Genomic DNA, 144,179 nt, shown 5'->3' with positions numbered 1-144,179 from the left:
TTTCACATGTAGATATAACCTCTCCATTTGTCTTTTCCCAGCATGTAATACAGACTCACAGTATGAGGAGAGCTTGGGCATAGCAATCTTAGTAACAGCTGTGCAAATAATATAATATTGCACACTATTATTGTGTTGCGTTGCAGTCTTGGACATCTTGATATCTGGACTTGTTTAGCCAGTGCCTGAGGCAAGATAAGAAAAGGAAATAGTGATATTGAAGCCATGGTCATGTAACTGGGAACAGATTCTGCGTCTTCAATAAAAGTGCAAGCTGGGACAAAAGATAAATAAATTTACCAACCAGAGCACCAAACTCATCATGGGGAAAATCCAGCTCAAATCATGTATTCTGCGTAGGCCTACCTGTACCGTCTCCCCAGGTGCTGGTAGTGGGGCAGAAGCAAATTAGACAATATGATTTTCAGTGGAAAACCTACATGTGGATTAAGTGCCCCCCTCCTTGCCCTGTGTTTGCCTTCTACTTAAGACTGCAACCTCAGCAGCTGCAATGTGTAAAGCACCAGTGAAGGACTGTGGAAAGTCCAGGGGCTGTTTTGTTCCCTAGATTCCCCCCCTCCCCGCCACATGTAGTCTGCCAGTCAGACCAACATTTGTTTTTAAAATCCCCCCAAATTAGCACTTCGACACCAAAAATCCGATGGCAAGCTGCTGCATAGCATTAAGAAGCACTTCACGGCTTACCTTTAGCTCCTCAGGCAGCTAAATTGGATCACTTTTGTGCTCCATTGTGGTAAAACCGCAATTTCTTTAAAAAGGAAGTTTTCCCACTGCCACCAAATTCAGTGGCACAGTGGAAGAGTAATGGGCATGGAGGCCATACAGGGATTTCTTAGCTTAGAAAAAGACAAGTAAAAGAGACCTGATTAGGTGGACTTTGGACTCCCCTTCCTTTTGTTTCAAACTGTAGGTTTTGATATCCAGTTTTAATGTTTGAAGATTTGTGCAGTATAATTTTAATAATTAACAATTTGACCCATTTAATGCACCATTAGAAACAGACTGAAAAGAAACGGATGATGATCAAGGAGTGTCTGCTAAAATAAAATTAATCCCAGCCTTGACACAAGGCTTTGCCATCAACCAGTCAATGAAAATATGAGTTTAAATCATGTCTATTTCACTGGAAGAACAAGAGCAGGAACCTGTGGCTGCTTAGACAGAAATAAGCCTTGCAATTCCCAGCATTGTCCAGCCAGCCATGCTGGGAGTTGTCAGACTTATTTCTGCCTAAACAAGCACAGGATTGAGCTATAAATGTATATAGTTTGCCATACTAGAAGCAGCCATAGCCATTGTATAATGGACAATGTATAATGTGGCAGTATACTGTAATTTACCACAATTACAAAAGAAAGAGAGGGGGTCCAAAACCCACCTAATCAGGTAAACTTGTGTAATGAATATACATAGAAACACAGAAACAGAGCGAGTCAGAAGGGGCCTCCCAGGCCATCTAGTCTGACCTCTGGCACCAGCCGGCTCCACTCACAACATGCCCACCATGTGGACATCCAGATTATCTTGAACACCCGCACTGATGGGGCCTCAACGACCTCTCATGGAAGCCCATTCCATACCCTCGAGGTCCTAGCTGTCAGGAAGTACATCCTTGCATCGAAACGGAACCTTGGCTCCCTGAGCTTTGCTCCATTGGAGCGTGTCCTGCATTCCTCTGCAGGGGAGAACAGGTCTCTACCCATCTCCATGTGACATCCCCTCACATACCTGTATGTCACCAACATATCCCCTCTGAGTCTCCTCTTCTCCAGGCTGAAGAGACCCGGTTCCCTCAGTCTCGCCTCATACGGCATCCCCTGCGAACCGGCCACCAACCTTGTGGCCCTACGCTGCACTGACTCCAACCTGGCTATATCCTTTCTGTAATGAGGGGCCCAAAACTGAACACAAGGTTCACGTCATAAAGGGGGGAAAAAACCCAGAGCTGAACATATGGGTGTGAAGGACTATTGCTGAGAGAGAATGGAGATGTGAGGAAGGCCAACAGTACAGGCAAGCAGGCAAAAATCTACTAGAAACAGACATTTCAGAAGACCTTTCAAAAATTCTGAAATGTTGGTTGTCTTATATAATGGCAAGTTGATGAGCACAGGCAGGGTCAAGCAGGTGGCCTTGGATTCCTGATGCTGACATGCATATTTGCATGAGTCTGTGGCTCAGCAGTAGAGCACCTGCTTTGCTGCAGAAGCTGCAGGATCGAATCATGGGGCCTCCAGGTTGGGCAGGGAAAGGATCCTGCCTGAAACACTGGAAAGAGTGTTAACATTGGCAAGACTAGGCTAGATGATTGTGTGGCTTTTCTCAATGCAAGCCCACTTCCCATGGTTCTGTGGCAGACAGGAGTTGCTTTCTTTCTTCAACTAAATTTCCTTCTGAGATAGCCAGCTTTCTGAAGCTAGTATATCTTTACCTTCATTACCAGTTGGCCGCCTTTTCTTCCCAGCTGAGCCAGGAGTAGGTGCATGCTTGCTGCATCCATGATTTGTACTCAGCTGATGAGGCCCATGGGGCTGGAGTGCTCTCACTCTCATCCCTTGCCTAGCCCTGATAAAAAGGGGTCAAGTTCCTGTTTGGCTGAGAGGGCGATGAGGAGACAATTCTTGGCTACTCGCAGCTCTCGTCATTCTGGAGTCTGGTTCTTCCCCAGCAGAATGACAGGGGTGTGTGAGGTCTTCTTCCAGTGCTGTTGTGAGGGTGTGAGTCTGAGCTGATGATGAATTTACTGCTGTTTCTGTTCTAGGGTAAACCAAAGATTTCCTTGCTTTCCATGAGAGATCAGGGATTTGCCACCCACCCACTGACCCACTACAACAATCCTAACTCTAAAAAGAATGACTCCAGAGATTATAATGGTCATGACAAGTATATTCATCTTAAAGGCTATACAATCTTTCCCCCACCCCCAAAATATGCTCTAATAGATGGGAGAGAAAAATAATTAGCAACAGCTGGTCACAGAAACATTTGATTTCCTGCCCACCTATCAAGTAACAACAAAAAAGCTGAGATTTTTAAGGTTTTGTTTTCCTCCATGGTGTGTTTTTAAGAGCCAAAACAGATGTGATGAAGGCCCTGGCAACTTCTTCCACTCCCATCTAGATGTATTGACTGTGCATGCCAGTTGGCCAGCCACGTGCTGCAGCATCAGTCAAGCAGTCCGAGGGACTGTGTGCCAGACCATGGACTGGCTTCACCTGTGGTTTTCACATCACATTTGTTTTGGTCTACAAGAGATACAATAGCCAGAGCTGGCAGTGGTGTGAGCTTTCATCTTTGTGCAAATATTAAAGAAGGTTTCCCAGACCTGGCATGCTCCAGAGATGTTGCGCTACAGCTTCCACAGTTCCCAGTAATCAGCTGCCATCCAGATTAGGTTTTATGGTGGTTTCAGCCCAACACATTTCCAGGTAGGGAAAGGCTGTACTAGAGGGAAGCTATTAGTAGCAACCTGTCAGTTCCACTCCATGCTGTGGCTACAACACACCTAGCACAGTGAAACAAAGAAAATCCCAGCAGACTCAGCTTTTTTGTGGGTAGGGATGCTGGATAAGTCCGAAAATGATTCAGAGAAGGTTGATTTGTTTTATTTTGTTGGGATTAGTGTGGATTCCACACTGGGCTAGTTTTTTCCAGATTGTGCAGATTCTGCTGACACAGGAAGTGGTATTTTACTTTAAGGGGCGATTTGCACATATTTACACATGCATTAATGCACTTAGTGCTGTTGTGTGCTTATCACAGAATAGCAGAGTTGGAAGGGGCCATGATGTCCATCAGGCCCAACCCCCTGCTGTTGAAGGACAGCAGCTGGACTCAGATGGCTGTCCAGTTTCTTTTTGTATGTCTCTAATACAGGAGGGCCAATGACCTCTCCAGGCAGCTGCTTCCACTGTAATATTCCTCTGACAGTGAGGAAGCTTTTCCTGATATCTAGCCTGAATCTGGGTTGTCATAGCTTATGCAAGTGGACTAAATTTGTTGTGCATCCCTTAAAAAAAAGAGTAGATAATAGAACAAAATACCATGATACTCTGCAAAATGCAGATGGAACAGTTTTAACCCTCTACACACATCCTCAATTGTAGGCATAGAAATGATGGGGGCTCCTTATATAGAATCAATTGGAGGGCTCCAACACTGTCTAAAGAATGTTTAACTGAAGAACCTCCTGTTCCCATATGTACATACCCAGTCCCTAAGGTCATGTGAGGAGGTCCTCTAAAGAGCCATCCTTCAAGAAGGTAGAGAGGATGGCAAATAGAAGAAGGGCCTTCTCAGTGGCTGGGCCCCATTTATGGAATGGCCCTCAGAAAGTAATTTGTCTGGCGCCATCTTTGCAATCTTTTCAGCACCAGGTTAAAACAGTCCTCTTCTCCAGACAATTTAACAACTGATTCTATATCGTTAAAGTTTTTTTGATGTTATTTATGCTGCTTTTAGTTTTAATGTATTGTAACTTATTGATATTTGACCCCTCAACTGCATGTTCCCATATTCTCTGTTTTATTGTATGTTGCTTTTAATTTGATGTTATTTTATGTGAAATATCATAATCCACTTAGTCTTTGGATTAGTTATAACAGAATATAAGTTGAATAAATAATAAAGAACTCATAAACAACCATGAGTAGAGAATAACATGTGCACAATACATAAGTGGAGCTGTGACCAGGTGACCTGCCTGTTGTACCTGGTGCCCAAATGTCAAATATCAAGGGGCAACAGATTTGATGGCTCAGTAAACTGGAACCACACAGAACTGTCCTTCAAACAGAGGGCCCTGCTTTGCCTGCCTTTCACATGGAGTTTGGCCCTCTGCGAAAGAGGGTACCAGGCCAACATAGTGCACCAGTAAGGCCTATCGCTTGATTTTGCCTTCTTTATTCAACTTTTCCTCAAGGGCTTAGTTCGTCTGGACAGAAATCACACTCGCCTTTCTCATTTCCTTGTTCATATGCGAAGCAGAAGAACACAACATATGAAGCTCAGACCACAGGATATGCCATTGTGATTTTGAAGAGTACAGAGTGGACCGAGACAGTAAGTGTTACCATTTGCACATGCTATGCTAACCATCAGGAGAAAAAAAAATGCAGCTAATGTTTCTGTCCTACCTGATTTTGGAGTACCCACTGACATTGAGTGAAATCAATCATTTTGTTGCATCTAGATGTCCCAACTACAGTTTGTCCAAACCAAGGTTTGATTTGAGTTAAACTTGACAAAATCCTTAGCCCCACACTATTTTGATAATAGTCAGATTTGTAATATTGTGCAAAGACACAGTTAAGGGAAAGCTAGAACCTGTGCGTATGCTGAGTGTTTTTCCTTCTCCACTATCTTATATACTTTCCCAGCACTTCTGGGATTAGGGGACCATACCTCCTGGCCATATCCTGTGGTTTATAGCAAATGTGATCTCTGACATCTTCCATTATCAAATGTAACCAATCCATTGGTGCTATCTTAAGCCGAAACAGAAAGGCTGCAATAGAAGTGGAGTAGTGGACGTGGGAACAGGAAATAAAAACAGCATTATATCATTGATGAGGTCCTATAAAGCTATAGAACTGAAGGGTGTTTCTTGCAGGAAGTGGCTTTATTTAAAAGGAGACCTAACCCTATGTATAATTCTCCCCAGGTTTTTGGAGTGAGACAATATATTTGCAGCTGCAGCATGTGGAGGATTCCCTGTGCTCCACACAGTCTCTCCTTTGAGGCTATGCACTTAGGATTTTCAATAGCCTCCATTGTAATGTCCTGGCTGCTGCTTCTGCTGTTACCACGGATGCACGGATTCCCTAAACCTCAACAATCACTCAGAGGCCTATCCTGCAAAAAGCTCATGCAAGTGATCCGGAGCAAACCTACTAATCATTGATTTATTTCCTTTCCTAACTTCACATGGCAGGTTTCCAAAAGAGAAACCATGGGCCACAACTTATCCATTACTCTGAACTCATCCATTTATTTTATCTGTGTACAGCATTTTTGCTTCTGTTGTGTTCAAGACATGCTGGAGGCAGATTTCAAATGAGATCTGCCATGTGTTTTCTGTGGAACCAAAGCAGGATCATATGTAAGTTTTCCACCCTGGTTAGTCCTACATTCACAATGCAGTGCTAAACAAGATCTATGCTTTGTTTCTAAGTCTGACCATGGTCATAAGTGTGACTACCCTACACCAATTCCACTGGAAAGTCATGGCACATCTACACAAGAACTGCACAGCAAGAGGTGTCTGCTTTCTCTTTCTCTGCCACTTTCAGAGGCTAGCCAGCAATACCTGCGTGAGCAGGCCATGAGTACGAGGTGGAAGAGTCTACTTCACTGTCACAGTAGAAGTCTAAATGACTGGCTGGGCCTGGATATTCTCTTCAGGATTCAGAAAAATCCTCAGTTTAGGTGGACCAGTAACCAGGGCAAGTTTCCATTAGGATGGACCAATAAGCAGGGGTAATTCTTCATTAAATTGCACTTGTTTCTTTTCCTCCAGTCCAAGTTTTTCTAGGCTTGGGTTTCCCAGTGAGTTGTAATAATACATTGTTGAGTTTTGAAAGATGTACAACTGGTAAAAAGAATTGGCTTGACAATTCAGAAGATTTTTCTGTATCTTGACAGTTTCATTAAAATTCTTTGTTAGCCTCATTAGGAATTACTCTAGGAGCATATCTCAAGTGTCGATTCTAAACATACCTTTCAAGGTGTTATCAATGGTCATTCAAGCTAGTGCGGTGTGTTGGTTAGGGTGCTGGACTGGGGTTTGGGAAATCTGGGTTTGAGTTCCCAGTCAGCCATGGGTAACTTAGGCTAAGTCACTGACTCACATTCTGACTACCCATCACTGACTACCATGTCCCATTCTGGCCGACAAAAACTCCGGGTAGGATTGCTACCTTAACCATAGCATACATTACTGGAAAAACCTGTTCTTGAAAAGTGAAACTCAAAGAAAAAGAGAAAACCTGATCTCTCCTGCTCTTTCTTCAACTCTCTCTTTAGGCTGCTGGAACAGTTGGTGATATGTTTTCTTCTCAAGTGTTCAGCTTTCAGCAGAGGCTGCAGAGAATTCCTTGGTGAAGCTTCCTTGGAACAACCCTGGCCTTCTCAAACTTAACATAATATATGATGTGTCCTGACGAAGAACTACTGTTGTTATGTGTGTTTCTAACTGCCTGGGCTTAGCTTTGACCCATGAAAAAATGAGGTCCAAACCGTGAATGTGTTCAACTCGGCTCCAGATACGACTTCCAGTCCAGGATGTGTAAAGAAAGAGGTGTTCATGTGAGTCCTTTGCTTCCCCTCTCCCACCACATCCTATCCCTGCTAAGCCAACAAATTCAGCACAGGGAAAAGGCTGGAACCTATTTTGTGTTTGTGGTGATGTGATACCTCTCCTTGAAAGCACTTATGACACGCTTCGTGCCAAGCACAGAAGGCAGCGGCATTTTTGGTGCAGAATCCACTGGCGCTCACGCTCTGTGCTCAGCATCGCTGCAGAGAGCAGACTTTTGGGTTGCATTTTGTAGAGGCCCAGAGAAGCTGCTGAAGCCCGTGGATGCCTGACATTTCACCTGTAGAATTTAGTATGCACGAATGTATATCAAATGAGTATTTAGAAAGAGACCATTCTTACAACTGGTCCCAGCATGTCCCACTATCTGGGGGATGTGGGGGACTGCAGGACCTATTTCTCTTCAAATATGCATAGGATTTAGGGCACAGACCAAACATGTCCTTCATGTTTGATGAACGTGAGCCTCTGAACCTGGAGGGTTTGTGCATCCAAGGAGAGGCATGAGCTGATTGCTGCGGCTACAGCTTGCACCCAGCATGTCATCTGGAGAGCCATTCTTAATCTTCTAGGTGAAGCACCTCAGAAAGGGAGGAAGGAGGCTGTTTGGACAGAGAGGAAGTCATAGGCCCCTGCCTCCTCCCTGCCCTGACCCCTGGCACACCGCTTTTTCTGCTCTCCAAGGCCAATTTGTGCCCTCAGAGAGGCAGTTGGTGCAGTTCTTTCCATGCCAGCAGCAATGGGGATGGCGGGTTCTGAGGAGACAGGACCTCAGAGCTGAGACTTCAAGTAAGTCCGGAAAGCAATGTCAGCAGCCATACAGTTGCACCCTTAAATGCCAGTCCACCCAGAATAGGTCATTTTCCAGCCTGGAAGCTGAGCTTTTAAAAGAAAGTACAAACAGGCTTAAAATAAAAGTTTCTGTGATGTCCTCCTCCTTAAGAGAATTCAGTCTGCCTTTCAGCAGTTCAGAGTGACTGTTTAGAATGACTGTAGAAGGGAGAATGCATAGTCTCTCTCTCTCTCTCTCTCTCTCTCTCTCTCTCTCTCTCTCTCTCTCTGTATGTGTGTGTACTTGGAGTGAGAGAATTCAGCAGTGACTAATTGCCCAGCACAAATTATGTAACAGTTACTAGTGATCTACCTGAGAGACACTTTTCTCTTCCATGAGATGGTTGTGGCTTTTGGTTTTTGCTCTTCAGATAGTCCTGTCCCAATCCTTAGCAATTAGATTCTTTAAAACATATTGCAAGAATGCCTTTCGGTGAACCAGCAGTGATAAGAAAGTTGCTTTAAGAAGGAGCTGATAAACTTCACACCTGCCAGCAATATTGTTCTGAATATTAAAGAGAGAACCTTTAACTATCTCCTAGAATAAGAAAATGGAGCTTGGTCCTGTGGACACAGAGATGTTTACATTGACTCAGTATGGTAACACTGAAGGGAACAAGCTTTAGTAACATTGTTCAATAGAGGAAGTATGTATTGCATTTGGCACCAAGACCCTGGAACATTTCTCTGACAGCATTCCTTACAAGTGTATCTCATTTTGTGGAATATCCTGCTTCTCTTAGTAATGATTTTAGTGTTCAGTCTGTGGTATCTGCCTTTGCTGAATGTGGATGTGCTCTATCTTTTGCAGTTCACAGGGATGACTCAGGTTTTAGGAGACTTAAAGAGAAAGGTGCCACTCTGGTAACTTGACTCAGAGTCTCCTGAAATTAGAAACATATGCCATGGAAGGGACATGGGCCTACCTTGGTGGCAGGGTGCAAGCTTTGAATGCAGAGGATCCACAGTTGGATCATCAGTAGCTCCACCTTGGAAATATCTGCCTGAGAAAGTTTCATAGGAAGCTGCTCTATACGTAGCTAAACCATGGGTTTGACTAGCCCAGCAGTATCCACATGCACTGGCAGTGGCTTTCCAGCATTTCGGACGGGATTCTTTCTGAGCCCTACCTGAGATGCCCAGTATCAAAACTGGGATCTTCTGCATGTCAGGAATGCACTCATCACTGCAAAATCTGAGAGAGAATATATCTGAGTTAGTCCCCATGGCATTCCCTGCAGAACTTGTTACTGTGGTTGCAGCTGCTATTTTAAAATGTAAACCTATCAGGGTGAGTTGTTGCGGTAATTAACAAACCACCCACAACCCTGAAACAGGTCATGGGTTCTGGGTGGCTTGCTAACCCACCCTGGCTTGGTTTGCATGTAATGACACGCCATGGCACCCTTCTCCTGAGGCTTGCATTTTATTAGCTTGTAAGTTAAGGAAATGGCAACCCACTCCAGTATCTATGCCATGAAAACCCCATGGACAGTACCAAAAGGCAAAAAGATATGACACCGGAAGATGAGCCCCTCAGGTCGGAAGGTGTCCAATATGCTACTGGGGAAGAGCAGAGGGCTAGTACTAGTAGCACCAGAAAGAATGAAGCGACTGGGTCAAAGCCGAAAGGACACTCAGTTGCAGATGTAGCTGGTAGTGAAAGGAGAGTCCGATGCTGCAAAGATCTATACTCCATAGGAACCTGGAATGTAAGATCCATGAATCAAGGCAAGCTGGATGTGGTCAAACATGAGATCACAAGACTGAACATCAACATCTTAGGAATCAGGGAACTAAAATGGACAGGAATGGGTGAATTTAATTCAGATGACCATCAGGTATACTACTGCGGGCAAGAATCCCTCAGAAGAAATGGAGTACCCTTCACAGTCAATAAAAGCGTAGGAAAAGCAGTACTGGGATACAATCTCCACAATGACAGAATGATCTCAGTTCGAATCCAAGGCAAGCCATTCAACATCACAATAGTCCAAGTCTATGCCCTAACCACTGGTGCTGAAGAGGCTGAAGTTGACAAGTTCTATGAAGGCCTACAACACCTTCTAGAATTAACACCAAAAATTGATGTCCTTATCATAATGGGGGATTGGAATGCTAAAGCAGGAAGCCAAAAGATAACCAGATTAACAGGCAAGTTTGGCCTTGGAGTACAAAATGAAGCAGGGCACAGGCTGGTAGAATTTTGTCAAGAGAATACGATGGTCATAGCAAACACTCTTTTCCAACAACTCAAGAGACGACTCTACACATGGACATCACCGGACGGTCAACACAGAAATCAGATTATGTGACCATGTGCTCTGCAGCCAAAGATGGAGAAGCTCTATACAGTCAGTAACAACTAGACTGGGAGCTGACTGTGGTTCAGATCATGAGTTTCAGGTTGCAAAATTTAGGCTTAAGTTGCAGAAAGTAGGGAAAAGCACTAGACCACTCAGGTATGACCTAAATCATATCCCTGATGAATATACAGTAGAGGTGACAAGTAGATTTGAGGAATTAGATCTGATAGACAGAGTGCTTGAAGAACTATGGACGGAGGTTCACAACATTGTACAAGAGGTAGCAACTAAAACCATCCCAAAGAAAAAGAAATGCAAGAAAGCAAAATGGCTGTCTGAGGAAGCTTTACAAATAGCTGAGGAAAGAAGGGAAGTGAAAGGCAAGGGAGAAAGAGAAAGATACAAATAATTGAATGCAGAATTCCAGAGAACAGCTAGAAGAGACAAGAATGCCTTCTTAAATGAACAGTGCAAAGAAATAGAAGAAAAGAATAGAATAGGGAAGACCAGAGATCTCTTCAAGAAAATTGGAGATATGAAGGGAACATTTCATGTAAAGTTGGGCATGATAAAGGACCAAAATGGCAGGGACCCATCAGAGGCAGAAGAGATTAAGAAGAGGTGGCAAGATTTCACAGAAGAACTATACAAAAAAGAGCTTATGTCCCTGTTAACCACGATGGGGTGGTCTCTGTCCTCGAGCCAGACATCCTGGAATGTGAAGTCAAATGGGCCTTAGGAAGTCTGAGCAGCAACAAAGCTAGTGGAGGTGGCAGTATTCCAGCGGAGCTGTTCAAAATCCTAAAAGACGATGCAGTAAAAGTGCTACACTCAATATGCCAGCAAATTTGGAAAACTCAACAGTGGTCACAGGATTGGAAAAGTCAGTTTACATTCAGATCCCAAAGAAGGGCAATTCCAAAGAATGTTCAAACTACCACACCATTGCACTCATTTCACAAGCTAGCAAAGTTATGCTCAAAATCCTACAAGCTAGGCTCCAGCAGTATGTAGACCACAAACTACCAGAAGTACAGGCAGGATTTCGAAGAGGGAGAGGAACTAGAGATCAAATTGCCAACATACGCTGGATCATGGAGAAAGCTAGGGAGTTCCAGAAAAACATCTACTTCTGCTTCATTGACTATGCTAAAGCCTTTGATTGTGCGGATCACAACCAACTGTGGCAAGTTCTTAAAGAGATGGGAATACCAGACCATCTTATTGGTCTCTTGAGAAACCTATATGCGGGTCAAGAAGCGACAGTGTGAACTGGACACGGAACCACTGATTGGTTCAAAATTGAGAAAGGAGTTCGGGAAGGCTGTATACTGTCACCCTGCCTATTTAACTTATATGCAGAGCACATCATGAGAAAGGCGGGGCTGGATGAAACACCAGTTGGAATTAAGATTGCTGGGAGAAATATCAACAACCTCAGATATGCAGATGATACCACTCTCATGGCAGAAAGTGAAGAGGAACTAAAGAGCTATGAAAGCTAGACCATAAGGAAGGCTGAGCGCAAAAGGATTGAGGCCTTTGAATTGTGGTGCCGGAGGAGACTCCTGCGAGTCGCTTGGACCGCAAGGCAATCAAACCGGTCAGTCCTGGAGGAGATCAACCCAGACTGTTCTTTAGAAGGCCAGATACTGAAGATGAAACTCAAATACTTTGGCCACCTAATGAGAAGGAAGGACTCCCTGGAGAAGAGCCTAATGCTGGGAACAATAGATGGGAAAAGAAGAAGGGGACAGCAGAGGATGAGGTGGCTGGTTGGAGTCACTGAAGCAGTTGGTGTGAGCTTGAGTGGACTCCGGGAGATGGTGGAGGACTGGAGGGCCTGGAGGAATGTTGTCCATGGGGTCATGATGGGTTGGACACGACTTTGCAACTAACAACAACAACAAGTTAACCAAATGTGATTTGTTGTTACATGCAAACCAGGTCAGAGTTTGCAATACTGGACTACATGAAGCCATTGTCTGAGCAAGTGTAAAGCAACTTGCTTTGAGAGTGCAGACTGCTTTGACTGCAGTTACTATGGAAGGAGCCATAAACTTCGATAAAGTTGTGGTGTGTACTTAAAATTATCACTAGAAAAGCATAGGTCACGAGCAGACTTTAATAACGCGCACACTGTCTGCCTCTTCATGGACAAGGTTCCTTCATTCAATGCAGCTGTATTTTGGCTATGTGTGAAGTGCAGGCTGCTGATGACTAAAGTTTTAGACTATGCCAGTGGTGCTATATATTAATGGAAAATGGAGAACACAAAGTTCCATGTTTAGCATATGGTCAGAATTATAAGTGTTGGCTTTCTCACCAAGTTAACCACAATACAGCCAGCATCCCAAGGACTCTTGCCAGTTAATTTTGTTTCTTTTAAAAATAATAATTACATTTATATGTGTTAACAATAATAAACAAAAGGAGAAATCACTGAGTGAAAATAATACACTGTCTTTAGAATTTACACAGGCAGTATCCAATCCTAGCCTTCCCAAAATGATTGGATAGGTTGTAGTGGCTGGAGAGTCCAAGAGACTGCCATTCACATGGGACATAAAGAAATAATAAAAACAGAAACATGAATTTGAATTGGAATGATCATTCCTTGACAACTTTCATTCTTGAGTCATTTTCCCCATCTACCCACCAATAAAGCAGCAACCCATGTAGCTTCTCTCTAAACAGCCAGATATCCTTACAGTCTTTCCATTCTTATGCAATTTCCAGTTTTCTAGCTTTAGAACTATTTTACTGGTTCATAAAAGGGAGTGGAATTGCTGGAATGATGTATAGAAGGTCAGTGGTACATACTGAAAAGACCTGAAGGTCCGGTCCATAGGGCAGTTAAAATGTGCACATTCGTTTTTATATGCTTTACCTCTGTCTCTGGATGTGTGTCTCTCCTTAGGCATCCCTATTTGCAAAAAGGAATATTTCAGCAGGGCAGAAGAGGGCCTTTGATTTCAGTGGGTGAAAACAGGCAGAAAGGCTTGGGTGGAGGGCGAGGGCAGCAGGAGATAAAGCACGTCATCTGTTTCTTTGGACCTTTACTTCAGTAAGTGTCCATGGGTAGCAGGTGGTGGGGATGGATGACCTCTCAGAGATGATTTGGGGCTGCAGTCCTAATGGACACTTCCTAACACTGTCTCTGAAATACCTTTATTGGGTAGAAAATACAGGGTGGGGGACATCTATTCATTGGCTACTGGAAAATAGCTCACTGTACTTAATTAATGCTTCTAACAGGAACATGTAGCAGGCAGCCCCCTGCCCAGAGTGCTATGTTTGAGCCAAGTCAAAATAAACACTAAAAATGAGTGTGGGATGCGACACCCATCATATAATGCTCAATGAATGTGCAACACCCTCCAATACGTATTTGCAATGAACCCCTGCATGGGCAGATTAGCCATCTGGGGCACGCGACACTTTATACAGACGGTTTGTGCAACGGAGCCATGGTGCAAGGCCTTTGTGTGTGCAGGGGGTGGGGCTTAAAGAAAAAGTGGCTAGGAGGAGTGGAGGCAGTCAGTTTTCAGATAAGTTCTTTCCCTTTGGAGCAGAGAAAAAAGGAAAGGGGATTATGAATGTATTCATTCTGAATTTCTCTGTTCTGAATCTGCTTTTGGCGTTTAAATATGGCATACATTCTATGAGTTTGTATTGCAACACGAGCTACCATGTTGTCTAAACCGAGACATGGTAACACAGCGTGGTTGGCTAAGCACATAAAAGCAATTAAGAGAACCCAGTTTGTTGCCAACAGTGGGTACTTCATGGTTAACCAAACATGACTTATAGTGTGCCTCAGTTCAGACAACATGATAACCCAAGTTTCCACAACAACCCACAGTTCTGTGACAACATGCACTCAAGAAATAAGTGTGGATTATTGAGGTGTCCAAACCTCCAAAAATGTAGTCAAATTGAGTGCACACAAAAAGGCATATATTAACTATTAGGGTCATTCTTTACTGCATGTTTTAGCTGTTTTCAATTTTTAGTGTTTCTTTGATAAGATGTTATGGTAGTTTTACTGTATTTTATCGTGCTATTTTATTGTAAACCACTCAAAGAGCCTCAGCTATGGTGCAGCATAGAAATGAAATGAAATGAAATGAAATGAAATGAAACGAGGAGGAGGAGGAGGAGGAGGAGGAGGAGGAGGAGGAGGAAGAAGTATATTTGGAAAATAAGAAACTGACATCAACACATTTCTCCATCCCTAGTCACTGCTTTCTAAAAAATGTACCTATGCATTACCTACCTTGCCAGCCATACTTTCCATTTTTAACTGTATACTGTATACATTGTGAAGTCAAGAACTGTGCAAGGAAACCCATTGCATCCTAGTGAGTTTGATGGGACAAGTTAATGCACATAGGATTATTATTAATATCCTATTGTATGTATAGCCCACCTTTTTTCCTCTTGCAAGCAACCCAAGGTGGCTCACATAGTCCCTCTCCACCCATTTCATCCTCCAAACAACCCTGTGAGGTTGGTTAGGCTGAGTGTCAGTGACTGGCCCAAAGTCTCCTAATAAGCTGCATGGATGAATGGCAATGAGACACCAGATCTCTTCGGTTCCCAGTCTAACACTCTCACCACCATGTCACATGGGTTGTCAATGGATTATAGTTTCAGGCCTGGAAGTAAGTCACAATGAGACTTACTTTTGAGTAGACTTGGACAGAGTCACACTACTAGGCTGCCTTCTTACACTTTGGGGGGAGCAATACTGTCATGGGGAGGGGGGCTTACATGCAACCCTCGTACATGGCTCAGGGTTCCTCACTTTACTCTGTTGGCAAGTGGTGGGGGGAACCACTGTGCTATGGACATACAGTGACAAGATGGATTAAGCATACATATAAACACACACACACACACACACAAAATGACCATGCCAGACACATTTCTACACTCATCAGGCCGTTCTGACTCAGGCCTGAGATGTACATATAACTCTAATCTCACTAGAGCAGGGCTAATTTTTGTAGTCCAGTCCATGTGATAGGAGGATCAACCATTTGGTATTTAAGCAATCAAGAGACATCCTGAGTATTATATCAGAAACCAGCAGGTTGCTTTAAAAACAAGAGAAAAGCAAAGGACAAAACATTTCAACAGCAAATGCCACGTTTTATAATGACCCATAAACTTTACCTTTGGCAAAAACAACCAAGGAAGGAAAGTCACCATTGTTCTCATTCCTTTAGCTTGCTTTTAGCAAAGAATTAATGTTAAACTAAAAATGGAGACTTCTGGGAGAATTGCAAAAGGCAGTATAGCCGCATATACAAAATCATTTTTTAAAAAAATTCTGCTAGATGTCTTTGTAGCATCCTTCATCATTATCCAAAAACAATCTCTGTAGCAAATCAGCTAAACTTCTCCAAGAATTTTGTTTTGTTTTCCTCTTTTGCTGTTCATATCTCTGCCAAGCATTCCTGTTGCTCTCTGCATTGAAGAATCTCCATAGATTTTCCACCCTGTCACATACCGTATCTTTTGACATTTTGAGCCAAAACTCTGTGCCAGTGTAAACCAGAGAGAATTTGGTCTTCAATAGCTACAAATGTATCCTTCTTTTCCAAGGAAGAGTAGAAACTGCCAAGACGTTCATGTCAACATTTCATTCACACTCAGTTATGGAAGACTTTATTCACTATATTTGTTCATATCTTGTTATTTACAGACATGAGGGATTAAAAATAAGTCAGGGGAACAGTATATTCTAAAAGAAGAGTAAAGCCAGAGGAAGTCTTCTGAGATATCCATTGGGAGACCTGGCCTGGGGAATGTATAGGAATGAGAAGCTCATTTACTGTCAATAAGATGTAGAACAGTCTTTTCCTGACTGGCCACCTATTCGTTTATTTAAGGAAGCTAGAAGATTTCATTGTCAGCCCAGTGCACAAACTGCTGTGAAGAAGGCAAACTCCATGCCGGCCACAATTAGGAATGGAATAGAAAATAGAACTGCCAAAATCTTACTGCCCTCATACAAAATTTTAGTGTGACCACACTAGGAATATTGTGTTCTGTTCTGGTTGCCATACCTGTAAAAGGGATTATTGAGTTGAAAAAGGTACAGAGAAGGGCAACAAAAATGATCAGGGAGCTGGAGCAGATGCCCTATTAGAAGTGGCTACAAAAAGTGGAACTGTTTAGCTTAGAAAAAAGGTGAATAAAGGAAAACATGGTAGAGGTGTTTAAAATGATGCACCATGTAGACAAAGTAGAGATGGAGATATATTTCTCATTTTCCCATAACACTTGAACCCAGGGTCATCCCATAAAGTGGATTGCTGGGAAGTTTAAGGATAGACAAAAGAAAGTAGTTCTGTGGAATTGACTCCACAGGAAGTGGTGATGGCTGCCATTCTGGATGGCTTTAAAAATGGGATTGGACAGATTCATGAGGTGGAGGCTATCAGTGGCTACTTGCCTTCTACGTCCTTTACCAGAGGCGGCATGCCTGCATACACCAGCTGCCAAGGAGCTTGGGCAGGAGGAGGTCTTGCGCCTTTGGACAGCTGGTTGCCACCTGTGTGTGCAGAGTGTTGGACTAGATGAACCTTTGGTTTGATCTAGCATGGCTTTCCTTATCTTCTTATGGTCGGTATTTTTAAACCAACCAATCTGAGTTCATGGGCTAAGACAAAGATCTCAGTGCAGTTATCCTCCAGCTTTTTCAGTTTCTGGCAGTAAAAAAGTACCAAAACACATGTTGAAATGCCTATTATTCTTCTTACATTTCTATTCCACTCTTAGCTGAAGTTCTCCAGGAAGTTTACAACAATCCAAAATAAAATAGTGTAGGTTAAGATGCATATAAAATACATTTCTTGATGTCGACATTGAAGGTATTCAACATAAAGGTCTGAAGTATTTCTTAGCCTACTGTGTCTCATCAGGCTGTTGTATGGATGAAATGGACCAACTTCAGCAGGATAACCTGGTTTCTTTAGTAGAAGTGGGTCACAAATATGACTGATAGAAGAGCAATTGCTAGACTGGGAAAGCATTTCAAGTGGGCATCTGTCTGCACAATGCCCATTGTCCATAGCCCTAGTTCCCCCTTAGCTTATCAGGCACTATATACGGAGTGATGCTGTTGAACAAGATTCCTGAGTGCTAGCAAAGCTGAGAATGTGTTTAAGTCAGTGTTTCTTTTCCCCCAAAACAAGGGGTCATTTGTGATTCTGTATGGTTGAGCTAGAATTATTCGAAACCAATAAATGTAGGACAAAATGTTATACAACAACAACCCTTTCTATCAGAGAATAGATAGAAGTCCAGTGTGCAGGACTTACATTAGAGCTCTAAGTTCAGGTCGGGTCTGAGAAGTAAGAGCAGGAAATATCACAGGCTAAGGCACCTGGAACACAGGCTAGGTTACTGGGTAGCCACAGTGTTGTGTATTTCCTCCTCCCTATTTTGTGACTTGACTACTCCTACATTGGGTTGTTGATACTAGTATTCAGTAGTATATTGATAAATTTTGCATTTTTAGTGTTCCTTATAACAGTCCTAATGGTAATCTCACAAGGCAAGTCCAAAAACTGCAGACAGCTGTGTAGTTCCACAGCAACGTTTAACTGTTTACACCTCTGCCAGGAGCAGTCACAGAGCTATCAGTCCTTGATTGACCATTCAAGATTAAGTCAAACCCAAATTCTTTAGTTAAAACATGAAGCAATGCATTTTTTCTGGGAAGATATTTTGCCCCAGCTACCATAAAAGGAGTACAGCTGAAGCTCAAGGGAAAAGGAGGTGGATTTGCATGGCACAACATCCCATACCGCAGCATGAGCCACACAGTGTGGGTCTTCTGTCCAAGGATCCATAATATGCCTGACAGATGATTGAGCACATCATGGTCCATGCCGCCTCTTCCCTTGGCCTTCCTGAGAAACCCATCCTATGTTTGCACGACACACCAATCCACGGTGCCTGGAGGACAGTGAATTCTGAGCCGGCAAATGGCAGAAGGCATCAGTGTGTGTGTGTGGGGGGGGGGGGAGGAGGTGGGGAGGCAGCATCCCTGTGAACCCCGGATCCACTACCAGCTTTCTCAAGCTTTCCCCCTCAAGAATGCAACCAGAGGCAAATTGTCCCATTTATTTTAAAATATGGGGTGTCTTCACTTCCTGAATACAGGAATGGTGAGTCCAAGTTTTGTTTTAACACTGTCAGGCCTTCAATATTTGGTCAATATCACCACTCTGGAACATGAAGAAGGCAGAGCCTTTGTTCCAGTTTTGAATAAACCTTTCTAAAGGAAACATGATAAAGAGGTGTCTCACTTCTTAAAAAAATGCTAGCGACTAGTTGAGGTTTCATAGGGTAGGGTATACTGCTTCAGTTTTAATTTAATAAACAAAATATGATTTATCAGCAATATTAGAGTATCTGGCATTCTTCTGAGTTTCTAAAGCCCAAACAACATTCATTCCCTGCCTCAAAGGAGTTTATAGTCTCAGTTAAGATGGTTGGGAAGAGCTTTCAGGGCAGGTTACATAGACAGTGTTCGATAGTGATTCATGAGGACTAGAGGCCCACATCCTTCACCTGGAGCCCCAAATTTCTGTGAGGCCATTTGCCAATCCCTGTTGAACATGGGCACTTAATGAAATAAACTAGAGGGCTCCGATTATGTCTTTTGCTTCGGATCTCCCTGGAAGAGTTGGTGTATTGGCCCCACATGCTATTCCCCTGCTGTATCCTGGTGTCCACCCTTTGTTCTAGACAGAGTTCTTTAAAGACCCCACAGAATTTGCAGCATATATAAATTAGCATATGCAAACTTGTGCTTTGTTAAAATCTCTGTGGGCCTGAGGATCTTTTTGGTACTATTGCTGCCCCTGGGAAGGAGATAAATTTGGAGTGGGGGGAGGCAGGGATAGCAAGAAGATGTATAACTAATTATAGGTGAGGAGAAAAATCAACAGATTAAGCCAAAATCTATGTGGAAACGATATAGAGGAGGAGGAACATACAAGGTTTACCAAGATCCTTCTTTTAAGACCGTCTTACCCTTTTCCCCTTATCTCTGATCCACTATAAAGCTCCTTGCCCATAAATGGCAAGCTAGAAATTGCAACAACAGAACTTCATAGAATTAATAAAAGATGCATTGACAAAGGAATGGACACATGTAGGACACAGTTATACCATGTAGGATCCATCACACTAAAAAAATGAACAATAAAGTATCTGCCACCTGATTTGTGTGGTTGACATGAAATATTTGTTTTGCACTTCCTTGGAGACATGTTTAAATTCAAACCCCAAAATACCATCTGATAATGGGTTACACATTTTATATCTGAGTGCAAGGTTGATGTGAATTGGAAACATATCCTTCTTGGCTAAGCAGGTGCAATATCTTGAAAGTTATTTGTTGGCAGTTGCAGATCCTGGCATGAAACATTCTTCTTTTTTAAGCTGTGGACAATGCAGGTATGGGAATGATCAATTTAAAAATGCCAAGAGGTAAGAGCACCATTCGTTTGCAGGGGAAAAGTCATTTAGTAACAATAGCACAGATCTGCTTCAAGATGGCAAGTACGACAAGGAAAGCAGTTGCATGGAAAAATCTCCAGTTTACCAGTAGGCACAATTCCTTGCCTGTAGAAGGGCCCAGCATCAGTCTCAGGAATCTCCTACTGAAGAATTTTGGTAACTGGTCTAGGAAAAATTTCTACTTGCAAACATGGAGGGCAGTTGCTGATAGATAATGGTTACAGTAAACTCAGTGGTGTGACTCCATATCCAGCAGCACCATACATTCACATGTAAACCCACACATAAAGGATAATACAAGTGCTGATGCCAGAGGGAATTTTTTTCATAGGTGTATTATCAGATGCAAAAAGGAGGACCCCTTTTGACAATTTTTTGGACTGTAAACAGGATGCTCGTCCATTGAGAATGAGGGCAGTTCACATTTTGAACTGCCTTTATGATATCATCATGCAGCTAGTTGTGACTTCATCTCACATTCTCTCTACCATCCATTAGCTGGGATAACTTGAGGAAGGAGAAGAAGGTAAGAGTAGCAAACAGAGGGGAAATGACTGCTGCAAATAGCGTACCTGCTGGTTCATTCACAGTTCAATTTCTTGGGGTGTAGCCACACATGCAAACACGAATATGAAAGCTTATTAGATAAATAGCAGGGTCAAAAGGATATTTTTGCCCTTTCGCTAGTCTTTGCATGCTTGAGGAATATAATCTGTGTGTATTCTGAATCAAACTGATCTGATCTGCACTTCCCAAGTTAATGCAAGAGGAAGCATAAAGGGGTGGAAGGAGCATTCAAGTTCTTTCACCAGTAAACCTAAGACTGGGAGTCTTACGCCTGAGCCAGGCCAAGAAGCAAGTTGCAAAGATGGGATGTAAAGTTCTCTTTTATGACATGTAAAAGACCGGTTCTCTTTTTATTGGGGCACTGTACTGAATCCTTCTACTCTGTTTCCTGACTTTGAGTGTGTAGAACTGAGCAGTATATTTACTAAATAGATTTACATGCTTACATACCTACATACATGTCCAATCCTCCTTTCCTCCCAGATTCCTACATTTAACTTATTCAACAGATGATAGAAAGAGCTGCCTTACCCTGGTCATGCCACTCTTCTTGGTAGCTCCAAGCAACCAACAATTCTCTGGTTCCATGAGGGATTTCAGAAGTCAAAGGAATGATTTAGTCTGTATGGTTTGTTAGCAAGTCATGATAGGCCAGCAAGAGATTTCTGTTGTTGTTGTTATTAGTCACGAAGTTATGTCTGACCCATTGCGACCCCATGGACAACATTCCTCCAGGCCTTCCTGTCCTCCGCCATCCCTGGAGTCCACTTAAGCTCACACCAACTGCTTCAATGACTCCATCTAGCCACCTCATCCTCTGCCCTCCCCTTCTTCTTTTGCCATCAATTGTTCCCAGAATTAGGGTCTTCTCCAGGGAGTCCTTCCTTCTCATTAGGTGGCCAAAGTATTTGAGTTTCATCTTCAGTATCTGGCCTTCTAAAGAGCAGAAGAGATTTCTAGGACAAACATATTTGTAATTCATTATCTAAATAGAGCAACTAGGCTGGCATATTAAAGCATAACAACACCCACTTCTCTAAAGCTGACTCGAAGCCTCCACTAGAAAGGTTTTACAAGATTTACCAGAGTCATGACAATAAATTAGTGTTCAAAGAAGGAACAGTGTTTGGAGATATTGTCCAAGGAGCAGCTGATGGACAAACACAGCGGGACCCCAAACAAATTCAACCACAGTAATGTAAATATGAGTGAGCTACTGGAAAACAAGCCTCTAAGATCTGGAAAAATATCAAAAACACAACAGCTTAAGAGATCATAAAAGGCAGAAATCCTCTTCTTGTATTTAGTTGAAGATATTATTCGAGGTTAGGGACTGCAGGTGGCGCAGTGGTTTAAACCGCTGTGCTGCTGGGCTGGTTGATCGAAAGGTTGCCAGTTCGAATCTGCACAACGGGGTGAGTTCCCGTTGCTCCGTCCCAGCTCCTGCCAACCTCGCAGTTCGAAAGCATGCAAATGCAAGTAGATAAAAAGGTACCACTTTGGTGGGCAGGTAACAGTGTTCCGTGCACTTCAGTGTTTAGTCATGCCAGCCACATGACCACGGAGACTGCCTGCGGACAAACGCTGGCTCCCTCGGCTAGGAAACGGAGATGAGCACCGCCCCCTAGAGTCAGGCATGACTGGACTTAATGTCAAGGGGAAACCTTTACCTTTACCTTTACCTTATTATTCGAGGTTAAAAGATTTTGTGCTCCAGATAAGGATTTTATATGGACTTGTGTTTCTCTGCCATGACCAGTTTGCACTTTAATTTTGCAGGCTAAACTGACAAATGCCATACCAGAAGGAGAGGGAGAATGCTTGGAATAGCTGTCTGAAAAGGATTCTGTACCAAGGCCTCAGCAACCGGCAAGTGACTGTCAAGGCAAATAAAGTGAGAAAAATAGATGATATAAATTTCAGGCTGGACCCCTTCCCCCACTTCCAGTCTCAAGAACTTGCCTTTAAACAATACACTCTTCACTTCCAGATGATTTTAATAAGTCCAGGCACATGTGTTGTAACCCCTTCCTGCAGTACAATATGAATAACCAAATAAAAGATCTCTCCAGATCCAAGATTTACTGTTTGCAGTGGGAAAAGGCCAACCAGATGACATCATTCTACTTCGAATATGAGTTCTTGCCAAGTTCAGTAATGCAAAAGCAGAGAAATAGATCTTTTTCTTTTAAAACACACATGCACGCACGCACCCCTGTTTCCAACATGGCTTTTGTTCAGCTATTTATGTAGGTGTCACCATATGAAACAAAGTCAGTTTTGCCTAATGCTGGGGCAAATATCTTATCTCATATTTCCTTCTCTTTGCAACCATCTGCAAGTTGGAATTAGTTCCTGAGTTTTGTACCTGAATAGTAAAACTCACAGTCTTGTATTAACTTTGGTTAAAATGTTTAATGGTTTCATAGATGATCTGGAGTCATCACAACCTTGAATGCCTATTCTGTAGGGTCCATTTTAAATTGAAACTGAAATAGAGAGAGAGTGATATTCTCATTTACTTTGCATCTCCTGAAAATTGGTCCCGTTTTCAATACTTGCAGGATATGGTCTTGAAAGGATGAAATATGGTTCAGGTTGCTTCTCCAGTGGTAATACCTTTAACTGACTTTGCCAATCCTGCCATATAGCCAAATCATATTCACTATGGGATTCCTCATTGGCTGGAATCACATAGTGATTGAGAAATAATACCTAACTCCAAAAGAGGTGTTGGGAGTAAAAACATAAGAATGTATGAATGTATGAACAAAAGAACATAAGAAAAGCCATGCTGGATCACACTAAAGGTCCATCTAGTCCATCACTCTGTACACATGGTAGTGAACCAGCTGCCCACAGGATTCCTCCAGCAGGATGGGTGCAAGATCTCCTTCTGCCCAAGCTCCTCAGCAACAGGTGTAATGAAAGTATGCTACCTCTGGTAAAGGAGATGTTGTTGTTGTTTAGCGAAGTCATGTCTGACTCATCGTGACCCCATGAACAACACTCCTCCAGGCCTTCCTGTCCTCCACCATCCCCTGGAGTCCACTTAAGCTCACGCTGACTGCTTCAGTGACTCCATCTAGCCACCTCATTCTCTGCCGTCCCCTTCTTCTTTTGCCATCTATTGTTCCCAAAATTAGGGTCTTCTCCAGGGAGTCCGTCCTCCTCATCAGGTGGCCAAAGTATTTGAGTTTCATCTTCAGTATCTGGCCTTCTAAAGAGCAGTCAGGGTTCACCTCTAAGACTGATTGGTTTCCTCTTCTTGCGGTCCAAGGGACTCACAGAAGTCTTCTTCAGCACCACTATTCAAAGGCCTCAATTCTTCGGTGCTCAGCCTTCCTTTTTTTTTTTAAATAAATTTTATTTGAAATTATAATCCTAAAAAACAAAAACAAAAACTAAAAACAACATCCATCATCGAAAACATTGGACCTGCTGGGTCAGCCCCCACACCCTTCTTTTTCCATTTATGATAACGGGGGGAGCCCAGCGGGAGCAACACCTGTGCACTGGCAGTCGACGCCTGAGAAGAACTGCAGCACCTCAGCCTACGCTGAGTAGACCGCGCCGCGCCGCCCACCATTCCACCACCCACCTGGCTGTTCTGCCATGCCCCTGCACGCGTTTGAGGCGTGCCGGCCGAGGCGGGACGTCGGGAGCCCAGGGCCTTGAAAGCGCCGGCGGCGGCCGGGGCCGGCGGCCGAAGGGCGTCGGCCAAAGGACGGTTGCCACCGTTTGGGGGGGCCATTCGGGGGGCTGGGCTGGGCTCGGCTGGGCTGGGCTGGTCAGGGGGCTCTCACTCTCGTTGTGTTAGGCCCTCCTGCTGAGCACTGAATCTTTTTAAATGTTTTTATAATTTTATAGTGTTTATATTGTTTTATGGAGTTGTCCCTGGCCATGCTGCCGCTTGCATTTCCTGGGGAGCGCACCGGCGTGGCCATTGGGGTGGTGATGGGCAGAGGACGTAACAGCGGTGGGAGCTTAACGTGTCCGCATAGAAGGAGGGACAGATGGCTGACACCTGTCCCTACTTCTGGTTTTGCTCCCAGCCAGAGGGTGCCAGGGAGTCTTGTCAGTCGCCCCTCGGGCCTGACGGTCCTGTTGCTTAATGCCAGGTCGGTCAATAACAAATCTGCCCTCATCCATGACTTGATTGTGGATGAGGGGGCCGACCTGGCCTGCATAACGGAGACCTGGGCGGGAGAGGGGGGGGGATGTCGCCCTCTCTCAAATGTGCCCACCCGGGTATTTGTTTCAGCACCATTCACGGCCGGAGGGGAGGGGAGGGGGGGGTTGCTTTAGTTTACCGAGCCTCCATCTCCCTCACAGGACTTCCTGTCCCTTCGAGACCGGGGCTGGAGTGTCTCTACTTGGTGTTGGGCGATCGAGACAGATTGGGGATTCTGTTGGTGTACCGTGCACCCTTCTGCCCAACAGTCTCCCTACCTGAGCTGACGGAGACGGTCTCGGACCTGGTGTTGAGGACCCCCAGGATGTTGGTCCTGGGGGACTTCAATCTCCATGTCGAGGCTAGTCTGACCGGGGCGTCTCAGGACTTCATGGCTTCCATGACGGCCATGGGGCTGTCTCAACATGTCACCGGCCCGACCCATGAACGTGGACACACTCTGGACCTGGTTTTCTCGACGGGGCAGGAAGAGGGTGGTCTGAGGGTGGCAAATTTATGCTTGACTCCCCTGTCATGGTCAGATCACTTCCTGGTGAGGTTTGTGCTCGAGAGTGACCTCTCCCTCTGTAAGGGTGCGGACCCGATTGTGTGGGTCCGCCCCCGGAACCGGATGGATCCGGAAGGATTCCTGAAGGCTCTGGGGGAGTTTCTGGCTGACAAGACGGGTGCTCCTGTCGAGGCTCTGGTCGAACTGTGGAACGGGGAGATGACCAGGGCTGTAGACACAATCGCTCCTAAGCGCCCTCTCCCACCGGGCAGAGCCCGCTCTTCCCCTTGGTATACTCCTGAACTGAGGGCGATGAAGCAGGTTGGGAGACGGCTAGAGCGCAGGTGGAGGAAATCACGGGATGAATCTGACTGAACACACTTAAGAGCCCACTATCGGGCCTATGCTGTGGTGGTGAGGGCGGCGAAAAAGAGATTTTTTTCCGCTTCCATTGCCTCCTCACAATGCCGTCCGGCAGAGCTCTTTCGAGTGGTGCAAGGCCTGGTCCGTCCAGGTCCGAAAGAAGATCTGATTCCACCCTCAAAGGCCCGCTGTGACGACTTTGCCAGGCATTTCAGGGAGAAAATCACTCAGATTCGTCACGAGCTGGATTCCACTATTGAGTCAGAGGTCTTAAGGGAGACACCGATGCTACCGTCTGGTCCAGAATTATTGGAAGAATTTCAGTTACTGCGGCCCGATGATGTGGACAAGGTGCTTGGACGAGTACGTCCCACCACTTGCCTTTTGGACCCTTGCCCGTCTTGGTTAATAAAGGATTCCAAGCACGGGATTGGAACCTGGATCTTGGAAGTGGTTAACGCTTCTCTGAGGGAGGGTCGGGTGCCTGCCCCTTTAAAGGAGGCGGTAGTCCGACCGGTCCTGAAGAAGGCGTCACTGGATCCAAAGATGGCCACTAATTATAGACCAGTGGCCAACATCCCGTTTCTGGGCAAGGTGTTAGAATGAGTGGTGGTGGGACAACTCCAAGCACTCTTGGATGAAACTGATTATCTGGACCCATTTCAGTCCGGCTTCAGACCCGGGTACGGTACTGAATCTGCCTTGGTCACCCTGTACGATGACCTGTGCAGGGAGAAGGACAGGGGGAGTGCGTCCCTGTTGGTTCTCCTGGACCTCTCGGCGGCTTTCGATACCATCGACCATGGTATCCTTCTGGATAGGCTTGCGGGATTGGGGGTCGGAGGCACTGCTTTGCAGTGGTTCCGCTCCTATCTCAATGGCCGATTCCAGAAGGTGGTGCTGGGGGACTATGGCTCTGCACCATGGCAGCTATGCCATGGAGTACCGCAGGGGTCCATTTTGTCCCCCTTGCTGTTTAACATCTACATGAAACCTCTGGGAGAGGTCATCAGGAGGTGTGGGCTGCGGAATCACCAGTACGCTGATGATACCCAGCTCTACCTCTCGTTTTCCACCAATCCAGGTGAGGCAGTGGCTGTACTGAACCGGTGCCTGGCCGAGGTAATGGGCTGGATGAGGGCCAATAAACTGAAGCTCAATCCAGACAAGACGGAGGTCCTGTTGGTAGGCGGTTCAGGCTTCGGAGAAGGTGAATTGAACCTTGTCCTGAACGGGGTTGCACTCCCTCCTAGGGATAAGGTCCGCAGCTTGGGAGTGCTCCTCGACCCGGAGCTTTCACTCGAAGCTCAGGTAACAGCAGCGGCGAGGAGCGCTTTCCTCCAGCTTTGGCTGATTCATCAGCTGCGCCCCTATCTGGAGTACAACAGCCTCGCAACAGTGACTCATGCACTGGTGACTTCCTGTCTTGACTTCTGTAACGCGCTCTACGTGGGGTTGCCCTTGAAGACGGTCCGGATACTTCAATTGGTTCAAAATAGAGCTGCCAGGCTGCTGACGGGAACTGGACGTTATGCTCACATGACTCCAGTTCTCCGTCAGCTTCACTGGCTCCCCATTGAAGTCCGGGCCCAATTCAAGGTGTTGGTGATGACCTATAAAGCCCTAAACGGCTTGGGTCCTGGTTACCTGAAGGAGCGCTTACGTCCATATATGCCCAGCCGCCCCTTGAGATCAGCAGGAGAGGCCCTCCTCCGGGAGCCCTCAGTGAAGGAAATTAGGAGGGTGGCTACTCGGAGGAGGGCTTTCTCAGCGGTGGCGCCTAAGTTATGGAATGCGCTCCCCAGAGCGGTCCGCCTGGCGCCGTCGTTATTTGTTTTTCGGCGCCAGGCAAAGACCTTTTTATTTATGCAGCATTTTAAATGTTAATATTATTGAATTTTATTCGGCCAGGGCGGCTTATTTTATTTTACTGTATATATTTTAATTGTCATTGTTTTTTGTATTCGATGTTGTAAGCCGCCCCGAGGCCTTGGCAAGGGGCGGCATAGAAATGTTTTAATAAATAAATAAATAAAATAACTTAGAAACATATTTAAAACTAGATGAAGTCCCGTTTCTCTAGCCAATAATAAAAAGAGCCCCAGTTTTGATAGAGGTCAGTATCTTCTTTCTGGTGCTCAGCCTTCCTTATGGTCCAGTTTTCACAGCCATACATTGCAACTGGGAAAATCATAGCCTTAACTATATGTACTTTTGTCGGCAGGGTGATATATCTTCTTTTTAGTATGCTGTCTAGATTTGCCATAGCTTTCCTCCCAAGGAGCAAGCGTCTTTTAATTTCTTGGCTGCAGTCACCATCTGCAGTGATCTTGGAGCCCAGGAAAATAAAATCTGTCACTACCTCCTTTTCTTCCACATCTATTTGCCAGGAAGTGATAGGACTGGATGCCATGATCTTAGTTCTCTTGATGTTGAGTTTCAAGTCAACTTTTGCGCTTTCCTCTTTCACCGGCATCAATAGGTCCTTTAGCTCCTCTTCACTTTCTGCCATGAGAGTGGTATCATCTGCATATCTGAGGTTGTTGATATTTCTCCTGGCAGTCTTAATTCCAACTGGTGATTCATCCAGCCCCGCCTTTCTCATGATGTGCTCTGCATATAAGTTAAATAGGCAGGGAGACAGTATACAGCCTTGCCGAACTCCTTTCTCAGTTTTGAACCAATCAGTGATTCTGTGTCCAGTTCTCACTGTTGCTTCTTGACCCGCATAAAGGTTTCTCAAGAGACAAATAAGATGGTCTGGTACTCCCACCGCTTTAAGAACTTGCCACAATTGGTTGTGATCTGCACAATCAAAGGCTTTAGCATAGTCAATGAAGCAGAAGTAGATGTTTTTCTGGAACTCCCTAGCTTTCTCCATGATCAAGCATATGTTGGCAATCTGATCTCTAGTTCCTCTCCCTCTTCGAAATCCTGCCTGTACTTCTGGTAGTTCTCGGTCCATATACTGCCAGAGTCTAGCTTGTAGGATTTTAAGCATAACTTTGTAGCATGTGAAATGAATGCAATGGTGTGGTAGTTTGAACATTCTTTGGCATTGCCCTTCTTTGGGATCGGAATGTAAACTGACCTTTTCCAATCCTGTGGCCACTGTTATGTTTTCCAAATTTGCTGGCATATTGAATGTAGCACTTTAACTGCATCGTCTTTTAGGATTTTGAATAGCTCAGCTGGAATATTGTCTCCTCCACTAGTTTTGTTGTTGCTCAGACTTCCTAAGGCCCACTTGACTTCATATTCCAGTATGTGTGGCTCAAGGTCAGAGACCACCCCATCGTGATTATCAGGGATGTTAAGATCTTTCTTGTATAGTTCTTCTGTTCAATCTTGCCACCTCTTCTTAATCTCTTCTGCCTCTGTTAGGTCCCTGCCATTTTTGTCCTTTATCATGCCCATCTTTGCATGAAACGTTCCCTTCATTTCTCCAATTTTCTTGAAGAGATCTCTGGTCCTCCCTATTCTATTGTTTTGTTCTATTTCTTTGCACTGTTCATTTAAGAAGGCATTCTTATCTCTTCCAGCTATTCTCTGGAATTCTGCATTCAGTTAGGTGTATCTTTCCCTTTCTCCCTTGCCTTTCACTTCCCTTCTTTCCTCAGCTATTTGTAAAGCTTCCTCGGACAGCCAATTTACTTTCTTGCATTTCTTTTTCTTTGGGATGGTTTTAGTTGCTACCTCTTGTACAATGTTGCAAACCTCCGTCCATAGTACTTCAGGCACTCTTCCTATCAGATCTAATTCCTTAAATCTATTTGTCACCTCTACTGTATATTCATCAGGAATATGATTTAGGTCATACCTGAGTGGCCTAGTGCTTTTCCCTTTCTTCAATTTAAGCCTAAATTTTGCAACAAACCGCTCATGATCTGAGCCACAGTCAGCTCCTGATCTTGTTTTTACTGACTGTATAGAGCTTTTCCATCTTTGGCAGAACATCACATTGTCAATCTGATTTCTGTGTTGACCATCTGGTGATGTCCATGTGTAGAATTGTCCCTTGGGTTGTTTGCTTGAAAAAATTCTGCCAGCCTTTTCCCTGCTTCATTTTGTACTCCAAGGCCCAACTTGCCTGTTATTCCAGTTATCTTTTGGTTTCCTACTTTAGCATTCCACTCCCCCATGATGATAAGGACATCATTTTTTGGAGTTAATTCTAGAAGGTGTTGTAGGCCTTCATAGAACCGGTCAACTTCAGCCTCTTCAGCACCAGTGGTTGGGGCATAGACTTGGACTATTGTGATGTTGAATGGTTTGCCTTGGATTTGAATTGAGATCATTCTGTCATTGTGGAGATTGTATCCCAGTACTGCTTTTCCTACACTTTTATTGACTATGAAGGCAGCTTGCTCCATTTCTTCTGAGGGATTCTTGTCTGCAGTAGTATACCTGATGGTCATCTGAATTAAATTCACCCATTCCAGTCCATTTTAGTTCACTGATTCCTAAGATGTCGATGTTCAGTCTTGTCATCTCTTGTTTGACCACATCCTGCTTGCCTTGATTCATGGATCTTACATTCCAGGTTCCTATGGAGTATAGATCTTGCAGCATTGGACTTTCCTTTCACCGCCAGATACATTCACAACTGAGTGTCCTTTTGGCTTTGACCCAGTTGCTTCATTCTTTCTGGCGCTACTAGTACTAGCCCTCTGCTCTTCCCCAGTAGCATATTGGACACCTTCCGACCTGAGGGGCTCATCTTCCGGTGTCATACCTTTTTGCCCTTTAGAACAGTCCATGGGGTTTTCATGGCAAAGGTCCTGGAGTGGGTTGCCATTTCCTTCTCCAGTGGATCACATTTTGTCAGAGCTCTCTGCTATGACCTGTTCATCTTGGGTGGCCCTGCACGGCATAGCTCATTGCTTCATTGCACTACACAAGCCCCTTCGCCATGGGAAGGCAGTGATCCAAGAAAGTAGGTAAAGGAGATAGCATGGCTAATAGTCGCTCATAGCTTCTTCCCTCATGGATTTGTCCAATCCCCTTTTAATGCCATCCAGATTGGCAGCCTGTGGCAGTGAATTCCATAGCTTAACTATATGCTCTGCAAAGATTGAGATTCAAGTGTTATGGGGGCAGGAGAAAAAATGTCTCCCTCTCCACTTTTTGCACACCATGCATCATTTTAAACTCCGCTATTATGTCTTTAGAAAATGAAAAATGCAATCATTGGGTTTCCATGCTATGAGAAGCCATGGTGATTCTTTTGTTGGTCTGGCATGTCATCCAGACCTAGTCATGACATATCTGTTTGGTACCTGTAGTTTCCAGAAACCATGAAGAGAATCAATAGTCTGCTCTAAGATTTCCTCACTTCACCATAGCTTCTGTGACCATCTGGATCCAGGGTCTCCATTTTACAATTGTTGGTATGGAAACATCATAGCATCCCATGGCAGGAGTGGCCATGGAAGTGGGTGCTCACCCATCTCTTCTCTATGACCCTCAGGTCTCTAGCAACACATGTGTCATCTTCTGCTTTATTCTTCTTGTCCAAGTCATGTTTCCATCTGCCTGTTTCCTTTTAAAAACAGGGATAAAGTGGGCAAATGTGAAGTACGGAGTGGCTGTTAGCGTGCTGAACCAGGGGCCCTGCATATTCAGGTTCTAATCCCCCTTCAGCCATGAAGCTCACTGGGTGATTCTGGGTCAGCCAGAGACTCTCAGACCAACCTGACGGAGTTGTCATTGTGAGCATGTAGGCTGCCCAGGGCTCCTCTCAAAAGGAGAAATGGTGGGATATAAATGGGGTGTGGTAGTTGTGATGACAACAACAGATACATGGAGGGAGAAGGGGAGGGGATTGCAGCAAGTGTTCGTTATGTTTAAATAACTATTTCTGAGGGGACTGCAGAGATGCAGGTACACTCAGGTGGAGAAAGAGGGAAAACCCATCTCAGAAACTCAGTAGACCAATCAGAGCAAGGCTGCTGAGGTCCATAGGGAGCAGGAGAGTGAGGAAGGAGATTTCACTTGCAGGAGCCACTGGGATACTTAGTACGAGTGGGAGGATGGAGCAAGGAGCAGTGTAACTGCCTTGCCCTGGGTATCCCATGATCGTCTCACCAATAAGTTCTGGCAAAATCAATGTGCCATGGAAACAGTGCAGGGTTCTTTGTTGTCAAATGGAGCTGGAATCAGAGTACTTGTATAACATGGCAGTTAGAAGATGTCTTCTGTGCATGGCATCAGAATACAGTAATTGAATGTGTGTGAGCACATCTTTTATATGATTAAGAACTTTGCTGTCTTGCAATTGTAGCCTCTGTTTTTGAGTCACAGAGCTTCACAGTCCAGCTATGTAATACTAGCAGAACAGAAACACATGTGTCTGGGAGCTTTCCTGATTTCCTCTTATTATGAAGCACAATGACTGTCAAAACCAAACAAGCCAAAAAGTAAATTGTTTTCTGGAACTGGATGTGCCATTATAATTGGAACTGATACAATGCTCTGTCTGTTGACATTTGCGGTCACCAAAGAGGATTTTCCTAGCATAGAGATGGTGCATTTTTGGCATGCTGATAGAGGCTCATAATACATTCAAGGATAGTGCATTCATTCATAAATCCACTCCATTTCATTATAACATTAATGTGACATTTCTGGATGAAAACTTGTATACAAAGAAGTAATTTAATTATGTATTTTGAACATATTTCCTTACAAAAATTTGCAAACATCTTTTATCTGAAAGCACACATTTCTGAATGTACTTCATTCTGAAATATGCATTCTCAAATATACAGGGTGTCCCAAAAATTTGACATTATTTGAAATGTGAATATCTGAGTAACTACATGTCCTAGAGAAACGAAATTAAATAGACTTCATGTTGAACAATAAAAAAATTATTTATCAAAATTCAAATGAGATTCAAAGGGTATAGATTTTATAATCGATTTCACAAAGCTTCACAAATGTTCAATATGCGCACCGCCAGTGACATGACACACATGAAGTCGGTAGTCCACTTCCTGCCAAACATGCTTAGTATGTCTTGGTAACATTGCGTGACTAACATTAGTTAGTTTTTACACATTTTGTTAACACTTGCGATCCTTTGAGTGAGAACTGGCTATGTTATTAGACTACGAAATGATGTCATTTTTTGGGGACATCCTGTATTTTGGTGTGCTCTTTGAGCTGAGAACTGTGTTTCAACAGTTGGAGAATTGCAAAATCTCAAGGAAAACTATGTTCCAAAGCATGCATTAATCCAGAAGTTGCAGGTCAGGTAGCCTCATGTCAAGATTTGCAAAGATCTCTGTGATGCTGAGCTGTTTTTCACCATCTATTTTCCCTTAGTTGTGGGTGTTTCGTGGCTATCTGTTGAGTTTTTGAAAGGATTCAGTTAGTTTTATAGCCCTTAGAATTATATTGTCCTACAGAATCAGGCAGTGTCATTCACTTTTAAGAAGCCTACTTCCAGTGTTATCTTACAGAGCAAATACATTGGAAAGTGTAATTTCTGCATGGGAGATGTAGAGAAAACAGGTGAGCTTTCCTAAGGAATTCCAGTCACCATTGGCTAGCATTGTCTAAAGATGTCATATGAAGGTGATGATGAGGAATCTGCTTTGAGGGTGGGAGACTAACAGATTCTCCTGGCTGCTTTCTCATGGTCCTGTGTCCAACTTGGTACCCAATGTGCTAAGGTTCATATGGGGCCCACCAGGAGCTGAAACTGTGTGAAAGCTGTGCAAGGAACTTCCCTCTTCCACGCTTGTGACTTGCAAGGTTGGTTTGTATTGCAGGTGCTGTGGAGGAGAGTTGTGCAACAGAAGTCTTGCTAGTGCTTGTGAGTATTCACAGGCTCCCTCTTACTCAGAAAGTATGAGAAAGAAGTCTGACAAACGTAAAACTGCTGGATTCTGTGGAATCTTGACAACCTTAGTGCTGTATTCCAAGGAGGGTTGGTCCTTGTTTGTTTCCCTTTGTGTAATGTTACTTATTTGGTCTAAACTGTTGTTGCTTAATTTGGAACTTGGGAATGGTTTTTAGGCCAAACTCAAGGAAGTCTTCTATTTCTTTCCCTATGTGGCCTAGTTTATCTGGCCTGGTTTCTACCAAAGTAGATAAGGAGGGATAGTGACTGGGCTGGTTTTCCAGCTCCTCTTGAGGTGCATAAAACCTCCTAAAGCAATCACAGGCATATTTCTTAAACATCCCTATCACCCCAGAAGAGATCGCAATGGGGTTGATGTGGGACATTGACACGCAATGTCTGGAATTCAGATGCATGGAGACTTCTGCTGACATTGGCACTTTTGTTTCCTGTATTGGAGGACTACAAAAGGCCAACACAGAGCTGGTCCACTGGCAACAAAGCGAGGGTGTCTGAAGGAGAGGTATATCTGTTTTGCATGCTCCCAAAATGTATGCAAGTCACTCTAGGTGTTTCCTGTCAGACATTTGCAACTTTCCCAACATATTTTAGACAAGTGATGGCACCAAGAAGATGCTGGAATGTTCTTCTTTGTTTCTTAAAGAAAAAGTCAGGGAATACTTACATGCATTCTGCGGCCTCTGTGGCACTAAGCGGGTGGGGGTCCAGAAGGCCTCAGGGCTGAGCTATGAAGTTCCCGCAGGTTTACTAGCAAGCACACAGTATTCATCCTGGGCATTCTCCAGTGAAGGGGAACATATAGTTTTATCTCCCTTTCTCTGTGTTTCTCTTGATGATGAACTATTTGACTTTTGGTTACTACAGCTGGTCATGAAATGTCTGATTCATGGCCAGTCATGAAAGAATTGTCAATCAAGGTGGCCACAGAGGTGAGGATGATCCTAAATTCTAGAACCCCAAGATACAAAAGAACCGCATGCCTATTACTAAGTAACCTACCTGGGCTTTCTGTTTTGTTTTCTTTCTAAAGAAAGAGGTGATATTCTTTCCAAGCTTTGGAACAACTGTGCCACCAGGTTTTTTTGCATGTTGAGCCTCCACCAGATGATGATGATGATGATGATGATGATGATGAAAATAGTAATACCAGGAGACATTTATAAACTGCACTGAATCAAATGCCAGGAGAGAAAACTATTTGAAGTAACAATAATTGACTCTGTAGACCTTGGAGCATTTGTGTCGGCTGTAGCGCTAAACACTGTCTCACACTTAAGCTAGGCAAGATATTAGTTGCATGGATGCAATTAATAGTTAAGTTTTTATGTAAATAGCAACCAATGGGAAACTTGAGCAGCCTCTGGACCATAAGAGTTGCGATTGGGGTGAAACTCTTTCTTTCGTTCACCTGATTCTGACAAAAATTATATCTCCTAAACAGGCATGAAGAGAGATGTCTACAGGTTTCCTTAACATGGCTGGAAGAGAAAGAGTTACTGCCCCTAAACAGGGCTGCAATATCACAAATAGAGTTCATTTACTGATTTAAAGTATTTCTATCCTGTCCTTCACCGGGGTCTCAGGATGGCAAGAGCTGATCATTCACTGGTCATTGATAAATTCTGCAATCTAAAAGGGATGGAACAAACTTGAAATTTAAAAGGGGTTGAATGTGAGAGGAAATGAAACTGACAGATTTGTCAAAGCAGACAGAGGCCTTGGAGAACTGAGATCTTAAAGGCCTGGCTCTGAGAGTGAGTTTCAAGTCAACAGAGAATAGCAGCAACCATTCACTGGAGAATCAACCACCTAGACCTACTCAAGTAGACTCACTCGGAATGCTGTACCTTGGCAAGGAAATGGTGCTTTGAGGAGTGGCAGTCAGCCTTTCAGTCCTTCAGGAGGGAAAGTGTGTGAGAAGCTGGCCAGCAGGGAGGGAAATCTATGGGCGGCTGGAAATGGGGCAGAGTGACGAACATTATAAGGGTTACAAATAAACTACATTCCCTACAGTTCTGGAAACTCTGAAGGTTCAGCCATAAAACTTATTTGCTCTTTACATCCTGACAGAAAAGGCTGAAGTAATCTCATCTGTTTTATTTCAAATGGCTTTAGATCAGGGCTCCAAATCAAAAGGGAAGCAGGAGAAAATGTGCAACCTATTGGTCCATTTGCATTTCTTTTTCAGCCAAGTCCTCCACAGGAGCTCTGGAACCACTGCACATAGTGGCTTGCACCTGCTAATAAATGTTCCAGTATAACAGAGTCCCATGAGGTTCCACTCTGAAGCTCAAAAACATGTAAAAATCTCTGTATGCTAAGTTTAGCTGAATGACTGTTATTACATTTCAGACAGTCATGTTCCCTTGCCCTAGCCTGAACTTTCATGGACAACTCTAAAGAGATGATTTGGAATTGTGAATGTCCAAGTAAAACATGTAATGTGGTCATAAGTATGTTTTGCCTAGTAAGGAAGAATGTCAACGGGGAATTTGGGAGAATGTTCTCAGCCTTGTTGCTGATTGGACGCCTGGAAATATGGAAAAGTATCACTGTGATAATCAGTACGTGTTAGTGTACGTACTTTGGCCTGTTCTGCTAATGCTTTGAAATACTGGAAATCTAGTAAAAACTCCATTATCTAGCAATGTTCCTTGAGCATGAATCATCCCAACCACAATTCCTGACTTTTGCTTCTCTATTCAAACCTGATGTCTGTGTCTAAGGAGCAGAAAACCAGGAAAGTGGAAAAAGATAAAAGACTGCTTCCATTTGTGTACTTTGAGAGGCCCCACTTCAATTTAAGTAGTAGGTTTGTTCATCTGTTAACACTAAAGGTAAAGGTTTCCCCTTGACATTAAGTCCAGTCATGCCTGACTCTAGGGGGTGGTGCTCATCTCCGTTTCCTGGCCGAGGGAGCCAGCGTTTGTCCGCAGACAGTCTCCGGGGTCATGTGGCTGGCATGACTGAACACAGAAGTGCACGGAATGTTGTTACCTGCCCACCAAAGTGGTACCTTTTTATCTACTTGCATTTGCATGCTTTCGAACTGCAAGGTTGGCAGGAGCTGGGACGGAGCAACGGGAACTCACCCCGTTGTGCAGATTCGAACTGGTGACCTTTCGATCAACCAGCCCAGCAGCACAGTGGTTTAAACCTCTGCACCACCTGCAGTCCCTAACATTTGCTGCTCCATCTTCATTGCAACAAGGCAGCAGGAATTACTCCAGCACAAGTCTCATTAAAGCGATGGCAAGCCCAGAGCATCTCCCGTGCAGGCAGTGAAATGAAAATGGGATGGGGCAGCAGACCTTCCATCATTCTCTTAACAGGTAGATACAGGAAGGCTGAGGACCAACACAGAAAGCTGGTAAGGCAGATCAGGAAGACAACAATGTGATGTGGCTTCGTATAAAACTACAGCTTAAACCAAAGTGGTGACAGCAAAAATTGCTGAGGCTCCAGCTGTCTTCTTTTTGCCTCCCTGGTTTTCTTCTTTGGGCACAGAATTTATTATTAATGATAGTTCATGTCTATACTGCCCCACAGCCTACGTTCTCTGGGCAGCTTACAACAATCCATAAAACAGACAATGAATGCAATAAAAATGTCATAAAATCAGGGAAAAAAAACCTTTAAAGTTTTAAAACAGCTAGAAGATACAATGGCAAAAAATGACTCCACAAACACTTGGGATGGGTGATCCTCCTTAAGCCCTTGGGTGGCCAAGAAAGTCTTTAAAGGCTTCAGAAAAGAGGGCCATCATAACGTGCTGCCAAAAAGATGATAAATTCAGCACTGATGTGGCTTAGTGGAAGTTTATTCCATAGACAGGGGCCACCACAAAGAAAGTCCTCTTCCTTGTTGCCACCTTCCATGCTTCCCTTGGACCGGGCAATCAGAGCCAGTCTTCCTCATCATGAATGTTCCTGCATACACAGCAGTCCTGTCTAGCTAACTGCTCCCCTTGTGTAATATATTCTGATGTTTTTTCATGTGAAAGGTGGGGCAAGAAGGTGGCTCTACACAAAGCCAAATATGGCCTACTTCCAAATATATACCTCTAGGCTTGGACTGAAAGCAAGCAAGTGAGTCTTTCTGAAGCAGATACCCAAAACAGAAGGTAAACGTGCAAAACTGGCACGGTACAGGTGAAACTAAAGACGTGTGGCCGTGTAACAGCCCTGCGGAATGGTCAGTGGTGACTTTACTATGACTGTCTCCAATGTCTAGCAAAAGAGTGGAATGATGGGGGGTGGTTTCTATTTCATTTTGGGATTGCAGAAGTACTGCATTTTCCTACTGAAATATAAATAAATAAGTTGGAAAGCATGGCAGAGACACGGACGGAAGGAAGCAGAATCAGAAGCACCGGCCATAAGGAAGAGCAAATGTGCAACAAAAGCCCTTTCTCTAGAAAAGCTCTGAAATGGAAAACATGGAAGATATAAAAGAAGGAAAAAGCATTTAGGATTTAATTTAGGATTAAAGATTGTGGACAAGTGAGGGAAGGGTGGGCAGGGAACTTTTTGTCCACTTTGGTCATGTGGTCAAAAGCAGCAGGCATATGCTGAACATCAGGAAAGATCAGAAAGGCATTGACCAGGGAAGTTTGGAATTTCCATTCACTGAAGGGCTGTCCTCTCTCTCTCTCTCTCTCTTTCTCTTTTCTTTCTTTCTGTCTAGAGGCAAGGCAGATGTTGTGGGGCTCTCAGTAGAAGAATATTTCCTGTCTCTGGGCAGAATACAAGCATAGGTGACTCCTGTGTTTCCTCTGATTCTAAGAGGAAGAGACAGCTTCAGATAGATATGACTGTCTTTACTCAATTTAAGACACCTTAAATATAACAGGAAAAGTCTTGAATGCAGACATATGGTTAGCCTAATGAAATATGAAACTATTCCAAATATAAGCTGATATTCATCCAAAACCTGATGAATGCGCATACTGAAGTCATGTGAGAAAAGGAAGCCTTTTTCTTGTCTTTTTAACCCCCACTCCTTGCTATTCTTTACAAGAACATTGTGACTCTCCACCCCATTCTTCAGCTGCTCCTGGTCATTCAGCTGCATTCAGTGGGTGTTGTGATTCATAGCTCCTTCACAGGTTTTAATCTCAGAGACCCTCAGAAATGACACATTCAAATTAGCCTCAATTGTGGTTGGCTCATTAATGCATATATACCCATTTCTGGTCCTCTGTAAAGAGTGAAAAGGAATGAGTTATGTTTGGATTGAGAAGAGTATGAGATTCTTCAGTAGGGTGTGGTTTCAGCAGATTCTTGAGGAAGGATGAAGACACCAGGGAGGGCTTTGCTGCTATTACCCTGCTGCTTCAGTTCTGTAGTCCTTCAAATGCCACTTTTTACACTGGTGTTTTTCTCTCCTATTCACATAGCCGTTCTGTCTCAGTGAGATGCTGGCCGGTGCAGATACACCTGATAGATACTGAAATTTTTTGACTCTTTCTCAATTAATGCTATTCAGAGATCTGCTTGCTGCATCATTTAAGGCAGGGAATTGGAACCTCTCCAGCCTACAAGTTTCTTCTGCTTCTTACTGATGAGCATAAAAACACAACATGTCAATAATAAAAAATAAGAGGATATATTACACTTTACACTTTATATACTCTGCCCACAACAGAAGTATGCTTTCCAGGCACAAAAGCTGTTAAAACTGGGGTTTACTCTTGTACGTCTGCAGGAAAATATTCAAACATGTAATTACATGGCTTTCTCTGTCCTCTTGCTTGTCCAATGCCCTGAGGCCCTTTGTAAATTGGAACCTGGTATCCAGACTAAAACAATGTTCAATGCAACTTTAAGTTCTAAACCAGACACCTTGCTTAATGTCTGCATTCATGCTCATATAATAAGACTTTAGATGCTTTTATTGAGCAATTGCCTTGCCATGTTCATGCCATCATGGTATCAAGACCTGGAGGGTCTTGCATTCGTAACCCTATCATGTTTTCATTGCAGCTTCTTCTATCATTTTCTCTTACTGCAGAAAATTCATTAAAGAAGGGCAGATAGAATTGCTGTATGATGTCCTTTGATGGGTAGTGTTGGGGTTATTCATCTGGAAGCAGCCCTGATTTGAGTCATGGAATAAACTTATTCCCTCTCCATTGAGAACCGCCAGGGCACAGATTGTTAAAATTAAGAGGGCAATTTGAAAGGTGAACTTGTAACATTCAGGAGATACACATAGGGGGAAAGGACTGCTTCTCTAAGACCTGGCTGCAAACTGCCTGCCCCACCTATTAGCAGTTAACCTGATTGGCATGGTCAGACCATCCTGATAAGGTTTGAACTCACTGCATTATTTCCCCATGGTGGAATTCATCCATCTGGATGATCCACCCCAGGCTTCCAATGGAATCAAGTTTTCACCACCTCTGAATGGTTCACTAGCTGTGGTCTCTCATGGGCAGAAATAGATTCACTAAAATGGTATGGGTGCTGGTAATCTCAAAACTGGATTGCCGGAATGTGCTTTTGTGGGGCTGCACTTAAGGTTGCTCCAGAACCTGGAGTTATTAACAATGCAACAGCTTGGTTTTTGTAGGAACTGGCTTGCAACTCCCTTGCTGAAGGAACTGCACTGGCCACCAGTTCACTGCCAGTCCTGGCATAAGATTTTGGTATAGGGTACAAAGCCCTTAAAATCTTGGGACCAGGACACCTGAGAGAGCTCCTTCTGCTGTACCAACCTGCCTGGTCACTGAGGTCATTGGAGGAAATTCTTATGGTGGTTCCACAGGCCTCTTCACCTGACTAGAGTCTCCCAGAAGAAAGTCTTCAGGGTGGAACCCCCATTTCTATGGAATGCACTGCCTCGTGAGGTCAATTAGGCACCAGCACTTTCTGTTTCTGTGTGTTTGGTGCCTGCTAGGACTATCTTATTCCTGGAAGCCTTTTCTTGCTATCCAGCCACCATCTTAATGCTACTGTGTTTTATTTCAAAATAAAATGTGTGAGGAGTCTGTTTTGCAGGTCTGTCAGATTCCCTAGGCTTGGCTCCCTGGACTGGTCCTCTTTGTTGTCACCCTGAATCTGAGTTCCTGGCAAGTATCCAGAATTTGTGGTAAACTCACCAAGTCTTATGTGTTGTGCAAGTAGCATCCCCTCTTCCACACCATGTGCAGCAGCCTTCTTGGCTCAGTTTACCTTCCAAGATCAGGCCAAGCATGAGAGGAATGCTAGAGGGACAGATTCCACCATGTCTCATCCCAACCCAATTTTAAAATGTTTTAATGTGTTGTTTTTAAGCTTTAATTGTTTTAACATCATACTTTTCACCATTCTGGGATCTGTTTGGATAGGAAGAAGCATGGAAATACTATAATGTCAATAATTAAATAACTGCATAAATAAATAAAATCGGTGAGAACATGTTTTGGATAAAGTAGGTCCTTGGACTCATCGCTGGCACCTTTACTCAAAGGATTCAGGCAGGAAATTTTGAAAGAGTCTGCATGGAACCTGGGAGAGCCACTGCCTGTCAGATCAAACAGCAGTTGACTGGACTGATTGGCTCAGTAAGTCATGTTGTTTTCAGTTAGATGTTTTATACTTTACAGGCATTTGACATCCATAGATGGATATCTGCAGATTATGTTTCAATGAGTATGCAAACATGTAGCTACAGAACATATATCTGCACACATGCTGAAAAAGTATGTCTTGAGCTGGCCAAGCACTGCTGAATTGCAGGTACCGTCCAAATGACCTGCCTTCCTGAGCTGTCTTTGTCTGACTACAGTCCAAGCTGATTGGAAGTGCTGCAGCTGAGATGAATGAGGTTGAGTCTCATGTTAAGAATGTGGGGAGCTCCCTTGCACTGAGTCATCGCATGGTCCACTCGCGTGTTGGCTGTACTAATTGGCTGTGGTGCTGGAAGGTTTCAGGCAGTTGTTTTTCCAGGCCTCCTCTGCCTCTCCCTTTCCCACACAGATTTGTTTTATGGAACCTAGTAAAAACTTGGGAACTTTATCACTAGGATCTTGCAACTTATCAGTAAGTCCCTATTCCTGATCAATTCAGCCGGGGTTTTCCATTTGCCTTGCTGTCTCCTAGGCCAACTGCACCCACATGGGGCAAAGAATGCAAACAGCACTACAAGAATACACACTCGCTTAACACATATGTGCTTTCTGGCAGTTTTATCAAGCTGTTTTTGATAGATACATTGTAGCAGCATGGGTGGTATATTCTAGCCACAGAACCATGTCATTTGCCAAAAACTTTTGGGTCTACTACCTCAAGGGCAAAATTACATGTTATAAAAATGCAAATTCCAAGCATGCATTTTGCTTCATGAAAATGGAATACATTCAGAAAACAAGTGGTGGGCAAGGCAGGACTACCTAAGCTTTCATCTCTCAGTGCTGCCCTGTAACCTATCATCCCCAAGCTGTTTTTAATCCATTTTCTTCCTGTAGGGGTCTGTGATTAGAAATGCGTATGAAGAAAGAAGTGGAAGAGGAAACAGCCAGAAAGGGGAGAAAAACTGGAAGGCTCCCCAGTTGTCCCCTGCAAGAGCTTCCGGGCCCTGCATTCATGCTACCTTGGCAAACCGAAAATTAATAGCCCCCAGTTGTGGGGAGTGCGGTTCTGCCCTTAGTGCAAGTGCCATACACGTTCCCAAAGTGCAGCCAGCCTGCCAGCAGTTCCATTATGGTGCAGCTGCAAATTAGTTCTTTGAATCTACCAATCAGAACAGCCAGGACTCTTTTCAACTTTTATGGTTCTGCTATCCTGAAAGAGCATGCTGTGACCCTGCTTTTTCCAGGAAAATTCAACCTGGTTGCATTTTGTATGGACATTGTGTTTTATACCATCGCCAACCCTGATCTGTTGGCACAGTGAAAAGTAAATGTAAATATGCCCGCAACAATGGGATTTGAGGTCTAAAATGATAGGCTGCATGCCCGTGTTACTGTGGTGGAGCCAGAAACCCCCAGACACAACAGAATTTGAACAGCTCAGCCTAAAATCCCACATTTCCTGGTTGTGACTTGTTTGCAAGACTTTGGTTTCCATTTCTAAACACAGCAAATCACTATGTGAAAATTTAGTTGTAATCTTGCCACAAAGCTGAGTGTTTTGGAGGAGGAAGGAAAGGCTTCTACTTCCAAGCAAATACAATATATGAAATATAACTTGGATTAATTCTCTGAATTCAAAGCTGTTTATTAATTAAACATATTGCTAGGATAGCTTTTCCTTAACTATTTTATTTGCAATGGCTTTTCTGTGATGTCAGACATTTACACCAATATAGAACTACCTTATAGACTTGGAGACAGAAAGCTCCATCTACAACCCATTAACTTCAATGGAGCAAGAAAAATCCCCGTTGTGCTTGAAGATATGCTGTCTATAGTTAAGTAGGAGCTGAGCTCACATATGCTTGAGTACTCTGTGTGCATACAAACACGTGCATTTTCAACGAGCAAAGCCCCGCAGTGAGTTTGATGTATTTACTACACAGCATGAGCTGTATCAAGCTACCTTCTGTTCTGTGCAGCCACTGTGTAACTTGTGAATCAATGCTAAGTTCCCATGGAACTTACAATCCATGTAAGCAAGCTGGGATCATGATCTGTAGGATGTGCACTTCAGCCTGCCAGCATACTCCAAAACCATTTGAATGCCATGGGAAAAAGCAAAGGCATAATAGAGGACATCTTGGCTTCCTCTGCTGCTGATTGAGACCATAAAATACAACCAAGAGTGGAACAAAACGTGTGCTTAACTGCAGCCAAAAATGAAGTATTCACAGAAGCCAATAAGTCATTCTCTATTTCTGCTTGGGAAAGCTTGCAAACAAGACTTCTGTTTGGTGAATATGAGATGACATTAAAGGCAGACAAGAAATTTACTGCACACCCAGTAAGATGGACTGTTTTAGCCTCATTTGTGATTAATACTGTCTTTTGTTTGCGCTTACCCCACTGGATTGGAACAAGGTCAGCCATTGTTCAGAATGGGCATTTTCTAAACTAAATATCCTCCTTTGGCTTAAGTAATACCCATTCTTTGTGAATCCAGAATTCCTGTGAAGAACTTGGAGGAAGTATGTTTCCCCAGACTAGCCTTTTGGTTGCACTTGCTTGTGGCCTGGAAAAAAAGCTAGTTTATGTGATACCTGCTCTGCATTTGAGGAGGATTGGTTACTCAGAGGCAGAGCAGCTTCTTTTCCAGGCATCTCCTCTTAAAAGGAACTCAAGCAGCACGTCTAAGGAGGTCTCTGCCAGAACCCCAAGAGCTGCTGCTTGAGGAAATAATACTGGGAGAGAGAAGCACCAGTTGTGACCTGGCGTAAGGTAGTGTGTACTATGAAAGGCCCCAAGAATTGACATATGGACTCTGTTGTCCCTGTAAACAGCTCAAGGCTGTGTGAGAAGGAGGATTTACTTTATCCTTCTATCACAATCCTGTAAGTAGATTCACACTAAGAGATAATGACCAGCTCAAGACTACCCAGTGAGCTTCATGGCCAAGATGAACTTCAACTTGGTCTTCCCACTTGCAAAGCAAGTGCTCCGGTCTTTTGGACTCAGAGTCACATTTGGAAATTTATAGAATTGTTCTGACAGAGCCACAAATAGCTGCCATAAAATGGTGGGCATGGCAAGCCACAAAGGACAATGAAACCACCCAGAGAGCTTGTTGTAAGCTGCTTTGGCTATTGGTGGTATGGAAATGTAATCCGTAATAATAGTAACAACAACCTGATCAGAAGGCATTCATTGGAAAAGAAGATGAAGCAGCTAGAAGCTCCCAGGTCACTTAGAAGCAATCCCAGTTGCCAGGGAGGAACTACTAAAATGTAATTTTTAAATACAAAATTGGGACCGAAGAAGTCTCAGCGGGCCCCACGAAAAATGTCAGGGGCTGCATTGGTGACCATGGGCAGTATCCTGTCCTAGTGTACCTGGATGTGCATCCCACAGTAATGTATGAAAAGTAAAAATAAAGGTGAAAACCCCAAGGCTGCAGGTTATTATACTGTATACTAACCTCCCTTGACCTGAAAAATATGGGATTTGATATCATGGTTGTATTTCGATGTGTTCAACAGATTTAAAACTTTGTAAATTGTGCCATATGATTCTCGCTGCAGCTGTGATATCATGCTGTATAGGGACAGGGTACTCAATGGGGACCACCTACCCACCAAAGACATCCATCTGTTGGGATCCCCACAATGCTTTTCTATTTGTTATTTGGCTGTCTAGATAACAGGGAAAAGGGGGACAAGTGGCTGGGTGTAGTATTAGCCCTGCAAAAGTGATTAAAGTGGCTGAAACTGTCCAGAGCAGCATGTCTACATAACATTTGTGAGAAGAATTCCATTGAAAAGGCAACTGGTCTCCTGCAACCCTTATAGCAGCCATGTCAAGCAGGGAAAGACATGGAACCCATAGAACCCTCTGCCCCCATAGAACCCTCGTAGTGGTAACTTCCACATGGAGCCAAACCAAGATTATCTCTTCACTGGGGACAAGAAGCTACCTCTTCTAAGCCCCACTTCTCATCTGTATTACCTTCTCAACAAGAATTGTGGCAAAACAACTTGATGCCTTCATCCTAGTTGAATGTACCTGAACAGGTATTCTGATTCCTACAAATCTCATGTTTCATTTCCCTTTTAAAAATAGCAGGCTACTTGCCTTATGGATGCATTTGGAAAATGTGTCTAGGTTGAGAATACCTTATACCTGTATTACCTTACAAATACAGAATTGCTAGGTAATGATATGCCCAAAGCCATCCAGTATCTCCCATGAATGAGATCAAATTCCGCAGAACCAAAATGGACACACTGATTACTGTGACTGACTTTCAAACTATTCAAGTGTTGCAAGATTCTTGCTGCTGATTCCTTACCTGTTCTGTTCCTCCTGTCATGATATTGTGTCTTGCCAAAGACTTCAAAATTTTGTAGAAAGTAAAGAACTAAATACTGAACTTGACAATACAGATTCCAGATTTGTTTTTGGAGAGCAAGGAATTTGTATGAACAATAGTGATCTGCATAATTGATTTCACATATACAATTTTGTTTTATTTTGGTTAGAGAATAAACAGCTTTGTTGTAGCTTGAGTAATATCTGGAAGTGAATGTAGCAAGTTTTGATAAATTTATAATTGGAATTTGGACAATATCATATCTTTTAGTAGAATATCATTTATTTTTCACACTAGGACCGTGTTTTTTGGCAGATAAGTAAAGTTCTCGTGCTTTATGGAGAGTTATTCATATTTTTTTCTCATCCTTTTCAGCACTGATTTAGTAGAGAATGATCTTACTGAACTGTTTTCAAAATGGACATTGTTTGGCTTTTGAGAGCTGGTGAATCCAGAGGAGGTTTGGCTTCGGGCATAAACGCTGATTAAAAGATATTGTTTAGTCTTACATTAAGGACCAAGCTGCTCTCAAGCTCTCCATTCTGTTGTAAGAAAAGTGTCTGCTACTTTAATAATCAGCTATGCTTCCTCACGTAATAGAAGGGATACCTGAGTCTTTTGGGACATATACCATGTGCTCCGTTCCTATCACCCTTCTTTCCTGGGGTTGCCAACTTTGCTTTCGAACAAGTGAGACCCTGCTTGGGTTGTGCAGCTGTCTTTTCTGGATCAATGACAGCCCATGATCCTGGCCCCAACACAATATTTGATGCATCATTTCCTGACACATCAGGCCCAGAGAATGCATCAAGTCGACTTCAGATCCTGTCACCGAGTCATTCAGGATACTCTGGGGTGCTGGCTTCTGCTCTACTTCTTCTTGGGAGTCATTGCAACGCATTCTTCCATTTAAAAATGTAAAGACAATGATCAATGGATGACTCATGTATACAGGAAATGCTGATATATCATGCAAATCAGACAGGATTAATTCCAGTCTTTTCTTTCCGTGACCTCCCATTTTGACTCCAAGTCCCAAACCCATGAAATTTTGGATCTGCTTGGAGGTAACTTCAGACTGATTTCTGAGAAAGCTGAAGGGTAGAGCAAGGTTTGAGAATCCTACAAGTATGTGGCAGCTTGTTTAGCCTACACTGACGTAAGCTGTAGTCAGACATAAACTTGGTTCATTTCATTCATTTGAGTAAACAGATAAGTCAGCTTAAGAAAGTGCTATAAAGACTGAATGGATGAAGCAATCTAAGGGCCTGGTTCAGACTAGGAATATACGGTAGGGCAATCTCGGCACGCTGCCTCACAGGCTAACAACTGCCTCAACTACCTCTTGATCGCCATGGTTGCTACTCTCGGAAGTTTGGCTGCCATATGAAGCTGGGAAAATAAGAATAAAACAAAACATTTCCATTGATTTCAGAGAACATCACAATGAAAACAATGCCCTTCTATGCCCTAAAATTAGGATGACATCAGTGCATTAGGTTAGAAGAAAAGAGGAGAAAAGAAAAAGAAGGCATCTTTTGATACAAATGGGAAACAAATTCTCTGATCAAGAGGATCAGCAGGAATATAGCATTTCTTCAGCAATGAAATGAATTTGGCCCATGCAATTTTTCTGTCTAATTGTCTTGCCTGAAAAGCTCACTCTCCTTTCAGTATCTAGATAAACTTAGTTTCAACTTGCTCTTCAAGTGCAATTGTTTGGAAAACAGAACGAAGTACGGTACTAAGAACATCTGAAAATAGACATGGAGTAACAGGAATATTATAAAACCTGATTTCAAAAGAATGTGTGCAGTAATTATTCTGGGCTGCATTAAATTACAAAAATTGAGAAAAGCTGTGACCTAGATTTTTTGTATCCTTTCTCTCAACATACTTTACTTTTCATTTCAAGGATCTTTTTCAAGGCCCTTCCGTTGCTCTTTCTAATAGAAAGCATGCATTTGTTGCTGGTAGGGTTTTTATCTTTGCAAAACTGTTCTGCTATATTAACAAGTTGCAGGGGATAGTTGAACATCATGCAGACATATGCAGTCTCCAAAGAGATGGGGGAAGGGGAAGAGAGACACATTTTAGACAGAGTTCCAGAAAAAAGCTAGGAGTTATACAAGATCTTGTTTTGTTTTTAAAGAAGGAATCTGATGCAGTTCTAGACTTGGAGTTGTAAGACTGAATAACTCCTAAAAGAAATGTAAAAGTGGAGTCTATCAAAAGACATGGTTATATTTAGCAGATTATCTTAGGATAAAATATGCATACCAAGTTACTGATCTTTAGATATATGAATAAATCAAGTGTAATAGTAGGATTCTGTTTCTGTTCTTCAGTTCAATGAGAAGAAATTACCAGTCTGCCACACTGAACTAAATATTAGGTGCTGCATCTCAGAGGAAAGCAACAGAATTCCAGGTCCCAACAAGGGACACACACACACACACACACACACACACACACACAGAGAGAGAGAGAGAGAGAGAGAGAGAGAGAGAGAGAGAGAGAGAGAGAGGAAGAAAAGAGAGAGAGACAGAATGCTCTATTAATTCTTTCACTTGGCAACCATTACATAATAATTCAGGCCAAAGGGCCATCTACAAGTACTCTGTAAGTTAGGAAGGTGAGCTTACCTCCAATGCTTAAGCAAGAAACAAGTGGAAAGAGACTTTTCCCATGGTGGTGTCTAAAACGTTTGGAACTCCCTTTGGTGTTGTGTTCAAGTGGTGCTTTCTGTGGACAGTATTCAGCAGTGACCAGCCACATGTGGCTGATCCTGCCCATTCCATGACAGAAACCACCCCCACTGCTTCTGCATCAGCAACTGACCATTTCCAGGGACAACCTGAAATGTGCCTCTTTTTTTCTGGAAGGGGAAGGTCGAAATAGTTTACATAAGGCAGCACCACTGACTTTGGGAAATGAAGATTGAATATTGCCCTTTATTCTCTTTCAGATGTCAGCTGAGTTCATCCTGTCCCTAGGCTGGTAAGACATTCTATGACGATCTCTTTGCTCTTTCTGATAATCTGGTTACATGACATGTATTTAAAGTGGCTTTGTCCCCTGCGTGATGCTCTCTAGAGCTAGCAAGGTCATCATGGGCTAACAGCATCTAGTGTAGTCCTCCCTTGATCTGGGTGTTTAAACTGTAATTCCCACCATCCCTGATCATTATCCATGTCGGCTGGTGCAGATTAAGTTGTAGTCCAAGACAACTGAAGGCAGCAGGCTGGGCACCAGGCATTACTGGATGATGGTGCCGTCACATCTATTGCTGTTGCTGTGCAGATGCTGCCGTCTTTCTCAAGCCTCGGTGCTGCGGAGCTTCTGCCACTGGTGGAGCTCAGGGTCATGGCAGCCCCACACCGTCATTAGCCCTGATGCAGTGGAAACAATGGAGCCCCCTTTCTGGAACTCCACACCCTTTTGCCTCGTGGTCACACTCTTCGCTTCCCACGGTCAGGGCAAGAGAAGACCGCTACAGTCTTCACATTATGGAGACTGTCATTTTAGAACCACAAACCATTTGTTTCCCACAGTAAGGAGAGCAATGTTTATATTTAGGGGTTTGGGGGAATTTATTTTTGCTTGTGGGTTTTCCCCACCACCATTGTTGCTGCTGCTGAAGGACTGTGAGTGCTTACCTCCCCATCACCAAAGGCCTAATGGGCAATCTGCAAACTCTTATGTGGGGTTCTGGGAAACTCCAGTTGTAGCTGTGGATCACTGGGACACATCCTGTCACCTGAAATGGAAGAGAAGTTTGAGGAAAGAATGGAGTCAGTGTGAGTGTGTGTGTTTCAGGGGGAAAAGGTGATTATCTCTGAGTATAGCTTTTGGAAATGATGCTGCTCATATAAGAAGTGCTCTGATTTTGTGCTGTAGTTTAAATGCAACAGAGGCTGTTGTGTTATACCTGGCACCCAGGTGGATCTATAGTCATACATGTAGTGTATGAATGGGCACCAGTGTAGCATATTCTGCATCTACCTGGGGCTGAGCTTTCCCCCTCAGTTACCATTTGCAGGGCTACAAGGATGGAGATGGCCAGAACTTCGGAAAATGCCCAAGGACTCTCTTTGCAGCAATACCCTGATCAAATATGAGCAGTGGCACTGGCAGTAAAACTAACTGGTCACTTCCATGTGGCTAGAAGAAAGACAAAGAAAGTTAATTTGATAACAACTTGGTAGCCGTTCTTAATGTATGCTCCAGAAGTAGTGAAGATGGACCTCCAATCAAGCAGACTGATTTCTGGAGCAGCAGATTCTAATTTGACATACTAATAGACTAATTAGTAATGGACATAAAATTCTAATTGTATTATGTACAGATACATGAATGATGTGTATGAGAATGCATCTAACATATTGCTACAATAAAGGTCCCCCCTTCTTTTTCCTCTTCTTTTTAGTTGCCACAGTCCATCTCACCTGCGCTAGCATGTGCTGTCTTCCCAGTCTGCTCAGCAGAAGGCTCCCAGAAGAGACTGGGTGACACCAGCGATAATGCCTGGAAATGTCTGGCACGGTCAGGTTAGGCAATGGGAGTTCTCAATAGTCAAGGCAAGGTCTTCCAAGGCCCTGGACAGATCACCAGCTGAAATGCATCCATGTGAAACAGTAAATGTAAACTGTGCAGAGGCCTTCTGGAGTTTTATGAAGGCTGGCAAGTCTAGAACTGCTGCTAACTTTGTCTCTTCTAAGGACACTTCTACTTTTTCAAGGGCCATTGTCAGATTCTGTAGCCACTGGATCTCCAACTTAGAAATTTCTTTCTTTACGTATTCATTTTGATTTTTATATAGTACTCCATCCCCATAGACTCTAGGTAGGTTACCAGATGGTGAGGACTACATTGGAAAGGTGGCCCCTGAGTTCAAGGAGCCTGGTGCAGGCATGTCGTCTGACCTGGAAGATTGTAGAATAACAGAAGACGGCTTATTGGATGAAGCTTCCCCTCCAGCAAGACCTTCTCTAAGTCAGAGAGGAAATCAGAACTATAGTCTGCAGTCCAACGCCATGTATTTACTTTTGTTTGACTATTCATTTAAAATAATTTTGATGCTGTCCCCCACTGAGATCCTTCACTTGCCCCATACCTGACAAGTTAAGGCCAGAGTGATTTCAGAGAACAGCAACAAGTTTAGATAGGTAGGCGGATTATAAAAGCAATCAGGGACGATTTATCAGTGTGTCTGAAGTCTCAGCCTGCCATTTTCTGTATGTCCTTTTCCAGGGATCCCCCCTCCTCTCCTGAAAGCTAAGTTATTTTTCCTTGTAAGCCGCCCCAAGGCTTTCTGCAATGGGGGCGGCATAAAAATGTTATAAATAAATAAATAAGTTCTTCAGAAGTTTATTCTTACTCCTGGCCTTACTACAATTACTATTTACTTACTTCTACTACCTTACTGCAATTTATACCTGGCCTCAGGTTTTTCTAGTTTAAAACAGCAGTAGTGCCAAATATGACTACAATATCTACTTGAGCATCAACAGTTCATGTAGCTAGGGTGTCCCTTCCTTGGCTAGCAATTTATGGGAATGCTTACTTCCTCTTTCATCATTCACGCTACAGGAATTAACCATAGATCCTGGTATGTTCAGCCCATTGACGGTTGCTTCCATTATTTGTTTCCTACAATGATTGTTTTTATGTTCTCTGTGAGAATGTGATTCAATAACAGTGATAGAAAAGGCAGTAATTATGAGGCCAAGGAGTATACTAGAGACTTGTAGTCCAGATTCTGTGTGATCCTCCACCATTTAGATGCCAGTAACTTAACCTCATCAATATTTGCTGTATGATTGTGTTATGTCCCCTCTGCAGATTCCTCACATTGTTTTGATATGTACCCATAGTCATAGTCATTATGTACCCATTTTTTGTTCATCTTCAACCCTGCTCCTGTGTAAATGACTCAAAATCAATAGAACACTCTGTATATGTTCTGGAATTTCATAGTTGATGGGCGTACCTCTACCTGAAGCACTGTTGTAGGTTTGTACTCTGCCGAGGGATTTACCTGGATTTTCTCACCAATAAAACTGCTTCAAGGTGAAGGCATCCCTGTGGATTCAAGTATAACTTCTCCCAGGAGTCCCTGACAGAAGCTGGGTCATGTGAGCCCGAATCCATCCCTAAATTTGAATAGATTGAATGCATGGGGTCGCGGTGGGTCGGACACGACTTCGCGACTAACAACAACAAATAACAAACAGATAATCACTCCCTAGTCTTTATAATAGGTATGTCCCCATTCAAAGATTGTTTACCCTCTTCTTTAATGCCTTGGAGATGCGAGAATATTGCAATATTAAGCAATTAACACATCTTGGCAGGTCTAGTGACTGCAACTTAACAATAAATATTGAAGAACGGGACCAGCCATCCTCCCTTCTGTGCTCTGGATCCTGCTAGAGCTAACTAGAGAGTGCCATCAAATCAAATGCATGAATGAATAATGAATCTGCCCTCACAAAATAGGTCATTAAAACATTCAGAACCTACAAGAAGTTAAAGACTTAACATTTGTTAAAGCTATTAATGTCCATTAAGGCAGACAAATGACCAAAATGTTGACATCAGGGGTACAGTTCCACAGCTTGTACCATTTATTGACAGGAAATTAGTAACAATTAGATTTCTATAAGAGAAGGGGAAAACTATTAATGCACATAGTCAAGCAGTAGTAAAGTCCAAGACAGAAAGGGTTGTTTTATTTATTTATTACAAGTATGGTACAGTGTTTTTATATAGTACATATGGTTTCAGTGACAATCAACTGAAATGGATAAAAATAGATTTCCCAAAATGACTGTAATATGTTCAATAGCGTTTTCCATGGTTATTAGCTGGCAGAAATGTGTCTGCTTAGATTGTTAGCAGGATGGAAAAGAAGAAATATGAATTCATTTTCCAAAACTTGATCGCTGAAGTTGCAACCCTATTAGCCACTGTAACACCACCAAACGCGATCACCACTCGACTGTGACATATTTACCTCTGCAGCTGCCCTTGTGGAAGCCACCAGTGGTATCGCACACACCCACACACACAGAGAGAGAGAGAGAGAGAGAGAGAGAGAATGCTCTCATGATACTATTTCTCACAGGATTTTTTTAAAAATTATTGGCATTGCAGCATTGCTATAGAAGGCTGTTCACACAATGCACCTCTTTGCCCATATCCAGTAAGGATTGTACAAGGGGTCTTCAAAAAGTTTCCAAACTTTTATATTTTATAAATATATTTTATGTATTTTTTGCTGATGGCATTAAAAGTAGGTATGACACTGGGGAAAAATGCATCGCAAAGTAAGGTGACTATGTAGAAAAGTGATATAATTTGTTTTTGAAAATCTTAATAAATAGAGTTTTAAAAAGTGCAGAAACTTTTTGAAGAACCCTCACATAAAGGCCATTTGCATGTGTGGACCAGCTCTAAGCATTCTGGTTGGCTTGCCCTGCCTCCTTCCCACAGTGGGTATGAGGTTGGTGCATGAAGCCACTGAGAAATGTCATCCTGATTTTGGGCTAAAGTGTTATCAGAGTGGACATGACATGTAGCTTTACTTCTCTTTTCCTCTTGCTAGTCCAAGGGAATGCAGCAATCCTGAACAGGTATCTGGGGCTAAATGAGGGGAAAGAAGCTGAGAAGAATTCCAGACAGGGAAACGTCCTTATCCAGATGAAGCCCTGGGACCAGAACTGGATGGAGCCACACTCCACCTGCCCATAAAACCAAGTTGACTGTTCAGAGTCCTGAACAGGGCTCCAGGGCTTGGTGCTATCTCTGGAGGCACATGTGCCATTTATCATCCCTATCTAGAGAATGCAGACCTTGCTGCAGTCATTCGACTCCTGATTATTTTCAGACCAGGCTGCTATAATGAGCTCTGCAACTGCCTTTGTAGAGCTTTAAATGCAACTGCCTTTAAAAACTGTTTTGAAACTTCAGCTAGCACAGAACACTCAGTTGCTTGAGGAGATTAAGCAATCAGAGCACATAAATTAATTCTGTCTCAGCTGCACTGGTTACACTGTGTTTCGGTACCCAACCAAATGCTGATTGTTACTCATAAAGCCCCACACAGTTTGGATCCAGGCTGTTTGAAGTACCACCTTCACCTTTACAAACTCCCTGGGCTTTAAGAATGGCCATGGAAGCCCTGCTCAAAGGACTGTTTGTCCATCCAAAAGAGCCTTTTCAGTGATGATTTCTCTTCCATGGGACCTGCGGTTGGCTCCCCGTCTGATGCTGTTTAAATATGTCTTAACGATCTGGAAGTCCCAGTCTGTTTTTAACTGAATTCTGAAGCCATTCTATACATTTCTGACTTGTTTTACACTGTTATTGATATTTTATGTTTTGATGGTGTGCTTTGAGAACAACCTTGAGAAGGCATTGGTCTGAAAGATGCTATAATTGAAATTAATAATTTGCACCTGTTTAAGTCAGGTCCCCCTGGTATAACATAATTAGGGAGGAATTGCCATGTTTGCAGTTGTGTGGAAACGTAATTTCCTTCTCACTTATGTTTAAAGTATCGACTAATTTTCAGTCCAATTACCAGTTAAGAATGTTTAACTAAGCATGCTTAGTTTAAAAGCTGGATCCTACAGTTTTGCTTTCACAGTCACTGTGCAAAGAGTAGTTACTGCTAAAAGAATGACTAATTCCTAGCAAATGAAGCAGTTGCCTCAGCATAGGCAGGATTCTGACCTGCATGCAGGAACTCAACGCACCACGGTACAGAGGCAGGCACTTGGTTTGGATCGATAGGATGCTTACATGTGGGAAAGCAAACATAAATGCAAGATGGAAAGAAAAAAACCTTTTTATTCTTCTATTATTTTAATTGTTGAATAGGATGTTCTGCTTTTGTATGGGTTTTTATTCATTTGATAATGGTGCTGTGGATTAGTTGTTATACTGTGCTATGTATTATTATTATTTCCTTATTTAATTGTTGTTGATTATATTGGGACTTTTATGATTATTGTGCTATTAATATACTATGTTTTGCTTTAAATGTTCTGATGGTGTTCTGAGAGTTTTTACTATAGAATGGCATATAAAAGTTTTAAATAAATAAGCAAACATTCAGACCACAGGAAAAGTGACTAAATTTTACATCCCTTATCTCTGTTGGAGCCCTAAGAATTGTTCCAGAATATGAGAATGTGGCACAGGAGAGAGCAGTAGCTCAAGTTTGTAAGAAACCTAGCTGCCATTTCCTGCATTTGGGATTTTGGGACAATGTGATTATTTGCTGTGGGTTTGTTAATGTTTCAATGGACTGGAAAGGTTTGGAAATCTCATGCATTAATGATTCATATAAATTGATAACGTGCCTTAAGGGATGCTATTGCCATTTTTGTGATTAATTCCAAATGTTACATTAGTCTTAGTGACATTGTTTGAGTGATGGTTATTGTGATCATATCTGTTCCACTTGATGTATCAAAATGCATCCTTGTTGATGCTTTGCTGTTCATGTGTTACAAGCTGCTTTGGGCACACTGTGTACAAATGAAAGGCCAGGGAAGATGGAGGCAGAGGACCTCCTGGCTTACTCATTGCAAGTTACCAGTAGAATATCAGTTTCTAGGGCTGACCATAAAGGATGTTGTTTTCAGGAAAGTGTTGTAAGCCTCACGCCCAGAACTGCTGCCTGGAAAGCAAATTGTGCACAGGTGCCATTCCACTGGTGGAGAGGACTTCCACAGGCAGAGGGCACCCAGTGAGGGCAAAGTTATGCCCATGGAAAGCTCCACCAGCACAAATCCACTGCTCATAGCAGGTCCTAAAACAGGCGTTTCAGGAGACAGCCTGAGATGTCTTGGACTCAAGTTGCCTTCCTCTCTGTGTGGTGTCAAAATCTATTTCTTTCCAATGCAGCCTCAGGATGTTGAAGGTAGGTTCTCTCCCCTCTGGAGGGTTTTTTAAAATAAAAATAATTTTTGGAGTTAACAAAAAAGATACTCTCATGTCCTCAGCTGGTCTCAGCTGGCAAGGCTTGGGATATAACAGGCCTTCACTCCCCCCCCCCCGCCCGCTCCCCATATGCCCCCTGCTCATTGTGTTTAAATCCCACCTACTGAATTTCATGTGAGAAGTCATGATTAAGTATATTACTACTGAGTCTAATTACTAGTTTGAGACCTCCATTACTTCTAGCTACCATATGTAAAGCATCCCGTTCACACACACATGCATACAAATGCGGGGGGGGGGGGTCCAGTTTCTTTCTTCTTACCCTTTTGGTTTTGTTTTGCTTGGAAGGACAATGACCTTTCTTTGCCGTTCTAGTCATTTTATCACAAAAGTAAAAATCAAGCTGGCGTCTGTATTTAAGCGGCAGCCCAGACCTAGTTCACAATACTCTTACTCACACTGGCACCAATAGTTTGGCACAGTATTTCTTTAAAAAGCTAATTTTGCAGATTCATTTTCCAGCTTCCCCACTTACTCTGCCACTGAAAATAAGTACAAAATTAAAGAAATGCTACTTACATAGAAGTTAAATTATTTTAGGGGTGGTCTCCTGACATGATTTTCCAAAAGCTACAAAGCTCTGTTATAATCAGTTCCAGATTATCACAGACAAGCACCATTATTTTGCTCCATATCTCTTCCTTCTGTTCTCTCCCAGCTATGTAAAAACCTCAGTCATGTTCAATATGGGGAATGACGGGAAAAATACTAGGCTTGGAACCCAATCAGTTAGCTGCTGGTGGTGGTTGCTTTTGCCTACACAGAAATGGGCCAGCTCACTCTGAAAGAAAACTGTTTTTCAGTACCTTCGTTGCAAAGTAGCATATTCCACTTAGTTTAGTGTGTTTCTTGTTATAAAAAAAAACAAGGTGACCCACCCCCTTGCTGGAAAATAAGCCTCTTCAGTTGGGTTGGCCCACTCCCCATGTATTTGGATAGCTGAAGCTGGATAGGCTCATCTGAGGGTCTCTCTTTCAAAAGAGTCTTCGACTGAAGGCACATTTTTAAAAAGGAAACTGAAGAGGGTATGATTTTTTTAAACACCACAAAAATGGGCAAAACCTCTTTGACCAGAAAGAAGGATGTGATAAAAGATTCAAGCACCCACGTTTTCAGCAACTTTGACTGTATCATGTCTTTTGCATCCTCTAAAACAGAGCTGCCAAACCTCTTTCAGCTTAAGGAACTGTTCCATTTCAGAGAAACTTCTAAGGACCACATCCCAATGGAGGAGAGGGGCAGAAGGCAAAGGGTACAAGGCCAAAGGCAAAAGGGGCCAATACCAGTTTACTGAAGCTGGAGGCTCTTAGACCTGAAGAGAGGAATACCAACAAGAAAAACTTCTTCTACATTGTGTACAGCAGCACAAAGGTTGCTGCAGGTGCCACAGAAAAGGGATAATGTTTGCACGGTGCATTGGACTTGATTCCTGGCATGCACCCTGGAAATGCTGCGCACACTCACGAGGAATCTGGATGCAGGACCACGACATAGTGGAACAGAGCCCTGGGAGATGAAGGCATGGAATCCATTGGATCGCCAGCCCCAGTTCAGTTTACTTTACATCATTAATACTAACTCTTTAGAATGAGGAGAGGGGAGGCTTCCTGAAGCTGGGAAACAAGTAAATGCATGGTTGGGAAAATAGGGTGTAGTCAGAGGGAGGGTGTGTTTATTTGGGGAATCCTGGAGGGCCGGCTCCTGAACCTGAGATTCTGTGTACATGCTGTAAATATAGGTCAGCATGGGGAAGGGGAAGGTAGGAAAGGAAAGGAAAGGAAAGGAAAGGAAAGGAAAGGAAAGGAAAGGAAAGAAGGCATTGCTACAGATTGTATGAAAGTCAGAATTGTGGGGTGTCTGCCTATCACTGTTAGATGCTGGGGATTCCTGTTTATTGTTGTGACATTGTGCAGGGCAGCCTGAATGTGAAAAATGACAGATTAATCAATAAAGATCTACTAAGCCTTAATAAACACACACAAACACATGCAGTGTCATGTTTCAGAACAAAAAGATGAAGGCTGCCCATAATACCTGACCTGCAAAGGCACAGAACCACTGTCAAGAGCACATGCTTTCCTTAGTTGTGAATGGCAGAGCACCCAAGAGAGTGCCTTTTGCACACATGAGGTAACATTTATGCATCACATTCTGGAAGAAAACTGTATCCTAAGGCAGCATTAATCAGCTCAAGAAGCAAGCAAGCTGATTGGAGGAAGGTGTCAGCCACAAACGTTTGGCAAGTCCTTTGCCCTTTGTCTCAAAAAATACTGAGTGAATTATAGTTACCAAATGAACCTCACAGGCAAGGACCTCCCCTCCCCTCTTCTCATTTCCTAACAAGAGTCTCACAATACTAGACCAGTATTAAAACTGGGCTTACATTATGGGTCATTTCAGTAACAAAATCTTAATAGTAGCCCAAAGTTGTTGTTTTTCCTCTCTTTTCCACTGTAATTATTTCATGGTCAAATGCTTTTTATGTACCAAAGAATGATATTTCACTACATCAAGCAAACTTCTTTCCAATTATTATGCAAATTTTTACTTAGCATATGATGAGGTAATGACAAGAGAAAAAGCAAATACATACACACAATCCACACAAATACATACAAAACCTCTGCAGGGGTACAGCAGTAGCCTCATAACTGGATGTCTAGTTCAGCTAACCAGGCGATCGCCTCTGGTGTTGCTTCATGCAGTTCTTCTAAGGAGCCAGAAAACGCACATCTTGGGTATTCTTGCCCAGTATGTCTGATAGTTTGCACATCGGGACAGTAGTTACAACAAAGAGAATCTTTCCATCCCCACTGAATTATGCAAATGAAAAAAATCATATTACCAATTTCTGTTGTGGAATTAGTAGATTTGTGTGCACACACACATACACTTGCATCTGAGGATTTTCATTTAATTAATTAGATGATCCCACAGATACCAAACAGAAAAGGGGACAGGAGTGCTCTGTGTACTGGTTTTGCAAATGAAATCAGTGAGAACTGTCCCAGCACTAACAGAAACCAGATTGTACAAAAACTAAAATAAATAATGTACATATTATTTGCAACTTGTGGGATTCCATACAGCAGAATCCAATAGCCAGAACTGTGCACAGGTAGCCCTAAAAATATCTATATTGTTGATCAGCTGCAGAATTCTACACATGAAAGATAATAATGGTTAACTATGCTAAACCTACTATTAAAAGTTTTCATAGAGGTGGGGCAGCAGGATTTGGCACACCTCCCAAGCTCTGAGAAGGTGTAGACACAGGCCTCCTCTTAGAGACAAGGACACCTAAAGAGTAAAAGGTCCCTTAAGTATGTGGAAGTCTTGAAGGTCGGATTAATGGCTCGCAGCTGGACCTGAGTGCAGGCTGGGAGGCCAGACTGTTTACTGTTGAATTCTAGGAGCTAAAAGCAAAGTGTTGTTTCAGCAAGAAGCAGGTCTCTGTTTCTATATAGTAGATAGGCTTCCAGTACGGATCTGTTGCTGGCTAAAAGAGTACTTTTCTTGCTCACTTGTGCTTGACTTCATCTCTGTCTCAGTTCCAGCTTTTAGACTCCTCTTCTTCTTGACCAGCATCGCTGTATTTCTGATCCTTCTTGCAGTTTGACCTTGCTATATGGATTTGTCCCAGGGACTTCCTTAAGTCTGAGTCTGACCCAGCCATGGCAGGATCCTCCAGACACCTCTTTCTTGTCCTTGCAAGCCCCTGGGGGAAGCACATATCATCACAACCCAACTTCCCATGGATGCTTGTGGTCAAATTTGAATGTCTGTGTATCAGTCAGGCTTTGCATGTCTGATGTCTGTTGTGTGTGTCACCAGAAGTCTTCAAAACTGTAAAGCAGTTTTCAGACCATCTCATAAAACTCAAAGCATGCAGGAAGAAATTTGGACTAGGTTATATAACCTAGTGATCTAGAAATGGTAGGATCGGGTCAGCTGACATCAAAACATGGAGCAAATCAAGTCCTGTAGTATCTGTAACAGCACTCAGTATTCATGTATGGCAAGGTGGAATGGGGAGCAAGAAACAATTACAGAAGTTCTGCTTTGCATGAGGGTTTCCATGCTCTTTCCTTGTTTATCTCTGTGTAGGGTACATTGTCCTTCCAGCTCTTGGATGTTTGTGCCTATAATCAGATGGCAAGGTACTTGCTCTAGGCAGAACTCATTAGCAGTATGCCCAAGTTCCTATGAAAATTGTGAAGGCAGAATCTTCCTTGCAAACTGGTCTCGTTTATTCCCATCTTGTGCAAATGGCCCTTTCCCCCTTACTGATGTCACTGGAGTCCTTCCTTGACAGGTCTAAGTGTGTGTGTGACTTGAGGTCAGACTTGTATTTCAATGTATTTTATCATGTTGTAAGCCGCCCTGAGGTTTCAGCAAGGGGCGGCATAGAAATGTTATAATAATAATAATAATAATAATAATAATAATAATAATTAATAATAATAATAAAATAGTTTCACACCAACAACCACAGCATCTGAGTCATGCCCTTCCTGTGTTGACTTTGCAAATTCACAGAGGTTTTCTGATGGCTGTATTCTATGTTATTTTTCCCTTTCACTGAACTAAAGGAGGGGATTCCTCGCGCCAGATCTGGGGCTGGTGTAGAGTTAGAGGCATAGTCATGGTCTGGAGGGTATAGGATGAAACATAAATGTGCCCCAGTCCTGCATGTGATTTTGACCCATTTTTGCCATTCTAAATGCAATTGCTTTCCAGTGCAACAGTGCAACTGGCAGAGGGTTCTGTAGGCATATCAGGGACATTTCTACAGCTCATCTGTCATGGCAAAGAAGTATTTGTGTTCTGCCATTATTCCAGGACTTTGAGCCTATTCTATCGGTCCCTCAAATGTCACACAGCTGGCGTGTAGAATTGCTGTACTACAGGAATGGATCCTCCAAATATTTTGGCCAACTTCCTCCCATTATTGCTCAGCATTGGCTATACTAACTAGGACTGATGGAAGTCGTAGGTCAAAACATCTGAACAATGCAAGTTACCCACCCCTTCTCTAACAGGACCAAAACAGGAACCATTTCTAGCAAGCAAGCCAGTTCCTCCGCTCCTCCTGTCTGGATTCTGACAAGCAGGAGCCCATGCTTCTGTCTGAGTTGCCATCAGAGGGTGGCAGTTGGTTTCCAAGGAGGCAACTGAGATCGGTGTCCAAGGAGCCACCTAGAAACCTAAGACATGAGGCCAGGGAGGAAAAACCATGTAGACTAAAGATGGAAATTGCATGCTAGGGAAGCATTCAGTCACATGCCACCAAAATAAAGTCAAGGTCTGAGGTTAACCTTGAAATGGAAGACTTTATGATGCCAATTAGGCGGACAGACTAGAGCTCAGCCAGAGCCTAGACCAGTGATGGCAAACCTTTTAGAGACCAAGTGCCTGAACGGCAACTCAAAACCCACTTATCGCAAAGTGCCAACACTACAATGAAACCTGAAAAGTGAGGCTTTAGTTTAGAAAAAACAACTCACAGCAAGTCCAAGCAAATATATGTATATCCCTGGCAGTGCACTGACCAGCCATGTGAAAGCTCAGATGAGTCTCGACTAATGAGTCGCAGCTTGTGACATCATCGCCTGGTGCCGCTACTCCTTTCTGAGCATGTGCATGGCCCCTATGTATGCTGTTATCCGATACTCGGCTGCTGGGGCGATGCTGGGGCGACTTGGCTCGTGTGCCAACAGAGAGGTCTCTGTTTGCCCGCTGCAGCACTCATGCCATAGGTTCACCATCACTGGCCTAGACAATCCTACAGCAGTAGACATGGAATGCAGGACAACCAGTCCATCTAGTTCAGTGTTGATCCAACTGAATGGCCGCTACCCGGAGAAAACAAGGATTGAACCTGAAGCATTTTCCATGCGAAGTGTGTGCTCTGCCACTGTGGTATGGCCCTTCTCATGAAGATGGTACTTAAGCAAAATGAAAGGAAACCACCACGTTTTCTCAGGTGTTACACTAGAAGAATGAGCAACACCTGAGGGAGACCTGGCTCCGCACCTGCAGATCATGCAGACAAATCCCTTACCGCCGCAGTGACTATGCGAGTAACTGCAAAGCCGATCCAGTGCATTACACCTTGAGCTATGTGGCTGAGCTCTAGATAAGGCCTTAGCAGCAATTACAGTCCCACACTGAGCAACATCAGTTTCCTTGTACAGGATACATAAACTCCAGGAGGGCCAAGAGTCCATGGCAACTGCTGTGCCAATGACAGGCCTAAGACAGATTAATGCCACCCTAGTACTGATACTTGCATTCAGTCAGCTGTTGGGTCCCCCTCCTAAAAGAAGCATTATATGCTCAGGCCCTTAGTCCTGTTGACTCAAAGGGTCTGGCTGAATTCCATGTGGCTTGCCTGAACTGTTTGCAGATCACTTTACGTGATTATTGATTAAACAGTGGCAACTGGATGGGAGAACAAAAGTAGATCCAAACTTTCCAAAGGACCACCCTGAAGATGAAGTTTAAGTTAAACATTAAAAGAGGAGGAGGAGAAAATCCACCTCCTATAACACAGTGTAAATTGAAGTAGGAAAGGAATCTTGCTTTTAAATGCTGGCTATAGGCCTCAAAAATAATTGGCAATGTAAAGAAATTATCTTCTCAAAGGTGGCAAGGGAGAAAAGGGGAGCAACATTTGCAGTATATTTAATGCATTAAGAAATCAAATCAAAACTGGAATTTAGCAAACATTTCCAACATAGGTAACCTGAAAATTGCTGCTGTACTCCATATTGGAGAGGAAATTATGTGAAATTTCAGTGCATATCTTCATTGGTGCAGTTTCCCCAAAGTCTTGGGCTATGACTAATTCTTACAGTCATGAGCAGAAGCTAATGTTTCCTTGTGGGCAGAATCTGATCCCCCAATCTGAAATCTACAGCATGTATTTCTTGAATACTCTTCTCGCTCTAGCAACATAGGTTACAGCATGTCAGGGCCACCTGCAATAAGCACAGACGATGGCATTTGCTGATAAAAAGGGTAACAATGACTTGTGAAAACTTGCCATGGTCTATTGCGTCAAAGCTAGGAAGCTGCTGGAACTGGAACCGTCAAACGCCAACAAATCAAGATTAATCAAACAAGCCAAAAAATACAGGCCAGAGAACATTCATTATCAGCAGCCCTGACTTACTTGATTTGCTTTAGATGGGACACAATTATGTGATTTAATGTTGGCAAAGCAGTCCCTTGGTGGAATCATGGGAATGTGCAAGGGACAGAATGAGCTGGGGGAGAACAAGCAGCGGCTCAGGTGCCACATTCCATAAAAGGAAGTGTCACAATGCACCACAGTCTGGTGTGGACTTTATGCTTAGGAGAAAGAAGAGGGCATATTTGGTACCATGTCCTGGCTCTCCTCACACCTGCATGTTTGGCAGTTGCTCTGTCAGCCTGCTCCTGGGTCCCTGAATGCTGCTTTGAAATGCCAGATCAAAGGCAAATTTATCTGTGGACGAGGTGGCCAGTCTGGCATGAATAACCAATAACCAATAATCTGAGTGGGTGAATGGGACACGTCAGCTCTGAAAACTGTGCCCTTTAGTATATTCAGTCCATCAGGGTGGACTGGAAGACCAGGTACAGGGGTTTCCTATGGCTTATAGGAATTCTGTCCTTCTCCAGGCTTCCTGCTCATGTGACTCCCAGTCCAGAATGTTTGAATCTTGCTCTGGGAAAGTAGGATGGACTGGGGATTCTGCTGTCATATTGCCCACTATCCTGCCTGAGCTCAATGAGACTGTCTCAGTTGTGACGTTGAGGTCCTCCAGGCTGGGGCAGCTCTAGACTTCACAGGCTTCATGATAACCATGAGATTGTTCAAACATGTCATCAGCCCCACACATGTAGCAATGGATGTTTTCAGATACATGGGGATACCAATCCGAAAGTGGAGCACTTTGAACCATCCCCTTCTCCTGGTCAGAACACTCCCTGCTGAAATGTAGAGGAATGACAACTTTCCTTTTTGGAAGAGTGAAGGGGTTATTAAAATGTTCAATCCCTGGAAGCTGATGGATTTGATGTTTTCCAGAGGGTTCTTGGAGGGAGGAGAGGTCTGACTGAAATAGCTGGTGGTCCCATCAAATCTCTGTTCCATTTGGGAATACAGAAATGGCTGGGCATTTGACATTATCAATTCTGAACATGGTCTCCGTAGTACAGCTTTTACAGAGCTGGGAATGATGAAAGAAAACAGGAGATGGCTGGAGCACAGATGGGAAAAAAACTTGTAGTGGATACCATTGAACCTCGGTTAGTGTCTATACTTAAATATATCTGGAGGCGGTGAGTGTGTCAAAGAAACAGCATCTGAGTGCCTGAATTCACTCTTCTGTTTATTTATTTATTTAAAACATTTCTATGCTGCCCCCATCGCAACAAAGCCTTGGGACAGCTCACAAAGAATACATAAAACATACAAAAATAATAATAACAATTAAAAGAAGAAAAAAACATTTAAAAACCTTACCTGTTTGCCTCCCAGGTAAGCACAGAGTTGTCCAGGACATGCTGGACATACTAGAACCACTGAGGTCTGCTGCAGTGTATGTGTTAGGTATGTCCAGGATAAAGCCTCTTGCAACCAGTAAGACTTAGATTCCAGTGCACAGCAGGTAGATCAGGCCAGGAATGCAAAGCACAGCCTGGTCAAGTTTTCTTGGAAAAGTTCCAGTTGATTCGGTTTGAGGATGTTGACAAGGCCCTTGATTAGGTTTGTGTAACCACATCTGGACAGGGATAGCCTCTTTTCAGTAGTCTATCCAATGATGATCACTAAACCAATTTATTGCAATGTACTCTACATGGGGCTGCCCTTGAACTCTTTAGAAGAGTCATTTTGCTTATGTGCAAAATCTGGCAGCCAGACTAATAACTGAGGCCATAAGGTCCAAACATATAACACCAATGCTGGCCCACTTGCATTGGTTGCTTTTATGCTTCTAAGCCCAATTCAAGGTGTTCTTTCTAATCTGTACATGCCTGCACAGCTTGGGACCACAATACCTGATGGAACACCTCTCCCAACTACAACCTACTCAGTCTCTACCATGAAGACTTGGTGCCTGCCTCTGACTGCTGCCTCCAAAGGAGGCTCAGATGGCGCCGAGAAGGAGGAAGGCCCTCTTAGTGGTGGCCTCCCAATTATGGAACTGAGGCCTGCCTGGTACCAAATCTGCTATCCCTCTAGTGCCAAGGAAAGATGGCCTTTTATGCCATGGCCTTTAATCAGCTCCAAATAATGCATTGGGGCAATAGGTCTTGGGCTCTGATTTGTATTAGCTATTAGAAACATAGAAACATAGAAAACAGAGCGAGTCAGAAGGGGTCTCCAGGGCCATCTAGTCTGACCTCCAGCACCAGCCGGCTCCGCTCACGACATGCCCACCATGTGGACGTCCAGCCTATCCTTGAACACCCGCACCGATGGGGCCTCAACGACCTCTCGTGGAAGCCCATTCCACACCCTCGGGGTCCTGACTGTCAGGAAGTGCTTCCTGGCATCCAAACGAAACCTTGGCTCCCTGAGCTTTGCTCTGTTGGAGCACGTTCTGCCTTCCTCTGCAGGGGAGAACAGGTCTCTACCCATCTCCATCTGACCCATATTGCAGCTATTTAAATTAGGTTGTGAATCTGGTTTTTAATCTCTGTAGTTTAATTTTGTTTTTTGGGTTTTTTTTACCACTATCTGTGTTTTATATTACATTTTACTGCATTTTATGTGCCTCTGAACTACTCAGAAAAAAACTGTACTGTTGTTGGGAAGTAATTGAACTTAAATTAAATAAACATCATCAACATAATTATCCATGTCAAAGAAAGGTGCCAATTTTGCTTGATTTTGTGGGACTGTTTGGAAGTCATAGGAAGAAATATACCATGGGCCCATGGACCCTACCAAATACTTGCTAATACAGGTTAGCACCAGCAGCGTGGTGACCCAAGGGGAGTAGACTCACCCAGCCATGGACAGGGTCTAGTGTCTCCTTGTTGCTCAGGTTTGCCGCTTGGGTTATTCCTGGAGCCACTGCTGGGTTTTGACTTTTCAGATAATAGTGCTGGCCAGAAGCACTTTTGGCTTACTTTGGCTAGTAAGGAAGCTGCTGGAGCTCTTTTGCAGCTGCCTTTGAAGACTTGCTGAGGCCTCGGCTGAGGCAGGGCACAGCAGACTGTGCTTTTGTTTATTGATTTTCCTCAGGCCTTTCAAGTTCTCCATCCTCTAAATGCACTGTGATTTTTTGTTTTATTGCCTCATTAGCTGGGGTTAAGGGATTTTCTTCACAGCCAACACTATTAATTCATGAATATTGAATGTCAAGAATGGGCAAGGATTGTCGTTCATAGGAAAAGGGACCAATGAGCAGCTAGCTGAGAGTGAACAAAAGCAAGCAAATAAAACAAACAAAAGACCAGGCAACCCACTACGTTTACAATGGATGAATGAGGGAGGGGCAGGATCACACCCACCAGCAGCACCCTGATGCCAGTTAGGCCTGGCCAAATCTGTCCCCCTGGCTTCTTCTCAGTTTCTCATTTTTCCAATCATAAATTCAGTTTGTACCAAACTTTGAGAAATCCAAAACATGTTTGTGTGCCTTTCTCTTGATACATGTACTTTGTATGGAATTTTGCCTAATCACATTTTTCTGAGTAATTTGAAGATGGCATCATCTTCTTTTTCTTTTTCTTCATCATCATTTTCTTCATCATCATCTCTATACCACTCAATAGCCAAAGCTGTCTGGGAAATGAACAAAAATAATAAATACAATAAAATGCAATGTAGATTAAAACAATAAGACATCCTAAATTACATTAAAAATCGAAATGGTATTGTAACCACATTTTCCATTGAACAGTTGAAACTCAGCTAATGCTCAGCCTTGGTAAATGCTTCAGCAAAGAGGATGGCCTTAACTTGGTGCCAAAAAAGATAGTGGAGCTGGTGCCAAGCAGGTCTCTTTGGAAGAGATAGTTCCATAATTTCAGGACTACACAAAAACGCCCTCCTCTGTGTTGCCACTAACCAGACCTGTCTTGGGTCCAGAGTAGGGCCTCAGATGCTGAGTGTAGTGTCCAGGTTCTGTTGTAGTCAGCAGAGACATTCCATCGGGTCATTTTTGCATTGCTGACATATCAGTACATTTTAAAATTTTGTTTTCACCAATATATGGCAGATGTGTACATTTTTGGAATATACATTTCAAAGTACTTTAGTTTTGCTTCACATGTCAGTTGGAAAGTATGACATTAGCTAAGTTTGCATGCACACGTGAACTGACAAATGCGTCGTCCTTCGCTAATGCCAATGCTGGTGCTTCTCCCTGTTGCCAATGGCTCCCACTGGAAAGCTCCCCAAGACCTTGAGTTTGGCATTCATGTGAAAGGGGAGCCTACATACTTATATAGGCGCATGATTCACCCATTGAGCATTCCTGCTTGTGTAGAGGGGCCCAGTGAGTTCGTCTCTGAATGTGTGGAGGCCTTACTTCACACTTGAGCTGAATACGAGGCTGCTGGAAAGTGTAGTCAAAGGGCACGCCACCGTCAACAATGGGGCAGTGAGCACCATCACAATCAACCCAAAGCATATATGAGGTTGCATGTGGGTATATATGAATAGCCCTGAATATAGTGGTGTCTGTGGGTTGATTTTAAGCATGCATAGCCAAAATAGATATTACAACATATTCACTGCATTCTGAGGTATTTCTTTCCAGAGCAAAGGGTTTATGTTCAGCCCATTTTCACCATCATAACTGTCAGTCTTGATCTGAGGTATCATGAAAATATGATTCAGTCTGACTTCAAAGAGAGCACTGGGTCTAAAGTGAGAGATTTCTGTCTGGCTCTTGCCAATAGCACAGCAAAACTGCTCATGAACCTGCAGAACAGAACTCTGGTCCTGCCCAAGGGACCCTGAAGCGGTTGAGTGAAGAGCAGCAAAAGAAAGGGCTGGGAGTATGAAGGAGGCTGTGGATCGTACTACTAATGACACTTCTGACACTAACTCACCTCCTGCCCACCTTCTCTCAGTGACCTAGGATCAGTGATAATATGAAAGATGCATACAAACGAGTAGGACTCCTCGATGAAGGTGGGAATCATTTCATTGACTCATGGGGAGGATCCCTCCCATGACACTAATGCCAAACAAACAGCTGCCATGGGTGCAGCCAGTCAGTGGTGTGGCTTACAGGTGCAGTCCTGCTCACCCTCAAGCATTCCGGTGTAGAAACCACCCCAAACATTCCACATAGTGGGAGCAGTCATTGGAGCACATCTTTGCATTCTGGGAGCGTGTGCCCACTTTTTATTCAATGTGGCTTTCAGTGGGATTGAGACAGCATGAAAAGGTGATAGGATATTGGGGATCTCCCAGGGTGGAGGGGGGCACAGGCAGTGCTGCTTTCTCAGAGATGGAAATCACTCCTCAGATTTACCAACCAATGCAAAATAATAATAATTATAGACCAGTGGCCAACATCCCGTTTCTGGGCAAGGTGTTAGAGCGAGTGGTGGTGGGACAACTCCAAGCACTCTTGGATGAAACTGATTATCTGGACCCATTGCAGTCCGGCTTCAGACCCGGGTATGGTACTGAATCTGCCTTGGTCACCCTGTACGATGACCTGTGCAGGGAGAAGGACAGGGGGAGTGCGTCCCTGTTGGTTCTCCTGGATCTCTCAGCGGCTTTCGATACCATCGACCATGGTATCCTTCTGGATAGGCTAGCGGGATTGGGGGTCGGAGGCACTGCTTTGCAGTGGTTCCGCTCCTATCTCAATGGCCGGTTCCAGAAGGTGGTGCTGGGGGACTATGGCTCTGCGCCATGGCAGCTATGCCATGGAGTACCGCAGGGGTCTATTTTGTCCCCCTTGCTGTTCAACATCTACATGAAACCGCTGGGAGAGGTCATCAGGAGGTGTGGGCTGCAGAATTATCAGTACGCTGATGATACCCAGCTCTACCTCTCGTTTTCCACCAATCCAGGTGAGGCAGTGGCTGTACTGAACCGGTGCCTGGCCGAGGTAATGGGCTGGATGAGGGCCAATAAACTGAAGCTCAATCCAGACAAGACAGAGGTCCTGTTGGTAGGCGGTTCAGGCTTCGGAGAAGGTGAATTGAACCTTGTTCTGAACGGGGTTGCACTCCCTCCTAGGGATAAGGTTCACAGCTTGGGAGTGCTCCTCGATCCGGAGCTTTCACTCGAAGCTCAGGTAACAGCAGCAGCGAGGAGCACTTTCCTCCAGCTTCGGCTGATTCATCAGCTGCGCCCCTATCTGGAGTGCGACTGCCTCGCAACAGTGACTCATGCACTGGTGACTTCCCGTCTTGACTTCTGTAACGCGCTCTACATGGGGCTACCCTTGAAGACGGTCCGGATACTTCAACTGGTTCAAAATAGAGCTGCCAGGCTGCTGACGGGGACTGGACGTTATGTTCACATGACTCCAGTTCTCCGTCAGCTTCACTGGCTCCCCATTGAAGTCTGGGCCCAATTCAAGGTGTTGGTGATGACCTATAAAGCCCTAAACAGCTTGGGTCCTGGTTACCTGAAGAAGCACTTACGTCCATATATGCCCAGTCGCCCCCTGAGATCAGTGGGAGAGGGCCTCTTCCGGGAGCCCTCAGTGAAGGAAATTAGGAGGGTGGTTACTTGGAGGAGGGCTTTCTCAGCGGTGGCGCCTAAGTTATGGAACGCGCTCCCCAGAGAGGTCCGCCTGGCGCCGTCGTTATTTGTTTTTCAGCGCCAGGCGAAGACCTTTTTATTTAAGCAGTATTTTAAATGTTAATACCATTGAATTTTATTTGGCTAGGGAGGCTTATTTTATTCCAATGTATATATTTTAATTGTTATTGTTTTAATTTATTGTGTATTTTATTATGTTGTGAGCCGCCCCGAGGCTACGGCAAGGGGCGGCATAGAAATGTTTTAATAAATAAATAATAAATAAATAATAAATAAATAATAATAATAAAATAAAATAAATCTGTGATTGTTTCTCTCTGTAGGTCTGACCTTCTGCCTCACGATGTGGACAGAAAGGAAGGGAGGTTGTGTGCTGGTGGGGAAGAAGAGGAGAGGCTGGAGGTCCATCGGATCTGACAAAGCGTCTGTGAATGTGTGAGAAGGGGGTGGGCTTGCACAGCCCCAGGCCCTGTCCCCAGTGGATGACTCAGCAAGATGGGCTCCAAGACCGGCCTCACACACGCAAAAAGCACTTTTTAAAGGCTCTCTTCCTGCCAGCAACACAGGCTGCATCCTTATTTTTTTCCTTTTCTAAAACATGTTTTAACTCTTTTCTTATTTGATGATGTTTTGGGTTAATTATGGTATTATTTTACCATAATATTATTTGGTATTATTTAGACAGTTAATTATGGTATTATTTTACTTCCATGTTTCCCAGTAATTCTGCATGGCCCTATTTAGACAGAGAACTAGTATAGACATTTTTAAGTAAATAAAATGCATGCACAATCTTTAAAGCATATGGCTGCTGTTGCCTGGGAATCAGCTAAGAATGAGGATGCAGAATGGCTTCAAAGAGCAATAGAACTGGAAGGATGGTTTGTGTAATTCTAGCCCATCCACAGACATAATGAAAATGGAATTCCCTGCTTACCAGGGCATTGTCCTAGTGGGAATGCATGGGTCCAGCTGGCAGGAAAAGACGGGAGCCAGGAGATCCAATACCTGCACAGCACTGGGAGCACCTCCTTATGGCCAGATAGCACTGAGCCAATCGACAGGCTGATTGGCTTGGCAAACCACTGAAGCCTGTTCTGGGTCTGCTTTGTCCAAGGTTCATAAAACAGGGTCTTGCAGGACGGCTTGCAGGATGGTTGACTTTCCTATCCACCTACGTCTGTTGGAGTAGATCTTGCAGTAGTCAGAGCTTAGCAGCTCTAAGTGCTGGAAGGAATTTTACCTGCCGTCCAGCTGGCAAGCAAAGGTGGCAGGGCTTTTGCTTTCTCCACTACAAGAGGAGTCCTAAACTTGCACTGGGCAGTGCCCCGAGAGGCTGATCTGACACACTCTGTGCCCCTGAACACACTTGAAGCATCTTTAAAGGCTACAGTCTCAAAAAATCTGAAGTTGAGGGACCACCCACTCACTGTGCAACCAACTTCCATAAGTAAAATCTTATTCTTGTTGACTCTTGCCAACACATTCTTCAGCTCCCATGAAGCCAGAGGCACAGCACAATTAAAATATAAATGCAGAACTAGAAAAAGCGACCAGTTACACAGGGAAATAATACAAGTATGAACTTAAAGTTCTCATAAGGCTCTAGAGAATCATTGAAGCATATGTGCACTATCCTTCTAATTTGAAAACTCTGAAAATAGGCTTTCATGGCTTAATTTTTGTCATTACCACCAATTGATTTTTGTCAATTTTTTTCCCCACCATGCTTCCAATGTGGAGTAAAATTACTGCATCCTTGAGCATAATCAGAATGATTTTGCTAATCAACTATTTGTACACTCAACTCTGGAACAGGCTGAAGCTTTCTTCAGAGATGAAGTCTTTCAGCATATACAGAATGCATCCTTCTTTCCACTGAATAACCAGGTACGGTATCTTTGCACCTCAGGTTAACAGGAAAAGTGTGATCTTCAAGAAAGCTCCTGCCCTGAAAACACAGACCCCAGAACTGAGTGTCTGGGCACATGGTTTGCATGCAAAAGCACGGAAGTTCAAAGGCCACCCATTCTCCTTAAAAGAAGCTAAGATGATAGCTCTAAGAAGGGGTCTTGCCTGAGCTGATTGAGAGGGAAAACGGGTTCGAATCCACTCTCTGTTTTTGCAGCCTCATTTGTTCTCCATGGAAATTTTCAGCTGTTTTGGGAGGCAGGGAAATTTCCCCTAAGTTTTCAGTGGGAAAGTTGGCTTAAATGTAGTGGCTAAGTAGCCAATCATGTGTGTGAGTTTATCTATGCATGCATGCATTTTTATTGCACTTTAGGAGCAGTCATGAAGCCTGCAATACTGACTGCCAAGCTTTCTGCACCAGATCCAGCAACATTGCCTGGACCAAAATGCCACAGAAATGACATGACATAGCATTGCTTCAATTGCATTCTCACCCATTAAACTTGGCTGGGAGACCTCGAGGGGCCTCATGGATGTACAACAAGATATGAGACTGTTTCTAACAGCACAAATGGGAGGAAGCTCTGGCCATCTTGTTGATCCAAAGTAAGGTTAAGTCAACACCTAACAAATTTCTTTATCTATGGTCTTTGGAGGTGTGTCATATCTGTCCTTTCCCATTCCAGAAAATGGATGGGAAAAAACCATAGGTCAGAAAGTTTGGTCCAGGTTTAATTGAGAGCTACTGCCAGTCAGACTAGGCCAGGGATTGCCAACCTTTTCAGTCAGTGGGTGTTTTAACCCTACAATCTGGTCCAGCCAAGGCAGTTCAGTTTAGACCAAGGATACTTAAGAAATGAAACCACTTGTACCAAAGATGAGCTATAATTTATTGAGTACAGTGATGATACACAGTGAACATGTACAGTGACAAAACTATAGTTTCCAGAAGGCAGACTAGTTAGGCTAAAAGGAAAATAAGTTGCCCTAGAATATAACAAGGTGGAGTCTAAGTTCGAAAACACAAAACCTGTCTTCTGACCACAAATAAAGATATTGTTGAGGCTGGTATTTTGCTTTGCAGCAGGTCAGCCTCCCAGATCATCATCATCGTCATCTTAAGAAACAAAACAGAAAGAACAGAGGGGCAGAGATCCTTGGTACATGCCAAGGGCATTATATTGTAGTTCCCTGGAGAAGAAACCCCTGGGACAGATGACTTCAGCAACTGAACTCAGGAAACATGAATATGTGTTGTGTATGAGTTGTTGAACATGGGTTGGCTATGTATTGCTGAAACGAGGGTTATCATTTTGGCCACACCCAGCTGCAATAAAAGGTTATATTTTGTTCATTATGAACAACCTGTGTTTTGGGGTTGTGAACTCTGGGTTGTTCACCATGGTTCAGCTGTGTTCAAACAATGATACTCAGTTCAGCAAGAACCTGTACTCAGCCCATGCTTAACCCTTGTGTGTGGACTATCAGCATGAGACAGCTTTCTGTGTTCATTTTATAATTGGGACACTGTTGAAAGGAAAATAATGATCACTCCTATGAAATGATAACCTAAGTTTTGATTTCTTCCTCTCATCATAGAGAAAGCACTAAAAGCAAAGATGTATATTCTTGTTATATACAATGTGTTTCAACCAATGCTAGTGTGCACATACACAGTAGCTGAGATAAGTTAGAGGAGGGAGCAAGTATTGGGTAAATCTCTTGAATAAGGATAAAGCATTTTGAGTAAAACCAGGAAAAGATTAATAGAGAGAGGCAGCTGAGAGGTGGGAGGCTACACAAACATTTAAAGAGTGTGCAACATTAGGAGGCTAGCTCAGCACTAGCTTTTAATTAAGACCTAAATAAACATGCACAAACATTGCAACATCTGACTTCTGACACCAAGGGCAACAATCTCCTGGACATTCACCTGCAGCTATATTCCCTATCCTATAAACATTGGCATGTTTCTCAGAATAGTCGCCACATTCTCCTTTGTGAGATTACCCAATACCTCAGTGATGCCGAAACAATTTCAGCCTTGAAAGAATAAATGCAGCATGGTCTCATGGATGCATAATTGCAAGACAAATGGGTTGTATTGGAATATGAAGAGCACCTGCCCCAGAAATCTGGTGGGGGGTGGTCTTGAACCCTTGGCAATGCAGATTACAGTAGTACCTCAGTTCATGAACTTAATCCATTCCAGGACTCTGGTCGTGACCCGAATTGGTCACGAGCCAAGTCAAATTCCCCCATAAGGTTCAATGTAAATAAGGTTCATCTGTGCTGTAAATATTTTTTTAATCACAAAAATTTGAAACAGAGTAACAAAGAACAACAAAGTAACGAAGTACAGTACAGTACAGTAGAGAACACTAACCTGGGTGGGGGAGGACATTATTGTTTGGAGGGAGAGTCCAAATGATAATCGTGTGATAGCGATCATGTTGGGGGTGGGGTGGAAATGGCCCGCAATCTCAATCGCAATTGTGCTCGTGCAGGGAAGATGCATGATTGCGATTGTCACCTGATGCAGCATTCGCTACCCAAGGCAATTTTTTTCTGAAATTTCTGTTCACAACCCGATTTGGTTATGAACTGAGGTGTTTGTGAGCTGAGGTACCACTGTTACATTATCATTACTTATGCCATTATCATCTGAATTTTATTCATTTATAACCTATTCAGGATTATTCTACTACTTGTTCTGAGCCCAACCGTCTAATCACTTGTAAAGGAAATGCACTTTTTACATACTCAGAATTTTTTTCTCTGATTACCACATATGTTTCTAGGTCCAAAGAAAAATTCAGAGGCACAGTCTTCAACCTGGCTTAAGACCAACTGCTGTAATAAAATTGCATAGTGTATAAACTGAATGTGCTGAAGGCTTGCTTGTTTGCTCTCTTTATAAAGATATTAACATTTCTTTTGTTCAGTGTTTTCTGTTCCCATTTGGCTTATGACCTTCTGTCTCTGAGCCTGCCTGCCTTCCTTCCTTCCTTCCTCTCCCATTCCTTCCTGGTTTTGCTTTCCTGGTAAACCAAAGAGTTTTACCAAAAGCTTGATCCCCAGTCGTAGCCATGGTCACTTACTGCAAGCACAAGCCTGTGGACCTTCTCCTCCCATGCTGAATTACCTCGGCCACTGGAAAGAAGCACCGCTGCCTTGCGGGCTACGCTGGACTGGTGGAGTCCTCCACTGGCTCATGTGCCACTGCTGGTTCTCCCTCTTATATTTGGTGGAAATTCAGAGCAACTGCAGGCTTGGATTCCCCTAGATTCTCTTTGTTCCCCCAGATGAACCGAATCTGTTATGGCAGCCATTGAGTTATTATAGCTCAGGTATTCCCAACATGAGAACTCTTGGTGCCTACCTGGCTCCCTGACTATTCCCCCAATTTTTATTTTATTTCTTAAGATAATGAAGTGCCTTTATTTTATTTTTATAGCATAAAAGTGATGTTATAACTGGCAGGCTGGCAGGTTGCAAAGCAAAGTACTGCCCTCTAATGACACCAATAAACAGGCTTTGTGCTCTGGCTTTCAAATGCCACCTTTGCCTTATAGCCTGGTCCATGTGGAACTTACTTTTCCTTTAGTCTCATCAGTTTGTCTTCTGGGAAGTAAGCATTTTGTGACCAGGTCATGCTAAATATGACAACCATTGTACATAGAAATTAGACCCTTCCACTGCAGAAATTTTGTGAGAATGCACACGATCACCTCTTATAATTCCCGAGGAGCCCACTGATGCAAAAAAGTTGGGAACCCTGATGAACTATACCTATACATGGATCCAGTGAGCTGAGCAGCCCAGCAAAATCCCACATGCATCTTCTGTCCTGGCCAGCATAAGCCACCAGAACTTCAGATGAGGTGGTTAATCTACCCCACCATCCCCATTTAGGACTTCTTGAAAAGGTTATGAATCAAGGTCTGAAATGATGGACCGGTTATTGCTGGAAGAAAGAAGGACAAGGCCAGCACTAGAAGTATTTCAACTATTTCATGAATTACTTGTGTAGGAGAAGAACAATGAAAAGAAAGTAAAGGGGGGACAGGCTTGCATTTCTCCCATCACCCCACATAGATATTTGGCTCATTCTCTTCATAACTGAATAACTAACAAAAGGGAGACACATTCTCACTGCCATGAAAGCCATGGATGCACATCCATGGAAACTAAGGCCAAGGGGGGTTACCTTTAAGGACAACCGTATGCACTGCAACATCTTAGCATATAGGATCAAATGTATCCATCACATGCTGCACAATCAACAAACTAATAACCATTAATTCAAAGAATCAGCCAAATTAAACTTGATATAAATGCATTGCATTGATTGTTCTACCCTGAGAAACCCAGTTGGTACCAATTATCTTTGGTAAGTCAGTCCACATGGTGAGTAGTGAGACCCAAGTCTTGGGTAAAAAAGGCAGATCTTGACTTTGCACCAACAGGAAGCCAAAATCCTATATCAAAAGATCTTTGTGGGTGTTTGCTTTAGGTTCGTGATTAAATAAACATTTTACATTAAATTGTTTTATTGATTGTTTCACACCCTAAGAGCTTTTATATGGCAAAGGTCATAAATAAACAAACCACATCAGTTATATAAAAAAGAAGATATAGGAAGGTGCAATTTTCATGGGGATGCTATCATATGGGGAGAACAACTGTAACCATTTCCTCTGCTACCATGGTCTTCCTACTCTTCTCTTAGTATGTGTCTGAGAGAGAAGCTCCTGACCAGGGTTGTGACGATTTCTTCAGAATCTGCTCCTCTTCTTCTCAGGCTCAGCCATCACTTAGGAAGCAAGCTGAGCCAAGAGGAAGTCCACAAGCTTTCATGGAACTCTGGTTATGCAACCAGAAACCTTCTGCCACAGTATACGAGGCACAAACGAGGATGCAAATTGCTTGTGCAGAAGAGGGGCGCTATTTGCACAGCATCACACAAGGCTTGATTTCTGGCAGGCGCCCGCACAAGTGCTCAATGTGCTTGGTGCTAAGTCAGATTCACGGGTCCAAGAAAGTGGGCCAGAGTCCATAACTCTCCCAGCGGAGATTCCTCACACGCCCCTACTCCTGGCATTCATAAGAGCCACCATTTGGAGTTGCGGGAGAGGGGAATCAACAGCTTCAGGAGGCACTATGTAGTGGACCCATTAGGCAGTTTGAAAGGATTAAGCTTCCTTTTGCAGTGTTCCCTGCTCCTCGTGAAGATGGCCTCTCCCTTTGTCTGTTATTTCTTGCTTCCCTCCCAAACTTCACTGTGGGGAGACTCCTCTGAATGCCATAAGATTCATGCCACAGCAGTCATGTATAGGAGCTGGGCCATTGTGCCATATTTCTTTTGGCTATAGAAGGAAATCATTTAGCACAGGATAACTCACGAAGAGATGAAGACCACATTGCTAGTTATCTCAATGGTGAAATATCATTTTGGTACTCTTGGCTCTCTTCCTGACCCATAGAGAGGATCTGGAATACTGTGCCCACAGAAATGCATGCACAACTTGAATAAAAGACTATTGTGAAACAAAGACTTTTTTATTGTCCCTAGATTTTATCTGTCATGGGAGCAGAATCATCTTAGACTTTAATGAGTTGTCCAAAATGGTTTTGTGCCCCCAAATCCAGTAAAAACAAAACAAACACCCACTTTGTTTACTGGACTTCACTTTAGCCAGTGTTGTTTAGGATCATTTTCCTAAGAATACAGTGGGAATCCACAAAGAAGAAAAAGAAAGGTCCCAAAGAGTAAATGGTAAAATCGTGTTTTTGTGGGCACATGTAGGAAAGCATGTTCATCTTTTATAAAGAGCTGCTCCTGAGTAAATGACATACTTTTTGTGCCCATGGTTCCAGATCTATACATATTGTTCTAGAAATTAGTTTGTGGTTGCTTGCTGCTGTTGTTGTAGTTGTCATTTTTATTATTTTTAAAAAGGCATATGTTTTCACTTGACTGTAGCTATCTTCAATTGCTGCTAAAATTATTGAAATTTCAAGACAAAAAGCTCATATACTAGAATAACCTGCAATCTGAAAGCCAAGCATTTTGGCCTTAAGGCAGGCACATTGTTTGAGCATTAGTCCTGAGACAGGCCTCATCCTGCTTCTCCTAAGAAGGCTTTTCAACACCCACTGGACCAATTGCAGTTCTGAAAATAAAGAGAACATCTTTGAACCAAAGCAGAAGGTAAATCTCTCATCTTATAAAAGTGCAAGAAATATGGAGTACTTTAAAATAAAGGAACAGAGGATCATCTGACACTAAAAAGCCTCCTAGGCTTTTGGAGAACAGCTGTTTTCATTTCACAACTGCAAACACCAAATAGCGTTGGTTTTTATTTAAGATACATCTTACTTATTTTCAGATTTTATTACCTAGGCACCCTAACTCTTGCCCTAAGGTATGCCAAAGACTGTTGGTGGAGGCATAGATATAATCAGAGGAGGGGATATATCCATCCACTTGCAAACTGGGGGAGATCCTTCACCCAGGTGCTAACTGTGGAGTCCATTTTCTGATACAAGGTCTCTTTACTGGAGCTGGAGCACTGCAGGTTTCATAAGAACACAATATTATTTGGGGTATCCTAGTTTCTCAGATGATGAGAATTTACAGGGGTGTAGTGCTTATCTATGGGATGCAGGTGGCGCAGTGGTTTAAACTGCTGTGCTGCTGGGCTGGTTGATCGAAGGTCACCAGTTCGAATTTGAACAACTGGGTGAGTTCCCCTTGCTCCGTCCCAGCTCCTGCCAACCTTGCAGTTCAAAAGCATGCAAATGCAAGTAGAGGAAAAGGTACTACTTTGGTGGGCAGGTAACAGCATTCCGTGAACCTCGGTGTTTAGTCATGCCGGCCACATGACCACGGAGACTGTCTGCAGACAAATGCTGGCTCCCTCGACTAGGAACGGAGATGAGCACCGCCCCCTATACTCAGACAAAGGGAAAACCTTTACCTTTACCTTTTAGCGCTTATCTGGGTTTGCTTTACTAAGAGGAAACAATGGAGGCTGCATCTAAGGGATGCTTTTTAGGATTCCATCCCTCCTCAGATATTGGACACTATTGCAAAGTTAGGGAACAGTTTTTGGCTCAGCTTTCCTTTGGATGGCCACTGATTTGCATCATTAAAACAGGAAGGCAAATAAGAACACAGATTTGCACTAAATATGCATGTGCAGATTTGTATGTAGAAATGGAAATGTAGAAATAATTATAATTTAAATAGAAATACATATTATCACACCCTAGCGCAGAAGACTTGAAAAGAGTGGAATATTAGGGAATGTTGCCCGTGAGAATCAATTAACCCGAGACACACAGTGTGATGCTTCTAGGACTGCAGAATTTTTCAGCAGCTCCAAGTGTAGTTAAATCTGAAAATAACTACTGAATGGATTTTCATCCCATTGGCAAGCATCTCCCCAAATTGCAGCTCATTTTCACCATGTGTAAGTTATGTGGCTAAGATTGGTTAAGAAAGTGTTCCTTACTATAAACTGCTGGGATTGTGCATAGTTCCTAAAGAGAGGTCCCACTGCACTGATGGTATCGGTATGGCCACGTCAGGCATGAGAATGTGGAAACAAGAAGTAAACAGATAATCTAGATCAATTTGCAGAAGTCGTTACAAACACAGTCGTGGTGAAGCATCTGGCTGCAATTCTGTTGTGATATTTCTCAATCTTATAAGGTGTACATTTTCAATTTCCTTGCAAGAACCCTACGTATAGTGCCCGCTGGCCATTCCCCATCCATGTGTCAACTGGCTCTTTCTTAGAAGATGTGTTGGTGCTAAGCAGAAGGTACCAGTCAAGGATGGGGGGCTGTCATCTCACCAACTCCTGAAGGCATGGATTAGATACACCCCTGATGCAGTCACCTGCAGAAGGATTTTCCCACAATGCCATGCTCTCTGGCATTCTGTGAGTGCTTTCATTAGCTCTAAAAACCACCCCACTGTCATAAGATACATGGTAAACAGCTCTAGAGAATGGGATTTGAGCAGGTTTGTATGCAGCTGATCTCCCATGACCCACCTTAGTTTGGATGGGCGTGCAATGCAACCCCACCCTCCTCTTTGTCTTTGAATGCAGGGCCACCCCAAGCACATGCTGGAAGGAATCTGCCATCCAGACTGGCAGGAGAGTGGCATGTTTTCTTGCCTTCCTTGATAAATCACCTTTGAGATGTGTATGTAACCCTTCCAACGTTTATTGCTCATGATTGTCACAACTTTGGTGGGTATGTAATACAAGAGAGGCTTGTACTCCATAGCTAATAGAGGCAAAATTCCATAATTAGGAGTATCAGGCCAGCCGGAAACCATGCAGCAGATTTTGGGCAACTGCTGGGAAATAGGAACCCTGCCAAAAGCAACTGAGACTCTGTAAATGCCTGTGTAAGAACTGGAGGCTCAGACTTCAGCTGACCAAATGCAGGCCAATTTCTCACAAAAAGAATAAGTTAGTGTCCTTTCAACCTCTCCACACCACAGCACACCACACCACACCACATCCCTCCTCTTCCTCCTCCACCTCCTCTTTGAAAAATATTCAGTTATTTGTTTAAATCGTTTTTGTTCATTCTCACTTTTTATTGACATCAGTATAATTCAGTGGAGCCACATCTGTTTCTCTATGTGCCATTGTGACATTCTGCCATTACTGCAGGATCCATGGTTGGGTGGGATATGATTAATCCATGAGGTAGGAGTAAATGATACCTCGTGAAAATAATAGCACTTTCTTCACAATTTAAACTGGATTCCTATGCATATACCTGGGAGTGAGTCCCACTGAACTCAGTGAAGCTTATTCTGAGTGGATGTGTATAATATCATTGTATATGTAGTTTTAAGGGAAGATTTCCAACCCAAATCTGAAAAGGTAGAATATTCAACACAGCCTTATTAGTATACTTTAGAATATTTAGCATACAAAGACCATACCATAGTGATCTCAGTCATCTTTTCAATAGTCCGCTGAGAATTATTTAAATGCATATGAAACTGAGCCAGGAGAGATTTGAAAGTTCTTGAGTTATGGATCATTATAATGCAAGCAGAGAGAAAGATCAAAAGAAGCGCATGAAGCATTTCTTAGGCATTTATAAGTGTGAAAGAAGACTGTAATGGCGCCTCCTGGTGGGCCCCAAATTTATTAATTACAAATAGTTCTTCCTTGGTTTCTTCAAGATCTATAGGTGTGTTACAGTTGACTTCATTATCACTGACAGATTTTTTAGATTTTTTTGTAGAATGCTTACTCATTGCTGTTTTTTTTAAATGCAGTTTTCCAATGAAAAGTACTTTATAAGGAATTGAACAAGGATGTATCAGATACACATTTTTTCCCCATTTTCCTCACAAGGAACCCTGCAGATCATATACAATGTTCAGCTTCTGGGTCTGTCTGGATGGTATAACTCCAATTTTTAAAAAACTGTCTTATAGATTTTGGTCAGATTTGGCTGCACATTTTAGGAGGGACTGAAGATTGAATGATATACTTGAAAAACTCCACGGAGTGAATTAGAACAGTTCCTGTGTCAGTAGCACAGCTGGCTGATGCCTCAAGGCTAATTTCTCAGAGCAGTCTGTGTGTGTATAGAAAGAGAAGTTAAAACCTAAAAGAAGATGTGCATAGTGTAGAAAAATATTTCAATTTCACCAGAAAGACTCAAGGCTTGTGGAACCTTTTCTTTATTAGCCTCTTAAGGCTCTACCCACTGCATTCAGGCACGAAATAGCTTGTGGATGTCAGGATGGTGGACCACATGCAAAATGGCTGAGCTAATGACCTTTTCTACCTGCATGAGAAATGGGATCACTTGCATGTATAGGCATAGACATCTGTAATGGAGTTACTTGTGATCAGGGATTCTAATACCACATTAGAAAACTGGCTAGCAAAGTATTACATTTTATAGGTGAGGAATGCTGAGATTAAGCAGTACCCAATGAGGAAAAGGCCCAAAGTTCCAGACAGGATTTCTTTTTTTCACATGCCATTTTATTTGCTACTGTTAAACTGTTTGAAATTTCACAAAAAGCAGAAGTAGCTTTGCTAGCCAAAAGCAACATTACAAAAGAAAATGTCCTGAATCCACATCACCATCATATCTTTACTAGGCAAACTCAAAGGTCACAAAATGCTATGAAAGCATTTGTGTTTTCCAAGAGGAGGAAAAAAATGGCTGATGTTCAAACCATGGTTATAGTCTTAACCTGGAAAGCCAGAGGAAGTGACAGAGTTTAAAATTGGGCTTTACCATATATAGAGTTGGCATCAGGGATCGCCCAAAGGGTTTTCTCTTTCTTTCTTTCTTTCTTTCTTTCTTTCTTTCTTTCTTTCTTATTTATTTTTAAATGTATAAGAACAAAAAATACCCATGGGAGAAAGAAACAAACAGTGCTTGATCCTCCTATTTTCAAAACTATAAGCCTTCTCATGCATCCTTATGCACAAGTTTCATAGTAGGTGGACCAAAAAGGTAGAGAGAAACTAGACAAAGTTAATATCTGGAGCGTTTGTTCAACTCAGGAGCAATATTAGGCAGTATAATACCCAAAACCAAACAAACAAACAAAAAGCAAGTAGATGGAAGTCACATTGGGCAACTTTACACAGCAGAAGAAGGAGGTGTCCTCTCAAAGAATAAAATCCCAGCTGCAGGTGGTCGAAGGTCATCTTTCTCGAGTGCAAGTTTCTGCAGCTGAATAGCTGAAATTGTTATTTTCCAAAAGAATATTTACAAATTCCAAATACCTTATTAGATCAATTCAGATGCCCCAAAATACTGTGGAAGCCTTTGAACTGTCCAGAACTGTTCCAGCAAGAGTTCCAGTCAATCTTGGCTGATTTGTCTACCATTGAGCTAACTTCTGCCATCTTTGTTCTAAATCGCATTGAGAACTGCCTTTTGTTTATACTGTTTTCACAAACCTGGGTGGTGATTTATGAATGTGTGCAGGATTTCTCAGCTGTCCGATGTGGATCAGGAAAGTGCCTACCCATACATGGCACTAAATACCTGACTCGTGTGTATTTCCCATGTGCTCCTAGAATCGCAGTTAAGGATAAGGCAGGAGTGGTATTATTTTGACAGATACGACATCCTTTCCTGTAACATGTTTAATCTCTGTTTTGTGGTATGGGTGATTATTTGGGGCTTTTAACTGTTTTGTAGTCTTAAGGCAGCAATAGATTTGCACTTATTTCTCATGTAGCAAGACTACACGGGGACTTTTAAAATGGTTCACAAAATGGAAAGAAAATCATTCCAGCTGCCAATTAGTTACAAATGGGAAATGAATGCCATGTGTAATGATGTAAATACTGGCATATGTTCGCTTTTGGCAAGTGGGGGAGGTTCAAACTTTTCATCTCTCTTAATTTGCTCATATTATTCTGTCAGAAGTCTTCTTAGGTCCAAATCAAATATCCTTCTTCCACTCCCTTTCTAGAATGGAAACATTCAAAATTATGAAAATTGTATAGCTCAGAATTTTGGCATTTAATCTCTATAAACTCAAGCAACCCCCTCCCAAGAACTATTTGCTTCTTTAAACAATTTGCTTCTTTAAAAAAAATGTTCAAATATTTGAAATAGTTTAAATTAGCTGTTTAAATCAACGTTTGGAATTGTTAATGCAAACACAAAAGAGATAAAATGTCTCCTCAAATATAGCTTAGGGCTGAATGAAACATTACATTGGCATTTGTGTGGTCCCAAGACCCATATTGGTCAGCATGAGGGATGTGATGTGATTGCTTATGTATGAAAAATTCATTTCAGTTCACCTTTTTTATCAGGATTTAGCAGATTTACCTTCTGGACTGAAGACAGACTTGGATGCAATTCGCTACTGATGTCTGCATATTTTTGAGCTTGCAATTACAGACCAAAAACATGCATTCAACAGCATGCATACATTTGAAAACTGTGCACAAAAATATTTTAAGCAGTGGATAAAGAATGCATAGATTTCAAATATATACACAACCAATGTGTACATTTAGAATACACACACTTTCATGCAGCAGGAACAAAAAGTTCTCAATTTGATATGGTCTTGGGTTGGAACAAGGTTCAAAATGGATTTCACAGAAAGTTGGGGAAACTTCAAGTTCTACTAACTCACACTTTCCTTCCAAATGTCCAAATGACCTTCCTCAGCAGTTTTCCCTAACTGGCTAAACATATCAGAATTTGCCTGGAGTGGATGGAATGTATTAAAAACTGCTGGGTAGATCATTCCGTAGGAGAACTGGTAGGCGGGAAAAAATAAGCAACTACTTTTGGCCTATTTACAGGGGAGAATTGGCCAGTTGTTATAAGTGGTTAAGCATCCGCTTATGACCCATCATCTTCTCCTACAAGTTGTGAAAGGAAAAGAGGATTTGAAACCCTTGGTTCCCTGCTAAGAGGCAGGATCCAAAGGTGCTGATCTGCTAATGGAACTGGCCACCACTTATGGTCTCCATGTGGCAGTTCTCCATGTGGCAGTTCAACTCAGCCAGTTCTATTCTACAAGTGCTTGCCACCACACGTCTAATGGCAGTTTAGTGTTTTGGGGGTAACCCATACAGGCCATGGGTCAGCTGTGTCCCAGGAAGGGAAGTCTACCAAATATCCAGAAATGAATATTTCTGGGCTTGCCTTCAGATGCACAAATGGCAATTAGGCAAGTGGTGGGGCTGTTGCTGGAAAGAAACTGCTGGGGCTTGGCCATCACAGGCTGCCAGATATCTAGTGGATGGGCAGCGTTGGATCCTGCCTTCACTGCCTTATATCCCACTTTACTCTGAAGTACATTCCACTGTGTTCAGAGAATTTACTCCCATGTAAGTATTTAGGATCATTCAGAGTGTTATCAATCAGAAAGACTGTCAGAATAAGCTTCATTTGAAAAGAGAAGGAGCAAAGAGGTGACTCTGCATAGCTCGCATTAATTTCAGGGGGCTGTGTGCAGAAACAGAATGTGTGCCTTGTGTTTTTCCTTGTGTAATTTTTGAATTATCTATGTTAGATTTGATTTAGGGATGGTTTGGGGGAAGTTGACCTTCATCCATCAAATAAACCAATTCAATAAATACATGTACATGAAAAATTCTGGAACTTGAAGAAAAGTAAGCTTACCTATGTTCTTGTGACTTCCTTTACCCTAAATCTAAAAGCCTTAGAAGTCATCGTTTTCAAGTTTTCAAACAGTTTGTCAAAAGGCTTTAAACATTAGCATTTCCAGAGATGATGAAGATTTTCAATGCAAACTGGATGAGCCAGTCACAGATTATCAGCCCAGCCTTCCACACAGGGTTGTTGTTGTGGGGAGGAGGAGGAGAATGGTGTAAGCTGCTTTGAGTTCTTTAAAAAACAAAAAGGTGGGATATAAATCTAGCAAATGTATAAATAAATGCAGTGGGGAACCATCCCCACTGGGTGAGAAGTAAAGGTGAGATCAAAATCTATTCTAAGAAAAAGATGTATTATTTTTATATTTTATCTTAAAATATTAGTGTTTTGTTTCCCAGAATGCTTTGCGTGTTTGTTTTGAAAATCACAGGTATTTTTCAAGAACTGAATTGGCTGAACTGGGGCATATATACAAAATGAGATTTGGTTTAACAATGAAGGAGACGAGATGTTGCCAGGACGTTTCTCTAATAATCAATCCAGCAAAAATGGTCTTGTATTCTACCCTTTGTAACTCTCCGAAGAAATGGAGACATTTCAGTGAAATGTACTTTTGAACAAAGTTTTCAAACATTTTGTCAAAAGGCTTCAAACATTTAGCTATTTATCTACAGAGTAGATACATGCCTTGCCCCTGGGAGAAAAATGTTGATCACATAAGTTGCAGACTGGGTTACTCCACTGAATAGTGATCATTACATTCCAATTTCTGTTTCTCGCAATAGTAGATGATAACCTAAACTGGATGCCTGATGGAATCTTAAATCTTACATTCACTGAGCACATCAGATTCAGAGATAATGTGCATATATATCTAAAGCTGGTTACATCTAAACTGAAGATTTATTCTAGAAAATAAATTTCAGAAGGGAAGCTATGTTAGCTTTCTGTAACACAAATGACAAAGTTTGTGATGCTTTAAGGGTTTTACATGTGCTGTGTTTGGCCTCTGGAAGCCTATGTCACAGTATATGTTTTCATGATGTCTCAGTCAAAAGCCTTTGTTGTTCCTGAAGAGAAACTCTTTTGTTCCCCTTTTTTCTTTTTTCCTTTCGTTTTTTCTTACTTTTATTTTTCCTTTTCCTTTTTTAGAATAAGGAAATGTTTCAGTTTTTGCACAGATTTCCCTAATTTCATGGTACAAAAGGAAAGACTCCAGAAGTAATAGTTCTTATTGTTTGAAGTAGGATCATAGTTCACATCAAGACACACGCCCACAATCTTGGGCTTCAGCTTGTCAAACATTTTCCCCAGATGAGGCAGTCTATCCTGTTTATGTAATATTGCAAGCACAGTTGCTACTAGGAATCTGCACATAATTATTTATTGTAAATATTTACAAAGATAGAATTAATGAAAATTCACTGATGCAAGAGGTGCTGATGAGATCTAAGTGGAAGAAAATAACAGAACCATGGCCATTGCACATAACAGACTTGTAGATTCTTAGGACTTTGTGCCAGAATAAAAACTGCCTGTAATCTAAGCTATTTGGGAAACAAGCTGTAGAATCTAATTTCATAATAAATGTGGCACATTTTGTTTCTGAGATAAACAGGCTCAAGGTCAAACACCGCAATGCTACCAATCCAAATCAGAATTGCAGCACATTGAAGGGCACAGTTAATACTAGTTGTTTCCCAACTTAATATCATGCCATTTTTCCTCTGAAATTTATTGTCTGAAGTAGCTGTCTGTCCCAAAAGCTGCCACTGCTTTGTAAAGTCATAAAAATACAAAAGATAGACTTCAAACATTCCATTCAATTAAAACTAGCCTGACCTTTAATATTAAGGCCAAACTGCCAGTCAGAAGGGAAAACTGTAATTGGTTCATTCAGCATGCATATTTAAGGAGGGGGAAGCCTTGTTGGGCAGCTCGGAATGACTGAGAAATGCACAACCGATGCAAATGACTTCTGATTTCTAGTAATACTTCTCACAGGCTCCAGAGTGGACCAGGTTTTTTCCAAGTCACATGAATCCCACGAACTTTATTCCTTTCAATTCTGTAGCATCCAATAGCCAAAGAACTATTGAAAAACTGGATACTATCAGTGAGTGAACAATGGAATGGAAGATTAAAAATACAGATAGAATGAATTTAGCAACATACTTACATACATATATACCCCTATCTCAGAATTGCAGTTCACAACAGTGGTGCTACAGGAAGGAGCTGTTTATACCTTTCCCTTCACATCATTTCCCCAATCTAAAAGACCTTTGCTGAAAAAGCAGTGGGAAGGCTCAACAAGTACCAGCAGGGCACACAGCAGCTAGAAAGAAAGGGAATGCTTATGATCATGTGAAAGGATTAAAGGATCTTCCCCCAGTGTTACTGCTCTCATCCAACTTGGAATCTCCCTGAGGCTGCTGTTAAGTAAAAATAAATAATGGCAAGAGCCCCAGTAATAGTTGTCCCACTTGATATATCATTGGTCCAAGATATCGCCACTAAACCAAGAATCCATTCCATTTGGTTCCCAGGTATCATCATACCTCCTTCAACTACTGTGCTGGCAGTTCTGCTTTGGAAGTGTGGGACCTGGACCATTTTGAATCCAGTTTCATTTGCCTGAGATTTTATTTTCTGGTTATTGCTATGAGTATATTAATATACTTTTAAAAAATCTGGGATGCACAGTTCAACACTCTTCTTCTGTAAGAACAAAAGCTTGGCCAATTCTGGTCTGAAACCTTCAGCGCCACTGTATCTCAAGTGGTTTATCTGAAGCCTTAAGAAAAACTGAAAATTTTTCAATGTCCAGTAAAGTATTAAGACCATTACATATATTATAAGCAGTTTTTCCATTGCACTAATTTCCAGAATATCATTAAGCTACTGAAGTGCACAAAAGTGCCCTGAGGAGCAAAAATGGCATTTAAAATTGTAAGATAATATCTTTTTATCATTAAAGGTACATTCCTGGGCAAGTTTAGGCAGGAAAAAGTCTTACAATTCTCCAGGCTGGTTAGAGAATGCTGGAAGACTTAGGATGAATCTAAAGGATGCTTCCATTTCTTCCACTGAATCTTCAAGTCGCTGGGTAATTTTGTACATATTTGATTTCCCATTTCAGCTGATAGCAACAGGTTTGCCTTGTGACAATATTTTCTTTGTATGTTGATTATGTCATAATATTTTCCCTCCTTGAAAGGCAGACCCCATTTCAAAAATATTCAAGGAAAATATTAGTAATGACTCTGTTAGTAATTGTCCTTTGAATGAATTGTTCCTTAATGTAGTATTTTCTGACACACTTTCAAGCAAAGTATTGTAGAGTTAGGATGCGTGTGTCTTTTAAAAATTATCATCTGTCTATCTGTTTCACTTTCTTGCCTGTTCCCTCCCTCATTGTGGCTTCATCAGTAAACCCATTATGTAAAAGCTGCATATGATCAGTATCTTCTGTATATCATTCTTAAAATCTCACCAACCAGAACAGTGTAACCTTTCTGAAATAGGTATAGCTTGTTCTTCTTGGGTTTGGCCAGCTTCAAGGAAACCACGAGGAGACTTCCCATCGAAGTCAGGAAAATATGGATTGTGTGGCCCAGTGCAGAGTGATTGCTTTGAGATATCCTGTTTTTCCTGGCAGTCCCCCATGTCAGGATTTGAAAGTGTTTATGGAATGCCTTGATATATGTGTGTTTGTGTGTGTGTGTGTGTGTGTGTGTGTGTGTGTGTACAAGCATGTGTGTTTTAACATGCTCACATAATGTAGCAATCTTTAATTCCTCCCATATACTGGTGGGGTCCGAGGTTTCCTGTCTGTCTGTTTTGATTATTTCTTCCCTGTACTAATGATATACTACTGATACCGTTTCACAGGAGCAAAGACCATTCTCTGTAGCTGATGCTGATGCTGATTATTGTAACACATTTGGAATAACTGCAGTTCTAAGAAAATGTCAATTCCACTCTTGAATAAGGAGAGCTGTATCTATTTTTCTCACTTCTTGGATCTGTTTTCCTTACCAGCCTTACCTTGCTTTCCTTACCACACATGGCCAGGAAGTAAGCAAGTCTCTGAAAGCATGCAGGAACCTGAGTGGTACCAACATGAACACAGGAAAATCCTCTGTCAAAATGTTTAGATTTTCATATGGATGTCCTACATCAGAAAATCGAATTTGCAGAGTTTGGAGAGTAATGTGAATCTGAACATAAGTACAAATCCTTTCCCAGTGAACATGGCTCTTTAGAGAGAAGAAGATCTCTAAAAACTTCTGCTCCTTTACAGGCTTTGGGTTCACTTTGTCTTGCATCCCATTCTTTCTGAATTCTGTGTTAGATGGGAGAATGTATCAAGTTAACTCCAGAACTGGAGGAAGCACATTTTGCTACAGCCTTCAGTCCTTGAGTTCATTTGCTTCTTTCTCCTTCCCACTAAAGATTACTCATGCACATGTGTGTGCTGATGAAACACTGCAAAAGCCAATGTTGGTATTATCATGTTTGATTAGATCAAGATTCAGTTTTTTTGTCCAATTTTACTGATATGCACATGTGCTCCTGATGTACATATGTGTGCTGTGCAAAATCTTGATATAATTATACAGAGAATCACATCCATACAGCTTTTTCAATTGTGGGGGGAGTGTTTTATCAATGTGTATGTGAAAATCATTAAAATAAAGGTGGGGAAAACTCACAAAGAAACCAGAGGAACTGAAAACTAAAGCAAATGGTACATGCACAGTACTCAGTACAAAATGTGGCCATTTTTTAAAAAGAGAGGAATTAAGACATTCTACTGTATGGCTTACACTTCAGAAATGAAGACAATAAGTCAAAAGTAAAATTCAGTTGAGTAGAATTCTTAAAGCATTTGTACCAGAAATGCAAAGATTTTTGAACATTAGAAGAGTTGTTATCAGTCTTTCTTAACCTGGTGCCTTCAAGATGTCTTCGGATGCAACCCTCCACATGTTGTGGAATTGGCTAAGTTGGCTGAGGGGATCTGAAATCCGGACTATCAGGCCACTAGGTCCGGGAAGGCGGTGCTATGTGAATGATTGACAACAGTAGTGATATATACCAAGGAGTTAGCAATGTGATGTACAAAATTACCACCACCATTAGAAAATACATGACCAAACGATATTTATGTTTATATGATCATGCAGCTTTATCTTTGATATGCTTTCTGTGCTATGCCATCACGTCACTGAAAGGCAAAGAAAGTCAGTCAACATAAGTGTGCCTAAGCCCATTCAATTCAACAGGCTTACGCATGCGCAACAGGCTGCTTATTGCTGGTATCCTCTAGATATTTTACCCTTCTATTCCCATTTAGCTCCAGCCAGCCTGGCCAATAGACAGAAACACTGAGCACTGCCATTCAAACTGACATGAGAATCCTAGGCTGAAGAAGGCTGCTATTTGGCTTCTGCACACAGCATATAGTAAAACTAAGGAGTTTGCTGTCATGGGAGCTGGTGATGGCAAGCAATATGGGTGGCTTCAAAAGGGATTGGACAGATTCCCGAGGAAGGAGGCTCTCAGCGGCTACTAGCCTTGCTGGCTATGTGCTTCCTCCTTTACCAGAGGTGGCCTGCCTGCGTACACCTGTTGCTGAGGGGTTGGGCAGGAGGAGGCCTTGCACCCATCCTGCTGGAGGGATCCTGGGGGCAGCTGGTTTGGCACCGTGTGTATGGGGTGCTGGACTAGGTGAGCCTCTGGTTTGATCCAACATGGCTTTTTTTATGTTCTTATGTGTTCTGAGCTGCAGACTACCTGAAGATTAAAAAGTAGCATACATGTCAAACTGTTTATTCACAGAACACATATTCAAATATTTTAAAATGGTATATTTATCCTTGGGCTGCAAGCCAGTTTTAAAAACTTACTTCAGTGCTTTGTTTTGTTTTTGGTCTCTTCTAAATGATTGCTAGATTACAATCATGCTCAGATTGTCATGAAGCTGAAGGAATTAAATATTTTCTCCCAACCTGCTATTGAGTTACATGGAAGACTTGCATCTACTTTTTCATCTATGTACTCATAATATTTCCTGGCCTGAAGCATAATCAATAATGGTCTCATACCGCAAACTCAATTATGAGTCTTTTCCCTCCCTCGCCCAGAGAAGGAAATTAGCATAACGCTACATTTTACCATGCAGAGCCAACATATGCTGGCCTCTGCCACAGCACTTGGGGAGCCGGGGCAGGGCCTCCTGTTATACACATACAGGCAAGCAGCACTTGGCATCCTTGCCCCTTACTCTTTCCTAGGCATTTGGGGAGAGCTGCAACCATGGAGAACCTCCTACCCCCTGCTGGCCGGCCCTTAGTTCTGAGAGTGCTCTGGGTATTTTTAAATGAAGGGAACAGAATGCCATCCTTCAAGACTGTGAAAAGGTAGACCTACCCCAGTTCCCGTCCCTCAGAAGAAAATTATTTTACATTCTTACCTCCCTAGCCATTTTCACCAGTTTTCTTTTTGCCTCCACTACCCAGAAATTGCCATAACTGGAGCAATTGAAATATTCAGCCTCGTGCTAGTTGAAATCCAGAAATAGTGGTGATCGTTTTCATCATCACGGTAAATCATGCCTATTTTCTGTTTGGTGGAGAAGGGACAATGTTGATAAACGGAATAGGGGTCCCTCTCCCTCTTCGGGACAAATGGTTTGTAGAACTGTATTTATTTATTTGAAGGGCTTTGTGACTCCAGGGCAGTGATGTGGTCAGGATTCTCCTTTTTAAAAGTGAGTTGGTTATGGCAATTCTGGATTAAATGCCTTAACTTCTTCCAGTGCAAAATACATAAATTATGTATTTACATAAATTAAAGATGTTGGAATGGACAGAAGCAAGATGTTCTATAGCCTCCTCCATCTCTCATCTCAAGGAGGGGCATCCCATCCCTTCAACTGGTTGCTCAGATGAGCTTTAGCTTGAAGTCACCCTTGCAAACCCACACACTGCTCCTTGACATGCATCTTAACAACTTCTCAAGGCCCCTTTTTTAAAAAAAGTGTTTTACTGCAGGGGAAATTGGTGTCTTTTACTGCAGATTGAGAGTTCCTGGGCAGACAGAAGGGAATATTGTTTTAATCAATAAGAAAAATATCTACGCACACAGTTTGCCTTATTCATGAGAATATTTGAGAATGTGGACTGAATGGGGACAGGCTGTGGAGGATTATCCCGTTAGCGCTTACGTGTCTGTTCATTGCTGTGACAGAAGCCATTCTTAGATCAGTTGAACTCAAGACCCACCTCTGCCTGCTTGCCTTCTTCCCCTCTCTTTAAAAAGGGCTTTGTTACCTGAAGCATAAGATATAAAATGAAACACAGTAACTGGGGAAACAAGAAAAGAATAAAAACAGCTGTTTTTCATAAATCAGGCTGTTTGAAAATAATGTGATGTTAAATGCAGGACAACAAAAAAATCCAAGTAAGTTGTGATTTAGGGTGGAAATCCTAAATCAGAGAACACCAGTAGAAAATTGAGGGAGACTTGGTAGAAGAAATGGTGTGGAGAAAATGGGTAGGGAAACATTTCTTCTCACTTTCTCAAAACACTAGAAGCCATGATTGGTAGGAACTTCTGTACAAACAATAGGACATACCTCTTCACACAGCAGCTCATAGATAGGTTGTAGAGATGACCAGTACTATGGATGGCTTTAAAAGCCAAGTCAGGGAAGCCAAGGCTTTGATTGCTTGCTAGTCTCAACTGCTGGATTGCTACCTCTAGTTTTCCAATTGGCAGTTGCTTGGCCACTGTATGCATACTGAATTACATGGATCTGCATCTAATCCAACGTGGCTTTCCTTATGGTCTTATCCATAGCCATGCCCAAGCAAACCAGGTAGTTGATAAGGATGGCAAGACTGCTAGGAGGCAGCATATAAACAAAACAACAGGCTATCTGCACATTGCTTTCCCTGTGACTCTCCAAGCCTACAGGACATTGCAGGTCCAAATGCTTTGCCTAACGCAGTACAGTATCTTGAGCCAGTCCAGACCACAGCCAAGGTTCAGGGACTCATTTATTCACTTCCTTAATTATTTTATAGTCTGCTTAACTACAGCTAAATTGACATTTCAAAGTGCTTTACGACATAAACATTCAAATACAAAACAACCACTGAAAGAGCTTTTAAATTCAGAAATTAGGCAACCTCAGTTTCAAAAATTCAAAAGAAAAGAAAAATACAGCACCTCCTAAATTAAATAATTGACAGTCGGAAAAACAACCATTAACAAAATGGGAAACACCATGGAAGTAATGGGTGAAAAGATAGCAATGACTTCATGCATGGGGCTCTAGGACCTGCCTTTTAGAGAGATGATTTTGCGAGTACCCAGAACTGCACATGTTACATCCATCTTTTCAATCCAAAATGGACATAATATTTGCCCTATTTTATAGATGAGGCTTTGTAGGCCATTGGAAAAAGTTGCCTTATAACATGATTGGAACTCCCAGTTGCATCAAATAGTTTTCACATTGTTTTTTCCAAAAAGTGCACGCAAACTCAAAACCTCTTGAACCTGACAGCATATTCATTCGATCAGTGGTGGCAATGAGCTGAACAACCGTGAGAGCTTTGAGGTGCTCTTCGATCAAAAAGCTCTTGAAGCATGAGCAGCTTCAGGGATATCAAGTTTTTATAAATTAGGTATTGCAAATAATAGGGAAACAGTTGACTCATTCTTCAGGCCATCTCCAAATATTGCCAATAAAGGCTTTGTCAAGTTTCCACCGTCTGCAGCTTTTCAGATTTTTTTTCTTCTTCCATTGAGATGATTTATTTCAGCAAAACAGCTCTCAGGTCAGCAGCTGCTAAAGTACTTATGAGGTGGGCCAAGTTGTTTCTCATTCTGTTCATTATGAGACCTCCAGATTCTACCTTGACTCCAAATGCACAAATAGACTTGTAGGGATTTGCATAATGTTATGAATCGCAAGCAGTTCAGGGAAGCACAGTCAAGGTTAATTGGCACGGGCTCACACCTGGCTAATGTGCTCACAGAAAAGAGGCTGTATAGCTTAAGTCTGTGCAGCAGCTTTCCCCAGCTTGGTATCCCCCTGTTCATTGCACTGTGTTTCAGTTAGAGTCCTCCACTGGAACCTGGAAACCCCGGTTCTAGTCCCTGCTCAGCCATGAAGCTTACGAGATGAGTTCGGGCCAGTGCTAAGACAATACCTCTTTTCCTGCTTCCAGACCGACCCAGAAAAATGCCTTACCAACCGCGGCTGTATTGAATACATGGAATTGTGCAAATGAGGTGCACTGGAACAGGCAGGAACAACAGAAACACGCCTGGTTAGGATGCTAGCCATTCCTGAGGTGAACCTAGGAGTGATGTGGCACAGTGGGTGGCATACAATGTTTTAAATACATAAATAAATGGGCCCAGTTCCTTGGCTGCTCAGCTGCAGATCCTTCTTGTCTGCATCAGAATCTGTCCTCGCACCCCTTGAAGCCTCCTTTGCAGGACAAATGGGCCCTATTCCTACAGCCAATCCCTGACTCTCGGCCTACTCTATCTCACAGGGCCTTTGTGACGATACTATGAAGGCCTAAGAGGAAGACATAATACAAATGGAAAGGAAATAGTAAATAAATAGCTCCATCAAACATAGCCAGACTCCTCATGGTCTCCATAGCAGAGATTTTCAATGGTTTGTAACAACTAAAAAGTCTCCCAAACTAAATAGTGTTGTTAAAAAAGAATGGTTGTGGGGGAACCCAGTGTGGGAGTTTCTGTGAAGGTATTTAGTTAAGGTACACAAATCACACATTCTTGGGCTCAGAGATGCCTTGTGGCATTAACATTAACATCCTTAATGTTTAGCAAGATGTCTTCAAGCCCAAGCACCTGGATCTGAAAGGGTTCCAGTACAATACCCTACATCAAACCCAAAGTAGATTCTGCAAGCATTAAGTCTGAACACCATGCATTACATAACTAAACTTTATTTATTAAATTTATACTGCACCCAGTGGAAAAATGCACTTGGGGTAGTTTACAATAATTAAAACAAACAAATGAAACAGCAAAAAAGTAACAAGGAAACCAATACAAACAAGGAAAACAATGAAACTATTGAAATATTTCTGGTGTAATCCTATGCACGTTTAAACAGAAAATTTTTTGCATTTACTGTTCCAGTGAAAACTAGATGGGAAATATTGCGATGGAAGGAGGATAGGTGTACCTATGCATTACATTATCCAATAGTACTGGAAGAAAGTAAACACGAGTTTAAAAAGAAAATCAATAAGTTCATTGCACTGTCTAGTTTTAGTTTCTCATCCAGGCTCTTGTTTTCACAGATGGAGTCTCAGGAAAGTGATACCAAAGCGATATTATGATTTGTAAAACCACATAAGGTTCAGCTACTGGTGATGACTTCAAGGTCAAAACTTTTTTTTCCTGGCAACATGGCACTAGGATTATTTATCCAGATTCTTATCTGTGAATAACAGGAGGACATTATAAGTCTTGCTGATATTTGCTGCTCAACATTACTTTTTGTGCATAGCACCTTATACACATCAGGGTATAAGCGGGGGAGGCAGAAACATTATGGACATAATACAGCCAGAGCTAAACATTTGTAGGTCCCCTTGCTTCTGAAGGAAAGAGAGCCTTGTGCTCAGTTCTAATCTGTTAAATGAAATGGGCGCTTAAAGTGTTTACCCTTGGCTTGCTGATGCTCTACGAAACCATTTCTGGCCCAGATTTTCTGCTAGCTTTGTTTCCCAAGCTGATCTAAATGGTACCAAGATAGAGTATTTTCCTAATGCTAGTGGCTGCTGACGATATTTCAGCATTTGTAGAATGCAGCCCTATTGCCCTCACAGAAGATGCTTCTGTGCCTCTGAACTCAGAGCCTTATAGGCATCAAGTGCAAGGCATGCCTGCCACCACTGTGCCTTGGGCCCGGCATGGCCATTTCCCACCATCTAGAATTGGGGTGAGCAAGAAAGAGGAAAGGGAGCGAGGATGCTAATGGCACAACTGCGCGGCCCAGCCTCCTCCCTTCCCTGCCCCAGTGTGCCCCCTTTCCCTGTTCAAGGCCAGGTTGAGCACCAGGTGTGGGGGCAGCTGGCTCAGTTCTTTCCACATTGTGAAGGGGTGGGGTGAAGGCCTGGCTTCCAGAGTCCAAGCCCATGGCCAGAAGACCTTGGTGTTCAGATGATGCTGGGAAGCCATAGAATTGCAACCTAGCTTGCTTCCTAAATGTTTTTCACATGTTTAAACTTTTAATTGTAAGACATCCTGGGGATTCTTTTTGGGCTGAAAGGCAACTCACAATTTTATACATACATCGCAACTGGAATAATCCCTGCATCAGGGAGAGGACTGGTTTTTACTGCAATCATGGCTGGAGAGGGACAACCTAAACCTCGGCCGCCCATGCTGTGGCCCCTTGACTGGGAGGCCGCACATTGTCCAGTCCTGCCCTAACTCTGTTCAGCTCTTCCCTCAGCACAGTAGAAAGTCTCCAAGAACACTTGACCCCCAGCACCAAAGTCCCTCAGACAAACAGAAGCCAGCAAGCCCAGTCTGGAATTTCCTGGCTTAGGTGTCCAAGTGAGCAGGCACTGGAGAGGTTCAGAATAAGCCGCCTGAGTCTGCGCCAGGTTCAGTGAGTGGTTTTTCCAGTGAAAGAGCTTGCATGCTGGAGGAAGACTCTTCCCCCTCCTCACACCCACACTAATAGTTCTTTACATGCAAATGACCCCCAGAGGACCTGTAACTATCACCATTGTTCCATGCCGTTCTGGGAAATCCAGGCCTCCACTTTTGAAAACATTTCGCCACATTAGAAATACCATTCAAATGTTGCAAGTGTAATGGGAAGCAGATGCTTCTTCGTCTACCTTAGATTGGGATCTATGTCTGTGTGATAGGTTTTTTTAAATCTTTTATACACAAGACTAATATTAAGTTCCAGTGGAATATTCTATCAGCAAAATTTCTTCAGTGCTGGAGGGATTTTGTGAACAACATGGCTGAAAGAATGAGTGAATGCAACACTTAAAAGTTTTTGAAGCAGTTTCTAAATGTCTGTGCAAGCAGACATAGTGCTCAAAGTGGCTAACACTATGACTATGTTGTAATTGAATGTACAAAACACAGATATTAAAATCTAACTCAAACACTTCAATAAAAGTGAAATCAGGAGCAGCCCCCAGGTTAAAACTTACCTTAGCAAACAAAAAGCCCAAGTCTGTCTGGATAAAAATGACATTGACCGAGCTCTACTAGCCTGGCTGGTAAGTTGCTGTGCCTGAAAGCTGCCACTGAGGAGTTTCCCTCATATTTCTGCCAAATGGGCCTCCAATGGTGGTGGTGTAGAGAGAAGGGCACCTCTCATGGAGTTAAAAGCTGGGCAGGCTTTTAGCAGATTTCAGAGTTTGTTCCCAAGTTGTGTAGACCTTTGTAAATCATAAGTGCTGGTGAAAAGGAACAGCTCTATCTGCGTCCAGGTTCTAAGTGGCAATGGAAGATGTCGAACTGGACACCTTGGCACCCTGTAACTTGGATCAGGTTCTTTTTCCTCATCTTCCTCTTCCTCTGCAACCAAGAAGCGAGTGACATGTGCCTTTTCCTTGACAGAAGCAAATCACCACACGTCATGATTTCTTTTGCATACTTGCACTCACACACCCAGTTTAGAGGTTGCTTGTAGTTAAAAAAAATGAAAGTCTTCTCCAACTATGAATACCATGGACTTATAGCAGCAAGTTGATTTAGAATGTCTTTGAAGCAAACTGGCTTTAGTCTGTGTGCAGTGTCTCTAAAACAAAATATGGTGTTGCTACACTTTCCTTGTTTAAGGCAACTCTTAGCTTCCATATTGCCTGAACTGCCTGATCCTGCCTAATCTTGGAAGCTAAACTGGAAGGGTCGGGCCTGGATGGGTGTCTAAAATTGGTGAACTTTGGCTGTCAACAGTATAGAATTTGGTGAGGTTTGGCTAACAGCAGTATAGAATTTGGTGAGGTTTGGCTAACAGCAGTATAGAATTTGGTGAGGTTTGGCTAACAGCAGTATAGAAATGAATTGTAATTTAAGAATAATAATACCAACCTATTGAACAATAACCAGCATGCTAAGTTGTGTCTGGGAATAGACCGTCAACTGCATTAGCAAGGGAATTGCATGTAGAGATATATGAAAAATGTGTTCAGCTGTGGGAGTGCAAGTACAAACTGATGTGCTAGCAGTTACGAGGGCATCATCTTCAAGGAAAGAATGGCAGAGTCAGACCGTATCATCCCTCTCTCTCTGACATGCAAAGGGAATGCAGCTTATGTCCAAACTGAGGAGTGGTGCAGCCATTCTGTGGAAAGAAGGGGGCCAGCTGTGGGGCCTGGTGTGGAAGAGGGCTAGTGATTCTTTGATACATGGGTGGTGGGGGAGTTTCCAACAGGAAAGCAAGGAATGGGGCACTTGAAGCACTGAGCCCATAGTATGCCCCCCTCCCATGCCAGAAAGGACTTGACTGGGCTCTTTTTTATGTATGCATTTTACTGGGCGATGGCACCCTCTGGAAGAGACATTTCAAGGTGGTGGCTCAAGTACTCTGGAAAAATACAACCGTATGCAACCCACTCCTATGCCAGTTCAGGGAGAAGTATCTCCCCATGTGTTCGTGCAGCAGTTGTAAGTGTGCCCACAGTTTTCAAATTCTGGACACAATCAGGCTGCTATATGAAAAGGACATGGCCTTTCCTGACCATACCCCTTGAATGTGTTGGGCTACAAAGGCTGTGAGCAACCGGGCGTTGTAGTTCAACACATTTGGATGACTTTTGTAGTACTTCATTTATTTTACTGTTTATGTATTTAGTTTACTTTGCTGTTACACTGATTTTCAAATTGTGTTGCATTCTGCCATATTCTTCATAGACCATGCACAGAAAGCTATATTGAAGAAGGAGCTAAATGGTCACATGTCTGGGGGTGCAGCTCCATGGCATGGCTCTGGTCTGCTTGCATGCTTAAGCACATCATTTTTCTAATGCCTGAATGGGGCTAACATGTACAAGGCATGCGAAATCTGTCTTACAATGGAAAACCCATGCCTAGGGGTCCCTCTATAGAATACCAAAATCCTGAGCTGTGCTCATGGTTCTTTGCATCCTTCCCAAAATATTTACCATCAATTGATCCAACACAGATCCACTAACTTCAAAAGCAAGAATTTGCAAGCTAAAATAATATGAAGTATAGAGGCACCCCCACCCACCCAATCATGGCACAATAAATCTTATCCATTCATCCTTCCATAGCCTCCAGTATTATAAAAATGAGATTATGTAACATTTACAGCAATATTAATACAATCAATCAGCGTCAGCGAGCAGAGATGTGAGCACCGACCAAGCCCACATGGGAAAAGTGGGGAATGGGAAGCACAAAGCGGTCTCTGTGATGGTCATGGAGGGATGCCAAATATTTTCACTGTTTTCCAAACTAATAAGCTGCAGGGGGAAAAGGAACCACAATCAGCACTACCCAACCTCATTAAAAATAATTAACTTGATTTGGGAAAGGCTATATATAGTCCTTGCACTAGAAGGGTGAGCCAGCTAGAAGCTAGAAGTTGCCAAGCCAGGATTGTCTGTCCACACCCTACCTGGAGAGCATGCGCATGGAACCCGAGGCCTTCCGCACCCCAAACAGGTGCACTGCTACTGCACTACCGCTCTTTGCCATCCTGTCCAAGTTGCAAGAGGAGCATACATTGGCTGAGGGTAAAGTAACTGGAAGCAAGTTCCACTTCACCGAATTCTTCCAGCAAAATTCCAGATACTGCAAAGAAACAATTGTGCTTCCAGGATGCATTGCACAGATCCTGTGTAATTCCTTTTCTGGTCCTCCAAGCCATAAAACCAAACAGGTGAATCTAGCAGGTAGTCTATGGTTTAAGAAGAATTCATCCTCAAGCACGCTAGAGGAGATTGTACCTGTAGATCAGTCTGTATCAGAGTTTCTACAGTTCCCATCACAAGTTTCTATATTCTGAACCATTTGAATTCTGGTCATTTTGTGACTCTAGTCTATATTATATTATCAAGGCCTCACAAGTGTTAACTGTTTGACTAGGAATACTTGAAACTGTCAGATTTGCTTTGTCCTATATTTCCGTTTTTATAATTTCAAGTTCTTTCTCTCCTAAATATTAAGAACCTTGTGAATTTATATAAGTTGTGCAGAAAAGTCAGAGCCTGCATGGTGGGGAGGAGTGAAATGAATACATGAGCAAAAGAAAATGTGCAAGCAGATGTATTTATTTTTTTAATCTTGAAAAGGGGGAGGTGTTCCATTTAAGTTTTAAGTTTAGGAGGTGGCCAATGGGTCTGCCTCTCTCCCCACCCCTTCCTTTTTCCTTTTCACTAAAAAAGCCCCTCATGTTACTGGAATGCTCCAGAGTTCCCGGCAGAAATGCTTTTAGTGGGCAATCCTTCATTCTAATCTAAATGAAGCGGGTCAGCTTGTGACATCCCATAATCATGTGAGCATTCAAGAGCTGCTGCCTAGCTGACAAGAACCCCATCCTGCTTTGAACAATAAAAGCAGGAGGAAAGAACTTCATAAAAGAAGGGGGCAGAGTTCTGCACAACACTAAAATGGACTGAAGCAGAACTGAAGAGAACTTCTCACTCACCTGTACCAGCCAACGCAGGAGGTTAAGCTATTCCTGCCGTGCAGTGATTTCCAGCAGTACAAAGGAGGACTTTGGGGTGGTGTGCTGAGAGCTCCTTTGCGCTGGTAAACAAGCATCCCTGTTGCATCCCACACTTCTGGATCCCTGGATTGGTGGCAGGAGGATTGTTCTGCTTAGTTATTGAAGAACTGCCACCAAATTTTGATAGTAAATTTAAATTTTTAATGTTAAATTTCAAGCTCAAATGTTTGTATTTATTTATTTATTTATTTTTCAATTTATATCCTGCCTTTTTCCTACAAAGGGCTCAAGGCAGCTTACATCAGTCTCCTCCTCCATCTTATCCTCACAACAACAACCCTGTGAGGTAGGTTGGGCTGAGAGTCTGTGACTGGCCCAAAGTCACCCAGTTGGCTCCATGGCTGAGCGGGGACTAGAACCCAGATCGCCTGAGTCCCAGTCCCACGCTCTTAACCACTACACCACACCGGCTCAAATGTTGGCATTGCACATCTAAATTTGAAAACATACCAGATTTGGAATTTTAATTAAAAATTATTTTGAGGTTTTGGGGTCAAGTTCTATGTAATGGAAAAGTTTGATTACAAAGTGAGCATTTCAAAATGCAGTAGTTCCACCATGAATATTTAAAGTGTAAATCACTGTTATTTGTCTTATTAAGGCATTTCTTATCTTGGATGCTCCAGCAGTCTATAAAGAAAACAAGTTGCCTATTATTTCACAAAGCCTCCACTCCAAAAAGTAACCCTAAATTGTACTCCCCACATCACTGGAACTTCCTCTGTCATATAAAACCTGTGTATGGGTCTCTCATGTGATAATCGCAGATGGAAATAATTTGCATCCTGGGAAGCTGAAAACAGTCACAGTTTTCCAAAATATGTGTTGGATAGTCACGGACTGAATGTTATTCCACATAAATAGCTACAAAGAGAAAGCAAATACAATGTCACTCCACTTAACTACAAGGAAAAATCAAATATAACTTGGAGGCCAGCTTTGTAGTTGTCTTTTTAAGGGGGAGACCCAAATTAAGCAGCAAAATGCCTGACTGGGGTGGCACCACGGTGGGAGTGGGAGGTGAGAGAACAGAACATTTACTGTTGAATTAAAACACTGTTCATTTTACAAAGCTAGTTATTTGCTGTAACAAACTTGCACAGCCTCTGTATCTGCAGGAGATGTAATTTAAACTCCTGCTATTTGTGTGGTCTAACAAATAGCTGACATTGGTCTCAAAAGATCATGCCTGACATTAACATTCTAGTAAGACTAAGCATGTTAAAAATTATAGTTAGGGTGAACATGATATTTGCATGCATTGTGAGCAATATACATGTTTCTAAACAACCTGATGAAAGTTTGCTCAGAATGTCTTTGATTAAGAGGACCTGGCTTGTCTTTAGTTCTCTTGTAGAGGGGGACAGAATGATACTGGCTGACCTAACTGAATGGAAAAATCAGCAAATCAGACCAAAGAATTAGTTAGGCATTCTTTGTTATTTAAATGAGCTAAGGGCACCATACTATGCAAGTTAAGACAGAAAAAATCCCAACAACTCCCAGCATGTCCCAGTCATACAAATGACACACATACAAACAAGCTTGGAAGGTGGCCATATTAACTATATATCTGCTTGGTGTAAATATTTTTTGTAATGAAAAGAGAGACAAAATGGAGAAACGCCTGTGATAGGTTCTCCTTTTGCTGGTCTTAGAAGTTGTAAACCAGATGGAAGCACGGAGGGCTGTGTCTGAGAGACCAGGCCCCCTTGATTCATTCATTCACTAATTGTCAGTCCTCCCAATTATCAGTGCTCTCTGGATAGAGCACAAATGCTTTTAACACGAACAGTGCTGTCAAACAGGGCTGGCAGCAACCCTCTGAGCTAAGCACAGAGCCGAGTTTCACCACCATGCTGCTTGGGCTTGGCAAGTCAGCAAGACAGTTGCTTTCTGCCATCCAGCTGTGCAGCATCGGATGGAGAGAGGAGGAGGCTGAAGCAGTGTCAAGACATGCCACCCCCTGCAGGGCCCAGCCTCCTTCCCTTCCCTTCCCTTCCCTTCTTTCCCCACTCCTGCCAGAATCGCCTTGATCTCACAGCCTCAACATGCCCCTTTCCATGTCGGTGGCTGGGGGAAAAGCTGTCCACATCTGTGCCCCCAGCTCTGCCGCCAGAGCTTTCCTAACCTCACACCTGGGAATCCAAATGATTGAGGGGCTTTGGGATCACTCTAAAATGCCAAACAAATAGTTACAAATATAAAACAAATCTCGAACACAATACAATAGAAAACTAAACAAAAACAGCACATTAACTGTTGTGTCTAAAGTACAAAAGTTCTCACATTTAATGTGCTGAACACTGAATAAAGAAGGATCTTTTAAAACTTAAGAGCAAAAGCAAAAGAAAAGCAGCAGTGTCTGCTGACTCAGTCCTAAATATGAGCTTATTTCAGCTGAATAACCATCTGTGGGAGGTGGTGTCTGTTGCTTAAAGAGAAGCCTTCTCCATCACTCAGACAGCTGGACAAGAGCAGCCAGAGGTCTTTTTGGCTAGCCTTAGGTCAGTCCATGGAAATCAGAGCAGTAGCTCTGAAGCAGAAGAACTGGGTCAAGGCGTTCTTAGTAGTAATGAATGACTTGGATTGCCTGGGGGAAAGACTGTTCTTAAGCAAGATTTTTTATTAATATCCCCACAAAAAAAGAAAAGTTTAAAGTTAGCAAAAGCACATACACCTTCTTCTGCCTTTTTTTCTGGGTAAAGTATCTTAAATTTAAGAACAGTTAGGACTCACAAGAGTAGGACTCAATATAGATATCAATGGTCTTTCAGGTGATTCATTTATGGAAAATGACTTGGGGTGGATGAATTTATCAAGTTTGATTTCAGCCAGGTTCTCATGTTTCCAACTAAGTTCATTCTGTCCCATTTTTTCTGAAAGTATGCAGGAAGACAAGTCAAGTATACATATTGTCATGTGCATCTCTCCTAAAGTAGGCATTTGTATATATACTTTCCCAAGGGACATATTCTTGGCCAGTAATTTCCCCTAATAAAATGCAGTTTTGCATTTTTTCCTTGCTACATGTGTTTTCAGATTTGATTTGTCACTTGATTTTATATCACAAAAATTGGGAAAGTACAGGTTGCACGGCATGACTGAATTCCAGTTTAACCAAACAAATGACTGACCCACCCCCAGAAATCATATCGTTCTGGAGTATGTGCACAACGGTTTTGCTAATAGGGTTTCTCTCATTTTTCAGCTTCCCAAACTGAAGTGATAGCAAAAGAAAGATACCAGGCCCAGGCACTCTGGCTGGCATTTCTTCGTGCAGGGCTCATTAGTGTTCAGGGCTCCCCCATCTCAAGTGCTCAAGAGTGCAGGCCCAACTTCACACTGGATGATTTTTTTAAAATGGAAGTTTGTATTTCATTGACTTCATAGCCAATTTTCAGCATCATTGCTGTTGTTTACGAAGTTTGCAAAGTTGCTGAATGCTTAATATACTTGCCACTTTTCTATTTTTTCCTTTTCTCCCCCATTTCTTCCCTTTTAAGTATTATACTTAATTGCATGTACCTCTGAATATCCAGATGTTTCCTAAGTATTGTTTGTGTGTATTGCAAGTTTTGTTGTTCATTATTAATGAATATCCTTAAAATACACACTTTTGTTGCTGTCAAGTACAAACACATTGTGCCTTGGGGGTTGAATTTTATTCATTACTACAATGACTTACAGTTGATACTCCTTTAGCAAAAAAATTAGAATTACTATCTCACCTTCACACCACCATGTAGGAATCCTGAAATTGGTATATGTGTCTATACAATTCTGTAATTGGTATATGTGCACTGTTTTGCTTCCCAGAAGGCCCATAGCTTAGGGGAAGTCCCTGCAGAAGGCTTGCCACTAACTTAAACCCTGCAGCAGAAGAAAACAGACTCACCTAGAATCTGAACTTATTTATCTTCTTCCCTTCTTCCCTCTTCCAGTTGAATAGCCACTGCAGTACATACAATACACATATGAAGACAGATTCAGATGCTCACGTCTGTCAGGTCTAGTCTGCAGAGATTAGTCCATTGGTAGACCTGATGATATTAGAGACACTTCTGTATGTGTGTTTGGTGAGGGCGAGATTGATCTTACGGAATACACACTCTCCTTTTGAGATATGTACAATGGAAGCCACAAAATAATCATTCACTACACATATTTTAAAACATTCTTCTCAATTAAGAGCACAGGTCAACATCTGTAGCCAACTACCATATACCATTTCAACTGCTAATTCTAATATAAATGAATATTTTGCACTTTGATGTTATTTTATTTTTTATTTTGTTTTATAGCTGTTTAAAATAGTTTAAATTTTAAACTGCGATAAATTGTTCTTGAGCAATGGGAGAGTATCAGTGTTTTGGATAAATCAATAAAATCAGTCACAGCTAAAATTAACAATCCTAAACCAGTTAAAATATGAACAAAAACCAAAATAATTTGGTATTCTTTAGCTTCCTTAAAAATATACAGTACTAAACAAAAGGAAAAATAGTATCACAAGCTTCTTTGTTGGTATTTGTGGCATACAAAGGCCACATAAGTAGTGTAACAAGATCCCATCATTACACAGCATTCTTGTTTGGCTTTGCAATAGGCTTCCACCTCGCTGAAGCATCACCTTTACTTTAAATAGGCTTTATGATCACATCACAAGTCAAATCACAAGCAAGCGAACTGAATCCTACCCCCATTCTGAATGGAAGTGTATTCTCTTGGTCTTTTGCATGCCCTTTGATCAATTGTTGGAAATGGGCAGGGTGGTTTCAGAAGAACAAAGACTGTTCTGCCTTGCTTTCTATTGTGGATGGAAAGATTTTATTGCATGATTCAGCATCTGCCTATGAGAAATCAGCTTGCTTTCACACACATCACTCTTTAGCTATTTTTTTCCCTCATGCCTACAGGCCAGTAGAATGGGGTTGGGGTCTGCATTTTCTTCTCCTGTTCATCAGCTAATGAACAGCAAATGTTGCTCTTCAAATCGTATACTGCAAACTAGATCAAACAAGCAGGGCAGAGGGTTAGTGTTAGGGTTAAAATCTAGCATTTTTGTTTAATGCAACAGAAGAAATTGAGAATGCCAGTTGGGGACTTCAAAATATTTGTGCTGTTTTACACAAGCTAATGAGAACAACGGGCTGGGGTTACAATCCAAACCACATCCTTCTATCAAACCCAGCAAACCAAATATTATAAAATGGCAGAGACCATAGCTCCGTGCTATATAAAGTTGCGGGATAATGGTTGAGGAAGTTTGGTGCCAGTCTTTTTTGCATTAAACGGGAGAACAGTAGAGCCTCTGACGTAATTTAAATTGTGTTTTGGGGTATTGCAGAAAGTGTGTGCCCAGTATCTCTACGTATCCTTGCACACTATATCTTTAAATGTAAGCAACAGGGCTGCCAAACAATTATAGTGTTTAGAGAAGTTGATGGCCTACATCTGTTTAAAATACTACTCAGTGTTTAGACTGATATGATTGAAAACATTCTGCAAAGAGTAAGTATAAATTTGCAATGCTTGATTTTTAAAAACCTTTAAAGAGATAGAATTCTCTCTGTATAGGATATGGCGATTAACCATTAAAGTGTGCCAACAGTCCTTGCAAGAGTGCAGTTGACACAGGAGTCTTTCTTGGAAGAAGATGATGCTGTCTTGATGGACAAACACCAGCCTTCTTAAGGTGCTTCTCTGGCATTCAGACCATCCTGAGCTCAAATCCCTCCTTTCTAACCGAGGGCAATTCCTTCTTTAAAAGGCACCCAGAATGGGGGAGATTAATGCCCTTAATGCACTCCACTGGAGCATCATTACCATCTATTATATGGTCTTCTTATACACAAGCTCCAACTGATGTTCCCTTGGGCTCTGACCCATCTGTCACCCAGATGGATGCTTCATCCCACTGCTTCTCAGGAAGGACTTTGCAGCAAAGGGGGAGACCCTCCTGGCCCCTTTAATCAATCACTGAAGGAACAGCTGCAGAGAACTTGTTTTGTCCTTACCTAACAACATAAGAAGCTCCATGCTGGATCCAAAGAAGTGTTCATCTGATCCAGCATTCAGTTCACACTGTTGCAAATCAGCTGCCAAATGGATCCTACAAGCAGCATATGAGTGCAACAACCATCCAGTTTCCCAGCAACAAGCATGCACAGGAACACTGCCCCAGTGCAGAAGGTAGCATATAGCCATCAGGACTAGTAGCCATGGATAGCCTTCTACTCCGTTAATGTAATGTGATACTAATAATTTGTCAAATCCCCTTTTCAGGCCATCCGAATTGAATGCTTTCCACTATCACTGGAATTAAGAACTAATTATCATCCCTCCCAATAATTTTTCTTGTTGTGTCAATTTTTTTTAGATTGTAAGCCTCAGGGAATATTGATTGATTATTGATTTTGTAAGTCATTCTGAAAGTCTTTTAGATGCAAAGAAAAACATTTATCTGAATTTGAAATTGCAGGAGGTGCTTGGATGACCCAGTGTTTCTGCTAGAGACGTCACCACCATGTTTATTCCTATCACCACTGTGCTTGCATAGTGAAGCAGCAGCAGCAGTTGTATTTTAGGATCTCCAAAATGGGTACAGAGAAGGAAGACATCATCCAGAATATTTAGAAATCTGATAGATTACAATTAGGCTTACACTGTTTTAGATAAATACTTTTACTTGCCCATTTTGAGTGTCACACTCCCTAGGTATGATTAAAAAATGGAGTCTAGAGGGACAGGAGTTTAGTGCAGAGTTTAGGGTCATGTGTTATTAATTTGACCCCTTTCCGTCAATCAAATCATTTTGATTTGAACTTGAAGCAACATTTGGGGAAGTTTACTAAGGTCTTTGTAAAACCTGATTAATGAAAGAGATCCTTCTTTGTTAGTAAATGAAAATCTTGCAACAGATCTTCCTCCAGGCGGCACTCCTTGGGTGACACTGAAAAAAGCAATGAAATCTATTCATGTGGGGGGCTTTGTGGGGTCACTTCACTGATTTGCTGCATCTTTTATTTGAGGTTGGGCAGGCTTTATGCATAAAGAATACAGACACCTCTAAGCTGGACTCCAAGCTCTGGTGCTAATTGAAAGCAAATGCTGGGGGGATGTGGCTGGGATTTGTTATGTTTATTAGATGTCATATTGAGAATTCCAAGATGCAGCTTGTAAACCGGAGGAGTATTTATTAAGAAACAACCTCAGCACAACTCTTTACAAGATTATAGAACTATTGATTTGACTTATCTCTGTGGTTTTGCTAAGGGTCAGTTCACATGTCTGGATGCATGGTGCCTGCAAAATAGCATATTCTACGTGCCTTTGTCTTTCAAAGCCTCTTTATACAATACTCTGAGCTTCAGCTTATATGGTCCTTTTGATATGGCCTTTGGGATTCTGGTCACATTCCTGGAAACATACCCCTTTAGGGTTTTCCTAAGGATTTTCCCCTACCCTCTATACATAGCTATTGTTCATGTGTTGTGCAGGATCTGTACACACCTTCTTAAGTTAGTAGATGTTCACTTTCAGGCACGTTGAATTTTAAGGCATTGTGGAATGCTCAAACGCATTCTGTATGGCAGCACTTTGGCTTCCAATCCTATAGACTCATGGGACTCATTGAACTTTGGTGGACATACTCCTGCATAGAGGTGCATTGGATTGTGCTGCTAGCAATGAAGAGCTCAGTGCAAGCTTCTAGCCTTTTACTTCAAACAAACCCAGCAAAGCTATTCCTTCTTACCTCTGCAGTAATTACTCCACAACTAAATCTTTACTTTCTCTCTCCCTCCCTTCTTCCTTCCCTCGCCACTTTCATTCAACTAATGTTTCAAAGGCAACTCTCTTTCCTTCTCCAGCACCACGGTGACATCCATTTGAGTTGAACATGGCCAATCAAACAGCAGACCTAGGACAGGGGCTTGCCCCTTGGCCAGTGCATGCGGTTTTGGAACGGGGTGGCAGAGGGGAACTTCTATAGACAATGGCATAGACAACTACTAACCATGTAGTTGCAGCCCTGATCTTGAGTTAGGAATAAAATATGTTTGATCCCAAAAAAGTAATTAAAACAAAAATAATCCCATATACCATGTAATACAATATAATGAGAAAGAAGGATTGCTGATGGTCTCCACTGCTTTTAATCTGGCAGCAGTCACTGTAACTGGCAGGTAGGGAGGCAAGCTGATCCAGGCCAGTGATGTGTGAAAGTGGAGAGCATTGCAGGAGTAGGGCAGGATGGCTGGAAAACGCATCTGCATTGACCAAAGACTGCCATGACAACTGGGGTTATAGCCCTGAGAACCTGGGAAGCCCAGGAGTTCCCACTATGAGCATATTTGTTCTGCAAGCTCCAAGGGTTCTACCCAGCAGAGAATAACACTGTGGATCTTTAGTCCAGGTTTTGCTCCGGTGATCATGCATTTCCCTTCTGAACAGAAGCACGCAAGAGGCTATGTTAAGACATGCAGGCATTTTCATCACCCAGGTCCCAAGAGGGTATGCACAAAAGTACCAAACATTCTTTAAATAACCAACAGAACAACCTTCCCTCTTCTACTGCCCCAAAATGAAAGGTTCCCCAGTCCCAGTCACTCAGAGAAAATAAGCCTGCGCAAGCTGCCACGCTGAACTGAACTGCTTTTGAATTAATCACAATCCCACTTTCTTTTCAGCTTCCATGTCCTACTTAGGGACATGCAAATCAGCAAACTTGAGCCATCAAAGTTCTCCCCATTTTGCCTCAAAGTACAGTCCAGCTTGTAACTGTACTGGAGATTATCTTTATTTTTTCCCTGTTTTGCCCAAAACAGCATGTGCACTTTCATGCATTTTCCCCTAAATGTATTTATTGATTGTATACATCTTTGAAAACTTAGAGTTGTTTTACTATTAATTAAAATATGTTTGTGCACATTCTTCACACACATTTCTCAAATATATGCATCCATAAGGTTAATTTATTATATGTGTCAAAAATCACAATTTAAGTGGGAATATAGTACAGATTTTGACTGCAGAGGACATATGAGTCAGTTTTCAGTCCAGAAAACACCAAGCAGGTAAATAATGAACAAAAACTAACTGAAGCAAATTTCTCATGCATCCCCAGTGCCATGTCATTGTCGTCGTCTCCTCCTCCTCCTCCTCACCAATAAAAGGATAGAACACTGATATTAAGTTGCACACAAGCGAATTTCCTCCTTCCTTTGTGGAGCATGAAAAAGACCCCTCAGAGATGCATCTTGTCTGTGGAAAGCCCAGTCTCTGTGATTTTGCACATGACGAGCATAGGAGGGAGCTCTTAAGGCACAGCCAGTTCAGCACTACTGTCCATGCCCAACACTTACCACATGTTTCAGAATGCGGTGGGAGGAGGGGTCAGGATTAGAGTTAGGGTGCATCTATTTCCATTTCTAGCCATAGAGAGGCCACTAACTGCCATTTAATCTATCGGGTTTTTTGCACAAGAATTTGTTTGAATTTGAATTTGCATGTTTTTCTTAAAAGGTTTTGATCACAGCCATGGGAAAAAACGCATGAATAAGAAGCAAAGGGTGACTGCATTTCAATGTTGGCTGGATAGGAGATACAAAATGTGCCTGATGAAAGTATGTGGTTTCCCCTTCAGTAGACAGCAAATTGAAGCTGCATTCCAAAAATTCACTTTCCTGGGAGCAGGCTCCATTGAATTTGATGAGTGTTACTTCTGAATAGACATCTGTACGAATGCACTGTAAAAACAGCAGGACTGGAAAACCTGATGCTTCCTTAAATCTGTATTATTGTAGCAGGAAATTACACATTTAATACTTGTCATACAGCTTTGCTGGTCTGCTTTTATCCCACGGCTCCTCGAGGGCATGCCTCTCCACCTGTGCTCAGCAGGATTACTGTGCTGGATCAGAGCACAGCAGCAGCAGCAGCAGCAGCAGCAGCAGCAGCAGCAGCAGCAGCAGCAGCCTTGAATTTATTTGTTCCTTGGCATTCATAAAAGTATGAATGGTGGAATGGTGGAATACAAGAAAAAGAGACTTGGCCTTCTTACTTTGGCTTTCTTATGACTGCATACTTTACAGATATCTATGAAATGATGATGTGTGTGTGTGGAGATGGAGATGGAGATGGAGATGGAGAGAATTTATTATTATGGTGACAATTCCGGTTTTAATCTTCTATCATCTTCATCTCTGCCTGGGAGCTTCATTTCCACATGCCTCTTGATTTTTTAACTTCATGTCATTATATCATGGCATGAAGAATGTCTTAATTTTGGTCATTTCTTCATCAAGTGAAATTCTCACCCATCATTAGCTGTATATTTTCGGAAGGTTTGCTTGGAATGCCACCTGTTGCCTCCAGCTTCTTCCGGCCTCTCAGGCAGTTCCGGCAGCGAGGCAGCAGTGGGTTTGGCCAGTTGATCTGTAGAGAGTGCCCGGTGCAGCCCAATGGCATGGTGGTGCCTCTGACACAGGATGGTGGCTTGATCTGACGATAAGGGCAGCTCGCTGGAGTTTCCAGAGGGGATACATGGAGTTCATTGTCACTTTTCTGCTTCTCCGACCTTAAAGCCTGGATTCTTTTCCAATTGTGAATAAATTGCAATAAGATTTCAGTTTACATTATGGTTTACATAAGATTAGGTTGGACTGTAATGACATTCCCAAAGTAGATGCAATCTTGAAAGCATATGGAAGCAATTCCATATTTGCAGGTCCTAACATACATACCTCTGCATTACAGAGGTAGGGAAACTATATTTTGATAACACAACCTGCCACAAGTCAGAAAAGATATGGCTAGCATGGGAAAATGAAATTAGTCAATTGCATACTATTCGGCCATGACTAGATCCTGATGTGGAAGGATATTGAAACAAGTTTCCTATTTTCTTTTACAGTGGAGGGTGGGGAGCGTTAAACAGTGTGGTCAGACCATTGTGACTCCGAACATGTTGTCCTATAAAAACTTCACAACCACTGTTTCATTGTGTACCCAAATCTGTTTATTTCCTCTAAGGATTTAATTCATTCTTAGTGTCTCAGTTGGACCCCCTCAGGGCAGATGAAGAAGGAATTTAAATTTAAGAACTTAAGAGCTCTGCTGGATCAGACCAAGGGTCCATCCAGCAAGCATCCTGTTTCCAACAGTGGCAGCCAAATGCCTTCGGGAAGCCTGCAAGAGCAAATTGATTGCACTTTCAGTCAAATCCACCTTTTAATGTTGTTTACCTAGACCAGGGCTTGGTTCTTTCCCCCATTTTCTACATATTTTTTCCTCCCCCAGGCATTTCCCAGACGCCTGAACTTGGTACCTATTTTGTAATGTAAATCCAATTTAATTTGCACAGTTCTGCCTGACTGGGGATGTTTTGTAATAAATTCAAGGTCCGTGAAAAATTCCAACCAGGTGATACACTTATAGGCAGCAGCTATAAGTGTAGCTCCTAATGCGGCACAAGTTAAAGATCACCAAAACTTTCTCAAAGAGAAGGCAGGTGGCTCCGAAGGAGTGTTTGCTGCTGTTGCTGTTTTCCTCCTAAGAATACAGGCATTTAATTAGCAATGATTAAGCCCTGTTTTTATATGATCCATTTCTGTTTCCAAACCTAGCTTGCCCCTTGGTTATTGACACAGTTGAGAAATTATCTACCTTTGCTCTTTAGGAAATGGTAGATCTGTTTCATACACTTCTCTTTAACTAAGATCTGGGTTCATTCATTCTTTTAAACACAAACAAACAAACGTTCTCTGTGTTTTTATCTTGTGCTATATGTTGGTTAGAATAATTTAGAGCTTAGTATTCTTATCCAAGACTTATTCACCTTCCAAGCAATTGCACAAAATGCGAAAAGCTAGTTGTGGGGAACAAATGGCACACCCTTGGAAACATGTGACCACACTGGGCAAGCATTTTTTAAATAGGAGCCATGGAAAGAGCAATCAGGGTCAGGAGAATCACATGTGGGGAGAAAGAGGTAACTGTTTTCCCACACCATGGCCATAACAAAAATCACCCCCCTAAAGCAAGCCCCACATGCCCTAATGGAGGGCTCCAGTTTGACATTAGCAGAAGTGGCTGAATAAATCCAGCTATATCAAGAAACGGAAGTGCTCGGTGAACTTTAGTGAGCCTCCCAGCTAAGCAGTGAGAAGCATGAAACAAAGCAAATCAGGCCAAGCCTCTAGCAAATGAAACACCTACTACTACAAAAAATACTATACAGGTGGGCTGGGGGGTGGGCAGGTTGATTGCAAGAAACCCATCCTAAGAGAGAGCATATTTGGCTCCACCTAGTTACAAGCAACATCCTTCCCTCTTGTAACCCTATTTGGCCCCAGTGCTCTCTGATGCCATCTAGATCTGAACCTGTCCCTGCACCTACTATGTGCCAAAAAGACAGAAACTATTTATTTCTTCATTCAGAGGACAACTTTTGGACTATCTCTCCTGTCCACCACTTCTAAAGGTGACATACAAGGTAAAAACACTGTAGTAGCTGAATAACCAAATCAAACCCAGAACTTGCACCTTTACATGGTGTGCTTCCCCTGCCATCAATTTATTTCAACATTTCTATTTATTTTAATCGATGTATCTCTTTCTGAACATATATGCATACAATATGATGATTCCATTTATATTCTAGATTGTTTCATCTTTCAAGCAATCCAAGTTGGCTTCCACAGTCTTCCTTTCTGTTGTTTTATCCTCACAACAACCCTGAGTGGCAGATTAGGCTGCGAGTCAGTGAAGTCACCCAGTGAGCTTGAAGGCCAAGTGGGGCCAGAAGGAAACATCCCAAGGCCCAGTCCAACTTCTGACCACTATTCCCATCTGGCTCTCCATAGACATCTCTGTCTCAATGATGATTCATAAAATGTACTTATTACATTTTAATAAAATGTACTTATTACATTTTATGTAATAAGTCTTGTGACCCTTAAGTCTTGTGACCCTTAAAAAGATCTTTATTGCCAGGTTTTAAGAAAAAGGGGAGGAGGCATTTGTTTTCATTTTCAGCATTCATAATTGAACAATATGAGCAACATCTGTGGATTCTCAAGGAATCTGACCAGAGCAGTGACCACCGATTTATGCTTCAACTGAGGTTTACTATTTCACCCCAACTAATCTCTCTGCAGTAGAAAAAACTGCCCAAATTGTCAATGATTGGCAGCTAGAAAATGAGCATTGCTTAGCATTTTAAAATAGACACTCATAAGTTCAAGCATATAGCAGGATTTCTGTGTAACACAAAGTCTTTCTTTAAAAAGACTTACATGAAGCAATGGACGTGCAGAAATCAGCCAGCAATTTCTTGAGAAAGATGTGGTACCCTAAGGATTTTTATCATCATCATCCTTATTTTTAGAAAAGTGAAGTGCAGAAGAGAAACTATATGAAGCATTTGCAAATAGTCACAGGAAGCACTAATTAGCCCAGTGATTTATTAGCAACTAAGGGGAAAACCCAAAGGCAAAGGTATTGTTAACTGACCATTATTACAGCTATTATAAACATTGTTAGTTTTATTATAGGACCTTAAATTGGCACTCTAGGCAAAAAGTGGCTAGAGGAATTATTTCTGAATTGTTTGTTGACATTCCAAAATGAGAAGGGAACACATTTTCCTTGCAAATGAATAAGTTTTAAATGTACTGAGCACAAGGCAGGAGCAAGATAACAAAAGTGTGTTGTGATTAAGTCAAATAAATGAAAGCGTATTTTATTCTGCCTATGGCGTGTATTTTCTTGTTACTTTGGTGGGAAGAAATACTTCGCTACTATGAACTAGATTTTATGCTGACTGACTACCAGGTTCTCCTTCCAGCTTTTTGCATTTACATGTATGCACAGTTATTGGTTCTCCTGCACCACTTGAGTAATGGAGTGCAGAAGAATCCGACGCAGTGACATGATGCCTGAATGCATATTACGAAATGTTACTGGCTGCTGTTGATCTCGGCCATCATAAAAGGAAGTGCATCATGCACAGTTAAACTATGAAGTTTTCCATAAGATGCAACGATGGCTACAAACTTGGATTTAGTATTAAGAGGCGTTAAACAAATACATGGAGGATAGGATCCTGTATAACTGGTAGGCATGATGGCTATATAGATCCTTCATTATCCCAGCTCTGTCACAGACAGTAGTACTATCAAGACCACAGCAGTTTGCCCCTCCTGGTTTGTCCTGCATGTAGGGTTCCCCGAGTGGGAGCAGAATTTTGAACCAGATAAGCCTTTGCCTGATCCAGCAGGGCACTTCTTATTTTTTCGTGGTCTTATGCACTCCAGACTGGTGCAATACTGGCTTGATCATGTCTCACATAATTCACCCTTCCCACTTGTTTACCAAATTTAGATATTAGTACTGAAATACAGATGCTGTATGTATCCAGCAGAGTTGATATGTAAAGCATTGCTAAATTAAATGCCCCTGCATAAGTCAGATCAGGGATGCATGCAAATAATTAAAGATTTCAAAACAGCAACAACGCCCAATTCATTCACAGATTTTTAAAATCAAGAAGAACAGTGGTCATCATTTCATCTGACTTGCAAAGTAATCATATCCAGTTTTGCCCTTTCGCCTCCTGCAGAAGTCACATGCCATGCTTCCGTTCATTGATTGCTAAAGTAATCCAGATGCTCCCTGCCTAGTGCATTTGTGATTTGACCGTTTCATACTTAACCACATTGTAGATATCACATTTCCTTGCAATCTTTTCAAGAAACAGCTATGTTTGTCTTTATTGACTTTATGAGTTGATGGCTTGTTCTCTTTCCTGCATATTGAATAAAGTATTATACAGTAATCAGATCCACCGCACATCTATGTTTGCATGGACATTAATGGTATATTGACTTAAGTCCTCAGAGTTTCCAGACTGACACTCAAAGCTTATTGCTTTCTTTAATAATAATTTTAAAAGCTTCTGACCAGAAAAATAACTATATTGGAAGCAATATGTTCACAATAGGGTTGTACTTTGTATGTTTTCTACTTATATTACAAGCAAACATGTGCAACCAAGACAAATTGATCTGCTCTGCATTGCTCTGCAAGCAACAATAGCAAATTAAGCCAACATTTGAGTAATAAACAAGTTATTGTCAATGCTGCAGTAAGACAGTAAGAATAGTATATATAGGAAGATATCTGGGAAGAATTTGGTGCAAATTCAGTCATTCAACAGCATGTGGTAGAAAACTGTTCATATTCCATGATCTGCCAAAGAACTCAAAGAATGTATCAAAAACATTCCACATGGACTGAAATCCTTTTACCAGCAAAGAACTGCTCAGATCACTATCTCCTAACAGCAGGTCATGAAGGTGATTCGCAGATGCTACAGAGTTTCGATGAAGATCTATGGATTTTCAGGGAGTGGCCTGCCTGTCTTTTACTCTGTCATAGTCCCACAGAGATAAAACAGGTAGAAAGAAGCTTGCTTGCATCCTCTAATATCATGCATTCTAAGCCAGTGAATACAAACATCTCTTTTTAACAATTGAATATTTATTTATTATGATTTACTTACTAATTTAGATATAGCATCCTTTGCCTACCAAGCACCTGATCTGACATACAGTATAACTACCATAAAATCTTATAATATAGCTAAGAAACGCTGGAGCAAAAACCGTATTATACAATAAAATTTGACTACAATGTTAAAAGTAAAATTGAAGAGTAGCACAAAACATTACATAGCACAAAATAACTCAAAGGGACAGAGCATTAGTGTGCATGAAAAGCAAAGACAGTTCCACAATTGAGGTGCTGTTAGCAAAAATTCCCTGTCTTCAATAAGTACCATCTAGGACATATATAATGGCCTTTGACCTTGATCATAAATTATGGGTAAGTTCTTAGAGAAGGAGGCTGTGTTTCATGTACCGTGTCCCAAAACCATTTAGGATGTTGTGGTTAAAATCAGCACCTTGAATAGTGGACAGAAAAAAACTGGAAATCAATGAGCTTGATGCAAACTTGTGTAATGCTCCGCTATTGAGTCTGTTGTTCTGCATTTCTTTGAGCTGGTTAAGTAATGTATTAGGTTTTCAAGGCAATAATATTTGCCACATTGTGTCAACTGATGAATAAACAGCAACACAGCTAAATAGTAAGTAGTTAGCATAAAATCAATTCTAACTCCTCCCTGTTCAATACAGAAATCTATCAGAACATAGTTCTAAGACTACATACATTTACCAGAATGTTTTGATAGGAACAAGATATTGAGGTAATTTAAAAAAGAAGAACAAAGAAGTAAAACAAGTGGAGTAAAGAAAGGGAAAATATTTTTTTAAAAAATGTAATTAGCATTTACAAAATTTGTAGGAAGAAATTTCAGATTTCTGTGACATTTTAATGCTTTTTAAAAATGCAACTTTTTCTCTTACACATGAAATCTCTCTCAATATACAAGCAAGTCTATATGTCTAGAGATGTGTGATTTTCAGTTGCATTTTTGCATTACCTGCCTCAACCTGAGGTGCAAATATTAAACATTTTCCACTGATTTATTTACCTGATGTGTTCTTTGACAAGCAGGGGATCTGGCTGTACTGAGTTAAATGAAGTAGTGTGTGGAGAGGATAAAACTAACAAGCATATTTACAGGAGAGGAAAATGCCACAATGCAATATCATAGTGGACAGGTAGACTTGAAATTGTGCACATTTGTGTAAGCTCATTAATTAAAAAACCTATTCTAGAATATTACAACAGCATTTGTGCACATTTTAAGATCCTCCTTCTCCTCAAATTTGCGCAAATACGCTCCCACTAAAAAAAGGGGGGGGAGCTACTATTGGCCCAACTCACTGTAGATCAATCAACTCAGTGCTAGTGAAGGAAAAGGAGATGAAATCCCCAAGAGATGAACTGGAAAACATCCTCAAGTTTTCATTGCTGACTGGACTATGCAAGCACCCCTAAATATGATCAGGAGACTGGAAACAAAGCCCTACGGGGAAAGATGGGTATTTTTAGCCTTGGTAAGGGAATACTGAAAAAAAAATGCAATGATCCTCTTCAGATACCTGAGGGGTTGTCACACAGAAGTGGACTACAACCCATTTTCCAATTTCTGGGACCGTGGGACATGAAGTAACAGGCTTAATGTAAAGAAAAGCAAAACATCCAGTAAAACTTCTGACTCTCACTGAAGTCAGACAGTGTAACCAGCTGCATGGAAAAGTGGTGGGTTTCCACTTTAGAAGATACTCAAGAAATGACTGGACAGAATTCTCTCAGAGATGCTCTAAACTGGACTCCTGCACTAAGCAGGGCTTTGGATGCAATGGCTGGAGTACTCCCTTATTTCCTACTCTATGATTCTAGGAACTTTAATTAGAGATCACGCTGAGGCTCATTTTGCAAAGGCATTACATCAGGTCAGTGCCATTCAGCTGAACTGGTTTGAGGGATGGAGCAGCTGCTATATTCTGAACTCCAAAATGACAGACAAAGACTTTCAGCAGCTTGCTTGCTGCAATGAGTTTGCACATCTCTGTGCGTCAAGACCTCCAGAACCTTCCTACATGCAGCATAGGACTCTCATGAGGATGAGGCACAGACACTTTCCACAGGGGAAGGACATTCATAACCACTCTGAGGTAAACTCCTATGTAGCTGTGAAGGCTGGTGTTATGGTGTACCTGCGATATCAGTTGTCTGGTTTTAATGGATGTCTCAGTGTACTGAGCTGAGGTTGTTGATGTGACTCGCTACTTGCTCACTGGTTCTTGTCCATCTTGCCTGGTTAAAGTTACAAGAGAAGGACTGACTGAATATGTGGTACCGGGGGGGGGGGATGTTTCTTTGAAGAAGGATATTGATACCATCTTCCTAAAGAAGGGTATTAGAAGACAGCTACTGAATTAAATGAGATTAGATCCACTAACTTACATAACTACTGGACACTCTCCAATCTTATCTTTTGTAGAGGTTCAGGAGCAGGTGCTGGGTACACAATTATCAGCTTTCTTGGAAGAAACCAATTATTTGGGTCTTTCCAAAAATGAGTTCAGACCACTATGGGGATGGATACAGCATTGTTCTCATTGGTAGATGATCTATACTGGCAATTAGATAGGGCAATGCACCTCTTTCGTTCTGCTGGACCTCTGGAAGAGTTGACCAGAGTTGGACTGCTTTGCTGGTCAGTTTTGTCATGTGTCACTATTTTGTAATAGTGATGCAGGGGAATTGTAGCTCAGCCCCTCGCCTATAAGTTGATAGGCAGCCTTGGAACTCTATTCTATCTCCTTTCCTTTTAAAGACCTACTTGCATTTCCACAGTAATCGTTCAAGGATGCAGAGTGGGCATCATCAGAATGGTGGTCATTAGTTGGTCTTCATTACATCCCACTACCCCTTGATATTCCTTACCTTTACAGGAATGTAGCTGAAAATATACCTTCAATCTGCCTGCAGTCCCAGTTTGAGAAAAGCAACCTCTCTCTCTCTCTCTCTCTCTCTCTCTCTCTCTCTCGTGTGCGTGCACGCGTGTGCGCACACACACACGCACACACACACACAGGCAGAGTCCAAATGCATTAGAGAACTGAGCTCTAGGGGTAGCTTTTGCTCTGTAAAATAAATGCTTTCTACAGATGTGGAAACACATTTTTCCTCTAAGAAACAAACATGCAGCCAGGTGCCAAGGGCTGTGAACCTCATGGAATCATATCTGGCATATTGACAAAATAAGACACATTGGAAGATGAGGTTATTATTTTTGGCCAAATAGGTAATGTTTCAGTTTAAGTAAACTTTAAGGCTTATAGCAGAAAGCTACAATGCAGCCAAATCACAGGCATATTTACTCAGGAGTAAGTTTCACTATCTTTATGAGTTGTGAGAGTCTGCTGCCCTTGAAGATATTCCAGAAAATTTAATAAGAACATAACATGGCAACTGGGGCTGGTGGGAACTGGGCATCATAGCATAGTATAACATGCTGGTACCATCTCCAGTTCCTCTTGGATGCACAGGGGACAAGTTTTGAAAGGGACAAAGAAGCCGAGAGCATTGGTGCCAGGCAGCCAGGCTCTCTCACTAGGCTGGTCTTCTAGCAAGGTTACCCATGGGGGAATGGTCAAAGTGGAAACACCAGAGTAAGCTGCATCTGAAGCAGGAGCGTTCATCTCAGCAGAAAAGAATGAATATCCCTAATGGATGTGAACAGGGAAATTCCTGAAGGGCAGCTACTGGGCAGCAGTTACAGGTGCCTTTGGGTGGAAAGCTTTTCATAAGCAGCAGCAGTGAAGCTGAAGCTCACTCGGGTTAGTACTGAACAGAAGAAGACCATGATATGCCACTTCTGAATTTTTTTACCTTTTTTTACCTTGAAAAACCTATGATGAAACCATCCAAAATGAAACAAGAGACAGTGACAGAATGAGAATCCCAGATCAGAAGGCACTCCATCTGCTACCGGGGAAGAACAAAGGGCAAGTTAGACTAGCCTAACAGTAATGATGCAGCTGGATGAAAGCTGAAAGGTAGTCGAGTGGGTAACATGCACAGAGGTAAAGAAAAAGTCTGATGCTCAACACGTACTTGGAAACATGCTTCAGAACACATGCTTGAGAAGTATGAGTCAAGGCAAACTGGAAACCATAAAGTCATGTTATGGTATGCATCCAAGAGAGGAGGGGACTATATTAGAAGTCTTTAAAGATGAATTAAAGGAACACATGGAGGATAAGGCTATTAATGGCTCCCCTGGTAATCATGGCTACATGCCCCTTCCAGATGAGAGGTAGCCTGCTCTGGCTGTGTGTTGCTGGGGAGCAGCAGCAAGAACTGCTGCTACTTCTGTCCTGGTTGTGGGCTTCCCAAAGGCATTTATCTGGCCACTGTTGAAGCTGCATTTATCTGAATGATACCCAGCTTTTCTCCTGAAAATGGTACCCAAAGCATCTTACAAATACAAGTTAAAATAGGTCAAAACAATAAAGCACATTAAAACACAAGAAAAGCATAGCAGTTACAGCCAGTGCACAGTCCCACTTACAAGCCAAAGGCTTCCTTAAATAGAATTTGATTTTCATGCCTTTGAGAGATGAGAAGGGGAAGAACGAACTTAGCCACTAAAAAGTTGCTCGCTCATATCACCACCAAATGTGACTGTGGTGGGGCAATCTCTCTCTCTCTCTCTCTCTCTCCATTTTACATGCAAGCAAATTCTGGGGCTGTGTGGAAAGAAGGTCCTTTCCAGAAAATCTTAAGGCCTTGTCACATTGCATTGCAGAAGACAGTCTTTCAGTTAGCTTGTTCCAAGCTCTATAGGCACTCTGAACTCTTTCTGGAATGGAAACCCAGAATGCTGTTAAGCCGCAATGACAAAATCATCATGTGCTCCCTGTAACCAGCCCTGGTCAGCAGTCTGGCTGCAGCACTCTGCAACAGCTAAAGCTTCCCAAAAAAATTTACACAGGCTTGCCCATGTACAGCATGGCGCCACGGTTCAAACAGGATGTAACTAAGGTATTGTGATCATGCCAGATCACACCTCTCTAGGAATGGGTGGAGTCAGTGCCCCAACCTCAGGAATGAAATGCACTCCAGGCCATGGCTGAGACTTGAGCATCCAAGATGCTGGACTGGATGGGCCTTTGCTCTGATACAGCAGGACTGTTCTTTGTTACACCTAAAAACTCTCTCTCTCGCTCGCTCGCGCACTCGCTCTCTCTCTCTCTCTCTCTCTCTCTCTCTCTCTCTCTCACACACACACACACACACACACACAGAGAGAGAGAGAGAGAGAGAGAGAGAGAGAGAGAGAGAGAGAGAGAGAGATCTTTTTTATGGCTGATGTCTTTTTATTTCTCAATTGGTTGATAACACAACTTCATCTAAAACCTGTGAACAGGGATGGAGAAGCCAATTCAAGCAATACAATGCATTTTACATCAGGCCTGGTCTTTTTAGCCAAATGACTTGCTCCTAACAAATTTGTGCTGTTTTTTCGTTGGATACATCTGCTTCTACCCAAATGTATTGGAATAATTGCATAATTTCAAGGAAGAGTCTTCCCTTTAGCCCTGAATGAGAGAGGGCACTGTAAACTTAATGATGCAGCCCATCAACTTGGCAGTTTTAACTCATTGGACACCAATATAATTTCCATGGCATCACCCTATACCCAAACCACCCAAGGATTATCTGAAAGATGCCTGAACATACCTATATCACATGAATAAATCAAATAACACTGCATAATTTTGAAAGTCAACCACCTAATTGTGTGGATTATGCTCACGAGACCAGGAAACATTCTCTGTGCCGTCCCAACTTTGACACAGCCATATCAAAATAAATAACAGCAATTGGCATCTGCATATTTTTTCCACTTCAGATTTTGCAAAGTGTTTGGCTCTCTGAAAGGGGGCACAATAGTAATTCTAGTTAGCAAAGCAAATATGCAGTTTGATCATCCATGAGTAACAAGAATGTTGATTATTAAGCTGAGGATCATAAAAAGAAAAAGAAAGAAAACACTGTGTAATCCATTGACCTGAAATGTCTGGTGATGCCAGATGAAATCAGCCCTTAATTTGACACAGGGCTATAAACTATCTGATATTGCTGACAGAACTTTGTAAGAATGTGTGAGGCTTCTGACTTACAGCCAGCAGGCTGGTTTTCACTTTAACAGGCCTATATAACAAACAGGAAGTCTCTCACACTGTACAGAAGACCTTTAATCTATGCAATATGAATCACTTACTAGAAGTCTCCTGTTTTCCTCCCGCCAAGCATACCCCAGAGTCCTCCAGCTGAGATCTTCTCTTTCACCAAATGCTGCAGAAACCAAAGGATACACGTGTGTTTGCACTGTTGCTGCTTAAAAGAGAAATCAGGTCAAAGCCATTTTAGATGGCATGTAGGGAAAGGGTGGCTTTCATTCGCACAGCATTTTAGGGCCTAATGCTGCCAACCAGCAAAGGGACACTGGGGATTCACGTGTGCCAAAAGCTAGCATGCAGCCGTCGGGTGTCACTGCCAAGGGTTCAAACCAGTTTGCATGCGTGATCTGGTTGTAATTCCTGCAACAACCTCACGAGGCGAATCAGTCTTGCTGTGACCCATGCTGCAGATGGGAGGACTAAGGCTGGCAGGGAGTAGCTTCACCTAGGGCCATCTAGGGAGTTCATGGCACAGGTAAGTTTCAAGCAGGGGAACGTTTTGATTCCTGTCTCGGTTTCCTAGTGTTCATCTTTTCTCCTGCCCCAGAGTGATGGCCTCTTCCTTTTCCTTTCATTTTACACTGCCTACTCCACATTTTCACAGCTCTTGCCCTCTGGTCATGCCTTCTTTTTACCCTTTTCTCCTCCCCCCTTTCCTTGGCTTAATGCCTCCTTGTTAACTTTATACATCACTTTGGCTGCCTTGGAAAGAGAAGTGACTCATACATTCAGATAGAAAGAGCTCTGCTCCCATTCTCAAAGAGCCTCGTCCTCTTTCAAATTTATGCCTACTAAGCAGGAAAAAGATGGCTGCTAAATCGTCATCATCATCCCCCTGCTGACTGTTTGTGGTGCTTTCCAAGGTCAGGCAGATTCAGACTCCTCAGACAACGTGGGACCCTGGGAATTAATTTCTTCTATAATTCCCAGACAATTAAATGGAAGAAGTGGAGGGACTTAACTCAAAGGCACCCTTCCCAGGTGTTCAGGAGGACATTGTCAGGATTTACAACTGCAGGGCAGGAGCATGGGAGAAGAACTTCTACAGCCTGCTGAGACTGGAACAACTCTTGACCTTAGAATGTGACATCAAGAGAGATGGGCCAACCAACGAAGGGGGCGACAGACAGAGAGGAGGCTTGCCTATCTCTAAAAGGGCTTTCCCTGAGAGAGGAGACCTAAGAGTACTCAAAAGGAGGGTTATTGGAAGTAGTAGCTACACTGAATCACTCTGTACATGCTTAGAGACTCATTCCTGGTTGGTTCTGCTCGCTAGAAGTACATGGGAAGATAAACAGCTAAATAATGGTCTGTTGTTCTGGAAGTGTGAAAGGGGACACCTAGCTCAGGACACTGACTTGAATTAAGAAGTTGCCATCCAACACATCTGGAAAGCCCCAGACTGTAGAAGCTGAACTACAGCTATAGAGCAAATCCCAAGCAGACAACAGGATACAGAGTGAATAACCTGACTGGTTTGCACTGTAGCAAATCATTGCCTGTGCAGGGACCTGGTTAAGCTGAAAAAATCCACCACCTGCCGTGCAGCCCTTCTTTAGCAAGGCACTGTGGGGTGCATGTAGAAGGGAGGTCTAGACTGGGTGGGGACAGGTCTAGGTATGCATCAAAGCTCCATGGAATCCATCCCTCCAGCGTTTGTGGACCTCCGCTCAGGCTTGGCTCTGCCTTGGAAAGTGAGCTGAGCCAAGGGGAAGTCCACAGACCTTTGTGGAAAGAAGGTTGTGCAACCAGCAGCTTTCTTCTGCATCATGTACAGCAGCACAGAGCAGATGGCATGAGAGAGTGGTGCTGCATGCACAGCGTCACACGGGGCTCCATTCCTGTTGCACACCATGCAATGCTGCGCATGCTTGCCAGGGACTCAGGCTCATGGCTGCATCGAAGCTGACCAGCACCTGGGGAGCCAAGCCCAGGGAATCACATGGCACAGACGCCTCACACATTCCTAGTTATGTCAGCCTGCCATTGCTTCATGGCAATGCAGTTCTTCCATATATGACACATTTGGGAACATCAGACCTGCCCGGATTGCTATGGACATGCCTACTGGTGTTGTTGTCTTTTGTTTTTGCACATATTGCTGTGCTTTCCACCTTGATGCTAGAAGTGCATAGTATCATGTCTGTACTCTATCAATCAGGACTGATGTCAAGGACAAGTATGGCTCAGCCTTTTCTGAAATAAGAGCAATTAAGGGTTTTCCACCTACTTTAACTCCTGAACGATTGCTTATTAAATCAACTGTGTTTTGAGGGAAAGCCCTCCTTTTATAAACATCTGTCATCTGATCACTTGTCTGTTTACAACACCTTGAATAACAACGGCCAGTTACTGCATACTAACGCAGGCTCTGAGAATTATACAGTGACATAATGAAGTTTGAAATACTGTGTTTATGGGGGAAAAACACCAGGTTAGAACATTGTCTGACCCCACTAACACAGAACTATACTTATATATTTAGGTACGGAATGGACAGCAAATGCTTTGGACTGTTCTTTTCATCAGGCCTGGCCAGCCAGTTCAAAGTGATATGTAGGTTAAACCATCTGCAGTCACAAGTTGCCAGCCCCTGAACCAGTTGATGTTACTATTATAAGTTTAAGCAAAATATTCACTAAATGATTCACTTCATAATGTAACACTTTCCTGGTTATTATTCTTGGATATAAACAAATACATCATGAAAAAGAGAGAGAAAGAAATACCAAATCCAAGCCTTTTAATCTGGTGGGATAATGAAGACCGTCGAGTTACAAAGATTTGACTCAATTATTAAAATAAATATCACTGGCCTATCTTACTGGAAATACAGGAAGTGACCTCAATATACAGTATAAGTGATGTTTGAATCTTGAAGCCCAATATATACCAATGAAAAAACATAGAAGAGAATCAATTCCCAGTGTAGCATATACATCTGAAAAATAAATGGTTTGTCTCACCACAAACAGCTGTAAAGTCCCACTATTCTGAATGGAGAAAAGAATTGTGTATCTTTGTAATAAGAATTCAGTGATCTGTGGACTTAGCTTTTGTTCATTTCACTACTGAATCTGTCCACAAGACTGACAGTCTTTGCTTATATTTCTAGCTGTGATTACATGAGACAATGATTGATATATTGAAATCTTTGAATAAAAAGTGACCCTTTCTTTTCTTTTTTCTGATGGTACTGCCCAGTTTTAGTCAGAGCATGCTTTCCTTATATTTAATAGGACTGATAATGTGCAGAGATGAAAGGGTAAAGCAAACAAGTTGTTCTTTGTCTCCTTGAAGCTACACAAAGAGGTGGAAAGGCAGGCGTAGTTTCAAAGAAGCTTCCAGCAGGGATCCAGGATAACAGATGACCCTAACTTTGACATTCTAGCTGTCACCAAGTCATAAGAACAACACAGAAAATGGATAAGTAACAGTGGCATCCAGGATTGCAAAAGAAAAATCAGGGTTTTAGAGAAAAGAGCTGAAGCTATTGAAACTTGGTGGAAAGGAATAAAAAGGAAATGACTTTAACCAATACAAGACCCACTTGTATGTTGCACCTGGATTTTCCATTGACCATACAAGCATGGTAAATGTGTTAAGAATAAAGCAGTTCTTCCCTTTTAATCTGATTTCTCCTTCTCTTGTCCATCACTTATCCTGGGCAGAAATTGTCTCCAAATTTATCGCCTGTATAAGGTAAATTCCCCACCAGTTAATAATAGAGATGAGATCTACTTAATGGCTAAGGAAGAAGAAATCTTATCAATATGCATCTGGGCAAAACTAGAAGTGATGCTAACGTATGAAGGCTTGACTTCAGGCATGAATAGTTGTGGAAGGAAAGAGCTAACTCTCTTCCTACACAAAATAGTGTGCTCTCTCTCTCTCTCTCTCTCTCTCTCGCTCTCGCTCTCGCTCTCGCTCTCCCACACATACACACACACTGTGGTTATTAACTAGTGATGAGCCAACAGACCCCATTTGAATTCATTACTTACTCAGAAAGAAATAAACTGTACAAGAGTTTTCCTTTACTGTTGTGTTGGATGGCGAGGTTTTGGACATTCATAAAATCCAGGAGCATCCTGGGACTGGTGGTTTAGAATCATGTAGTGCAGCATGACAGGATACTATATGTCCTTTTTCTGATCTGTTGCTTTTATATGGCCTGCCTTTGTGGTCATGGCATGTGATCTTTACTCAACATTGCTGATTGTCAGGGTGAAAAGGGATCCCCAGAGTCTTCCTCTGCCGCATCAGAACTGCAATGGTGACTGTGACAATGTGGGAAGAGCTAAGGTAACTGCTTCAAGTACATTTTTGTTGGACCTTAGTGGTATTAAATCTCACTGGAATTGGGGAGGAATCTGCATGCTTCCTTACTGTGCTTATCCAAAGCTTGCACCCAGTCCTCAAATTAATAGCAAATTCACAATACAAAGGCTCACTGCGAAGGTGAGTTTCACAAACAGATAACTTTCAGCTAATGAGCTATCACTAGCATGAACAATTGTAACAACAACCACAGCATTTCAAATAAAATCAAGTTTGGCCCTTAGAGGGAGGTCTCAATGAACTCCAAATAGCCATGCAGAGGCCTGCGCTGTGAAGCATATGAGCAATGTGAAGACAAGGGACCCTGAGGTGCATGGAAGCCAGAACCAGATCGACATCCATGGAGGCCAGTCTCCTGTCCACCTGCTTGAAGAGGTCTTCCTCCATCTGCACCGTGGCACACTTGCTGCTGAGATCTAAAATTATCAGTAAGTCACCATAACCTCCCAGTCGCTGTTTATTTGCGCAAGAGAAGGGCTTTGTTCGTTGCTAGCTGTGAATTATATGAACTCCCAGGTGGTATACAAGTCCCAGTATCCTATATATGATATAACCCTGGCTCCATCAGAGTCTCTGCATGCTCTTTTTGCATGTGTTTGCTATAATCTGTTACACATGTTCACCACTTTTTGTCTACTGCGATGCCTTTAAATGAGGCCTACCACTGGTTTTCATAGACGGTACTAAGGACGTGCACATCACTTTTATTAGCCTATTTTATTGCTCTTAGTTCCTAGCAGCTCAGACCACTGACCTCCCCAGGTCTCTATAACTTCTCACTGGTGGCTGTTTTGTGAGGCTTCCATGAAAAAGGTTTCATGGTTGTCTGTTTTTTCCTCTCTAAGAACCCTTTAACTCTTCGTTAAAGCAAGGTCTAACAACTCACCTCATGTACAAAGGATAGATGATGACGGCTCCATATGAGCTTCTCCCAGCAGTCAAAAATGCCATTTTAAAATGAAATCTCCTTGTTTCCAGGATTGTCTGGTACACAGCTGTACACATCTTGCAGACTAACCCCAGCTTTGGATATGTAGAGGACTGATGCTAACCTGTGTGATGCCTAACCTGTGCTGTTAAATTAGTCACTCAGTTTTCCAAAAGTTAGAAATATATTATGCCACTTTGCTAGCAGTTGTTTGGGATTTTATTTAGGCTTTTTCACTACCAGAAATATATTGTAATATTTTCAGACTGCATTAAAGTAACCTATATCCACATGATTTTCTGGCTGAGTCAGTTTAAGCTTATTTCTAAAAACATAATTTAAGCTCGAGTCGGGCCAAGTTAGAGTTGCAAATTAAGAACTGCAGCAGGCTTTGATCCAGGTCTGAGACAGGAAAGTTGACATGGTCATAAAATGCAGCCCCTTTCTTACCTATAGCTGCCCTTGTAGGCCAATATAATGCTCAATTCCAGACCCAGTCTCTGCTTCCATTTGTGTATCTTCATTCTCCTCACACGCAACCATTTCCTCACAGCAGAACATACATGGCTGGAATTGCACTCAATGCCAGAATTTTCCAATAGAAAATCCCTTTTTGGGCCACAGTCCAGCACTTTGAAAAAAGCCTGTAACATCTGGAAGTAGTGGCAGGACAACATCTGCAAAACTTTCAGAAAAATAGGAGGGAGGAAGAACTACCTACGTAATAATTGATGTGGCTAATTAAATTTCAAATAGCATAACATTCGATACATATGCCTCTCCTTATCTCATATAAATTATACTTTGCTACATTGCGCATTGCATGCGGCTCACTGCTGATTAGAGCCAAAGCAATTTGATGTGAGGATTTCGCATTCAAGCATTTTAATGGATTTGCATGGTGCACAGCCAAGTAGGATCCTCTTTAAACTTACAATACATAAAACTTTGCATGGCAATTTAATGTGTCCTGAGATAGAGAGGGAGAGAAGGAGAGAAAGAGAATGAGAGGGAGAGTCAACACTATAGGAATGTGAACAAAGTTATAATTTAAAATGCTAAGCTGTCCCAAAGAAAATATACCTGACTAGGCATTATGCTCCCTCAAGGTAAGCAATTTCTGAGTTAAAAAATAAAATCCAAATCCATAGCCTTTTAGAAAAATGCGCTTCAAAGAGAGCTTATCACACAGTGTTGTGTGAACACAGTGACTGTGTTCACACAACATGATAACTCACCATAGAGGAATGAGTGTAGGTTGTCACTGAACCATGGGTTGTTGTTGACATGAAGTTACTTTGTTGTCTGAGATAGCAAACCAGACTGAGCAACCCAGAGTTTTCAACCCAACCACAAGCCATGGGTTCTCTTTCTGAGTTGTTTGCCACTAACAAACCATTACAAGTTAGCACAGCTTGTTCTAGACAATGCAATAACCCATATTTCAACAACAACCCACAGTCAGCCAGGACTGAGTGTGGGCTCTTGTGTTGTCTAAATCCAGTCAGTAATTTTTACTCCTGAGGAAACATGGAAAGGATCTAAATGGGCCTCATTTGTCCCCATTTTTCTCACTGAATACACACCTTTGAATGATAATTGATCTATATGCAATAGTTCAGAAAAAGACATATATTACTGAGCTTTGAATATTAACATAAAACATACAAGACCATTTAAATGAAAAATGTAGTCATTTCTACAGTAAGATCCATGTTCATTATGTTTAATGGGATTTTGCAAACTCATGTCAGCAGAATAAGCAAGATTATCAGCTGAAGGCATCTGCAGTAGAAGGAGGCAGGAGATAGGCCAGGGTGAAAATTCAGGAGCACAAAGAAGCATCAAGATAGTTTTGGAGAGCAAAGAGAATAAGTGGGTATAATAATGCCAAGGAAAAGAGAACAGGGCTGTAGTAGTGTGGTTATAAATTTTTTGGCAGTTTGATACTGCCTTGTATTTGCCTTGATCCTGTAGTGGAACTCAAAGGAAAAGAATTGTGCAATAGATGATATATGACTGGCAATGGAGGAAGACCTACAGGTAATACAGAACTATGCAATCTGCAAAGGAGAACCATATTAGTTTATTGCGGCAGAACAACAAAGAGCCTTGTGGCACCTTAAATACTAACTCATTTATTCTGGCATTCATTGACTTCTGCGGAATCCACAATCATTTAAGCCAACACACATTTCTGAGGTGCTACTAGACTATATGTTTTTATAGAAATGTGCAGTTACATACCAAGCATATCAAAAGCATGCTTCTTCAAATCAGGCGGGCACTAATTAGATGAGTACAACATTAGGTCACACTTAACAGGGTGGGAAAGTCAAAAAATGCTACTTTTTAAAAAAAGCAAAATGAGATGGAACTTCTGGAAAAATGGGAATGCAGTGATTTGGCATATGGATTCTTCTACATAAATTACCCTTTGCATAGCACTGGTTAGGCTTCATTTGCAGTACTGTGTCCACCATTGGGCACCATGATTTAAGAAGGATGTATTAAAATTAGAAAGGCTCCAGAGGAGGGTAACAAAAATGATCCAGGGTTTGGAAACACTTCCCCATGAGAAGAGATGGAGAGAACTAGGCATGTTTTGCCTTGAGAAGAGAAGACTGGAAGAGGAGTACTTCAAGTACTTATGGGCTGTCACGAAGAAGAAAGACAAAATCTCTTCTGGCCCATCCAAAAAGGCATACGTGTATTCCGGCTGAACCTCAAGAAGAACATCCTGACCGTTAAAGCAGTACAACAATGGAACCAGTTGTCTAAGGAGGTTGTGGGCTCTCCCACACTAGAGGCATTCAGGATCTAGCCAAACAGCCATCTGAGAGGGATGGTTTAACTTGGAGTCTGTACTGAGCAGGGAGTTGGAGCCAATGGCCTTCTAGCCCCTTCTATGATTCTATGAAATGAGGGTGTAAATGTCATTTCTTGTGGGAAAGGCTACCCTGTCAGAGTATTCAAGTAACCCAGCTATATGAATATGTGAGCCATCAACATGGCACATGGTTTATATACAGTTATGCACTCAGAGACTCATTCTCTGCAGTCGTCTGCACTCTGGGTACCAGTGGGACAGATAAGATGGTATGTGTGACCAGGGTTCTGATTATCCTCTGCAGCAGCCAGCCCTTTTTTGTCCATAGGGCTTTTTCTCATTCTTGTCCTTGCTACCCTGGCCAGGGGCAAAAGGGTTTTTTAGTGATTTCCAGAGACTGATACACCAACTCCAGGTTCGCTAAGAAGGACATCATGATGATGATGATGATTTTGCAATAATAGCAGACCATACTAGCTAAACGCCCATAACTTTTAGCAGCAAGCGTCTTACACTGCTCTTGTAGAGAAGGACTCCAATCAGCTGGGTTCAGAAAAACCCAGCAGAATTCCCCTTGAAAAGACTCTGAACTAGAGAACAAAAAAAACGGCTACCTTTTATGGATTACTAACTTATAGCACTGCAACGCATGCACACAGCATTATACATTATTAAAATATATGGTTACAACAGTGAGATTGTTTACACAGGTGCTAAGAGATACTGAAGTATAGTGAGCTAGTAAGGAGGATTCCTGCCCGGATGGCCGATGTTTCTTCCCTGCCTGAACATCAGAGCATACGCTCATTACTGCCTCTTGCTCACCTGATAAGGATAAAGCCCGATAAGGACGTTCAAGGGCAGTGCCATCTCAACATCAGGAAAGGAAAACTTCCTCATTTCGTAAAAGCAGATGGTCATGGCCAGAGCAATGCCAAGTAAAGCTCTCTTGCACAGTGGAAAGCAGCTAGGCTTTCATGCCAAGCAACACAAGCAGCTTGAAGGGCTAGAGACCCAGGCCTGCTTTCTGGGTTCAGGCCTGCTACAGTCCTCACTTAGGGGTGAGCTGAGCTGAGACGAAGTCCAGGAATGTTCACGGAGTTCAGTTGTGCAGCCAGCAACCTCCTTCTGCAGTAAGTGCAGCACAAACAGAGGCTGCGGTTCACATGCACAGAAGAGGGGTGCCACTTGCCCAGTGTTCACTCCTTCCTAGCCGGCACCTGGAAGAACACTCTGTGGCCTCAGGAAAGTGATCCCCGGCCCAGGGAGCCAAGCCTGGGAAATGCTACAGATTCCCTGCCCAGAACAGCGTCCTTACACATCCCTGTGCGTGACACCGGGAGCAGAACTGTGCAGCACGACCCATGTTCACACATTAGTACAACTGAGTCACTTCAGTGCTGAGTTGAACTATAGCTCATCAAAGAGCCCTCAATAACCGCAGGTTCATTCTTTAGTAACCAGGTGTTTACTGAACAGACGAGGCATGTGATTAGGAAGAGTCTGTGCTCCGTTATGAGGCAGGAAGTGCAGCCATGTAAGGCAGCATGATCTTCACTGATAACATCAAGCAAAAAGCTGCAATTAGACAAGTACTGGTAACAGCGGTTCCTCAAGATCACACGCCCTTTGAAGCACTTTGCGCTTCAAAAATGAGTTTTGAGTTATTTATTGGGTGTTAATTGTGCAACTTGAAAGTATATAGTGCTGGGTGTGTTTTATGATCAGAAGAGAGTTTTATTGAAATATTCTGGGATTTGGCCGTTAGTCTGAAGTCAGTTGCTCTCTCATTTTTGCAAGCACAGTGCAGAGTCCATAACAAGATTCTTGAAGCAAAAAGCGGCAGTCAACAAAACTTTTTTATTTTCCTTGGGATGCATATTTCCTCGTGGGACCCTTAGGCAGCCAACCCTATATTGTCTATATGAGGGATGGGGAACTGCAGGTCCACCACTCTGGCAGGTTCTGTGCAGGTTCCCCACCTGGCCAAGTAGCTCACCCCTTCCCCTCTCTCTGATTAGCTGCTACTGCACATTACAAAGGGGCTGGCGTAAACATTTTTTGCCTGATATTGTAAGCGTTCATATTGAAAAGGTGGGACTCTAATCTCCCAGGAGAGCTTACTTCTTCTGGTTCAACTGCTGCTTAAAAGGGAGCAGCATATGGTGTCATTTCTCCCTGCTCAAACTGAGGTCATGGTGCATGGTATGAAAGGCCAGCTAAGGTATTTTGTCAGCTGAAGTAGGAAATCCCACAAGGGTCTGTTCCCTTCCGCCAGGAAAAAACCCTAAAAAACAAAATATGTAAGCACTTGCTGCCATTTCATGGCACCCCAAGCAAGTTAGTCTTGCTCTATGTAATGGCAGGGCCAGCCTTGCCACAGAATTGACATGAGGAGAAATCTCTTGACTGGAGCTTCTCTGGACTGAGAAACAATGAGGCACATCTGCAAATCTTTGAAATGGCCTGGAAAAAAAGGTATGGAACTTGTACAAAAGTTGCGAGCCCTGTTCATTGTTACCATCCAAGCCAGACTGTAAAGAAAGGCATCTGCCTAAATCATCCTTTGTTTTCATCTGCACACTCTTGAAAATAAACCAGTTTTATCTGAATAAGAGTCAAGTCTACAAGAGTATCTGTTTGGCACTTTTGGTCGACACTCTGTAATGAGGGTTCCCAACTTCCTAGATGAGTACAGCTGTATCCACACATAGGCTTCCCTTTCAGGCAGTCAGCATGCTAAAGCGAGCATCTTGTATACATCTAGAGTACTTAAAACTGCTCTTAAAATTAGAAAGTGCATCCAAGTTAAGTCAGTGGCGTTCCCTATTTTTCTAGAGAAGCCTCCCATTAATAATATGGAAACAAATGATAAATCCTAAGTTCAAAGTCATGAAAAATCCTATTTATGACTTAGAGTACAGCTGATATTTCTTTTGCTTTTTATTTCATTGATAATTCTGGGGCTGTAGTTGAAACTTTGCAACCTAATGAGCTGATGTTATTACTCATACCGTGTGACCATCTGGAATCAGTTTGGCTTGTGAGCCCAAAGCGCCAAAAGCCACCTGTAATGCATTAAGTTGCAGCCCAGTACCAGCTACAAGGATTTGAAAAGCTTGGTCTGCATAAATACTAACCTGTGAGAATGTAATTGGAGAAGTGATATTTAAGAACTGATAGTTTGCCAGAAACTCTTATACCCAAGGGAATGGACACACAGGCTTAAAGTTTAAAGCCAAGAGGTTTTCAGTTTCGACATTGTGAATCAAGAAAATCATTGCATATGGAGATTGTTTAGCTTTCCATACCACTAGTCCTGTCCAAATAGTTCAAGCTTCTCAGTGGGGCGTTTCAAACCCATTGTTCTTCTCTTGGAGTTGAATCTTATCTTCAAGGTGGTTAAATCTGGCAGGTCACCATGTTCTAAATAATCTTTGAAGTTGATCGGAGCAACAGTTGCTTGTGGGCCAACCAGACTTTCCATGTTCATTGTAAAGCTCATCTGGAAGTGGAAATTTGCCATGGCAACCTGGTGCCACGAATAAATGCACTGCAAAACTGGTCTGATGGCTTCATCCAATTTAACAAAAAGAAATAGGTTTAACGGAAAGACCTTAATTTACGAAGAAATAACCCTTTCCTAAAATGGAACCTGAAAAATCAGGTGCATGGTTTGGGAGTATATGTAGATCCATCATTGTCACATGAGGCACAGGGGCTCAGTGGCAAGGGGCATCTTTCATCAGCCTAGGCCAAGATAGCAACTGCAACCCTATCTTGAAAAAAGCCTGGGGACAGTTGCTCACATGCTGGTAATCTCCTGGTTAGATGAGAGCAATGCACTGTAGGTGGGCTCACCTTGAAGATAGCTTGCAAATGTCAGAACAGAACTCTTTGGTTGCTAATTGGAACTGGTTGATATGAGCACATGACACCAGTGCTTCATCTGTTGTACCATCAGTACATTATTCAAAGCTGACCTTTAAAAACCAACATGGTCTTATTAGCTAGACAAACATTTTTCCCATATATACTGCCTCAGTTTCTTAGGTCTCTTCTCTGGGTTCCCCTGTGAAAGGCATTCTGCAATCAATTCCAAGAATGAAGATCTTCACACTTTGGCACCCCATTTGTGCCTGGTACCTACACTGTTACTTTTAGCAGTGAAAATGGGATTGCCCTTTACTTCCCTTTATATTTCATAGAAACATAGAAACAGAGCAAGTCAGAATGGGTCTCCCTGGCTCCAGCCAGCTCTGCTCATGAGATGCTCACCATGTGCATGTCTAGCCTATCTTTGAACACCTTCACCAATGGGGCCTCAACCAGCTCCCGTGGGAGCCCATTCCATACCCTCGGGGTCCTAGCTGTCAGGAAGTGCTTCCTGGCATCCAAACTGAACCTTGGTTCCCTGAGCTTTGCTCTGTTGGAGCACATCCTGCCTTCCTCTGCAGGGGAGAACAGGTCTCTACCCACCTCCGTATGACATCCCCTCACATACCTGTATGTCACCAACAGATCCCCTCTGAGTCTCCTCTTCTCCAGGCTGAAGAGACCCGGTTCCCTCAGTCTCGCCTCATACCCATCCCCTGCAAACTGGCCACCAACCTTGTGGCCCTACGCTGCACTGACTCCAACCTGGCTATATCCTTTCTGTAAGGAGGGGCCCAAAACTGAACACAATACTCCAGTTGCGGGCACACCAGAGTCGTATTGAGTCGATCTAGAAGCCACACCTCTCTTGATCAAGAAGCCACGCTTCTGGCTAGGCAACCAAGGGTGGTGTTCGCCCTCTTGACCACCGCATCACACTGCTGACTCATGTTTAGCCTGCAGTCAACTAGTACCCCGAGGTCCCTTTCACAAGTGCTTCTCTCCAGCCCCTTATGTCCTAACCTGTACTTATGACACCCATTCCTATGCCCCAAGTGCAAGACCTTGCACTATCCACATTGAACGCCATCCTGTTGTCTCCTGCCCACTTCCATAGTCTGTCCAGATCCTTTTGGATCTGGCATACCTGCTCCTCAATTGTGGCCTCTCCCCCAGTTTTAGTATCATCTGTGAAATTGATCAGCAGACTGTTCACCCCTTCTTCCATGTTTGTTGATGAAAAGGTTAAACAGGATTGGCCCCAGGACAGAGCCCTGCGGGATCCTACTTGCCACTGGCCACCATCAGTGAATGAAATTCCTGAATTTCCATTTTATGCCACATTTTGTGTCACCGCAATTCTATTATTTCCAGCTCATTCAGCTTTTATTTTTGTTATTCTCTCCACTGTGCTTCCCTGTAACTATCCTCCTCCATCTTGTTTCTTATTATTCATTCCTCATTTCTTTTCTGTGGCTGTCAGTCCCAGCAAGAGCAGTGCCTGCAGCTTTCTGGCTAGACACAGGCAGCTCTATGGCTCAGAAAGGAGACAGAGAACCTCCTGCCCTCCCAGCCCTGTGGGACTGCAGACCAGAGCGTCTCTTCCAGGCAAGAGATGCCTCGGCAGATGCCTCGGTAAATGCAGCAGTGGTTTTGCTGATTTGCTCAGAGGCTGTGTGAAGAGAAAATGAGGCGAGAAAAGCAGCCATGCTTTCTGCAGCAATATAATGCTGCACTAATGGGGGAGGGGAGAAGAGGAAGTGACTCTGCTACCATTTTTCTGCAGTACTAAGACTAAATAGAAAAGACTAAATGGTGGACAACATGACCCTCCTAGTGGGACCCACAATGACGTATTGCACATTGGATTGCTCTTGTCCAGAGTTGCAGCCTCTCCAGACCTTTCCCCACTGCTACCACCACCACCAGTTATTCATGCACTTTGGGGGATTTTGCCCAGGGACTTGCAAAGGATTCTGTTGGAGGGCTCGATGCAGTTGGCTGGCTTTGCTCAGGTGCCACCTGGCACTGATTCTTTCCAATGTGGCTCAAGACACCACTGCCTCTCAAGCTGGTAAGGCAGGGACCGTCTGATGATCAAAAGTGGTTGTGTTTCTCAGCACTGGCCAGTTCTGATGTTGTTCTGCTCCTTCAGGCTCCCCCCGCCCCCCAAAAAATACTTGATACTTCTGCAAAACATGCAGTTCTCCCCCAGGGCATGCTGATGCCTCTTTTTGTGTGTGCATGGAAGGGAGGTACAGATTTTGTTAAATTCATTCCTTCTCCGTGCCTTGTCAGGCATTTTTCATTCTGCTGCCTGTTCATTGGCAGAATCCGATTTCTTTTTTTCAAGGGATGTTCAAGTATTTAATTGCTGCTTGCAAACACAGATTAGCACTAAAGCCCATTTGGCCTAATGCCCAATTGGCCTAATGCACACATTCCACCCAGGAAAAAAAATGGTCTGAGATTCTGTGCAACTCAGAAAAGAAAGCTGGTCTGTAGAATCCACAGAAGAGTTCGTGGAAATCTGAATGTATTTGAATCTATTGTAGATTTGTCCAACGTCCCTGTTGGATGGTGCCAGTTTGGCTTTTTAAGGCTATCAGAGAATTCATTTGCTCTATAAGTTGTAAATAATTCTCTGGTTTAGGAGGTATTAGAGGTATTGCCATGAGTGCATCAGTGTCGTGTATGACAAGAGTGTTGAACCTCATGCCCATGAGCCAAGCTGGCCTACCTGGGGTCCCAACTAAGCTTTATAGGTTCTCTAGAGATCTGGGCCCCATTCAGCTGCTCTGAGCCCATTTGCCCAATACTGATTATTTGACTTTTGTGTATTTGTCCCTAAATCTGCTCACTCTGAAAGATTACAGTGCCTTTCCTAAAGTGTTGTTACCAACAGGTAGAGATTTAAATTAAAATATGCTGGTGCTTTAGGAATTCTTGGCTCTTTCCCCTTTCTCTTTAGTGCTCCCCACTACTGGAATATAACACCAACATTCCTCCAAAATAGAATACGGCCCTCAGGCTGAAAGAGGTTCATCCCCTGGTACATGGTCAGTATGGTCTGAAGTGGCCTGCGCCAGCGGTGTTTGAACATGGTAGGGACTTCACACTGCTTTTTACAAAGGTAGCTCTAGACATTCAAAGTGTCAGGGTCGGAACAGCAATATTTTGAGTTACAGGACAGTGCAGGGATGCAGGAGCGTAAATGCTGTGACTCTCTCCTAATTCTTTCAGATAAATGAGGCTGCAAAGTATGCGCTTTATGACACTCCATCCATTGTATCTGAAAAGAGCAGGTATACACATAATACAAGCATGTGCATGATTCTTTAAAAATGATCTCACAAGATTCATTATCAAATTGAGACTGTATTTTATAAACAGTTTAGCTCACGCAGTGGGAATACAGTTTGGCTGCCTGGAGCAGTTACCTACCACTTTTCTTACTTATATATCCTTCTGGATTATCAAGAAAAGCATTGGAGGGCATGCAGTATTAAACCCTCAGAACTCAGCACTACGTCCTAAGAGCGCTTGGAGTATGTACTGAAGTTCAAAACTGAGTTGAGGCTAGCAGGAAAGGAAAATGAGGAAATTCTTGTAGATCAACCAAGTACAGCACGTTGCCCTTTCAAGCTTCAAATTAAATGTTGGCCTCCAGGGTTGCACTGGCACGCCTCACATTTCTATTTAATATAAATAGATCTCAAATGCATCCGGGTGGCACAATGCCAGACACAAACAGGCAAACATGCCCACCAAAGTGAGAGACTAACGTTCGATCTGCCAGAAGGTGCCCCTTCGGTAGACCACACATTCTTCCTATGCAAGAACAAGTTGGATATTGTGTCTTGCCCAACCTTTCCTGCCTTCCTATACCACCCATGCACCAAATTAAACTCATAAACCCCTCCCCTCTGCAAACCTGCAACTGATAAGAAGTATCCTTCCTTGAAAAGTTCAGTGGTTTGCTCAGGAACCTCACTTTATAGTCATATAGGGATGGAGGTAGAGAGAGAGAGAAATATTGTGGAGGGCAGTCCAACTCTCACATGATACAGTCTGCTCAGACAGATTCATCCAGTTCTAAGGAGGAGGTGAAAAAGCAGAGCTGAGCAGATGACTTGGCAGTTCCAGGGTTACCTACCTGAAGATGATTAGGCAGCATGGAAGCACCAACCTGCCTTGGAAAAAGAGGGGACATTTCAGAGGTGCGGGGAGGTGATGGAGAAAGTGTCCCTTGACCCATTCAGGAGACAAGAGGCAAGGCAAGTGGACCAGCTACGAAGTGTCTGGTGTTCCCACAGTCTAGACCACAAACAGCAGGAACCACCCTGAAGGTGAAAGGGAAGGAAGGCGGGGAAGTTTTAGTTTGGATTCAACTCTTGACATGGACAGACACTTCTCCTGCATCTCAAGGAGAATGCTACTTTGATTTATACTATTCTGGACTCTGTTACATTTTAATAAAAGGACTGCACTTCTGAAGGCTTCATTTGAGACTTTTGGAGAAAGAGAGAGGGAGAGAGCGAGGGAGAGAGAGAACTGCTCTTGACACAGAGATAGACGAGGTGTGGAGAAGAGAGAGAAAGGTATGTACACATGTGTGAGGGAGAGAGAGAGAGAATGGTCTTAAATAAAAACAGTCTTCAATGATGCAGATTCATCATTCATTCAGACAGGAAAGCCCTCCCCAGTTACCACTTTTCATTTCTAACCTCAGACAAATACGGGCTATATGATTTCTACCAGTTCTTGACTAATTGGTCCCACACAAACAAGAGTCATATGGCAAGTCAAAATGATAGTGGTTTTTGGCCCTGATATCCAAGCTGTAGATGTAAATGTATGCACACACACACACACACACATACACACACACATTTAATGATAAATGTAATCGATGACACAGCAGATTCCCTGAATTGCCAAAGGAGCTGCAGTGAAGGAATGGCAAGCTGGGGAAACAGCTTCATATTGACTGGAACACAGGGCTGCTGCACACACGTCCGTGTTCATATGCAGATACTGCTTCCCCATAGAAAATGCATCAGAGCTGTCCACCTCCTTTTGTAAACAAAATAAGTTTTTGTGCCAACTGAGCAAGCTACGTGTAGTGATGAAATAAATGTTAATATCTGAGAAATACATGAATATGCAAGTATTCTCCTGAAGTAGAAGAATCCAGATGAGCCCTTCTATTAATCTGACCCTAAGGGCCAGATTTGTCAGAGGACTTCAAGAAAGCTATGGCAGTTTTATAGCAGTCAGTACCAATTTTCCTTCTGTCTGAAATAGTACATGGCATTCCAAAGCCAGCCTTTCCACTGTGGCATTTCACCTGCACTCTGCCAACTTTTTATAGGAGCTTTAAAACACCAGGTGTGCATGCTGCCTACCTTGTGTGGATCAGTTATTATTAGGGGTTCCATTCAGTCAAAACAAGATGACAAGAAATTCCCATTTTGACGGGTTGCAAATCATTTCAGAGACAGTCAAAATTGCTTGAATACCCCTTGCTCTGTTAATCTTTTCCAGGACAGTAGGTAGGAGGCAAGGGCAAACATGTATGATTTAGGGTTACTCTGACTTGGTGGAAGGGGGTTGCAAAAGGAAGGAAATTACAATAAATACATTATGGTTCCACATAATATCTTTGTTTGTGTCTTACTAATTGCTGAGCCAAGCCCCCTTCAGAGGAAATTGTATGTTGGCAATGATTTATGGCCTCTGAAGATAACCTAGTGGGAGCCCATTCAGAAATCCTTGACTATGCTATCATTCATTCATGGGTTACCATCCCTGAGTCTGGAAGGATAGCCTATGACTTTTTGGCTTACCCAAGCTCTGAACTCAAAAGGAACAATTGTATTCCAAGTAGATCTAAATGTGGCAACTATTTCTGACACTGATAGACCAATGGTTTCCTCCTTCCTGCAAAACAAAACTTTATTTTAACTGCCGTGAGACAACCGCAACCAGGAGCTGAAGTGAAATCCAGGATGTCTTATCAAGTAACAGGACTTGAACAGAGGTCACCGTGATCACAATAAAGAAACCTGATTTCTCTCTATCGTACTCTGGAAGCAAGCCATGAGATAACAGATTGTTGTTCAGCCCACATCCAGCACATTGTGTCATGGAGACGTGAACTCTGAAGAAACTCCCTTTCCTTCTGGTCCCCCAGGTTCACATCTATTGTTCATGGATGGCTATACAAGAGGGGCATATCTCACACCACTAGCTTCCACATCCCAGATGTCGACAGCTTCAGCTGAACACAAGTAGAGCTACGCTAAACATCTATGACCATAAGTAGAGCCATGCTTGATCAGACCAAGGCTTCCTTTAACCCAGCATTTTAGTGTTCATATAGTGTTCATACGATGGCCACTCATCTGCCCATGGGAAACCCAACAACATGGTGTGTCTAGGCGTTCTGCCTCTGTTACATGAGGTAGCATTAGGTCATCAGGACTAATAGCCCCAAAGAGCCTTATCCTCCAAAAATGTGGGCAATCCCCTTTTAAAGATATCCAAAATGGTGGTTCTTGTGGAATAGAATTTATTATATTAATGTGAGTCATTCAGGAATGGATTCATGATACAAAGAAGGTAATCGAGAGGACATTAGCCAAAGACATTGATCAAATTGATGAATCAGCTAATTAGAGAGAGAGTAGTACTCATGCTAAAAAGATTGTTCTAAACTGAATCCACTAAAGATCCCTTTGGGAGTCTACTGTTTACATCTTTCCATGGGAGAATTTACCATGAATTGTGTCTCTTTGCTTTCCACTTTTTAACTAGTATGGATCCATTAGGGGATTTATCTTATTTGATGACTATGGTTTTTTACAAGTCTTTAGTGAGCATCTTTGTCAAAAGCCTTATGTAAATTCAGATAAACACTGTTTACCAGATTATCCTGCCCGTATGTTTATTGACTCTCGAAGAACTTTAAAGGTTACTGAGACAGGACTTGTGTTTGTTGAAGCCATTTTGACCTCCCCCACCAACCATGCCTTTCCTTTGCTAACTAATTTGATTTTAACAATGCTTTCAACCAATTTACCTGAAACAGACAAGTACACCATTAATCATCTGGGCCAGGTGATTTAGTAACTTTTGGTTTCTCAATAAGGTTGAAAATATCATTTTTGTTCTCAGAATTTCCCTCATTTCCTCAGACTCTTTCCCTGCAACAGAGACCTCTCTTATATCTTCTGCAGTGAAAACAGATGGAAATAATGCGTTCATTTTCTCCACAACTTCCACATCCTCCTTTAGTATTCTTTTAACTACATTATCATCCAGTAGTTGAACCACCTCTCTTTCTGATTTTCTGCTTCTTTATATTTATATATATATATAAATTTATATTTATATATATATATATATATATATATATATATATATATATATATATCTTGAAAGATATATTTAAAGACTTCTTTACTGTCACTCTTGTGATGTTAGCAATATGCTCCTAAGAATGTTTTTGTCTGCTTGCATCTCCTTTGCACAATCTTGTGCTCCCTTTTGTTCTCTTTATTTCGGCAAACCTTCTCTTTGCTAAAGGAAACCTTCTTTTCTCTGATAGTTTCCTTGTAAATTTTTGGTGATGTCTTGGACTTTTCCAAACCTGTGGTACACTTTTAGTTAAGTATCTGTTATAGTGGTCTTAAGTATTCTACAAGTGTTACATGAGTGTTCATGTGATAGATGTTAATATCAATGTCAAATCAATACTACCACAAGGCATGAAAAGCTGGTCATTACTTGCAATTTCTGTCTCACCAATCGTGCTATAGGAATGAGTACTGGTTTCTAGCCAGGGTATATAAGCTGGCAATGAACTACCATGACTGGCAGCTGATTGATAAAGGGCTGCTGCCTGAATAGAAACTGCATGTTCCATTAGATGATGATGATGATGCCCATGACCAATTCCAAAGTGATGGATTCAGTCCCTACACCTGCCAGGTTTGCTTGTGGAATTCATTTCTAATGCACTGTTCAAGTTGTTGCTTTTATTCTACCTGTTCTATCCAATTAGTTGTTTCCCTCACCTACTTCGACCTATTTTGCGCATATATATATATATATATATATATGCATGCATACATATACTTAAATAAATATTTAAATATGTATTTGTATACTCTCTTTAATTAAGACATTAGATAGATTAATGTTGCATAGAATCAAATATATCTGGCTGGGGTTGGCCTCTTAGAGACATCAAAACACAGCATATCACCATGTAAAGTGCAGAAGTCTATGGCAATATGCATGTGGATTGTTTATGGTCTTAAGATGAACTGCAATCCACAAAAAATTTATAATCTTCCATCAGCTGAAGGATTAATGGAAGACCATCTGTACTTCTAAAAATAAGGAGACTAGCTAAAGTTGTAAAAATACCTTGTCATCCATTTTAAGTCTATAAAATCTAATTTTAAAAAGTAAATGTATCAACACAGCCTAATGGACATTATGTAGTTACAGCCTGAAGGAACTGCAATAAAAATATTTCCAGACTGGTTTATAGGGCACAGATGTCCACTTCATAGAGCCATTGCTTGAATTACTGCCTTGCTGGCAACCTGAGTTAGACTTGAATGGACTTGGAGAGCCTTTCTTTCAGGTCCTTTTAATTACTCACTCAGATTCTAGAACAAAGCTTAGACCATATAGTTCATGCATCTATAGACCATATGCTAAACTTAAGCTCAACTTATTGGTTGTAGGAGCATTCATCATCAAGGCCACTCATTTCTAGGATGTTACATCTTCCATTAGCAACTGAATGCATTGTACCTAAAGCCAAGGCTCCTGAAGACATTCTTTGTGACCCAGGTGTATCAGTCAATTAAAATATTTGTTTCTTCGAAGAGATACTGCCTACATTCTTCCAATATATCCGGCAACTCACCTGCCCAAATCGGTCATGTTTGGAGCAGATGCTGTTATTTCTTATCCAAAGTTCTGATTCCGCAAGCAAAGATCTTATTTTTTTTTTATTTTTATTTTTTTGCCACTGTTGTAATTTGAGCTGTTATTCTTAGCTGACACTTCTTCAAAGTGTATGCAATGTGAAGGATCTGCAAATGCAGCGCCATACACTGATTTCTTCTGTTGTTAACAAAGAGGCTGCAAACGTTGAGTGTGGAGATTAATTTGCACATGGGAACTCCATGTGCATGGGAACTTCCCATTTGCACATGGAAATATGCAAATTAGTTGCACATGGGGACTCCCATCTGCTTATAACTGTAGCTTTTCTCTGTGGACCAGCACATGTTTAAGAGGAATGTGTTGTCTGGGTGCCAAAAGACAGGTAAAAATCTTTACAGAAATATTTCTAAATGTATTGACCTTCTTTTAGCCTCTCTTAAAATTTCTGTAGATGAGCAGGATCTTCCAAATTCACCACCGATTTTTCTATTGAAAAATGGCTCTTTGAGAAAGTCAGCAAATTCATTCTTTCCACTTAATCTTTATACCCCTTTGTGGAAGACTCTTTTCCATAATAAAGCTGCAACTACCTTTCACTGCAGATTTAACATTTGAGTGGATTCATTATGCACACATACATATATTACAGAAAGCACACAAAATCCCAAACAGAGGAGCAACGTTTACTCCTTGACATACTCCACTGTTCTATTTGTGTTAACTCTTCATAGTAGGTTATCAGTTCTTAACCATCTTTATTCTTTGGGTATGCAGCAATCTTGCTGGAACTGTGGCCCGCTATGTCCAGGTCTCAACCCAGGACACTATATCCACCTCAGGTGTTCTGCTTGTCCCTCACCCAGGATTCACAGAAGATGCTCAGCCTTTTATATCCCTCTCCCAATCCTTCAGAGACATCAGCCGTTCCTCACGGCCCTCCTGTCCCATCACAGCCCTTTAGCCTCAACAGCCTCAGATTAACTGGAGAAATGACCTGAACATCATTATTTCCCTCACAGCCACCTTTTTCTTTCTCCCACAAGGCTGATCTCGAAGATGTGTGTCCTTAATGAGCCTTTCTCACAACAAGGATTAACAAACAAACCAAGTTTATTTCTGTTCCCCAAATTAGAATATAAACAAACTTTAATGAATTGCTTGGTAAGTATTTGGTAACAGGAACTAGGTATCTTTAGAGGAACTTACCTGAAGGAGCGCTTACATCCATATATGCCCAGTCGCCCCCTGAGATCGGCGGGAGAGGCCCTTCTCCGGGAGCCCTCCGGGAGAGAAATTAGGAGGGTGGCTACTCGGAGGAGGGCTTTCTCAGCAGTGGCACCTAAGTTATGGAATGCGGTCCCCAGAGAGGTCCGCCTGGCACCGTCGTTATTTGTTTTTCGGCACCAGGCAAAGACCTTTTTATTTAAGCAACATTTTAAATGTTAATACTACTGA

Source organism: Varanus komodoensis, unplaced genomic scaffold (assembly GCF_004798865.1).
Source record: "Varanus komodoensis strain SLA01 unplaced genomic scaffold, ASM479886v1 scaffold20_1, whole genome shotgun sequence".
NCBI classification, from domain to species: domain Eukaryota; kingdom Metazoa; phylum Chordata; class Lepidosauria; order Squamata; family Varanidae; genus Varanus; species Varanus komodoensis.
This window is presented reverse-complemented; position numbering follows the sequence as displayed.